The sequence below is a fragment of the Eleutherodactylus coqui genome, chromosome 2, assembly GCF_035609145.1.
Source record: "Eleutherodactylus coqui strain aEleCoq1 chromosome 2, aEleCoq1.hap1, whole genome shotgun sequence".
Classification (NCBI taxonomy): Eukaryota; Metazoa; Chordata; class Amphibia; order Anura; family Eleutherodactylidae; genus Eleutherodactylus; species Eleutherodactylus coqui.
This window is the reverse complement of record NC_089838.1, coordinates 147870557-147984611: the sequence shown is the minus strand read 5'-3', so window position 1 is coordinate 147984611 and position 114055 is coordinate 147870557. Positions and strand designations below refer to the sequence as shown.

General features: G+C 44.4%; 2 protein-coding genes across 8 annotated transcripts; one reads left to right on the top strand and one right to left on the bottom strand.

The window, feature by feature from the left end:
- Window positions 1–6048: 6048 nt before the first annotated feature.
- On the bottom strand, window positions 6049–18349 carry ZCRB1 (zinc finger CCHC-type and RNA binding motif containing 1). Of its 3 annotated transcripts, none has more exons than XM_066591740.1 (8): window positions 18260–18349; window positions 16837–16925; window positions 14800–14828; window positions 13494–13605; window positions 13304–13411; window positions 9290–9396; window positions 9131–9212; window positions 6049–7537 (listed from the first exon to the last, which is right to left on the bottom strand). In XM_066591740.1, exons 2-8 carry the CDS (start codon window positions 16918–16920, stop codon window positions 7406–7408), a joined length of 654 nt encoding a protein of 217 aa, XP_066447837.1. In that variant the 5' UTR covers window positions 16921–16925; window positions 18260–18349; the 3' UTR covers window positions 6049–7405. The 3 variants fall into 3 exon arrangements, with proteins under 3 accessions (XP_066447837.1, XP_066447838.1, XP_066447839.1); XM_066591741.1 differs by having other exon boundaries at window positions 18251–18325; XM_066591742.1 differs by lacking the exon at window positions 18260–18349 and adding an exon at window positions 18162–18183.
- An 18490-nt stretch (window positions 18350–36839) lies between these two features.
- On the top strand, window positions 36840–108988 carry PPHLN1 (periphilin 1). Of its 5 annotated transcripts, none has more exons than XM_066591735.1 (11): window positions 36840–36958; window positions 40410–40470; window positions 43928–43965; window positions 48144–48238; window positions 48965–49105; window positions 49202–49266; window positions 71546–71751; window positions 83203–83285; window positions 84078–84209; window positions 85433–85573; window positions 108338–108988. In XM_066591735.1, coding segments are annotated over exons 3-11 (1050 nt in total). In that variant the 5' UTR covers window positions 36840–36958; window positions 40410–40470; window positions 43928–43964; the 3' UTR covers window positions 108524–108988. The 5 variants fall into 5 exon arrangements, with proteins under 5 accessions (XP_066447832.1, XP_066447835.1, XP_066447834.1 ...); XM_066591736.1 differs by having other exon boundaries at window positions 36945–36967; XM_066591738.1 differs by lacking the exon at window positions 43928–43965.
- The last annotated feature ends 5067 nt before the right edge of the window (window positions 108989–114055 follow it).

Here is a 114055-nt window from a genome sequence, read left to right as displayed (position 1 = left end):
ACATCCGGGAACTTAGCTCCGCCCCGCCCCATCCCATTGCAAAGAGTTTGCAAGGAGTGGAGAGGGGGTGGAGAGGAGGCGGGAGCTCAGAGCACTGCTCCCGGCTCTTCCAGCTTCCCCCCCCCCCCCTGCAGAGAGGGACGACGTATATCGGCTGGGTGTGAAAACCCAGCCGATATACGATCGTCTGAATGCACCCTTACAACAATAAGGACTCCTACACACTGGCGATCGCTATATTGGCACAAGGAGAGGGAAGGAAAAAAAAAACAAAAAAAACAGGAAAATTGGATTCTTGTTCCGGATTTGCTAATGTTAAAACGCATCACACGAAAGTTGCAAGTTTGTGAGTTGCGACAAAAAGGAGGCTCCATAGGGAAGCATGGGTAAGAAGGAGTTGGGAATAGGACATGCGCGATTTTTAAATCTTGCAACCTTGCATGAGTGAAAACATCGCAAATGGTAATGAAACCATTGAAAAGCATGGGTTCCATAATTCTGTGTTTTCACTCCCTTTCTAGCATCGTGTGATATTATCGCCAGTCTGAAGAAACCCTAACAAACATCAAAGCAAGCATCTAAATAGGTCACAGAGGAAGTGGATGATGTAAACAATTACTAGTGAATGTTCATGAAAGTAATATGGAAGCAATTATCTGAAAACAACAACTGCACATTCACTAGTGGCCCAGCGTTTGTTACCCTGTACTAACTGAAGCTGGGGAAGGGAACATTAAAATGGTAAAAATCTAATGAAAGTTTTTATTTACTGCAGCAATAAATAAGGGATAACTTCATGATCAGTGGAGGCCTTGGCAAAATGACCCCAACAATCAGGAGAATAAAGGTAGTGAAGGTCCCCACGTGAATGGAGCACAGATGGCACACGTGCACAGCCCATTCATTTCAATGGGAGTGTCGGGAATTGCTGAATACAAGCACTTGGCAACCTCTGGTGCTCCCAATGAAATTAATGAAGTGGCAGCATGTCCTCCCACAATCCATGGGGGTCCCAACAGTTGTACCCCCAGGATCATCGTTATCCAGTATTCTATAAATAGGGGATAATTTTATATCTTGGCACAATCCCTTTAAAGGGAACCTGTCACATCGCCACAGGACCATAAACTAACTTATGGTGATGTTAGGGGACGTGACAGAGAGCCAGGTAATGTATTTTTAATAGTCACCCACTCTGACAATTCACCAATGTCATCCTATACAAATCTATAGAAGAGTGCGGGCACGGGACGCTGAAAAGAGTCAGATTTTCATGTGCTGCCAGGACTTCAGAGGAGAATATCACTGGAACGCGAGTGGGTGAGTATAAAAAAAAAAAAAAACACATCACCCGGCTCCCTGTCTTGTCCCTTAACAGCACTAGAACTTAGTTTATGGTGCTGTGGGGACATGACAGGCTCCCTTTAAGTTCTGTAAGTTGTGATGTAGAGCCTCTGTGAATTAGACTTGTTCTTCCAGCTCATTCCACAGATGCTTGATTGGATTGGGATTTGGGGAATATGGAGGACAAGTGATCACCCGGAACGTTTTTGTGTGTGCTTTAAACGGATCCTAACTTTTTACACAACTTATGCTCAGTAACAGTATATGTGTGTGCTATCAATAAACTTGCATTAACATTAGCTAAAAATTAGGTTTAAAGTGCCTCCCACTAAGTTCTCTCTTTAGGGACCTTTGCGATCCACTGCCTGTCATGAGGCATTTGGCTTCTCTAGTAACAGGGACATGCAGACAGTGCTAAATACTACATGCAATGGAGGGGTGGGCATTTACATAGGACTCAGAGGTCGTGACAGGTTCACTTTACAATGCATCGTGTTCTAAGTTTGGTTTAGTCTGTGACAAAGCATTATAAAGAATAAAGAAATGCAGGCTTTATTCAACCGAAGAGCAGTGCCAGAAAAACAATGTGCAGTACGGAAGACACAAGATGAAAAAAAAAGGAAATATTGTATACTTGCACAGGCAAGTCCTATGAAGAACTGGATAACAATTGCACATACCATGCCAACAACCGGCTAAAGAACTTTGTTCACCACCAACAAGATTGCTGCAATCCATTTAAAAACCATGCTGTCAGAACAAAGTTTCAGAAAGTGGTAAACTCAGTATGAGAAACTAGAAAATGTGTGCATAATATGCCAGAAGAAAACAGTTTCTTTGGATGAAACAAAATTGCATGCTGAAGAGGAAAAGCCTAGTATCAGGCATAATGAGAGCTGCAGGAAAATCGCGAGTCGGATCATCCTTGTCGTCATCAACACCTGATTTGGTTACATTCGCACAAAGAGAAATGCAGACTCACTCAGATATTACTGTCGTTTCCGTGAACAGAGTTTTATCCTCACTGGATGACACACCTGTAAAGCCAAAAGGACTTTCCGAAACACAGAAGAAAACTAAAATTACAGAAAGCGGCAAGATCTTTAAACACAAAATTAGAACAGAGTTACGATGGCCATTCCTCGGTAAAAGAAAATTACAAATGCATGGAGTAGGAGGACTTGTGTATATCAGAAATTAAAAGAATCCACATACCAGGAAAAATGAATGATCCTTACCTTCTCTCCATTCAGGATAGGAAGAATTATCGAAGAATTTGGGGCATCAAATTACTTAGTAAGATAAAAGTGGGTAACTTGTGAAATAGGGTGTACTTTCCCGGAGACCGGAAATGTGCAAGAGTAAAGCCTTGACCCAAGAAACCATGGATAACACTATTGGAACATATGACAGTGATGAGGTCAGTCATATCATGCCAGGGGGGAAAAAAGACAAAGAAACAGGAAAAGCAACACAAGTAGAAATGGCTTTTTTCGTATGAACTTGAAAGATGTATGAAAAATTTGAAGAGGATGAAGATATCCTAAGAATAGGCTTCTACATTTTCACAGCACCGAGACCTTTATGGTGCATAATACCAGGCCCAGCAGGTACGAATTCAGTATGTATTAGAACATTCATCTGATGCTGCCATCCATTCCGGCTAGGCAAAGCTTTAGGGGCTTTTCAGTTGCAATATTCCACGCAAGTCACGGTAAACTCTGCATCGCTCCGTGCGGATTTTGATGCAGAATGAAAATACAATCACACCTCTGCTTTCATTGTCTTTTCTGTTTGCCAGTTTCGCCAATTTTTCTAGCCAGGAGTTTGCCTCCAGTTTTGCAGGCAGCCGACCACCCACTTGACCTTGCAGGTGGCATCCCCGTCACTCTTGCAGCTCTCCAGGTGCTCCGGTAGGCTTCCGTGTCTGCTTCAGCATTGAAACACCATTCTCTTCCTGGTAACGTGGGTTGAAAACCCTGCGTCCAGGAAGAGAATGCTGCGATTGGCTCAGGGGCGCTGTGGCTCAGCCAATCAATGATGTCATTCAATTGGCTCATCAAGTGCAAACTGTGATTGGCTCAGGCTGCGGTCCTGAGCTAAACACATCGTTCTCTTCCTGGATGCGGGGTATTCAATCGATGTCAGGAAGAGAATGATGTTTCAGCATTGAAGCTGACATGGAAGCCCGCAAGAGCACCTGGAGAGCAGTGAGAGAGACGGGGACGCTGCCTGCGAGGTGAGTAATTTTTTTTTTCCATGTAGCTTAGTTAGGACTTATTTTCAGGGGAGGGTTTGTATTTCAAGCACCCCCCCCCCCCCCTAGAATGAATTCATTGGATTTACATTGGTTCCTATGGAAATAATTGCCTTCAGTTTCATTGGTTTCAAATTTGGCTGATTGTTTTCAGACAGATTACCAATGAAACTAGAGGTTTGACTGTAGCTTTAATCAGCCTGCGGTTCTGCATCAAAATCCGCAGTGGCAAATTCTGCCCTTGTGAAAGGTCCCTTAATATTTCAAACATATTGAAGAAAGTAAATTTGTCATGTGGAATCACAACATTGCATGATGCAGATGTGTGGCAACTATCCAGAAGTGTCTAGAATCACAGAATGCTGACTTGATACAGATCTTTGAATTACAAGATGAAGTGCACTACAATGGGTTCCGACAGACCAAATCTGCTTGACAGATGTAATAGAAACTGTGTTTGAGTTTCTGGCTACGCTCAGCCCTAAGGTTGCAGCATTAACCAGTCATTACCATATAGCAAAAGCACAATCTCACTATATGTAAAAGCTGAAAGACTGCTGAATTCAGAAATAGCACAATGTGATTTTTCAGAAAACTGTTCAAGAGTGGAGATGAGCGAGCATGCTCGTTCGAGCATTTGCATATTCGAAAGTACTCGTTTTTCGAGCCAGCACCATGCAGTGCTCAAGAAAATTTCACCCTCTCCTCCCCACATTTATTTTTTGATAAAGTGCATGCAAAATTTTGCATACACTTTAGCAAAAAATAGACAGTGTAAAATGAGTACAGTCTTGTTATATAGTGCGGATGGACAGGACACACACTAAATTGTTTTCAATTAAGCCGCGGCTGCTGCCGGCACCCCTGAATTGTTTTTCATAGAAGGGCTTTACATATAAGCCCTTCCCTGAAAAACAATTTTAGTGTAAAATAAATTTTAAAAAAAACAAAACAAAAAAAACAACTTACCTCTCCACCACTGCCGTGTCCCCCGCATGTGGCAGATGTTTCCTTCATCCCTGCTAATAAAAAGAATTCCCTGCTGCTGCCCCTGCCACATCTGTTTCAATTCCCTACCGCAGCTGTCACACGACAGCTGTGGTAGAGGATCCTGCTGCCGGCTTCCTGTCATTGGATTTCAGGGAAGGGCTTTAAATATAAGCCAGTCACCCCCAAAAAAAAACAAAAACACAAAAACACCAGTAGAAGGAGTGTAAAAAAAAAAAAAAAACGCATACTGGCCTCCCTTCAGCTGCCGGGGCTCAGCCGCGTCTTCTCTCCGCTGTCCCCGACTCTGTAGTGATGATCTATCAGCAGCCGGGCATTGAAAATACCTGTCTGCTGAAAGAGCTGATTGTGATTGGTTGAGGCGCTCAGCCAATCACAGGCAGCTCTCGCCATTCATTCGGTGAGAGCTGCCTGTGATTGTGATTGTCTGAGGCGTTCAGCCAATCAGCTCTTTCAGCTGGAAGATTTTAAATTAGACAGGTAGAAAGATAGACATATAGTTAGATAGATATTGTAAAGACTTAGCCTGTCAGATATCCTCTGTGTGTCTAAGCATTCATTGTTATGTTGGGTTAAATGCTTTTCAGTATCCAGGAAATCTGGGTGCCGAAATACCTTTGAAGTAGACTTCAGCAAAGGACACACACACGGACACCCCCCCCCCCCCCCCCCAAGAGGTCTCTGATGTCCTACAGCCCCTCTGAAGCCAGAGCCAGCAAATGTTTACATTAATAGGTAAGGACAGGAATTGTCCTTTCACAAGCCAATAGTTCTACGCCCATTTCCTGATGGCCATTACCAGCTGACCTGATAACTTTGAGGTAAAGAGATACTGTTGCATCTAATCAGGACATGCTGGATCCATCACCTGCATTGATTTCACACCAATGCAAACAAACGGTGTTAAAACAGATACCCAAATGAATTTAACAAAAAAAAACGCACACCACGATCAAAAAGTCATATGCACCCCAAAGAGATGCCATTAAAATCTACAGCTCTTCCCGCAAAAACTAAGACTTAGGCTGCTTGTCCACGGGCATTGCGATATCCCGCGGCAGATCTCCACCGCGGAGCAGGAGCAATCTGATGGATCACCGTGGTGAACCCATCTGACAGAGAGGTTCACCGCGGCAATTCGCAGCATGCTGCAATTTGCCGCCTGCGAGCGGAGAATCGCTTTGATTCTCCGCTCGTGCACAGGGGAGCTGTGCTTGCCATAGCAATGCTATGGAAAGTGTGCACTGCGTTCCCCGTGGCCAGATTATCGCCGCGGGGAATGCAATGCAAAAACGCCTATGGACAGGCAACCATAGTCAATACTATGCAAATTTAGTATCACCATAATCGTGATATGAATGACCTACACAATAGTTAACATACCATGTTTACTACACCCTAAACACCCCTCCCCCCCCCCCCCCCCACACACACACTAATTGCAGTTTTCCCAAGTAATCCCACAGACATTTTATTTTAAAGTTTTTCAATATTAATATTGTATATTAGATGCAATTTAAAATGAATCTAAATCTAAAAAAAACCCCCAAAACACAAGCCCTCATCTGGGTACACAGTCGGGAAAAAAAGAAAAAAAAAAACATGTCTTTTGGAAAGCAGGAATGTTAAAAAAAAATAAATAAAAGCAAAAAAATAAATGTTACAGTTGAGCATGGTATATACTATAGTTACAAGGATTCATTGGTATCATCAGCAGAGATAGTTCTGTAAAACCAGTAGACATTAGTATAAAAAGAGACTGGAGGTGCATTTATTGTAGGCCTTGACAACTGGTGTATTACGTGCCACCATAGAGCGCTCCTCTCAGGAGCTCAGTCTATGAATCCCCTGTATTGCCTCCTACTTTCTGCACTTTGGCTACAGGCCGTACAGACCTATAACTGTACTATGTTACTCTTACACAGGGCAGCATATTCAGCTTTGTATGTCTTATATTAACATTGAAGGGTTCACTCACACAACCACGTGGGTCACGCAGCATTTTACCAGCTTGTGAGAATCTCCAGAAGAGGCAGCGAGTGTACTGTGCAGCGAGAGTACTGTGCAGCGAGAGTACTGTGCAGCGAGAGTACTGTGCAGCGAGAGTACTGTGCAGCGAGTGTACTGTGCAGCGAGTGTACTGTGCACAGCCGTGCATGTCACACACGCAATCCTACGCAGCGTGACTTTTTCAAGTTTTTTTTTTTTTACTTCCTGCGGTGTTTCATAGCAGGGGTGTGTATGCATTGTCCCCCATATGCAATGTATTGCGTATGGACAGAGTTGCATACGCTGACCATAGAAAAAAAAAAAAGGAGGTCCCAGGCGACAGACCCCTGCCACGATCTGTGTTTGCTGATCTGGTGTGTTAGTACAGTGGGCTGATATATGCAGGAAGCACACAGCTCTTTTCCCACTATAGGGGCCCAGTTTGGTGTTACAGGCTAAGTTCTCATTTGCTGCAATGGAAACCTTCTCTGTATAACCAAGTTGGGCGGCTGCAGTACAAACAGAGCTGTCTGCTTTCTGCACACATCAGCTCAGTGTACGAGAGCACCAGCCATTGAACAGCTGATTGGCAGGGATCTGGTGCGTGGCATCCCGACAAATCTACCACTCATGGCCAACCCTTCAAACAACTGGTTGAAATAATTAGTGGTCATGGAAAAAAAGCCACATGGCAAAATCTTCTGATCACTTTGAAAGATGCAGTTTTCAAGGTCCTGTATTACATGGCAACTGCGAGAGGAACAACAAGACCTCTAGGTGTGTAGATCACAAAGCTACAGTATAAACTCAGTCACTAAGTTCTTCTTCATCACTAAAATATGCGCTCTTTTTTATTCTAGGTCTTCTTGAGTCATCTGATGTAGAGGCATCCCCCGCTGCTTGTCTGAATTTGTTTTTCTCTTCTTCAATTCTTGCTTGCTGGAATGCAAACAACAAACAATACTGGAAATACATCTTTAAATAAAGCATACCTGCAGTAATCTACGTACCCTCCCTTTTAGGGTGTAAATTCACATTTCTAAGCAAAAATTTAAACATGGCTGCTCTATGCTGCTCATCAGCTTTATTCACTTGAAAGCTGCTCACTCCATTCGTTTCAAAATAGGACAGAGAAGGAGGTGAATTACTGTAGACCTTTACTTCCTCCCTGCTGATGTCAGTTGTAAGAGAGAATACAGAGAGAGACAGCTAAAATAATTTAAGAGTTGTTCAGTTGTAAACTACTGATGAACTATCCTTATGATAGATCAATAATTGCCCCCCACAGATCAGCTGTTTTCCATGCCAGTGTGTCCATGCACTGCCAGGATTTCTGCAGAAAGCAGACTATTATGTTCCAACTGCAGCGGCACAGATAAGTGCACACTGCACTAGTGAACAGCTGATTGGCAGGGATCCTGGGCAGCAGATTCCAACTGATCTATTACTGATGGCCTATCATGTGGAGAGTTTACAAATGAACAACCTCCTTTAAAAGGAATCTTTGGGCATGAAAAAAAAAACAATCAATATGCACATATCTTACGGAGTCTTTGGAGAAAAAAAAAAAAGCATTTTTTTGTGCATTGAGCTTTCCTTCCTATGCTTTCAGGAACCCTCATAGTCGGTGTGCAAGCTCTCCTACATACAAGTTTGTGCCACAAGGGGTGTTTCCAGCACTATTTTGCCATTTTCTTCTCCTGAAGGAACAGATATAAAGCTCAGCTTCCACCTCCCTTCTTACAGAGGCTGTTTGGCATAATCACACCCACTCAAAACTAGCTATTTCTGTGTAGATGCTCATCATCGTCCTCCCACACTGTTGCTGAGAGCATGCTGTGCAGTGTGAAGAGAATTTACCTAAGCTGCTGCAGAACCTCATAGATAATACACAGCTGAATTGCAAGGGATTAACATTGTAAATAACTTTGAAAATGACCATCAGACCACATAACTGAGGGAGCATGAGACACACTGCTACTATAGAAAAGAATCACGGGGCGGTGAGAAGCAGATTGGATGGAGCAGCAGTCAAGCATGTGCAGAAATAGCGGAGTACAAGCGCTCCGCTATCTCCAGCACTCACTGAAAATGAATGGAGCAGCACTGCATTCAGCCTCTTCCTCACTGGGGTGGAGGGTTGGATAGGTAAGTAGAAGTCAACACCTTTAATGGGTGCAATCAAAATAATTAGTCCATTAGACTGTAATAAATCTAATTAGTCTATCCCAGAGCCAAGTTCCTTTGCAAAGTAGAACGTAAAAAAAAGCTAATCTGCATAATTGCCTTGAGAATCCAGCAACGAGAAACAGTGTTCATACTTTGTACCTATTTTTCTATTTCTAAAGCTGGATGGTACCCAAGCCCACAATGCTCCAGACTATCGCTTACAAAACTGTCTACCTGGCAGTCTCTTGAGATGCTGTGATGCCAGGATACAGTTTCGTAGTATGAGGCTCCGTAAATCTTGGTAGAAAGCAAGTTTTTTTCTAGAAACAAACAGGGATTATCCACGTAGTTTAACAACTATACCTGGAATGCAATGGCTTGACTAAGACTGTCAAGAGCAGGATCTTCACCTTCATCTTCACTCTGTTGTTCTTCTTCTTCAACTCTGCAAGATTAAGTATATGTAAGGACCATGGAGAAAATGATAGCAATTCTGTCCTGGCTAATAGACCGATTCCTTACACTTCTTCCACTTCAACCCTTCGCTTTCTTTTCTTCTCTTTCTTTTGCGGAGGTTCCCGATCTCCTAGCATATTTTTCGGACAAGCATAACTCAAGTGACCTGCGTCCTTTATCAAACAGACAAACAACAAGCGTATTATTAGCAGTCTGAGATATTGCTTGTTCACACAACCAGTGACTGGAACATGGCTTTTCACAATCTAAAAGGCAATCATATTAACCCCTTCCCACTCCAGGGCGTACATTTACGTCCTGGAGCGTCGGGGTGTGGCAGTTCGGGACTGTTAACCCTTTAAATGCCCCAAAGGATGTTCGAGGGTCCCGTACGGCCCCGCCACGGTGGAGCATCGGGGTGTGGCCGATCGGGACTGTTAACCCTTTAAATGCCAGTCAGTTCTGACAGCGGCATTTAAATCCCCCGAATGATGTTAGAGGGTCCCGTACGCCCCCCCCCCCCCCCCCGCGGTGAGATCGGGGAAGCTGTGCAGGTGTCATGGCAGCCGTGGGCCTTTTTAAAAGGTCCCAGGGCTGCCTTGGGAGACTGCCTATCAAGCCATCCCCGTGGGGTGGCTTGATAGGCTGCCTGTCAAATTGCAGTATGACGTAATGCTATAAGCATTACGTCATACTGCAGGAGCGATCAAAGCATTGCATGTGGTCCCAGGGGGACTTAAAAGTAAAAGGAAGGGAGAAAAAAAAAAAAAAAGAATCAATAAAGTTTTTTTTAACTGTTTAAAAGTAATAAAAAAACCTTAAGCCACCCCCTTTTGCCATATCCATAATTTAAAAACCTTGTTCATTGAGTTATCGGCCGGCGGAGATAATCTGTCCGTGGGTAACGCAGTGAACGCTCTCCATAGCGTTGCTATGGAAGGCACAGCCTCAACGTCCAAGAGCGGAGAATCATAGCGATTCTCTGCTAGTGGGATTCAAATCGCGGCATGCCGCAGTTCTCCATGGTGGGCCTATCTGTCAGATAGGCTCACCGCAGAAACTTGGCAGATTGCTCCCCTCCTCCCCCGTGGTGGAATATCGCTAGCGATATTCCATCACGGCCGTAGACAGGGGGCCTAAAACACATTTTTACCTCTGGCCCCTCACTCGATGTCCAGAGTGACAGGCGGTCTACTCTGTACACTGTAGTCGCCTGTCTAATGCTTGTCAGGCACCATCTTGATTGTGAGATTTTTGCTTTCACTTTCACATCAATCCCATGATTCATCAGCACAGCATTAGCTAAAGGCTATACCATTTCTGCCTGCTGGGTGGACAATTTTATATTCTTGTAAATAAGCTACAGATCATAAATACACAACCAGGAGGATAAATAATAAATAAATAATAATCTTTATTTGTATAGCGCCAACTTATTCCGCAGCGCTTTCAGGCATGGATAAATGCAAAACAATACAACAATTACAATATAAGGTACATTGGGTTAGACACAAATGGGTTGGGGGTGGTACAGGAGGTGCAGGGGTTGGGGAACACAGGCAATAGGAAATTTTATGTACAGATCATTTAATCAGAAGGCAAACAGGGTGGAGCACCATAGGGAGGGGCGAGGGACTAGGTCAGGAGATTTGGTATGCTTCCCTGAAGAGGTGCGTTTTTAAGGCACGTCTGAAATTTCGTGCATCGGGAATTGTCCGGATGCCTTGGGGTAGAGCGTTCCAGAGGATGGGTGCTGCTCTGGTGAAGTCCTGTAGGCGAGCATGAGAGGTTCGTATTACAGGGGTGTTTAGTCTGAGTGTGTTAGCCGATTGGAGTGAGCGGGCTGGCTGGTGTACTAACAGTAGGGAGGCGATGTATGGTGGTCCAGCGTCATGCAGAGCTTTGTGAGTGAGGTAGAGGAGTTTAAATTTAGTTCTGCAGTGGATGGGCAGCCAATGCAGCGACTGGCATAATGCAAAGGCGTCTGAATAACGACTGGATAGAAAAATGAGTCTAGCTGCTGCATTTAGTATGGATTGGAGCGGAGCGAGTCTAGTGCGGGGGAGGCCAATGAGTAGCGAATTGCAGTAGTCAAGCCGGGAGTGGATGAGGGCAACCACGAGCGTCTTTAGCGTGTCCGTGGTTAGGAACGGACGTATTTTAGCAATATTTCTGAGGTGCATGTGGCATGTTTGGGCCAGAGATTGGATATGGGGGGTAAAGGAGAGGTCAGAGTCCAGTGTGACCCCAAGGCATCGGGCATGCCGTCGGGGGGGTTATGATGGTGCCAGACACTGGAATGGAGATGTTGAGGGGAGGTCGGTTAGAAGGTGGAAAGACAAGGAGGTCAGTTTTAGAGAGGTTTAGTTTGAGAAAAAGGGAGGACATAGTGTAAGAGACAGCGGACAGACAGTCGGTGATATTTTGGAGGAATGGTCCAGAGATCTCACGAGAGGAGGTGTATAGTTGGGTGTCGTCAGCATAGAGATGGTATTGGAGGCCGAATCTGTGGATTGTTTGTCCAATTGGGGCAGTATAGATAGAGAAAAGAAGGGGACCAAGGACCGAGCCCTGGGGTACCCCGACAGCGAGAGGAAGTGGAGCAGAGATAGAACCAGCAAAGGAAACACTGAAAGAGCGGTCAGATAGGTAAGAGGAGAACCAGGAGAGAGCAGTATCCTTTAGACCAATAGAGTGGAGCATAGTGAGAAGGAGATTATGGTCGACAGTGTCAAATGCAGCAGACAGGTCAAGGAGGATTAGTAGGGAGTAATCACCTCTCGACTTTGCAGTCATCAGGTCATTTGTTACTTTTGTAAGGGCAGTTTCGGTCGAGTGCAGAGAGCGGAAACCAGACTGGAGGGGGTCGAGGAGTGAGTTGTCAGAGAGAAAGCGAGTAAGCCGGGAGTAGACCAGGCGTTCCAGTAATTTGGAGATAAAGGGGAGGTTTGAGACGGGTCGGTAGTTAGCAGCATTAGTCGGGTCCAGGGTTGGTTTTTTAAGCAGAGGGGATATAATGGAGTGTTTGAATGAGGAGGGAAAAGTGCCAGAGGTTAGGGAGAGGTTGCAGATTGTGGTAAGGTGAGTAATGAGAGCTGGGGAAAGGGAGCGGAGGAGGTGAGAGGGGAGAGGGTCACTGGCGCAGGTGGTAGGGCGGGCAGTGGAAAGGAGCCTGGAGACTTCTTCCTCTGTCGTTGGTTCTAGCGTAGATAGTGAGTAGGTGCTGGGTGCAGTGCTGATGGAGCTGGGATCAGGGCTAACCATGCAGCTTTCAGAGATTTCTTTTCGAATGTGGTCGATTTTTTCTTTGAAATAGGCAGCTAGTTCTCCAGCAGTCAGGTCTGTCGCAGGGGCCTGTTCCTTGGGGCTGAGGAGGGAGTGAAAGGTCTCAAAGAGTTGTTTGGGGTTGTGGGATAGTGAGGAGACAAGGGAGGTGAAATAAACTTGTTTGGCATGGTGAAGGGCTAGGTTATAGGATGAGAAGTGATCCCCTCTACTATATAGGTACCTCTAATCATCCTCAGTACCTGTCTCTTATAGCTTTGCAATTGTAAAAGACAGCAAATTCTCTCCGTCCATCTGTGCTAGGCTATGCAAGCTCCGCCAAGATTCATTCTGGTTTACCAGGGTCAAACAAGCCCAATTAAATGCACTGGTATGCAATAAAGCCTGGAGGGTCCTACTCGAGATGACTGTGGGGCGCTTAAGTGCCTGTCAGTTGTCCCAACCAGCGAGAATCGTTCCTATGCTTTGACACAGGAGCAATGATCGCTCAGTGAATAGAGGCAGTTAGGACTGGAGATTGCTTTCACTTGCTTCCATTCGCATATAGACAGTCAACAAATGCTGACTACCGTTTGACTTTTATGCATGTAGAAACTGAACGACAGACGATAAGCGAATAAATCATCATTAGTCGTTCAGTCGCTGGCAGCATTTACACTGAACGATCATTCAGATTACCGCGATCCAGTGAGAATCTGAACGATAATCATTCCATGTAAAAGGGCTCTGAAGAACTCCAAGGACAGTAAATACTTTTAATGTATTATACTACTGCTGATTGGCATTTGTACTCACCCCACATTCATAGCATCTGGACTTGTCCGTGTAATTCCGCCTCCGTATAAATTCAGTCGCTCTACCGTTGTCGACGGCAATGCTAGCTTTTATTACTCTGCCAAAAAGCTAGAAGACAAGCATGGATTTATGAAAGAACTCGAACATTCTAGGTAGTAATCATTCCAAATGCAGTTTGGAAATCACCTACTTGCTTGTTGTTCAGAGCTCGGACGCAGTTCTGTGCCGGCTCCTTATCTAGAAATAGGACAAACGCAACTCCTCTACTCCTCCGGGAGTCTTTATCCTTCAAAATAGTGACTCTAAAAGATAGCAAGAAAAATGCATGCTACTTGGTAACATTGAAGACATCTTAAGATATAGAATACACCTGAATCTTGATGGATCACTGCACATCTGAATGGATGTGAAGGCATGGCAACATATGTTGGCAATATGATCAACAAGGCTCGATTATAGGGAGAGCAAGACAGAAATGCCTCCACCATCTAAGGACATCCAGTCCTTCTCAGGCACTCCGAGCAGGGCGCAGGTGTCTGAAGACACTTTGGGAAGTTATCATGTGACAGTTTTCTGGTTTTAAAAAAAGTTGCAAATTTTTGTGCACTTTGAAAAAAAAAAAAAAAACCCTGGCAGGCTTCACGGAGAGGCGACGCATCCCACAGCCTGCCATAGGTAGTATTTACAGCGCAAATCAAGGCTAGCTCGCAGCTGGCTTACTTTTTCCTTACAAATGCACAGACAAGCAAAAGTTTTGTCTAGTTTATTAAGAGGCATGCGCCTCTAAATAATTTAGGCATATCTTAATCCGGTGCACTTAGTATTAACCCTTTAACGACCAGGGTTTTATTATTTCTTCTAATTCTCCTTTTCATTACCGATTTTCAACAGCCATTAGTTTTTTTATTTTTCTGACAATGTAGCCACATAAGGGCTTATCAAAGCAGCTTGGGTGTTTTTTGCAGAACAATTTGTAATTTTTAATACAAATATTTAATGTACCATGTAACATATTGAAAACCCTAAAAAAAAAATGTTTTAAGTGGGTGAAATGGAAAAAAAAAAATTTAAGTGTGCCATAGATTTTTCATGGTGCTGCAAAAATGACACGCAGGTCAGTACAAATGAGACAATACCAAATTTACACATTTATGTTGGTTTTACTACTTTAAAAAAAAATTTTTAAATTGTGTTGCAATAACCTGATACCCTTTCTTCTTTTTCTACTAATGGAGCCGTGCAAGGTTTTTTTTTTTTGTTTTGAGTGCCCACCTGTAGTTTTTATTGGTAGAATTCTGGAGCGCACAAGGCTTCCTATCCCGCTCCATACACCACCCACTGTACATTGATGGCGGCTGGTAGCTACCAGGTTAGGGCAGGCATATGAAACAAGATTTGTCCTCCCACCCCCCTTTTGTGGAAGAAATGCAGCTGCCACATTAATTAGACTGATAGTACAAATCATTGACATTAGTAATTTGTATTGATTTACTTACTTGACTACTTTTCCATATTTTGAGAAAATCTGAAAACGTTAAAAAAGGGACATGTAAGGAATTTTTATTTCATTTTTTAAAACCAAGATGTGCAATGATACAGTTCAAAACAGAAATCCAAAGCAAGCAGCGTCAGGAACAAAGTGCCGCTAGGAACCCACTTCAGAAATAATGCATGCAGGAGGCAGGTTTGGTTTTCAAAGTGTTTTATAGATCTAATTGCAGTATACAGGTATATACCGCATGTAAAGTCACCCAAAACACCCTGGTGATCACCGGACTGCAGCGGATTACGAGAACTGCTGGGATGGTCCTGCACTTGGATGACGGTATATGCGGTATATACTTATACTCTGAAAACACACATAGGAAGCATTTTGAAAAGAGAATATACTTTGTGTGTGACAATTGTAAACCATTAACCCCTTAGGGACCAGATACTTTTTAGGGATTTTACTAGAGATGAGCCCCCCCCCCCCCCACTCCCCCACGGCGCCCCCCGAATCTTTTCGCCCGAGTACGGAAGTGCTCGAAAATCGCGGTGCTCAGGCGAAAAAGGGGCGTGGCCGAGTAGGTTCGCTCATCTCTAGATTTTACCCATGTGGTGGCTTTACTGACCTATTTTTTTTTCCTTCAGCTACCAAAATTATTTTTGCTGCATTTTTTTGCATGACATATAGGGGGACTTTTTAATATCCTTTTCACTGACTTTTCTTCCCATTTCTTAGTTTTATTAGGGGTAAAAAGCTTAAAAAAAAAAAAAAAGATTGTTTTTAAACATTTTAAGTTTTTGTTTTTATTTTAATTAGTATAGTTACGCTTAAAAAAAAAAAATGTATGGGAATAGGTGCCTCAATTAGTTTCGGACATTTTGATATATAGTAAGTATGGTTTTAGATGACAAGGTGCGTATAGAGCGCGGTTTTGGTTGGTGTTGGTTTGGGGTTATTTTCTTTCTTCTATTGATTATATTGTTATATATTATTGATTTATTCTGTAATTTTGTTGTACTTATTTATGTAATTATTCTTTTTACGATCTATGTCCCCCATGACGTCATATAAAACCTTTGGGGGATATCCACTTTTTTTTTTTTATTATTATTATTTGACACTTTTCCTCTATAGCTGGGGCATCCATAGGAGCCCCCAGTTATAGGGAGAAACATCCCCTGTAGTGACAATAGTCACCCTGCAGCTCTGCTGTAGCAGGGAATCCCAGCGGTCACGTGATCACTGGCTAGCGTAGCGGAAGTTAGACTTCCACTTCTTAGTAACTAGTGCTCATTGAGCGCTGTGTACTAGAGAAAGGAGAAGGCAGAAAAGGTTAAAAACCCCTCCCGCTTTCTCCTCCGGGTTATCAGCAGTTACAAACAGCCGACAACCCGACGTGCTCCTGCTTGATTGCAGAAGGAGGCTTTAATCCCGCGCCGTATATTTACTATCAGCTGGGTTTAAAGCCCGGGACCAGGCGCCGTAAATTTACAGTTCTTGGTCCTTAATGGGTTAAATAATAAGGAATATTTTTGATATTATTTGACGACGGTAGACCCATTGAGGCAGTTTTCACACGGCCAAGAAAAATCACGAGATATGTGCATTGCGAGACGCACAAATATGACCAATATTTTGAATGGGGTGATACACATGGGCGATTTTATTCTGCATCGCAGTGCAATGCAGGAAACAAATTGCGGCATGTCCTATCTTGTTCGTGCTCTTGCATCACAGCGCCCATTGTTTTCAATGGGGTTGGAAGCCGTATGACACACCACATGCTAGGTGCACGTGATGCGATGCGAGGTCTCCCCATTGAAAACAATGGGGGACACTCCGCAATCCCCTGCTGCGGCTGTCAGCCATGGAGGAGGACCGTGATGGGAGGTGGTTTTGATATAAAATCGCCTCACATTCGCAGGTAAAATCTCATGTTGGCAAGCCTGATATCGCACTCGCCCGTGTGAAGTTAGCTTGATTCCCCTTCAGTAGAAATGCCATGGATCCCCAAAATACAGAGCACCGCTGACTGCATACATACCCTGTGGAGGTCATTGTTGGTGAGCAAGAAGGGCAGATTAGACACATACACGGTGCTCTTGCTGGGGGCGAGACCTCCGCTCATGGTAGCTGTGAAGACAAAACTGGAAATGTGAGTAAGATGTGCAGTCGGTGTTACGGTATATTACGACCACAGCGCCATTATAGTTAGACGGGTGATGGTATAACTTAGCCGTAATTGTGCAAAGCGTTGTGTCGCTATGCAGGAAACATCTAAGTGGCTGATTCATACCCCGGAAAACAAAGGACTTCAATTATCTCTAAAATATTAATAAGCACCAAACAATTGCAGTTCCTGCAATAACACACAAGGTGGGTGAGAAGGCAGGCAATGCGCCTCCTGATCCACCGTAGAGTGCGGCTGCGCACTGATGCGTCTCCTGCAGAGGAACTCGCAGCGTCCACGGACCGTGATGTCCCTGAGGGACATCCACACCACACAGCTTACCAACCTCCCATGTCGTGGCCGGCGTGGAGGCTTCCACTCCAAATACACAGAGGTTGGAGCCGATCACCTAGATCACCTACTGATGGCCGATCCTGATGACAGGTCAGCAATAGTAATTTTAGGTCTCCTATCTACAGGATTACTTGGCTTCTCTTGCTGGGAGCAATCACATGCTGCATCCAGAAGACACACATTACTTCTTGATGTGGAGATGCAGCTGGGCCAATGTCCGTGCCTGAATTGCGCATTCAGATCTGCGGCAGGAAGCTGTGGATTTGGAGGGATGAAGGGTTGTAGAATCTTGGCAGCAGAGAGTTCCTTGGTAAGTTCTGCAGCATTCCCACCAGCGCTGCAGATTCAGAGCTCCCCTCCTGGTACCTGGTGGCCTCAGGTGAGTGCAGCACCACTAGGCAGGTGTGGGGGGGATGTGCCTCAGTCATGCTGCAGCACTTCTGCTCCCTGTGATCCAATGGGGCGGCGGTGGAATCTGACACAACAAAACCGATAACTCTGTGGGTATCAGAGTGAATCTGCGTCCTCCGCTGCGCGGACATTCCGCTCGTCTTAGGCCGGCTCACACAGGCACAAGGGCATTCCGTCTGCACGCGTTACCGTAATGTTGTCGTCCGTGTGCCCCCATTCCCCCATTCCCACGTGTATTTGTGTACACAAGAACCAACAACCTGCGCAGTGACTCCACAGGTCCGCGGGCTGCACAGGATGCGGCACGGCACAGATTTTTTTTTCACAGGATTGCATGAAAAAACATAAACTGATGTGACACAGTGAAATCAGTCAGGTACGAGCTGCGCCGTGCGAGCCACACTCCGGGCAGCCACTAGTGAGGTGCCGCTAACCAACCGGCCGGCTGTAAATGACGGGAAGCGGGTCCCGTCGGAGAGCCAGCTGGTAGCTGCGCCGCCCTCCCCGCTCCCGCCGCACTCACTGCTATTACCGGTAAGACTCCTCACTCTTCCTCCGAGTCCCGACTTCCGACTTCAAATCAAAAAGGACCTTAATGACGTCATAACCATGTGATCGGTCACGTGACGAAGAGGAGTCTGCGCAGTAGGGTTGGATGTGATAGTCTGTGAGGCCGGGCGGATACTGTTCGTCATCATTAGAGAACTATGTAGGACGATGCACTGTAACAGGCCGCAAAGCTATATGTGTGTACATATATATATATATATATATATATATATACACGACGTATATGTCACCCCACCTGCAGGTTACATACACAGTTACACAAGCCCATGGGCTCTTGTGCTGCACACCATGGGCAGGTCGCCAATTGTTTTTCACATGATCGCATGAATGAATACCCTTGTGAATGAGGCTTCTCTGCAGCCATATTGCAGCTGTGTTCCTGCGGTTTTTGTACAATATCGCTTCTTTTTCTCACGGACATACCAGTTTTCTCATGTAACTTTGCTGCAATTTTGGGATAGGTCTTATTTTCCTCCAGAAATTAGACCTACCCCAATTTTTCAGGGGAGGGGGTTGAAATATAAAAACAATCCATACCCTAACAGGCCTGGTCTCCTGCGCTCCGGCACACTTGCTTGCAGCCCTCAGCACATCGCTTCCTGGTCAGCGGGTTCATAAACCCCGCGTGTAGGAAGCAATAGTAAGGGGTTTATGTTTCAAGTGTCGTCCCCCCTCATTACTCCGAAAATGAGGGTAGGGCTTTCTAATGTTAAAGTCACAATGCATGAAAGCCACGATGCAACACAAACACTCCGCAGGGGCTAAAATAGATGGCCGCTGTATAGAGCATGCCACGGCAGAGAAAGCATCGCTAATGAGAAGGCACCCATTGGAAGGCACGGGCTCACATACATGCCGTGGTCACCGCTGTCGCAATGCAAGAAAATCATGCAATCTCGTTGCCCATGTGAAAGCGGCCTGAATCCATTGAAATCAATGGGGTCTATTGACTGTAAAGGCTGTATTCTAGGTATATGTATGCATAGCATGTACCTGCAGGTGTATACATACAACCCGTGTGCAGTACAGGGATGTGCGCCTGTCGCCAGCTGTGTCAGGCACAGGGTAAAATACTCCCAACTTGTATTACTCCAAGAGCCCCTTGGGAGCCAAAATAGCCAACTCACCAAAACCAGGGCAGAATGCCCATCGCTACCCGCCGCACCCATTATTTAATCTGGAGTGAGAAAGGCATCAGCTGGAGGGAACAAGTAGGGTTGTCACCTTTTCCGCTTCTCCTCACCGCACACCCGCTCACCGCCGGACCCGTTAGATAAAAAAGGGGGTGTTTTTTGGGGAGTGGGGGTTCAAGAGAGTCTGGACATCCTTGATTGTTGTCAAATGGTTCATGCAGAGGAGAGGAGGCACATGTGCCGGATACAGATTTATGTCATGTGTGATTGTCCTCAGTGAGAGACACCAAGTCATCTTGTAGATATGATACCCTTTACTGGCTAACAAAAAAGGTACCTACCTACAAGATGACTTGGTTTCTCCCACTGAGGACAATCACACATCGCTCTACTGGCTAACACCGGACCAAACCTTTTCTTTAGTTTTATGTAAGGGATAGAATACTGCACAGATAAAGATACACTTCTGTAGGACTACCTGGCAGGCCAGCGACACTCCTTTGGCCCTTCTCAGCGGAATGAGAGCCTATGGGTATGTTTAAAGGGTCACTCCAACAAAAACGTTTTCCCTTCCCTCAAAGTTTACAGCTTGTGAGGTATGGATTGGGCTCCACCCCTTGACTGAGCATGTGTGTAAGGCCCACTACCCACGTGTGGATTTTTTTTGCGGGATCCGTGCGGATTAGCCCCGCGGAAATCCACAAATTCAGCCGCCATAGAAAAACATGGGGCGTCCACAAATTATTAAAGCCATGCGGATTTGATTTTTATGGTATTTATTGGTCACCCGCGTTGATTTAAAACCGCAGCGTGCTCCATTCATCTCTATGGGAGCTTAGCATCCGCAGTGCATCCACAAATAAATTTTAATGCACTTGCGGATCTGCTGTGGATTTGTAGGTGTTATGGATTGGTACTAATATACCTAGTGAATATCTCCCCCCTTCGTGATTAAAAGCCTCAAGGCCTGAGGCCTGAGCATGCACGGAAGAATCACATGCTGACACACCTGCTGTTCAGCTGAATGACACTGTTTTATTCTAATCAAGCTGCATGGGGTTTTATAGAAAGTGTGCATAGTTTATACGTCATGAAGTACGAATATGCAGCTGATTGGTGATTGTCTTGTATGAGTCTCTCCCTCCAAGTGCTGACTTCTTTATCTTGGAATTCCTGGATGAGGCATGCGCCATCTTGGGTAAACTGTTAGGAACACGGTGGGATGGGGGGAGCGAGTAGTTAGTCAGCACCTTCAGACAGCTGTGTTAGCAATTGTAGAACAGAAGCACATATTTGCAATAGGCATTTTACTTAGTTTATTACAATCCCCCCTTAAAATGACTATTTTATCTGTCCCTAATCCCAGACCTATCTCATCTGTCTCAATGTGCATTGGAACTCTTTTGTGCTGCATGTTAGACGAGTCATGGCTATCCCATGACCCCCCTTGCCACGGGCTTTGCACATAGAGAAGTCAGATACTGTCTCTATGGGCTTAAAGGTATTGTAATTGCTTTGGGGAAAGAGTCTGCAGGAGGATGGTCGATAGCACTTGGTAAGGACCATCGTATTTGGGCTCAAGGCAGTGTTGTCTAACAAATTTCTTCACATAGACCCAATCTCCGGGGAGCAGGTCATGGGTCCCTGTGTCAGTCTCTGGATCGGGAATGGAAGTAAACACTCGAGAATATACATTAGTTAAGTGTTTTGTGAGAGCAATAACACAGATTGTCAAGCTATCATGCTGCATCTGGAGTTATCATGGTAAATACAATCCTAACCTTGGGGCCGACCCAAAAAATACCTCATTTGGGCTGAGGCCTATTCTGTCAGGTGTGTACCTTACAAAGAAGAGTACCAGGGGGAGGCACTTGGTCCATGGTATATTCAGCTCTGCTATGGCCTTCTGGATCGTGGTTTTGTAAGGTACCATTTAAACTTTCTGCTCTACCACCGCTTTGTGGATGGTACGGAGCATAAAAGGCCAGTTCTACCCCCAACACTTTCATTACTTTCTGCATCACTTCTCCCGTGGAGGGAGTACCTCGGTCACTCTCAGTTGTCTCTGGTACTCTGGACCTGTATACCACCTCGAAGGTCAGTTTTTGGTGGTGGCATTTGTGAGCGGTTATGCCAGACTGGCTACCTTGAGAACGGGTCTAGGCAGACCAGAACAAACTTGTAACTGTCTATCCTTGGCAGTTGGAAGTATTCTACTTGAAGATGCTGGAAATGGGTAGTCGGGATGAGAGGTGCACTGCATGGAAGCCTATACAGACTTACCCATGTTGTTCTGTGCACACATCAGGCAGCCCTGTGTGCTTTTAGCTGCAGTGACGCCAAATCCTGGTGCAGACCAGTGACTATCAATCACATCTGTCATATCTATTTTTGAGAGGTGTGTATTTCCATGGGAGGCCAGAGCCATGTCGGGATAGGGGCCGTGGGAGACAAGGCTTGTTGTATACCATCCATTTATCTCCAGGTGTCTCTCTGCCCCTGCTGCTGGTTCCCATTGTTCCTTTACCTTCCCGCCCCCCTCCTTGGTTGCCTGCTTTTGTAACTGTATCAGCAGGTCATAATCCACCAGGGGTAATGTCTGAGGGTACCAGTACCGCCACAACCCCTGAAGGATCAAGTCTGCGCTTCTGTGTGGCTGTCTTCACAGCCTGATCAGCTGGGTGATTTACCGTTGCCTCTTTTGTGCCATCCTTGGAGTGGCCTTTTGTTGTATTTTCAGGCCACTCTCTTGGGCAGCAAGAGGGCTTCCATTAGTGGTGGTACACCTTTTCTGTTTTTAATTGCTTTTTTGAAGAATGACCTCACTCTCCAGATGGGTCTGTAGTCATGAGCAATGCCATAGGCATAGCGGGAGTCTGTGTAGACGTTAGCCGTGTTCTCGTGGGCATGAGATTCAGCTTTGACTACATCATGTAAGGAGAGCACAACATAACCTGTATAGAACCTGCCTTCTTGACCATACCTTGATCCATGCACAAAGCGTGCAAAATCAGGATTATCTAATGACTGATCAACATGACTGAATCCTCTGTCTCCTAGGCCATTAACTAGTGCATAGTCATGTGTATCCAGCTGAGAGGGAAAAAAAACTATCAGGTAATTATTCCCACTTCCCTTCTTTCTCCAGAGGTAGCAAGGGTAACTGGACTAAGGGTGTTGCAACGCTGACACGTTGGGTGGCATGAGCAGGGCGCAGTGTAGGTAAAAGTGACATTCTATGAAGCAAAGTCTGAGTGAAAACCCTTTTTTCTCTCTCTTTAGCTGCAGTTAGCATTTCTAATACAAGAGGGCACAACACAAGCAATAGAGTGAGGGCGCGTTGCGTAATATATTCGGGGGGTTGCTGTCAGCCAGTCTGTGGACCAGGAATGTCAGGGAAGGTACTGTTTATTACTGTTTATTCTGCATGAATAAAATTACAGTTTAAGTGAAGACTGAAACTAAGATATACAAAGACATAGAAAAAAAAACAAAAATGCTGCTGAAATTGACAGCCTACTCCGAAATTTATTTTTATCTCCAGTCAATAACTGCATCCCCCATTTTACATTCATTACAGCCTGAACATTGGTCATTAATAGAGATGAGCGAACGTACTCGTCCGAGCTTGATACTTGTTCGAGTATTAGCGTGTTCGAGATGCTCGTTACTCGAGACGAGCACCACGCGATGTTCGGGTTACTTTCACTTTAATCTCTGAGACGTTAGCGCGCTTTTCTGGCCAATAGAAAGACAGGGAAGGCATTACAACTTCCCCCTGCGACGTTCAAGCCCTATACCACCCCCCTGCACTGAGTGGCTGGCGAGATTAGGTGTCACCCGAGTATATAAATCGGCCCCTCCCGCAACTCGCCACAGATGCATTCTGACAGAGATCAGGGACAGTGCTGCTGGTGCCGGAGCTGCTATAGGGAGAGCGTTAGGAGTTATTTTAGGCTTCAAGAACCCCAACGGTCCTTCTTAGGGCCACATCTAACCGTGTGCAGTAGTGTGGAGGCTGCTTTTTGCAGTGTTGCACATTTCTTTTTTTTTTGTATATCGGCCGTGCAGAGCATTGCGTCCTGCAGTAATTTTACATTGTCCAGGGCCAGTAGTGGTGAGGCAGGGACAGAAGACATATTTAGTGTATATAGGCAGTGGGCCTTTCCAAAAACATTTGGGAAAAAAAATCTATTTGGGCTGCCTGTGACCGTCCTCAATGTACTGGGTCTCTGCTGGGGGTAGTTGTCCTAATTTATACGCAGCCAGCTAAGTGTTACAGCAGGCTTGCGCAAAATTCTTTCCAGCCTCTGTGTTGCCTCTTACATCACCGCTGTATTCCTGTCCACAAGTGTACTGGGTCTCTGCTTGGGGTAGTTGTCCTAATTCATACGCAGCCAGCTAAGTGTTACAGCAGGCTTGCGCAAAATTCTTTCCTGCCTCTGTGTTGCCTCTTATATCACCGCTGTACTCCTGTCCACAAGTGTACTGGGTCTCTGCTGGGGGTAGTTGTCCTAATTCATACGCAGCCAGCTAAGTGTTACAGCAGGCTTGCGCAAAATTCTTTCCTGCCTCTGTGTTGCCTCTTACATCACCGCTGTATTCCTGTCCACAAGCGTACTGGGTCTCTGCTGGGGGTAGTTGTCCTAATTCATACGCAGCCAGCTAAGTGTTACAGCAGGCTTGCGCAAAATTCTTTCCTGCCTCTGTGTTGCCTCTTACATCACCGCTGTATTCCTGTCCACAAGCGCACTGGGTCTCTGCTGGGGGTAGTTGTCCTAATTCATACGCAGCCAGCTAAGTGTTACAGCAGGCTTGCGCAAAATTCTTTCCTGCCTCTGTGTTGCCTCTTACATCACCGCTGTATTCCTGTCCACAAGTGTACTGGGTCTCTGCTTGGGGTAGCTGTCCTAATTCATACGCAGCCAGCTAAGTGTTACAGCAGGCTTGCGCAAAATTCTTTCCTGCCTCTGTGTTGCCTCTTACATCACCGCTGTATTCCTGTCCACAAGTGTACTGGGTCTCTGCTTGGGGTAGTTGTCCTAATTCATACGCAACCAGCTAAGTGTTACAGCAGGCTTGCGCAAAATTCTTTCCTGCCTCTGTGTTGCCTCTTATATCACCGCTGTATTCCTGTCCACAAGTGTACTGGGTCTCTGCTGGGGGTAGTTGTCCTAATTCATACGCAGCCAGCTAAGTGTTACAGCAGGCTTGCGTAAAATTCTTTCCTGCCTCTGTGTTGCCTCTTACATCACCGCTGTATTCCTGTCCACAAGTGTACTGGGTCTCTGCTTGGGGTAGCTGTCCTAATTCATACGCAGCCAGCTAAGTGTTACAGCAGGCTTGCACAAAATTCTTTCCTGCCTCTGTGTTGCCTCTTACATCACCGCTGTATTCCTGTCCACAAGTGTACTGGGTCTCTGCTTGGGGTAGTTGTCCTAATTCATACGCAGCCAGCTAAGTGTTACAGCAGGCTTGCGCAAAATTCTTTCCTGCCTCTGTGTTGCCTTTTACATCACCGCTGTATTTCTGTCCACAGTGAAACAGTCTGCAGTAATTTTACATTGTCCAGGGCCAGTAGTGGTGAGGCAGGGACAGAAGACATATTTAGTGTATATAGGCAGTGGGCCTTTCCAAAAACATTTGGGAAAAAAAATCTATTTGGGCTGCCTGTGACCGTCCTCAGTGTACTGGGTCTCTGCTGGGGGTAGTTGTCCTAATTCATACGCAGCCAGCTAAGTGTTACAGCAGGCTTGCGCAAAATTCTTTCCTGCCTCTGTGTTGCCTCTTACATCACTGCTGTATTCCTGTCCACAAGTGTACTGGGTCTCTGCTTGGGGTAGTTGTCCTAATTCATACGCAGCCAGCTAAGTGTTACAGCAGGCTTGCGCAAAATTCTTTCCTGCCTCTGTGTTGCCTCTTACATCACCGCTGTATTCCTGTCCACAAGTGTACTGGGTCTCTGCTGGGGGTAGTTGTCCTAATTCATACGCAGCCAGCTAAGTGTTACAGCAGGCTTGCGCAGAATTCTTTCCTGCCTCTGTGTTGCCTCTTACATCACCGCTGTATTCCTGTGCACAAGTGTACTGGGTCTCTGCTGGGGGTAGTTGTCCTAATTCATACGCAGCCAGCTAAGTGTTACAGCAGGCTTGCGCAAAATTCTTTCCTGCCTCTGTGTTGCCTCTTACATCACCGCTGTATTCCTGTCCACAAGTGTACTGGGTCTCTGCTGGGGGTAGTTGTCCTAATTCATACGCAGCCAGCTAAGTGTTACAGCAGGCTTGCGCAAAATTCTTTCCTGCCTCTGTGTTGCCTCTTACATCACCGCTGTATTCCTGTCCACAAGTGTACTGGGTCTCTGCTTGGGGTAGTTGTCCTAATTCATACGCAGCCAGCTAAGTGTTACAGCAGGCTTGCGCAAAATTCTTTCCTGCCTCTGTGTTGCCTCTTACATCACCGCTGTATTCCTGTCCACAAGTGTACTGGGTCTCTGCTTGGGGTAGTTGTCCTAATTCATACGCAGCCAGCTAAGTGTTACAGCAGGCTTGCGCAAAATTCTTTCCTGCCTCTGTGTTGCCTCTTACATCACTGCTGTATTCCTGTCCACAGTGAAACAGTCTGCAGTAATTTTACATTGTCCAGGGCCAGTAGTGGTGAGGCAGGGACAGAAGACATATTTAGTGTATATAGGCAGTGGGCCTTTCCAAAAACATTTGGGAAAAAAAATCTATTTGGGCTGCCTGTGACCGTCCTCAATGTACTGGGTCTCTGCTGGGGGTAGTTGTCCTAATTTATACGCAGCCAGCTAAGTGTTACAGCAGGCTTGCGCAAAATTCTTTCCAGCCTCTGTGTTGCCTCTTACATCACCGCTGTATTCCTGTCCACAAGTGTACTGGGTCTCTGCTTGGGGTAGTTGTCCTAATTCATACGCAGCCAGCTAAGTGTTACAGCAGGCTTGCGCAAAATTCTTTCCTGCCTCTGTGTTGCCTCTTATATCACCGCTGTATTCCTGTCCACAAGTGTACTGGGTCTCTGCTGGGGGTAGTTGTCCTAATTCATACGCAGCCAGCTAAGTGTTACAGCAGGCTTGCGCAAAATTCTTTCCTGCCTCTGTGTTGCCTCTTACATCACCGCTGTATTCCTGTCCACAAGTGTACTGGGTCTCTGCTTGGGGTAGCTGTCCTAATTCATACGCAGCCAGCTAAGTGTTACAGCAGGCTTGCGCAAAATTCTTTCCTGCCTCTGTGTTGCCTCTTACATCACCGCTGTATTCCTGTCCACAAGTGTACTGGGTCTCTGCTTGGGGTAGTTGTCCTAATTCATACGCAACCAGCTAAGTGTTACAGCAGGCTTGCGCAAAATTCTTTCCTGCCTCTGTGTTGCCTCTTATATCACCGCTGTATTCCTGTCCACAAGTGTACTGGGTCTCTGCTGGGGGTAGTTGTCCTAATTCATACGCAGCCAGCTAAGTGTTACAGCAGGCTTGCGTAAAATTCTTTCCTGCCTCTGTGTTGCCTCTTACATCACCGCTGTATTCCTGTCCACAAGTGTACTGGGTCTCTGCTTGGGGTAGCTGTCCTAATTCATACGCAGCCAGCTAAGTGTTACAGCAGGCTTGCACAAAATTCTTTCCTGCCTCTGTGTTGCCTCTTACATCACCGCTGTATTCCTGTCCACAAGTGTACTGGGTCTCTGCTTGGGGTAGTTGTCCTAATTCATACGCAGCCAGCTAAGTGTTACAGCAGGCTTGCGCAAAATTCTTTCCTGCCTCTGTGTTGCCTCTTACATCACCGCTGTATTCCTGTCCACAAGTGTACTGGGTCTCTGCTGGGGGTAGTTGTCCCAATTCATACGCAGCCAGCTAAGTGTTACAACAGGCTTGCGCAAAGTTCTTTCCTGCCTCTGTGTTGCCTCTTACATCACCGCTGTATTCCTGTCCACAAGTGTACTGGGTCTCTGCTGGGGGTAGTTGTCCTAATTCATACGCAGCCAGCTAAGTGTTACAGCAGGCTTGTGCAAAATTCTTTCCTGCCTCTGTGTTGCTTCTTACATCACCGCTGTATTCCTGTCCACAAGTGTACTGGGTCTCTGCTGGGGGTAGTTGTCCTAATTCATACGCAGCCAGCTAAGTGTTAAAGCAGGCTTGCGCAAAATTCTTTCCTGCCTCTGTGTTGCCTTTTACATCACCGCTGTATTTCTGTCCACAGTGAAACAGTCTGCAGTAATTTTACATTGTCCAGGGCCAGTAGTGGTGAGGCAGGGACAGAAGACATATTTAGTGTATATAGGCAGTGGGCCTTTCCAAAAACATTTGGGAAAAAAAATCTATTTGGGCTGCCTGTGACCGTCCTCAGTGTACTGGGTCTCTGCTGGGGGTAGTTGTCCTAATTCATACGCAGCCAGCTAAGTGTTACAGCAGGCTTGCGCAAAATTCTTTCCTGCCTCTGTGTTGCCTCTTACATCACTGCTGTATTCCTGTCCACAAGTGTACTGGGTCTCTGCTTGGGGTAGTTGTCCTAATTCATACGCAGCCAGCTAAGTGTTACAGCAGGCTTGCGCAAAATTCTTTCCTGCCTCTGTGTTGCCTCTTACATCACCGCTGTATTCCTGTCCACAAGTGTACTGGGTCTCTGCTGGGGGTAGTTGTCCTAATTCATACGCAGCCAGCTAAGTGTTACAGCAGGCTTGCGCAGAATTCTTTCCTGCCTCTGTGTTGCCTCTTACATCACCGCTGTATTCCTGTGCACAAGTGTACTGGGTCTCTGCTGGGGGTAGTTGTCCTAATTCATACGCAGCCAGCTAAGTGTTACAGCAGGCTTGCGCAAAATTCTTTCCTGCCTCTGTGTTGCCTCTTACATCACCGCTGTATTCCTGTCCACAAGTGTACTGGGTCTCTGCTGGGGGTAGTTGTCCTAATTCATACGCAGCCAGCTAAGTGTTACAGCAGGCTTGCGCAAAATTCTTTCCTGCCTCTGTGTTGCCTCTTACATCACCGCTGTATTCCTGTCCACAAGTGTACTGGGTCTCTGCTTGGGGTAGTTGTCCTAATTCATACGCAGCCAGCTAAGTGTTACAGCAGGCTTGCGCAAAATTCTTTCCTGCCTCTGTGTTGCCTCTTACATCACCGCTGTATTCCTGTCCACAAGTGTACTGGGTCTCTGCTTGGGGTAGTTGTCCTAATTCATACGCAGCCAGCTAAGTGTTACAGCAGGCTTGCGCAAAATTCTTTCCTGCCTCTGTGTTGCCTCTTACATCACTGCTGTATTCCTGTCCACAGTGAAACAGTCTGCAGTAATTTTACATTGTCCAGGGCCAGTAGTGGTGAGGCAGGGACAGAAGACATATTTAGTGTATATAGGCAGTGGGCCTTTCCAAAAACATTTGGGAAAAAAAATCTATTTGGGCTGCCTGTGACCGTCCTCAGTGTACTGGGTCTCTGCTGGGGGTAGTTGTCCTAATTCATACGCAGCCAGCTAAGTGTTACAGCAGGCTTGCGCAAAATTCTTTCCTGCCTCTGCTGTGCGTTCCGTAAGTGAAGTCAGCCTCCAACCACAGGCCAATAAGCGGCACATTTAATTACAGCGTTCTGTTTCTGCACTACTGGTAATACACCATGCTGAGGGGTAGGGGTAGGCCTAGAGGACGTGGACACGGGCGAGGACACGGAGGCCCAAGTCAGGGTGTGGGCACAGGCCGAGCTCCTGATCCAGGTGTATCGCAGCCGACTGCTGCGAGATTAGGAGAGAGGCACGTTTCTGGCGTCCCCACATTCATCTCACAATTAATGGGTCCACACGGTAGACCTTTATTAGAAAATGAGCAGTGTGAGCAGGTCCTGTCGTGGATGGCAGAAAGTGCATCCAGCAATCTATCGACCACCCAGAGTTCTGCGCCGTCCACTGCTGCAACTCTGAATCCTCTGGCTGCTGCTCCTCCTTCCTCCCAGCCTCCTCACTCCATTACAATTAATCCACACATTCTGAGGAGCAGGCAGACTCCCAGGAACTGTTCCCGGGCCCCTGCCCAGAATGGCCAGCAATGGTTCCTCTCCCACCGGAGGAGTTTGTCGTGACCAATGCCCAACCTTTGGAAAGTTCCCGGGGTCCGGGGGATGAGGCTGGGGACTTCCGGCAACTGTCTCAAGAGCTTTCAGTGGGTGAGGAGGACGATGACGATGAGACACAGTTGTCTATCACTCAGGTAGTAGTAATTGGAGTAAGTCCGAGGGAGGAGCGTACAGAGGATTCGGAGGAAGAGCAGCAGGACGATGAGGTGACTGACCCCACCTGGTTTGCTACGCCTACTGAGGACAGGTCTTCAGAGGGGGAGGCAAGTGCAGCAGCAGGGCAGGTTGGAAGAGGCAGTGCGGTGGCCAGGGGTAGAGGCAGGGCCAGACCGAATAATCCACCAACTGTTTCCCAAAGCGCTCCCTCGCGCCATGCCACCCTGCAGAGGCCGAGGTGCTCAAAGGTCTGGCAGTTTTTCACTGAGAGTGCAGACGACCGACGAACAGTGGTGTGCAAACTTTGTCGCGCCAAGATCAGTCAGGGAGCCACCACCACCAGCCTCACCACCACCAGCATGCGCAGACATATGATGGCCAAGCACCCCACAAGGTGGGACGAAGGCCGTTCACCGCCTCCGGTTTTCACCGCTGCCTCTCCCCTGTGCCCCAACCTGCCACTGAGATCCAACCCCCCTCACAGGACACAGGCACTACCGTCTCCTGGCCTGCACCCACACCCTCACCTCCGCTGTGCTCGGCCCCATCCACCAATGTCTCTCAGCGCACCTTCCAGCCGTCGCTAGCGCAAGTGTTGGAGCGCAAGCGCAAGTACGCCGCCACGCACCCGCACGCTCAAGCGTTAAACGTGCACATAGCCAAATTTATCAGCCTGGAGATGCTGCGTATAGGGTTGTGGAAATGGAGGCTTTCGAAGGCATGATGGCGACGGTGGCCCCGCGCTACTCAGTTCCCAGTCGCCACTACTTTTCCCGATGTGCCGTCCCAGCCCTGTACGACCACGTCTCCCGCAACATTGTACGCGCCCTCACCAACGCAGTTACTACCAAGGTCCACTTAACAACGGACACGTGGACAAGCACAGGCGGGCAGGGCCACTATATCTCCCTGACGGCACATTGGGTGAATTTAGTGGAGGCTGGGACAGAGTCAGAGCCTGGGACCGCTCACGTCCTACCCACCCCCAGAATTGCGGGCCCCAGCTCGGTGGTGGTATCTGCGGCGGTGTATGCTTCCTCCACTAAACCACCCTCCTCCTCCTCCTACGCAACCTCTGTCTCGCAATCAAGATGTGTCAGCAGCAGCACGTCGCCAGCAGTCGGTGTCGCGCGGCGTGGCAGCACAGCGGTGGGCAAGCGTCAGCAGGCCGTGCTGAAACTACTCAGCTTAGGAGAGAAGAGGCACACGGCCCATGAACTGCTGCAGGGTCTGACAGAGCAGACTGACCGCTGGCTTTCACCGCTCAGCCTCCAACCGGGCATGGTCGTGTGTGACAACGGCCGTAACCTGGTGGCGGCTCTGCAGCTCGGCAGCCTCACGCATGTGCCATGCCTGGCCCACGTCTTTAATTTGGTGGTTCAGCGCTTTCTGAAAAGCTACCCACGCTTGTCAGACCTGCTCGGAAAGGTGCGCCGGCTCTGCGCACATTTCCGCAAGTCCCACACGGACGCTGCCACCCTGCACACCCTGTAACATCGGTTTCATCTGCCAGTGCACCGACTGCTGTGCGACTTGCCCACACGGTGGAACTCTACGCTCCACATGTTGGCCAGGCTCTATGAGCAGCGTAGAGCTATAGTGGAATACCAACTCCAACATGGGCGGCGCAGTGGGAGTCAGCCTCCTTAATTCTTTACAGAAGAGTGGGCCTGGTTGGCAGACATCTGCCAGGTCCTTGGAAACTTTGAGGAGTCTACCCAGGTGGTGAGCGGCGATGCTGCAATCATTAGCGTCAGCATTCCTCTGCTATGCCTCTTGAGAAGTTCCTTGCAAAGCATAAAGGCAGACGCTTTGCGCTCGGAAACAGAGGCTGGGGAAGACAGTATGTCGCTGGATAGTCAGAGCACCCTCCTGTCTATATCTCAGCGCGTTGAGGAGGAGGAGGAGGAAGAGCATGAGGAGGAGGGGGAAGAGACAGCTTGGCCCAATGCTGAGGGTACCCATGCTGCTTGCCTATCATCCTTTCAGCGTGTATGGCCTGAGGAGGAGGAGGAGGAGGATCCTGAAAGTGATCTTCCTAGTGCAGACAGCCATGTGTTGCGTACAGGTACCCTGGCACACATGGCTGACTTCATGTTAGGATGCCTTTCTCATGACCCTCGTGTTACACGCATTCTGGCCACTACGGATTACTGGGTGTACACACTGCTCGACCCACGGTATAAGGAGAACCTTTCCACTCTCATACCCGAAGAGGAAAGGGGTTCGAGAGTGATGCTATACCACAGGACCCTGGCGGACAAGCTGATGGTAAAATTCCCATCCGACAGCGCTAGTGGCCGAAGGCGCAGTTCTGAGGGCCAGGTAGCAGGGGAGGCGCAGAGATCAGGCAGCATGTACAGCACAGGCAGGGGAACACTCTCTAAAGCCTTTGACAGCTTTCTGGCTCCCCAGCAAGACTGTGTCACCGCTCCCCAGTCAAGGCTGAGTCGGCGGGAGCACTGTAAAAGGAAGGTGAGGGAGTACGTAGCCGATCGCACGACCGTCCTCCGTGACGCCTCTGCCCCTTACAACTACTGGGTGTCGAAGCTGGACACGTGGCCTGAACTCGCGCTGTATGCCCTGGAGATGCTTGCTTGTCCTGCGGCTAGCGTCTTGTCAGAGAGGGTGTTTAGTGCGGCTGCAGGAATCATCACGGATAAGCGTACCCGCCTGTCAACCGACAGTGCCGACAGGCTTACACTCATCAAGATGAACAAAGCCTGGATTTCCCCAGACTTCTCTTCTCCACCAGCGGACAGCAGCGATACCTAAACAATACGTAGGCTGCACCCGCGGATGGAAGCATTGTTCTCTATCCCCATCAAAAACGTGGACCTTTTAGCTTCATCAATCTGTGTATAATATTCATCCTCCTCCTCCTGAAACCTGACGTAATCACGCCGAACGGGCAATTTTTCTTAGGCCCACAAGGCTCAGTCATATAATTTTTGTAAACAATTTTTATACGTTTCAATGCTCATTAAAGTATTGAAACTTTCACCTCAACCAATTTTTATTTTAACTGGGCTGCCTCCAGGCCTAGTTACAAATTAAGCCACATTAACCAAAGCGATTAATGGGTTTCACCTGCCCTCTTGGTTGGGCATGGGCAATTTTTCTGACGTACATTAGTACTGTTGGTACACCAATTTTTTGGGGCCCTCGCCTACAGTGTAATCCAATAAATTTTTTGCCCACCTGCATTAAAGCTGACGTTACATCAGCTGTGCTGGGCACTGCAATGGGATATATTTATGTACCGCCGGTGGGTTCCAGGGAGCCACCCATGCTGTGGGTCCACAGGGAGTTGTAACTGCATGTGTCCACTTCTAAAGAACCCCAGTCTGACTTACAGAGCTTACAGAGAAGCACGGGTGAGTGTGTCTGTGTAAAAACTAAAGAATTACTGAATGATGTCCAGATAATTGAATTGATTGTTATAATGCTATAAAGTACATGACTTTATTGCCCTGAGACTTTATTGCCCTGAGATGAGACTGTGAATGAGCGCTACCCCGGCAAATCATATTAAAATGTTTCATGAGTGACTGTAGAGGTATTATTCCATCTTCCTTATTTACTAAAGCTGTTATACGCTATGTTAAATGCTGGTGTCTTTGGAATGCGTGGAACTTCTAACATCTAATATGTAGCTACTATGTTGTAAATTTACGGACAGTTGTGACTATTTAACACTGTAGATGATAGCAATCAAATTTGGGGATTTGGCAAATATAGATGCATTTGAAATATTGTATCTGACCAAAGAAAAAGTTATTGGAGTTCTGCAACTCTCCTCATCTTGCATACAATTGCTACCACTAACATTCAACCTTTAACTGTAATGCTTTTCCCATAATAGGAACACTCATTTCTCCTACAGAACATTATCACACTGAAAACAAACAGTAACACCATTTAGCAACTATACATGTGTCCAACTAATCACAGAACTGACATACACAAATAACAGCAAAAATGTACCTTACAATTCCTATCTGTCCTGTATTTAAGACAGTATAATTCACTGGATTCATTACAAGTTTCTATTCAATTGACCAAAACGGAGTACAGCTGTAGAACTAACAAGTACTTTTGCAAGGTCAATCAAACACTACTGCTTCCTGCTTCTTATCTATGAGAAGGGGGCTGCTGCTGCCTGCAGCTCCAGGCAAAAACATACATTCTTTGTCTCACTGAAAGCAAACTCAGAAGGGGAGGGGATGATGATGAGTTTGCATTAATCATTTATCTATTGCTACATATATATATATATATATATATATATATATATATACACATATATTATCATACATCTTTTCCAATGTATCTATAGGTGACACAATCACACTCTTGCACTGTATATATAATTATTATCATGTACAGAAATGATCAGTGTTAGGATATCAAAACATACAGAACAAACGGGATGGTGGCTAATTGTCACATCCATCTCTCTAGAACATCTGTAGACATGCTGATGCCAATATACAAGTCCATTTTATTGAAAACTGCATTTTATTCAATGAAATCTCAGTTCTTCTGTGTCCCCTAATGTGTCTGCTCCACCACCAGGGTGTTCTATATATCCGCCTGCTGTGTCTGGAGAAGCTGTTCTATTCTGCAGACGGCTTCTCCTCCTCACCGCCACACCCAACGCACTTTAGGTGTATCAGGTGTGCAGTAATGTTTGTCACAGCCTAATGTATGTCACATACTAGGCCAATCATTAATGTTATGATGTTTGGGGCATGCATGTATTTGTGGCGTCATATTCAGCTATATTTTGTATTGTGTTTCCTTTGAATAAATCAGAAGAGTATTGGGGGCTGATGGATAGCATCCGTGAGTTCAAATACATATATTCATGCATGAAGCTTCTCACTATAACCAATGTGGAGCAAACCAGTGAAATCTTCTGGAATATGATTTATTCCCATAACAGCACAAACCTAGGAATTGAAGGGCTGCATGACACAACTCTTTGTGTGGGGGCAGCCTAGCCTCTTAGGTCCAATGTCCATGGCACGCACTGATTTCCATGCGGATATGATGCGGATGCACTGCGGATCATCTATAAAATGATTAAAAATGAAAATGCTTGCGGCTTATCGCGTATTGTGGGGTTTTTCCACGCAGAAAAAATCTGCAACCTCCGCCTCCCAGCCTTTATTCCACTTCCCTGATTGCGTCTAACTTTCAAATCCACAGCAGATCCGCAAATGCATTTAAATTTATTTGTGGATGCACTGCGGATGCTAAGCTCCCATAGAGATGAATGGAGCCACATCCGCGATAAAATGGAGCATGCTGCGGTTTTAGATCCGCGCGGGTCAACAATAAATACCATAATCAAATCCGCATGGTTTTAGGCATTTGTGGATGCCCCATGTTTTTCTATGGCGGCTGGATTTGCGGATTTCTGTGGGGCTAATCCGCACGGATTCCGCAAAAAAATCCACACGTGGATATTGGGCCTTACACGCATGCTCAGTCAAGGGGTGGAGCCCAATCCATACCTCACAAGCTGTAAAACTTTGAGGGAAGGGAAAATGTTTTTGTTGGAGTGACCCTTTTAACATACCCATAGGCTCTCATTCCGCTGAGAAGGGCCAAAGGAGTGTCGCTGGCCTGCCAGGTAGTCCTACAGAAGTGTATCTTTATCTGTGCAGTATTCTATCCCTTACATAAAACTAAAGAAAAGGTTTGGTCCGGTGTTAGCCAGTAGAGCGATGTGTGATTGTCCTCAGTGGGAGAAACCAAGTCATCTTGTAGGTAGGTACCTTTTTTGTTAGCCAGTAAAGGGTATCATATCTACAAGATGACTTGGTGTCTCTCACTGAGGACAATCACACATGACATAAATCTGTATCCGGCACATGTGCCTCCTCTCCTCTGCATGAACCATTTGACAACAATCAAGGATGTCCAGACTCTCTTGAACCCCCACTCCCCAAAAAACACCCCCTTTTTTATCTAACGGGTCCGGCGGTGAGCGGGTGTGCGGTGAGGAGAAGCGGAAAAGGTGACAACCCTACTTGTTCCCTCCAGCTGATGCCTTTCTCACCCCAGATTAAATAATGGGTGCGGCGGGTAGCGATGGGCATTCTGCCCTGGTTTTGGTGAGTTGGCTATGTTGGCTCTTGGAGTAATACAACCAGTGGAAGCCAAAGTTGGGAGTATTTTACCCTGTGCCTGACACAGCTGGCTACAGGCACACATCCCTGTACTGCACACGGGTTGTATGTATACACCTGCAGGTACATGCTATGCATACATATACCTAGAATACAGCCTTTACAGTCAATAGACCCCATTGATTTCAATGGATTCAGGCCGCTTTCACATGGGCAACGAGATTGCACGAGTTTCTCGAAATGTGACAGCGGTGACCACGGCATGTATGTGAGCCCGTGCCTTCCAATGGGTTCCTTCTCATTAGCGATGCTTTCTCTGCCGTGGCATGCTCTATACAGCGGCCATCTATTTTAGCCCCTGCGGAGTGTTTGTGTTGCATCGTGGCTTTCATACATTGTGACTTTAACATTAGAAAGCCCTACCCCCATTTTTCTGGGGAATGGGAGGGGGACGACATTTGGAATATAATCCCTCGGCATCGCTGGAGGCGGGTTTATGAACCCGCTGACCAGGAAGCAATGTGCTGAGGGCTGCAAGCATGAGGACCCGGCCCGCGCCTGTTAGCTAATGGATTGTCATTTTTTGTTATGCAGCTAGGGGTTATTTCCTGGGTGAGGGCTTATATTTTAACCCCCTCTCCTGCAAATACTGAAAAATTGTGGTAGGTCCTATGTTCAGGGTAGGCCTAATTTGTAGAGGAAAATAAGACCTATCCCAAAATTGCGGCAAAGTCCCGCGAGAAAACAGAGGTATGTCCGTGAGAAAAAGCAGTGATATTGTACAAAAACCACAGGAACACAGCTGCAATATGGCTGCAGAGGCCTCATTCACAAAAAATATGCAACCTGCCCATGGTGTGCACCACAAGAGCCCATGGGCTTGTGTAACTGTGTCTGTAACCTGCAGGTGGGGTGACATATATGCCGTGTGTATATATATATATGTACACACATATAGCTTTGCGGCCTGTTACAGTGCACCGTCCTACATAGTTCTCTAATGATGACGAACAGTATCCGCCCGGCCTCACAGACTATCACATCCAACCCTACTGCGCAGACTCCTCTTCGTCACGTGACCGGTCACACGGTTATGACGTCATTAAGGTCCTTTCCCCCTTGATGTCGGAAGTCGGGACTCGGAGGAAGAGTGAGGAGTCTTACCGGTAATGACAGTGAGTGCGGCGGGAGCGGGGAGGGCGGCGCAGCTACCAGCTGGCTCTCCGACGGGACCCGCTTCCCGTCATTTACAGCCGGCCGGTTGGTGAGCGGCACCTCACTAGTGGCTGCCCGGAGTGTGGTTAGGCTCGCTCACACCTGACTGAGTTCACTGTGTCACATGAGATTATTATTTTTCATGCGATCATGTGAATCCAATCCGTGAGTTCCGCATCCCGTGCAGCGCAGCCCGCGGACCCGTGGAGTCACTGCGCAGGTTGTTGGTCCTTGTGTACGCAAATACACGTGGGAACGGGGGGAAACGCATTTCGGGAACGCAAATCTGTGTATATGTGCGGACTGAGCGCCCGTGTGCCTGTTAGGCGACGCATTCCATGGAACACGACAAGATAGGCCATGCAGCGATATACATCACGTATCTGACGCCTCTCCAAAGAATGAGATTGGTATCTGCGTGAGATCCGCCGCTGCGCCCCGATCTGGTGTGAGGGTCACGGCTGTGTGCCGGCGGCTGAGGCTGCGCTCACATCAGGTCTGTCCAGGGTTACTGCTGCAGTATCTGAAGCCAAAACCAGGAGTGGATCCAAAGAAGACGACCTACCTGTCTTATATCCCTCCTTCCATGAGCCTCCCCTGGTTGGCTTCTACAAGCTGCATGTGCGATCGCACCCTTAGGCCTCATGCAAACTAAATCGCGGCTCCCGCGCCTGTCAGCAGGCGATCCGCTGCTCAATGTGCCCACAGATGTGTGGAGATTCCGCTCTTCATGCTCACCAGTGGTTTTTATTTGCGGCCGCTACGTGCCAAAATAAAGTCGCAGCGTGCTATATTCCCAGAGCGGATACACAGGGACGGATTCCATTGAAGTCAATACAAGCGGTCCCTGCCGCGGCACTACTGCAATGAGCATTGTGGAAGTGTCGCGGATCTGCGTCATCGCCTAGACGGCGGCGCGGGGAGATCTATACTGCGCCGGAGTGCTGGCGACACATCGGCAGTACAGAAGATTAATCTGATAGGTACACGATACATGTGAATTAACAGCATTCTTATGCATGCTATCAAGGGGAGATCCTTGCGTTTATTTGTATTTATTTATTTTTGCATGTGCGCAAAAAAATAAAACAAAAAACCTGCAATACCCAATGAAAAGTTTGCATATTTAACGGACCAAAACTGGATACGCCCGTGTGAATGAGCTCTTAGGCCACGTCCACACGGGGGGGATTCGCCATGCGTACCCTCCGCAATGATTATAGTAGCGGCAAAGTTGATAAGGTTTTCAAAATCTTGTCCACATGCTGCATAAACATCTGCATAAGGCCTCATGTCCACGGGGAAAATCAGGCCTGCTATGGATTCTCCATGGAGAATCTGCAGCGGGTCCCTCCTGCCCCGCGGACATGAGCGCTGAAAATAGCAATTACTCACCTCTCCGCACGCTCCGGATCTTCCCTTCGCCGCAGCTTCATCTTCTCTCCGTCGCGGCCCGATCTTCTTTCATCGACCCGGCGGATGTGCACAGCACGCCGGCTGCATGCGCCACCCAGAAGGAAAAAGATCCGGCCGCGACGGAGAGAAGATCAAGCTGCGAAGAAGGGAAGATCCGGAGCAGGTGAGTATATGCTGATTTTGGTCTCCCGCGGATCCGGACGGCTTCCATAGGCTTCAGTAGAAGCCTGCGGGAGCCGTCCCCGCGGGAGACCCGCATGAAAATAGAGCATGCTCCGGATTTTTTCATGCTCCATTTTTTTTCTAATTCACTTTTATTGACCATCCGCGGGTATTTATCTACCCGCAGGTGGTCAATGCATCCCTATGGGGTGCGGATCCACATGCAGGTGATCCACTGCGGATTTTAATTATCATTTTGCCCGTGGGAATGAGGCCTAAGGCCTCATGTCCACGGGGAAAATCAGGCCCACTACGGATTCTACATGTAGAATCTGCAGCGGGTCCCTTCTGCCCCGCGAACATGAGCGCTTAAAATAGGAATTTAAAAGACTTAACTCACCCGCAGGGGACTGGGAAGGTCTTCTCTTCCTCACGGCTGGATCTTCTTTTTCGGCCGGCGGATGAACTCGTCACGTCGCCGGCGTGCCGCGCGCATGCGCCGGGCACATCCGCCGGGCCGAAGCAAGAAAGATCCAGCCGTGAGGAAGAGAAGACCTTCCTGGTCCGCTGCTGGTGAGTTAATTCTTTTAAATTCCTATTTTAGGTCTTCCGCGGATCCGGACGGCTTCCATAGGCTTCAATAGAAGCCCGCGGGAGACCCGCACGAAAATGGAGCATGTCGCGTTTTTTTTCATGCTCCATTTTTTAAAAATTCCCTTTTATTGACCATCCGCGGGTATTTATCTACCCGCGGGTAGTCAATGCATCCCTATGGGGTGCGGATCCGCGTGCGGGAGAAGAGTTAAAATCCGCTGCGGATTTTAATTCTTCTTTTGCCCGCGGACATGAGGCCTAAAACTTGTGCAGAAACTGGCATGCGGTGCGGAACTTACATCTGCAGCATGTGGGTTGTAGCATCGGGTGCCCTTCAGAATCCAACCCCTTCTAATGAGGGGGATTCCGCACTAGAATCTACGCAATGAAATGTGCGCTATGGACGCGGCCTTCTAGGGGAATCTTCCAGATACTCCAGGACACAAACCTGGGGACTTATTTGTAAGCACATGTGGAAGCGTGAGCCCCATTCTTTTAAAGGAAGTCCTATCCATGCTTGCTCTATCGTTGCACCTTCCTTGGAACGCATCGCCCCTGCCGTGTGATGTGCGCCATTGAAATCATGGGAAGCACGCGATCCAGCGGCTGTGTGAGAGGCTCCATTGAAAACAATGGTATCCTGCGACAGCGCTCAGCGCTGTTAATACCGTCTGTGTGAGGGAGGCCGTGGTGTCTACACTATAAATGTACATTACTTATCATCTTTTACCCTTTTTTTGGTTTTCTGCTTTGTCTGTAAATGTTGTGGTTACCCAAAGGAAAAAGACAAAAAGGTAACTTGCAGCCTTGATGAAGTCCACTGAAATTTTTGTTGAAAACTTCAAGTATTTTCCTGCTGAGTCTTTAAATAGGTTTTTCCATCTGTTCTGATAGATGCCGATCCCGTCTCTAGGAACCAAACCTGTCTCCAGCACGGAGGTCCCCCGCTCCCCTGTCTGCATCATGGAGAGGTTGCTGCATGTGTGCGATTTTCACCATTCACTTCTATGGGAGTTAGCCAAGCAAGCTTCCCTGGCAGCCGTGACTCCCATAGAGGTGAATGCAGCCACCTCTTCATTTACTCTGCGCCTCACCAGGTAGATGCAGGTCCCACCTATCAGACCTTTATCCTGTGGACTATCTGGGATGGAAGCACCACTGACTATCTGAGTAGAATGGAGGAAGCGCCATCTACTAGCATCTCTAACCGTTATTTTTTCTCCGTCGCAGATTCATTAATGGAAGAGAATGTGGAACTAGCAATCATTATGATGGCCTGATCCTTTACCATGTAAGCTCTGGACTGTAATGATGGGCATACAGAGAACTGCTGCTGTTCATCTTTTAATCTACTTTGCTTTTGTTAACTTTTTTTTTTTTACTTCCATGTTACTAAAAATGCACAATTTCATTAGTCAGAACTCTTAGGATATGTTTACACGTGGCGGAAATTCTGCGGCATTTCCACATCCCAAACACAGCACTGGTGCGGATTGGGACTGGAAATCAGATGTATATCTGCAGCCAACTTCAGAAGGCACAGCGTTCACCTCCAAAGGATCGTCTGTCAGCGCTTCCTGTACGGAGCGCAGCGCCGCTGGTCACTTTCGCATCACCTGACCAGCGGCGCTGCACTCGGTGCAGGCTGCCATGCATCGGATGAGGGAAGCGCTGAACGCCAAAGACTCTGGAGGGGAACGCTGTGTCTTCTGAAATCGGCTATTTCCAGTCAAAATCTGCACAAATGGTGAGTATTTTGTCTCTGTTTAGGATGTGGAAATGCTTTGGGATTTCCTCTGCGGACATTCCACAGCATCACCGCCATGTGTAAACCTGCCCTAGGGCCACTCTCGCACGCCACTTTTTACTGCGATTAGCGTGGCATCCCAACACCGCCATTAATTTCAATGCAGCCTCACAGACCAGCGCTCCAATAAAGTGTTTCAAACACCACGATTTTCAAACACGGTCTGTTCTATACTTATACGTTTTTTTATCGCACCTCATTACGCATCACATGAGGCGGATGCTTTAAAAAACACTGTGACATGCATTCAAAAATGCAGCTCGACATCGCGGTACAATGCAGAGATTTGGAGTGTTTTCTGAACCCATGTGTGAGAGTGGCCTTAGGGTGTGTCTACACGTCGCTGATTCGCTGCGGATTTTAACACAGGTTTTGGTGCAGATTTCGCCCTTCCAATTTAATTCAATCCACAGCAAATTAGCGATGTGTAAGCATACCCCTAGGCTGGGTGCCCACGGGGCGGAATTTCCGTAGGACAGTATTCAAAGACACGGCATTTAGATTTTTATCGCAGTCTCCGCAGTCTCCGCTTGTGACCTGCGTCACAAGTTTTGAAGCTGCATTTCTGCAGTGGAAATCTCGCTGCATTTCCATGCAGTCCCACTGCAGTCATTCCGCGAGATTTCTGCAGGATTTGCGCCCCCTGTGAACCCAGCCTTATAGTTTATGCTTCACAGCTGTCCTTGATTGTTAGTACATACTGCAATTATAGTATCATCCAATAAAATATATGTCGGACAGTACCCAGTATATTCCAAGGTACACTCTACCATGGGAGAATGGACGATATTGTGGGAAATATGTTTTCACGTATGCGCAGTTTCCAATGCATATTAAATGAGCGCTGGGCTGCTCAGGCCAGTCTTAGACTATACAATTGTCCCACACCTGGGCTGCTATACAGGCGCTACAATGTGTTGGTGATGGACAATGTAACTAATGGGAGGATGGAGTGCTTGCTGCTTTTACTGCGGTGGGGTGAGGGTGCAGTTGGGACCGCCGGAGAGGTTGGGGGGGATTATTGTGGTGATGGTAACTAACATCAGAAAGGATTGAGGGAGCTGTGACTACTGCGTCATTTACTGGAGGGATAATATTATGAATACTATGAAGGGCGGCAAAAACAACCCCGAATGTAGTGTTTGCTGGAGTTTGGTGCTGATGCCTAGATCTACATCTCCCAGTGGGCAGACCTCCCATATATGGGATATACCAGGAGTGTCCTGTGTCTAGATTAAAAGAAAAATATATATGTTTATTACCTATTTTAGTGCTTAGTATATGATCACTGGGGGTCAACTGCTGGGAACTCCAGGGGGATTGAGAGCGGTGCGCCCTGAGTCTCCCTAGGGCCACATCAGCCTTCAAAGGGCCGATTGTAATTGTAAGGCTGGATTCAGACGAACGTATATCGGCTCGGTTTTCACGCCGAGCCGATATGTCGTACTCCTCTGCAGGGGGGGGAGGATGGAAGAGCCAGGAGCAGTGCTTTGAGCTCCCGCCCCCTCTCTGCCTCGTCTCCGCCCCTCTGCACTATTTGCAATGGGGAGAGGCGGGACGGGGGCGGGGCTAATTCTCGGCACTTGGCCACGCCTCCTTTCACTGCAAATAGAAAAGAAAAAAGGTTAAGAGGCGACCAAATAACCATGTATAAGTACATGAGGGGACAACACATGGATCTCTCCCGCGATCTGTTTACACCCAGGACCACGACGGTAACAAGAGGACATCCGCTACGATTAGAGGAAAGTAGGTTTCCTCACCAACATAGAAGGGGATTCCTTACAGTAAGAGCAGTTAGACTGTGGAACTCTCTACCGGAGGAAGTGGTGATGGCAAAATCGATAGAGGAGTTTAAGAGGGGACTAGATGTCTTTCTGGAGAAGAAGGATATTATAGGATACAAATATTAGGTGAAGTGTCAATCCGGGTATATAGGCAGGAAGGAACTATTAGGGGTTGATCCAGGGAACAGTCTGATTGCCATTAGGGAGTCGGGAAGGAATTTTTCCCCCAAAAGGGCTAATTGGCTTCTGGCCTTGGGGTTTTTTGCCTTCCTCTGGATCAACACAGTAGGATAGACAGGCTGGACTAGATGGACATTGTCTTCATTCGGCCTTACATACTATGTTACTATGTTACTATGTAATAGTGCAGAGGGGCAGAAAGGAGGCAGAGAGTGGGCGGGAGCTCAGTTCCTGCTCCTGGCTCTTCCATCTCATACTGACAACAGCACAGAGGGTGAGGGAACTTGCTGCACAGCTGGCGGGCCACATAAAATGAGGTGTCGGCCCTTGTTTGACATGTGTGCCCCAGTGTATGAAGCGGTGCTACATTCACTGCTCTGTTAGCCCCTTATGGTAGAGCTGAATAAAGCGGTGATCATGCATGCACACTGCTGTATGATCTTGTGGGTAGACATTAATCTACCATGACCATAGATGTGAGTTGGCATCCTCACAACAACCAGGCTGGCGCCACTCGCAATATCCAAAATGCCCCAGCCAATACTGCACATACCGGGAACCTAAAAAACTGATGGTGTGTGATATGCAAGAAATATGAAAGAAATATACGTATAACCATCAGAATATCTTTATTAACAACGGACACCGCTGAAGACACTTGTGTACAAAATCTTACATTGGGGCAAACCCCAGGATAAGTGTAGCACCCATACCCACTCCACTGCATTGTAATGTGCCTGATGAGATACAGGAGCCCCCCATAGGAGTAAATGCATGGAAATAACCTACATGTGACTGGATAACCCCCTAGTAAGTGTGCATGCCTCCGCTCTGACTATAGGGAGGTTGCTGTGCATGAAGTAACTGCCCCCACTGCCACAACGCTCTGTAGCTAAAGAATGACTTCTGTTTCCACTGCGGTTCTTGTTGGATTTTGGTAACACTTGTTTTCTTTTTTTTTTTTTATTCAACAGAAATTGAATGTACAGTGAATAAGATCATAGGAATAACAGTAAGTCTTAAAAACATTTATTAATAATAATCTTTATATAGTGCCAACATATTCCGCAGAGGAGAACAACCACGGTTACATGTAGTAATCAATTAATGGAAACAGTAGGGGTGCGGGTTCTGCTCCAACGAGCTTACAAACTACAGATAATGGGGTGATACAGAAGGTAAAGGGCTGGAGATGAGCACGGTATGGCGAGGTGGAGAGTGAGGGATGCTGTACACAGACAATGGTCAGACATTTAGCTGTCTGATGGCTGAATCGGTGTGACTGCAGGTTCCGGTTGATTACTGCAAGCAGGGATTGCAATCAGTAGGACAGGAATCATGTTATCAGGCGGAGTACAGACGGAGTATTTCATTAGCAGAGCGGAGGGCGCAGGCTGGGCTGTGAATTGAGATGAGGGAGGCACTGTAGGGCGACGCGGTGCTGTGAAGGGTTTTGTGGATGAGGGTAGTGAGTTTGAATTGAATTCTGTATTTAGCGGGCAGCCAGTGCAGTGACTGGCACAGGGCAGAGGTGTCCGAGTAGCAGCTGGACAGGAAGATGAGCCTGGCTGCCGCATTCAGGATGGACTGGAGAGGGTAGAGTCTGGTGCAGGGGAGGCCGATCAGCAACGAGTTGCAATAATCGAACTGAGAGTGGATGAGGGCAACAGTGAGCATTTTTAGCGTGTCCACAGTGAGAAAAGGGCGCATTCTTGCGATGTTCTTGAGGTGCAGCTGACATGTTCGGGCCAGAGATTGGATGTAGGGGGTAAAGGAGAGATCAGAGTCAAATATGACCCCAAGGCAGCGAGCATGTTGTCTGAGACTTATGGTGGCGCCACACACTGAGATGGAGATGTCAGGAGGAGGTCTGTTTTTGAGAGGTTCAGTTTTGGGTAGAGAGAGGACAGTGTTAGACAGCAGACAGACAGTGGAGTTCTGGAGGAAAGCTGCAGAGATGTCACGGGAAGGTGTATATCTGAGTGTCATCAGCATAGAGATGGTACTGAAAGCCAAATCTCCAAATGGTCTGTCCAGTGGGGGCTGTGTAGATGGAGAAGAGGAGGGGGCCGAGGACCAAGTTTTAGGGGACACCAACAGTGAGGAGGGGAGGTAGAGCCAGCAAAGCAGACACTGAATGAGCGGTGAGATAGGTGGGAGGAGAACCAGAAGAGGGCAGTGTCCTTTAGACCAATGGAGCGAATCATACTGAGGAGGTGTTTGTGGTCAACAGTGTCAAATGCTGCGGAGAGGTCGAGGAGGATCAGTAGGGAGTAGTCACCCCTTGATTTAGCCTTCAGTAGGTCGTTTGATACCTTAGTGAGGGCGGTTTTTGTCAAGTGTAAGGGTCAGAAGCTGGACTGTAGGGGGTCAAGAAGAGTTTTCTGAGAGTTTATAAGGTGGCAGTAGACCAGGCGTTCCAGTAACATAGTATGTTAGACTGAATGAAGACAATGTCCATCTAGTTCAGCCTGTTTTAACCTCCCCTTATTGGTCCAAAGGAAGGCAAAAAAAACAGCGACCAATTGGCTCCTTTGGAGGAAAAAATTCCTTCCTGACTCCATAATGGCAGCCAGAGTATTCCCTGGATCAACATTTGAGATAAACAACCCCACTGGTCACCTAATGTCTATATCCTGTAATATTATAGCACTCTAGAAAGGCATCTAGTCCGTCTTAAACTCCTCTATGGATTTTGCCATCACCACGTCCTAAGGGAGAGAGTTCCACAGTCTCGCTGCTCTTACAGTAAAGAACCCCCTTTGTTGGTGATGAAACCTCCTTTCCTGTAGACGTAGCGGATGCCCTCTTGTTACCATCACAGTCCTGGGTATAAACAGATCATGGTAGAGATCCTTGTATTGTGCCCTCATGTATTTATACATAGTTATTTGAAGATATAAGGGCAGGTTGGAGATGGGTTAATAGTTGGCAGCGTCAGCCGAGTCAAGAGTCGGTTTCTTTAGCATCTGATACAATTTACTGTAAAGCTGAACTTCATTTGCAAAACCGTATGTGTGTGTGTGTGTGTGTGTATATATATATATATATATATATATATATATATATATATACACACACACACACATGTTACTATATCCATGGTCCCCACCGGAGGGCAGCTCGGAGTATAGAAAGACTGCTGGGTGAATTATGACCGCACAATTTGACTAAAGGCCCTATTAGACAAAACTATTTTCGCTCAAAAATTGCTCAAAGCCATCTTTTGAGCGATAATCGTTGTATGTAACTGCACTGACATCGTGCAGTTTTCGTTAAGCCGTCGCTCATCGTTGTCTTTCAGCGTGCTCAAAGACGACCATGAGCCTTATCAGGGATTCACAGCAAGATACAGCTGATACTATTGCTTTAGCTGTATCCCGCTCCCTGATGACAGCTGGGTATGAAGCCGGGCGCCCCGTGCAGAAAACACCTGGATGCAGAAGACAAGCGGGGACACTCCGCTTGTCTTCTGCATCCTCTGCTCCGAGCGCTCGGCTGTATAACAGCTGGGTTCTCCGAGCCGAGAACTGCTGCATGTAGAAGACGAACAAGGCCACTTGTCTTCTGCATCCTCCGCTCGGAGTGCAAGGTGATCCCTCAACGTTTGAGCGATCACCTTGCTCTATAAGGAACACAACGATTATTGCTCGAAAATCGCTTAAAAGATTTTTTGAACGATAATCGTTGTCTAAGCCAGGCTTAAGGCGAGGCTCACACGACAGTATAGTAAAACGCTGTGTAAAAATCGCAGCGTAGGGAACTGCGTATTGACATGTTTTTACTTGCAAATGCACACTGTGTCCTGCACTAGCTTTCTGTTTTTTTGTTTGTTTTTTTTTTTTCAATTTCCTTCTCATGTATCCTAACATGTATAAAAAAAAAAACCACACATATGCAATGTAATTTCGGATGCATTTCGTCTTGAACACACCCATAGAGAACCAAAAGGCTATTGTGCTCGTAATACACAATAAAAATACAACATGCTGCTTCTTTTTTACGTCCGTTATAAATATACGCAAATGTGAGTGGAACGTTGAAAATCAATGCACTTTCGTTGATGCCGTTTATCGCATATTATGCACACGTAATATGCAATGCAAATCTGTTGATTTGAGCCCGGCCTAATGTGTTATGCCCGGCACAGGTTTTAGAGTTGTCCCACATTCTCCCTTCTGCCTCCCGGCCCGTCAATCATGTGACCGCTGGGTGCCACCTGACCCCAGCGGTCACATGATCACCGAGCTGGGAGGCAGAAGGGAGAATGTGGAAGACGCCGGACAGGTAAACAGGTCCCCCCACGGTGCAGTGAGCACCTGCACCCTCCTGAACTCTGTCAGTTCAGGAGGGTGCAGGGAAAATGTATTTTTTCTCATCCATTCTCCCCAGCTCCAAATAAATTGGAGCTGGGGAGAATGGATGGAGAAAAAATGAATGGATTGGAAAGAGCTAAACATATATTTTAAACATTATAGCGATTTATTTTTCACATCATTATCTATATTAATAAATAATCCTGAAATCTCCTCTTAAGGCCCTTTTTACACAGGCTGACAGTCTTGTAAACGACTGCACGAGTGCTGATGTCACCGCTAAAGTCGTTAGCGTTCGTGCAGAGCATTTACACTGAAAGACTTCTTGTCCACTGCTCACTCAGCGCTCCACCTCCTATGGGAAGCGGGGAGCATTTACATGGGATGAGAAGCCTAAATAACTGCAAATGACAAGTGAGCAGTTATTTTTGTGGGGGGGGGGTTTGCATTCACACTGAATGGTTATTGCTCAAATTTGCTTGTTTTAACAGTAGGCAAGTATCCTGTATCCATGTGCTGCTGTAAAGCTGATCTATGAATGCTGTGAATAGAGCTGGGCAGCTGCTCAGGCGAGATGCCTGCCCCGTAATCATGTACAGAAAACAGACTTCTATGTGCAGTAACTGTAACTTGATCTCTCAGTGAGCTGATAATTTGTCTCTTCTCTTCCTCCTGGGTACAGTTTATAAGTGACTTGACTGAGTAGTGCAGGAGAGGAGTCTCATAAGCAATAACACGATATGTTACAAAGTTTCTTGTTCTATTCATTTATGGAGAGTTGTTTAGAATTGGAGGTGCGCTTCAATTAGTAAAAAAAATATATATATATGTGATAAATTCCCTGCAACATAATGTGTTTTCTCTGTAATTGAAGTGGAGTATAGGAAAGAGCAAATGTGGAGCGATGGTAGATATGAATATGAACGGCTACCAAGGCATAGGCTCCCACCCCGTGAGACCCCTCCTGATGTAAGTACCTCATATTTACTGTTCTGGAGATGCCATGCTTCAGTAGAAACTGTCACAGATGTTCTCCTTTATACCCAATCTTACACATAGCAGGTAGATGTTACAGAAATCAGTATGACAGGTATGTACCTCTATCATTCTGTGCATTTGCCGAATTTCTAGAGGATCATTGGCGTACATTTACACCAGTCAGAGTTCGTCTGGTCGGACTAGTCTTTTTACACATCGTTGGCTCGTTCTAACGAGAAATCGTTCAGTTGTTCCCATTTACTGTGTAAGTAAATGAGAACGACCGAACAATCCCTATTTAAACCGAACGATTAGTGAATAAGCCAACGACTATTTGTATGCCTGCACAAAATGAGCAATGAATGAAAACTTTTGATCGTTGGCCCCCTTTACACTCAACGATTCATTTGTTTTTGCTCATTTGAACGCTTTTCTAAACGATAATCATTAGGGAAAAAGGGCTTTTAGGAAGAGCTGTCTGCCATGCCTACCAAGGCACTATGTACCGTAGCTCACGGGTAAGCTTGTTTTGTATATCGTGACACCTTGGCTTGAGAACGCAGAAACTGAACTGCTCACGCATGTACATATCTTCTTGGGGAAACTGAAAGGGAATAGCCATTTACATTGGTCTGATAAACACATTTCACTATATATTATAATACAAATACAATTTTAGATGTTAACATGATTTAAAATTTCCTTCTGTATGTACAGGGAGAATACCACAGAGTGGTAAGCATGGTCAGGAGACCAGAAGATGAAGCTTATCACCGTTATGAAGAGTACAGTGATCCAGAGTACAGGGACTATGATGATCCTCGTGCATATGAAAGACGAAGTGGACCATATAGAGGGGTATGCATTTGTATGTTCTGTGCCCATATAGCAGATGCAAATATTGATCAGTGCAAACATTCATGATGTTTTATCTATTTTACTACTTTACTCTAGGAAGACCCAGTATATAGGTGGGGGGGAAGAGGAGAGCCACCCATGAGTCGGCACCCAGACTACAGGTAACTCTGCTTGTTCCTCAGTGCAAGTTTTCTATACTTGACTTCTATTTTTTTTACTTCCTAGTTTAGCTTTCCTCTCCAGATCCTAGCGGGGCACGTTAGGAACATCTGCTAGACCCATCCCTATAAAGGGGGAAATGCATTTTAGCATCTAAGAGTTGCAGCCGCAAAAAAATAGTGACAGGTCTAGTTGCAATTTGCGCTGCTGCGAGTTGCCAATGCAGGTCGCATTTTGTGGTCCCCATCTGGACCGCTATCCCCATTGAAAACGCTGGGCGATATCGCAAACAAAATGGGCATGCTGCGATGTTTCCTGCATTGCATCACAAGGCGGTGCCATGCAGGGAAACATTGCAAGGGTAAATAAATCCTCGCAGCGCACAAATCTCGCACGTTTTTTAGCTAGTGTCAAGGAGCCCTTAGAGCGACCCTTCTCAATACAAAGGTTTAAAATTAGAATGCATAAGCAAGAGCTTTCACCTGTGTTTATATGGTGTTCTAACGACATCTAGTGGACATTGTGTGTAACACTTTTCTGCCAGCACATCTCTTAAAATGTCCTACTAATCCACAATAATTGGGCAGATATGTGGTAGGATGCTGTGAAGAATCGTAGAAATTGCACGAAATGTTTCAAAATGGCGCATTTGGTGATATATATATATATATATTATTTATTATGAAAATTACATTTAAGTACTTATGCATGTTCGGCATTGTTGATAAATTTGTCAAATTTCTAACATTCAACTTCATCACGTGTAACTCTTGTTTGATGTGACACTTTCAGGCCGGTTTTATGCGGCTGAGATTTGTGCGTTGTGAGACGCCCAAATCTCGCATGAATATGAACGCCATTCTTTTGAATGGGGCCATACACATGAGCGATTTTTTTTTTTTTTTTTTTTTTCTATTGCTAGGTTTCCCCATTGAAAACAATGGGAGGCACGCCTCAATCCTTCAGGCTGTCAGCTGCGGTGGAAGATCGCTACTTCCCCGAAGTGATGCTAGGTGGTTTTGATACAAAAACTCCCCGCATCTGCGGCCCGTTATCGCACTCTCCAGTGTGAAATTAGCCCTAGATTTAATGGAAGCTAAAATATTTCTTGTCCTTGATTAAATTCATCACTTATATGTAAAATATACCAATCTCTCATGCAAACACAACATGTTATATAAACCTGTGTGAGAAATGGCTTCCTGAGGGATTAATATACACCTGACAATTACATTCAGAGTCCCGGTGACCTCCTTTACTAACTCCCAATAGCATCTAGCTCAGACAGTAGGAAGACTGAACAGCTTATAGATTCTGTGAAACGTGCTTCTTATTATCCCCCCACTGTGCCAGCCTATTGTGAAATAATCTGGAATGTCTGCATGGTAGCGTGTATCCTGCTAAGAACTCTATTGGAAAAGCCTTTCTTCTTTTCATAAAGTTAAATGTTCCCTTTTGGTGAAACTTGGCCTACAAATTAGGGAATTGCAAAACCAATTGTAAAAGCAGTTCTGTGGTATAAGCCTATGAAATGGAAATGCTATTCTGTATGCCTGCTGTTCCTAGTGGTGCCTGCAGAATATAGGAAACCTACTGGGCCATGTTATGCAAAATGGTTTATAGGGAAGTACTAGTAATTATTAGGAAATTATAGTACGGTACCAGCTACATGTTGCATCCATTAAGATCCACACACAGCTCTGCTACATGCATCCTGACCGCACACATTACACACACAGCACATGACCCACGCAGCTCTACTACATGCATCCTGATCCCACACGTTACACGCACATCACATGACACACACAGCTCTGCTACATCCTGACTCATACACATTACACACACAGCTCTGCTACATCCATCCTGATTCACAGACATGACAACACAGTTCTGCTACATCCTGAATCACACACACAGCTCTGCTACATCCATATCCATCCTGATTTCCACACCTCAGCAGACTCCTGGATATAGTAATCAACCCCTGGTCATGTGATTCCTGACTCCATCCACACATGTGATCACATGACAGGGATGTCATCACAGGTGCTGGTAGCTGCTTATCCAGTATACAATACTTTCTACCAAACTGCACAGTGGCTCTTCCCACAGCAGTGACGTCACCACAGGTCCTTCAGCCCGTCGGATCTCTGTGGTGGCAGTAAGTTGGTGTCTTCTGTCAGGACCGCCGAGTTGTGTCTCAGACCAGAACGGCTTAGTTGTATTCTCATTTTGTTATTTTTGTCCTCCCTTTTTCAAAAGCCCTAACTGTGTTGTTCCTCTGTCGGTCAGGCTCTGTGTTTTATATACGCTGTAGGACCTGTGATGACGTAACCAGGGGCGGAGCATCAGAAGCACACACATACATACTAACTGACAAGTGGTCGTTAGTAGTTTAATTGTGTGAGGTATATGACAGCATTCAGCAGCTACCAGAGACCTAATGAGTAAATGACGCCATCTCACAGAATGTGGGTGAAGTACTGGTGCGCTAAATAGAAATCAAATCCCATCCCTACCTTAAAGGGGCTCTACCAGACATTAGTTATCATCAAAAAAGCGGTGATTTGTGGGATCCTCCCACTGATCACTATAACGAGGGTCCCGATATTGCGTGACCTCATTAATGAGAACTTTGTGGAAGTGACGAATGCAGCTGGGTAAAGCAGTGGTGTAAGAATAGATAGTACTACTGCACTTGTCAATTGTTAGAGATCACCAGCGGTTAACATAGTGCATACTAACACAGAAACAGGGAACGAATGCAGGGTGGATGATGGAGCTGAGCAGAGAGCTGTTGGCCCAACAGGCAAACCTATGTGTAACTAAGCATCATATAACCAGTTGAATCAAAGACCAAGTGGCAACGCCTCTCCTCACAGAATACCTTACAGTGAGTGACCTGTGTGCACATGCTGCCCCAACAAAGTAGTATTAGGGTTGTGCACTTTGACTTTTGTTACTTGTTAGAAAGGTCTCTGATCAGTTTATTGTCAAGTGTCCCCCTGCTGGGACCTCCAGCAGTCATTTGTGGTGAAAACCTGCAGCAAGTGTTCAGTTTTCCTGCAGCACCGCCTTGGGAGAAAATGAGCATTAGGGCTCCTGCACACTGGTGTCCGCGAGAAAATCACTGCAAAATCACAATTTTGCTCATGAGATGTCTGGGTGTCGGGATTCTTTTCTTGCAAAAACATCGCTGCTGCTTGCGCAGCATTTTCTCACACTTTTTTTATCTTGATACGCAATAGGAGTTTCTAATATTAAAAAACGCATTGCACAAAAGTTCATGCATTGCTATGCGATAAAAAGAAGGCTTCATAGGGAAACATGGGAGATAAAAAAAAAAAGAAGCAAAACGCAGAAAGATAGAACATGCTGCAGTTATTTTTTTTCACTTCACATTGCATGAGTGAAAACATCGCAAATGGGAATAAAACAGTTGAAAATCATTGTTCTCATAATTCTGTGTCTTCACTCACACTCGCATCTCTCAAAAAAATGCATGATTTTTTTTCGAAAGTGTGATGGCACCCTTGGGGCTCGTTCACACGAGCGTATATCGGCCCCGTTTTCACGGATGGCCGATATACGCTCCCCGTCTGATGCATTCCAATGCATCAGTTCTGATGGACGTATTCCTGATGCGTAAAAACTCCTGGTCGGCGAAGATGGCGCATACAGTGCGCATTCCCGACGGCCGTTTTTACACCGGCCGATAAAGATAGTTCTGGCAATATCTTTTCCGGCCAGAATACAGCTGGTCCCATAGATTGCTATGGGAACTGCCGGGAAAAAGGGGCGTGCGTGTGTGGGAGGGGGGGGGGGGTTTACCGTGTCTGCTAAACTCCCACCCCCTTCCCTCCTCCTCTCCGCCCTTTGCCGGCTGTTTGCAGAGGGATGAGGTGGGAGTTAGTGCACTAAGCTCCTGCCCCGTCCTTAACCCTTCCCATTGCTGTCAGCCGACAAGGGGCAGAGAGGGGACGAGAGTTTAGCACACTAGTTCCTGCCCCTTACCCTTGTCGACAGCTGGCAAGGCGGCGGAGAGGGGGAGGCACTTTAGCAAAGCTGTAGCAAATTGATGAGGATCTGGAACAGAGAAACCCCCTTTAATTCTAAATGCTTTAATGCTAGATATCAAAATTGTTTTTCTAAACTGGACATACTCGTAACGTAGAGGCTCTTAATACACTAGTTATTAATTGTAAAATGTCTTCAAGTGATTTCCTTGGAGGAAAAAGTTAAAATCGTATGCTTCACAGGCTGAAACTTGAGTAAATAGCGAAGATATGAAAGAAAGTTTGATCCTTTTAAGAGTCATTTTATTACCTATTTGTAGTTTTTTGTTTTCTAGAAGATTATCATAAGCGAATGGCAGGACACAAATCCAGTAACCCAGGGCCCTTTTACACGGAACGATAATCGTAAAGTGTAAACACGGCCAACAACTGAGTGACAAACGATAATTCATTAGCTTCTCTTTCATCATTTATTTAAAGCGCGATCGTTCTATCGGTAACCTTCATGGGTACAGCGGCCTGAATGACAACGATCTAGCCTACGAAGAATGTAAACCATTTATCTGCATGTGGATCCTGACTGTATTTTAAAGCAGAGGACTTGGAGTGATTTCACACTCCGTGTAGAAGGACCTTAATATATAGACAATGGAAAAGCTGTTGTTTCAGGTAACTACCATCAATGTTGATCCTCAGCCTGATTGCTTTTTTAAAACTTTTTAGCACAGAAATGCAATGGGTTCGGGGGATTTCACAAGACGCAGTGAAATTCCAAACCTAGGGGTCAGTTAAGACTTGTAAACTTTGGAAAGTTTATGGAACTCTTGTTTACTCTTTCAGGTGCTTTCACACGGGTGAGTGCGATATCTTACTGATAGTGGACCAGTATCGCACTCTTAAATAGTGTTGAGTCATTATTGAAATAATTAGGTTGGAGTGACATACCCGATTTAAAAAAAAAAATAAAAAATTAATTGTAAATTGAGAATTCTGATTTCGAGTTCCATTAAGAGCATTGGGAATAAAAATCAGGTTGTCTAATTTGGCCTCCAAAATGTTCCCTGAACAACACTGGTCAGCATCAGGGCTGTGGTGGGTCCCAGGTTCAAATCCTCGTCGAGGACCGATTCAAACCAAAATCTCCAGTAAAACAGCAGTACTAAGCGAATACACCTGTCCTTACTGCTCCAAGAAGAAAGCTGATGGGTTTTGGTCATTTTTGATAAACAAAAATTGGAATTTGGTGATCCAGCTTTATTGCCTGGCTGAACATAACAAGCAACCATACTCTTAAACCTGCGATTTTGGCCTGTAAATGCAATGTGTTTTGTGTGAAAAACTCATCACTGCACATGCAATATTTTTTTTTTTTTTGTTGCCTGTGAAAATCTCATGTTGTCCCAATAGTAAAAAATTGAAAATTGCATTGCACTTGCATTTACATGCGAGTGTGATATTTAAAAAAAAAAAAAAAAAAAAAAAGCCATAGGGAATAATGGGCAATTCTTAAGCAAGAATCAACCAAAAATAGCACATGCAGTGATTTTCCTATCACGGACTATCATTCCAAAAGAAAAATCAGTCATTGCATGCAATTTACACAGGCAAGTGTGATTATCGTTTTGAGCAACTTGGACCAATACTGTGCTTGCAAGCATGCAATTTTTTAGCAAGTGGGATGCATTTTGTGAGAAAAATACATCACTGTACATGCAAATTTCACATGCTTGAAAAAAAAATCACATGTTGCTCCAGTACTTTTAATCTGCTAATTGTATGTTAATGTCAGGCTTGAGAAAGAGATATAGAAAGCACTATTACTTGGTCCATCTGAATCACACAGAAACACTAATGGGGTCCCTTATATCAATCCCAGTAGTAATAGTGAAGCCCACAGTAGTCCTGTTGCAAGAATAAATATATGGACTCCATGTCAAGTACTTAAAGGAGATGTCCCGCGCCGAAACGGGTTTTTTTTTTTTTAACCCCCCCCCCCGTTCGGCGCGAGACAACCCCGATGCAGGGGTTAAAAAAACCACCCGCACAGCGCTTACCTGAATCCCGGCGGTCCGGCGTCTTCATACTCACCTGCTGAAGATGGCCGCCGGGATCTTCTACCTTCGTGGACCGCAGCTCTTCTGTGCGGTCCACTGCCGATTCCAGCCTCCTGATTGGCTGGAATCGGCACGTGACGGGGCGGAGCTACACGGAGCCGCTCTCTGGCACGAGCGGCTCCATAGAAGACTGCTGAAGACCCGGACTGCGCAAGCGCGGCTAATTTGGCCATCGGAGGCCAAAAATTAGTCGGCTCCATGGAGACGAGGACGCCAGCAACGGAGCAGGTAAGTAAAAAACTTTTTATAACTTCTGTATGGCTCATAATTAATGCACAATGTACATTACAAAGTGCATTATTATGGCCATACAGAAGTGTATAGACCCACTTGCTGCCTCGGGACATCTCCTTTAAGACCTGTGGTTACTACTATTAAGGGGGGGCTTCTGTACACCACACCCCCTCCTTCAAAGGAAGTGTCTACAATTACTTTTTTGCCATTAGGCTACTTTGATTTGTCAGTACCACTGTGAGCGCGGAGTTCTTTAACATCTACAACATTCTCAGTACATTCTATGGTACATTGAATAGCACCATTGAAAAATACAACTCGTCCTGCAAAATCAAGTCCTCATACAGCGATGGATAAATAAAGGAGTTATGATATATTTTTTATTTTTTTTTATTAAGAGGGGGGACGAAAAACCAAAAATGGGGGGGTGAAGGGCCATATCCTTAAGGGGATAAACGGATTACAAAAGAAATAGCTTTCATTTCTGTCCATCCCCCATCTAATGTTAAAATAAAAGGAAAGGTCCATTTTTAATTTCATTTTGACTTGTTGGATGGGGAAAAAAAATTTAGGTCCATCTTTTTTTGTCAAAAAAACAAAACCCACATGAAATGGAAGAAGCAAATTTAACCCAAATAAGTCCTATTGAAATCAATGGGGAAATTTCTTGGATCCTTTTTTACCATTTTTCTACCCTTAGGACGGAACAGAAAACCGAAAAATAAAACACTGATGTAAACCCAGTCTAAAATGTAACCTGTTAGGTCGTAGTTCTGCCATTTCTGTCAGACCATATAAATATACAGCCGCCAACAGATCCCGTCCAAATTTGCCAACAAAATTCTGCTCCAATTCCACATCACTGCTTACTTATGTCAGAAATGTGAAATTTGAAGCAAAGTCCTGTTTTAAGGAGAAATATGGTTTTGCATAGAGTTTGTTTGCTATAACTATTACTCCTATATTCTAGCTTTAGATGGTGATTTCCTTTTAAGCCCTCTCCAAATAAACTTGGGCTTTGTTTGTGAATTTTTGTTTCCCAATGTTATACCAGGTTTTGTGAAACAGGAAACTAATTTGTTTTCTTTTTATAAAGTATATTCAGCTGTTTTGTTGTATGGGGAGCGGACAGATAATTAAAAGTTCAAAGCTTGTTGGATATTATTCTGTTTACACAAATCATGGCTGGAATAAACAGAGATTTAGGATTCAATAGCTCTGAGCTGGTTCATGAAGCCGTGCCATCCCCGAAAAGAACAATTCCGATCACACTGGCGCCAGCTGTTGTGGGAATATTTAAATTGCTGCTCCTGTCGTTTACGCTTTGTTTATCTCCAGTTCTCATAACCTTTCCTTATTACAAGGGTTTTACAGGGTTTGGAAAGCTTGGTTATTCATGAAATAAAAACAGTCTATTTGTATTGTGCACAGTTCTTCAGTTCTCGGAGCCCAGTCAACGATATAAGGCCATGTTCATATGGCTATAATGTGGCTTCAGGTCCAAGCCTGGTGGTAGGTCTATTCTCCTAGAATGCTGTTAGTTTGGGACATTCAAACCTGCGATCAGTTCGCTAATTGAAGCTGTGAAGGTGGGTTTACATGGGACGAATGTCAGAAAACCGATGCCCGACACTCGTCCCTGTGTGTCCTCCCTCCAGTGCTGTTGCACAGGGAGCTAGTATGGCTGGCTCGCTTACATAGTGGCCAGCAGGGGAGCGGGGTGATGCAGGAGATTTCACTCCTCTCACTCCCCCACCCCTCTCCAATGACATAACACAGCAGCTGTTCAGTACTGAACGGCCGCTATTTACACTGAATGATGAGCAATCGGCTAATCGTCTATTGTTCATGCTGCATAAACGATGAGCAATAAGCAGATCGTAGATCGCTCAGTGTAAATAGCAGCTGTTCAGTACTGAACAGCCGCTGTCTTATGTCAATGGAGAGGGGCAGGGGAGCGAGAGGAGTGAAATCTCCTGCAGCCGCCTCACTGTGAGCCAGCAATACTAGCTCCCATGCAGCAGCACGAAAGCGAGTATGTGCGGGGACGAGTGTCGTTCATCGATTGCTTGACAGTTGTCCCGTCTAAAAAGGCCTTAATACGGATGCTAAAATGCAATAACATTGCAATTGTTTAAGCAGTGGATGAATGTTTCATCCTGATGTCACGGTCACATCTAACTTAAAGGGGTTTTCCAGAGAGATTACTATTGACGACCTATCCTCAGGCTAGATCATCAATAGTTGATTGCTGGGGTCCATCGCTCGGTATCCTGAGCAATCGGCTGATTGTGCGCTGCAAATACACAGGTTAGAGCGGAAGTCTCTGCTCGGACCTCTGAAGTGCCTGGCACTTGTAACTGCAGGCATGGCTAGCGTTGATTTCAATGAGCACGCTTGCCGTTACAAGTGCAATCCTACTGGAAGAGCTGAACTTTATATGGGGTAAATCAGCATCACTGTAAATAATGGCAGCGGTTTACTGACCTCTATTAAACATCAGTGTAAATGTGATTGGCTAATTCTGAACACAATCACATCCCCAAATATAAGAGGGTGTTCACAGTTAGTCCACCCTAAATGATTTTATATTGTTCTATTCATTCTTCCATCCTAAATGATTTCAGTTTGTTTTTTCAATGGAATTTTACAGATAACATTGAAGGAAATAGAACTGAAATCATTCATCTTGGTCGGATTTTTTTTTTAACATGACAAAAACCTGTCCTCTTGATCGTGCAGACTAAACAGGCTCCACAAGCACGGATAATAATAATAATAAACTTTATTTGTATAGCACCAACATATTCCGCAGCGCTTACATAGACAGGGGATGCAGAAAGACAAAGTACAAACATTACAGAACCACAGTTACAAAGTAATCAATTGATGGAAACAATAGGGGTGAGGGTCCTGCTCCAACGAGCTTACATACTACAAGTAATGGGGTGATACAGAAGGTAAAGGGGCAGGAGATGTGCACGGTATGGCGAGGTGGAGAGTGAGGGGTGATATACACATAGACAATGGTCAGACATAAGCCGTGTGACGGCAGAAACAGTATGACGGCAGGCGCGGTTTATGATGGCTAGCAGGGATTGCAGTCAGTAGGTCAGGGAGCATGTTATCAGGCGGAGTACAGAGGGGTTTGTTTAGGGAATTCGGTATGCCTCCCTGAAGAGGTGCGTTTTTAGAGCACGCCTGAAGTTCTGCGAGTCCTGGATTGCTCGGGTAGCCTTTGGTAGTGCGTTCCAGAGGACCGATGCTGCTCTGGAGAAGTCTTGGAGGCGGGAATGAGAAGTTCGAATTAAAGGGGCGCTCAGTCTGGTTTCGTTAGCAGAGCAGAGAGCCCGGGCTGGTTGATGGATTGAGATGAGGGAGACATATAGGGGGGCGCTGCACTGTGGAGGGCTTTGTGGATGAAGGTGGCGCGTTTAACCCCTTCCCGCTGCAGGGCGTAAGTTTACGTCCTGGCAGCCTGGTACTTCCCGCAACAGGGCGTAAACTTACGTCCTGGAGATAGCACGGGATCACATATGATCTCGTGCTATCCCGCAGCCGGAGCCGGCTGTCAGTCACAGCCGGCGTCCCGCTGCTACAGCGGGGGGGCATCGGAGTTGCGCCCCCGCTGTTAACCCCTTCCCTGCCGCGATCTAAGTAGATTGCGGCAGGGAAAGAGTTCACAGAGGGAGCGCGGCTCCCTCTGTGTCTCCGGCCGGAACTCGTGATGTCATCGCGAGAGCCCGGCCTGTCTCCATGGCAACAGGACGCCAGACACTGGCGTCCTGTATTGCCTATGCCTAGGATCGCTGTATAAGCGATAAGGCATGGGAGAGCAGTAGCTCTGCCATGCCTTATAACAGCGATCATCAGGGCAGTGATTAAAGTCCCTCAGAGGGACTCAAATAGTGTAAAAAAAAAAAACAAAGATTAAAAAAATGTAAAAAAAAGAGTAAAAAAAACCATTTTTTATGCTTTTTCTCAGATTAGCATAAAAAAAGGTAAAAAAGAAATAAAATCCCACATATTTGGTATTGTCGCGTCCGTAACGACGCGTACAATAAGTTGCACATGCTTTTGACTGTGCACGGAAAAAAAACGCTTAAAAAAACACTAAAAAACTGAGGCAAAATGCTAATTCTTAGCATTTTGCCTCACTAAAAACGCAATAAAAGTGATCAAAAAAGCCATATGTACCCCAAAATGGTACCAATAAAATCTACAGCTTGTCTCACAAAAAATGAGCCCTCATAGAGTGCCGTACATCAAAAAATAAAAAAGTTACAGGACTTTGAATGTAGCGATTTAGAAAAAAAAAAAAAGATTTCCAAGAAAAAGGGTTTTTATTGCAGAAAAGTGGGAAAACCTAAAAAAAATGTAAGAATTTTGGTATCGTTGTAACCGTACCGACCCGCAGAAAAAATGGAATGTCTCATTTATGCTGCATGATTAACGCTGTAAAAAAAAAAAAAAAAAAATCTATGGCAGAATTGATGCGTTTTCTCTCCCTGCTATCATTAAAAAAAAATATAAAAGTTTTACAATATAGTCTATGTACCCAAAAGTGGCACCGATAAAAACTACAGTTCGCCACGCAAAAAACAAGCCCTCATACGGCCGCGTCGACGGAAAAATAAAAAAGTTATGACTTTTGATAAACGGAGAAGAAAATCCGCCAAAAATTGTTGCGTCCTTAAGCTCAAAATAGGCCATGTCATGAAGGGGTTAAATTGAATTCTGTATTTAACGGGCAGCCAGTGCAGTGACCGGCACAGGGCAGAGGCGTCAGAGTAGCGGCTGGACAGGAAGATGAGCCTGGCTGCCGCATTCAGGATGGATTGGAGAGGGTAGAGTCTGGTGCAGGGGAGGCCGATCAGCAACGAGTTGCAATAATCGAGCCGGGAGTGGATGAGGGCAACGGTAAGCATTTTTAGCGTGTCCACAGTGAGAAAAGAGCGGATTCTTGCGATGTTCTTGAGGTGCAGCTGACATGTTCGGGCCAGAGATTGGATGTAGGGGGTAAAAGAGAGATCAGAAACAAATATGACTCCAAGGCAGCGGGCATGTTGTCTAGGAGTTATGGTGGCACCACACACTGAGATGGAGATGTCAGGATGAGGTCGGTTAGTGGAGGGTGGAAATACCAGCAGGTCAGTTTTAGAGAGGTTTAGTTTTAGGTAGAGAGAGGACATGGTGTTAGAGACAGCGGACAGACAGTTAGTGATGTTTTGGAGGAAGGGTGCAGAGATGTCACGGGCAGAGGTGTATAGCTGGGTGTCATCAGCATGCAGGTGGTATTGGAGGCCAAATCTCCTGATGGTTTGTCCAATAGGGGCTGTGTAGATAGAGAAAAGAAGGGGGCCGAGGACCGAGCCCTGGGGGACCCCAACAGCAAGGGGAAGAGGAGGGGAGGTAGAGCCAGCAAAGGAGACACTGAAAGAGCGGTCAGATAGGTAGGAAGAGAACCAGGAGAGGGCAGTATCCTTTAGGCCAATAGAGCGTAGCATACTGAGGAGGAGTTTGTGGTCAACAGTGTCAAATGCTGCGGAGAGGTCGAGGAGGATCAGTAGGGAGTAATCGCCCCTCGATTTGGCTGTCAGTAGGTCATTGGATACCCTTGTAAGGGCAGTTTCTGTCGAGTGTTGAGGTCGAAAGCCAGACTGTAGGGGGTCTAGGAGAGAGTGCTCTGATAGGTAGCTTACAAGGCGGGAGTAAACCAGCCGTTCTAGTAGTTTGGAGATGAAGGGGAGGTTTGAGATGGGTCGGTAGTTGGCAGCATCAGTAGCGTCCAGTCGGCTTCTTAAGCAGTGGGGATATGTTGGCGTGTTTGAAAGAAGAGGGAAATATGCCAGAGGTCAGAGAGAGGTTGAATATAGTGGTGAGATGGGAAATGACCACTGGGGAGAAGGAACGAAGGAGGTGTGAGGGGAGGGGGTCACTGAGGTGGTGATCAAATCAAAGACAAAATCAGTCATTACATACAATGTTAAACAACTACAACGATTGACCCATGATCACAAAAGGTTACAGTCTGTGAGCAAGTAAAGATGATGTAAGAAGTAAAAGTGCTTGCCTTTCTCAATTGTCTAGCTATGATTAACTAAATGGGGTAGTATACATAAAGTTGCATGAGCCAGTCACCAGCTGGTTTCTGTGTATATACAGATATGAAGTGCATGGAGTCTGGGGGGATACTGTTGAATGAAGGGGTCAGGTACTGAGGAAGAATGTAGAAGAGGCGTAAATGGAGGGAGAAGAGTTCGATTAGGAATGTGAAAGGCTTCCTAAAAGAGAGATGTTTTTAGGGCACTCATTAAACTATGAGTATTGGTGATTAACTTGATTGGCTGTGATGGGGAATTCTAGAGAACTTGCAGCTCAAGAAAAGTCTTGAAGATGGAAGGGGGAGGTTCAGATTAAGAAAGATGTTAGTCTGAGATTGTTGGCATAACGTAGACTATGGGCAGGGTGATAGACAAAGATGTAGGGAAAATATAGGGAGGTGCAGCACCGTGGAGAGCTTTATGGATGATAGTGATGAATTTATATTGTAATCTATAGGTGATGAGCAACCAGTGCAGTGGCTGGCACAAAGTGGAGGCATTGTTTGTAGTGGTTGGACAGAAAGATGAGCCTAGTCGCTGGATTCAGACTAGATTGGAGAGGGGAACGTTTAGGGAGGGGAAGACCGATGGGGAGTGCATTAAAGTAATTAAGGTGAGAATAGATCAGGGCAACAATAAAGCCTTTTGCGGTTTCCACAGAAAGAAAGGGGAGAGAGGTGTTTTGAGGTATAGGTGATCTGAGCATGCAATATAGGGAGCAAAGCAAACATCAGCATCAAATGTGAGCACATGACAGCAGGTGTCCTGCCTAGCAGTTATTGTATCACAAACTGAAATGAAAGTATCCGAGTTTAATAGGTTAGTAGGTGATAAAAACCCAAACATTTAAAGAGGTTTTATCATTACTTTTAAAACTTTTCCAGCAGCTAGGCCTAACTATAACATGAAAAAATAGAAAAAAAAACTCTCCTTGGACCTATAAAGCGGAGCGGAGTGTCTCACATTGCATCGGCTTCCGGGAAGATCACCATACATAAGCAAGTGACCACTGTGGCCAGTCAGATAGCACAGCGCTACACCCCCAAACTCCTGGCTCAGGTTATGAGCGATGATGGCAGGAGTGCAGATGGTGGCGCTGCGGTCCCTGATTGGCTGCAGCACTCGGGTGCTTCTACCCAGAAGCCAGTGCTGGGGCAGTGTGAGCTGCTTCGCTTTTGTGCTCCAAGGAGAGGCAAGTATAATCTAGCTTTTTATTTTATAGCAGGCCAAGCTTCTGGGGGGAAAACATTTTTTTTGTAATAGTAAACACCCTTTTTGAAAGAAACTGATTCAGATAGAGCAAGTATAATGAAGAAAAAATGTTTGGTACCGTGTTAGGCAGTTGAGCAAAATGTGATTGTTCCCAGCTAGAAAAATCACATAATCTGGAAGATATGATACCTTATAATGGCTAACAAAATACACCATGTTACAACAAGCTTCTGAACCAATAAAGGGTTCTTTAGGCAAAAATGAAATAGATCCGAAGAGACATGCATATTTATACGCACATACTTATCACAAGGCACATACATTACATAAGTATGTGTGTATAAATATGCATGTCTCTTCGGATCTATTTCATTTTAGCCTGAAGAAGAACCCTGTGTTGGTTCAGAAGCTCACTATAACATTGTGTATTTTTGTTAGCCATTAAAAGGTATGTCTACAAGGTTACGGGGTTTCTCATGCTGGGAACAATCACAGATAGAACTAGAAGGTGATGTTGAAGACTACGGACAATCACTTGTGTTCTGTAGTAGTGAAGGGAGAATGTCATGGAAAGAAATATATAGTTGGGTGTCGTCAGCGTAGAAATGGTACAGAGAGGTAGAAAGAAAGCCAAGAGAGAACGGCATTCTTAAAGGGGTTGTCTCGCGGCAGCAAGTGGGGTTATACACTTCTGTATGGCCATATTAATGCACTTTGTAATGTACATCGTGCATTAAATATGAGCCATACAGAAGTTATTCACTTACCTGCTCCGTTGCTAGCGGCCCCGTCGCCATGGATCCGTCTAATTCTGATGTCTTCTTGCTTTTTTAGACGCACTTGCGCTGTGCGGTCTTCTACCTGGTGAATGGGGCCGCTCGTGCCGGAGAGCTGGTCACCGCGTCATCGTAGCTCCGCCCCATCACGTGTGCCGATTCCAGCCAATCAGGAGGCTGGAATCGGCAATGGAACGCACAGAGCCCATGGTGCACCATGGGAGAAGACCCGCGGTGCACCATGGGAGAAAACCGCAGTGCATCCCTGGGAAAGGACCGGCGGCCATCTTTGGGAGAAGATTTTTTAAAGTCCTTATTTCATCGGATCGGTGAGTAGCAAGCGGTTTAAAAACCGCTTTAATTTGCTATTTTATGCCAGGGGGGTGACAGGGGGAATGGGGTAAGGTAAAATTTTGATGTTTGCCGCGAGACAACCCCTTTAAGGCCAACAGAGTGGAGCATACGGAGGAGTTGGTGATCTACAATGTCAAATGTTGCAGAGCGATCCAGAAGCATCAGTAGAGAGTAGTTGTTTTAGCTAGTAGGAGATTCTTTGAGATTTTAGTAAGGGCAGTAGCTGTAGAATGTAGAGTCTGGAAACCAAATTGCAAGGGGTCAAGGAAACGGCAGACCGTTGATTATACAAGAGAAGATCAAGTGTTCCAGGAGTTTGATGATCTTAGAGACAGGTCAATAGTGAGCAGCACAGGACATTTCAAGATTGTTTTTTTCTTTTTTAGTAATTTGGATATAACTGCATTTTTAAAATAGGGGAGAGATGTTAAATAGTGTAGTGAACAACGGATTTGGTCAATTTTAGCTTTGGAATGGGTGGCCAGATCTTCAGCACAGAGATCTTTACCCAGTTTACAATGTGCAAAGTGGTTACGCATCACTTAATATATTTCTGTCCCTATTTTGGCTCACAATCTATATTCCCCTATCTGTATGTTTGTTTTTGGAGTGTAGAAAGAAACCCATACAAACTCCATGCTGATGTTGTCTTCAGTCAGCAAACCACTGAGCACCATGCTGCCCAGATGCTCTTTATCAGTTTAGCATTCATTTAGTTCAGGTTTCCCCACCTCCAGTCCTCAGGGACCGCCAACAGGTCATGTTTTCTGGATTTCCTCAGTATTGCACAGGTGATGTAATTATTGTCGGTGCCTCAGACATTGCCACAGGTGTACTTACCATAGGATATCCTGAAAACATGACCTGTTGGTGGTCCCTGAGGACTGGAATTGGGGACCCCTGATTTAGTTGATTGGGCTTAAACCCCTTTCTATATGTTCAGTGCCCTATTATCATGAAGCTTTAATATAAATAATAATCCTGCTGGACTCAATGAACATTGTGATAGGTGACATTCCAACTCCTCAGCACTTTTCTATCCAATGTAAATGACTGACATTGATGGAAATTATGTAAGACGAAGACCAAAGAGGTCTTTTTTCACGTATTCGCCTCTATGGTGCCATACTATGGTGCTAATGCAGTTCTCTGCGTAAACAATAGCAATCAGCATGGAACCAGCACTGGACTCCTAAAATGCAACGTGAAACTAGTCTACCATGGTAATTCTCTGGGTATGAGTCTTTACCAGATTCTCTACCTCTGTTATTGTGTATCTGTGCTAAAATAGTAGAATTGAACAAGGACAAATCAACCCGTCTGAGCTCGCTAGACCCTCACTTAATACCCAATGAAGAAAAATAAATCAAACACATTAGATTGTTGGGTTTTATTGGCTGCAGTTATATGAGAAGCAATGATCTTCAGAACCTCATATTGGTGGCAAGTTGGGTGCTTGGTATTTAGGGTTACTAATAACCAATACACATCTGGAAACTCCTGCCCCATAATTCCCCGTATATGGCAATAAACAATGTCCTCTCTTTCCCACCTGTATATAGTACTGTAGACTTTAATCAGCCATTGACTTATGTTTGTGTAAACGTTGTTCATGTTGACTACCATAAAAGCACACCGGCTAATCGGACTGACTCCAGTGTCCCCAGCTTACATGCTATAAACATTCTCTTGATCATAAAACTTTGTTAGGGCAATTGACATGAAGGCAGCTTTGTTTGCTGCGTGTTCACAGTTCGCCTAAGGGTCACCCTTACCAGGTGCCTTTTATTCCTGCCTTAGCCCAATCGTTGGATAATAATTACCTGTTACGTTAATTGTCGTTCTCAGAATTAAAGGGAGCCTGTCACGTCCCCACAGTGCCATAAACTAAGTTATGGTGCTGGTAGAGGACGTGACTGGGAGCCGGGAGATGTGTTTTTTACACACACCCGCTCCTGTAATCCAGCGCTGTCACGCGGAAAAGATTGTGGAGCGCAGGAAAATCTGACTCTTTTTAGCGTCCGCACTCTACTGTACAAGTCTATGGGACTCTGGAAAGAATCAGATCTTTGTGCCGTACACCAACTTCAGAGGGAGACCCTGTCACATACCATAACTTAGTTTATAGTGTTGTAGGGATGTGACATGTTCCCTTTAAATAGTGCTATTTTACCTAATAATGAGCCGTGTTATATTCAGGAAATGCTCTACAAGCGGGCAATTAATTAGCATGGTACTGTCCAGCAGCACTACAGCTGTAAATGCCTGCACAAAATCTGATTGATTGACCCCATTAGTAATTAATGTAATGTGTGGTGCTTAGCATAGCATAATGCCTCCAATCTGTCATTTGATAGTTTGACATATGAGCCGCATAGTTCGTTTCAGGCTATCTTGGATACTTACCTTCTGTTTAGCGTTTTTTTTTTTAACCTAAAACGTTACAGAATCGCATTGCATGCAGTTGTTCAAGCCCCTTGCACACAACTGGGTCGAATTCCGCATGCAGGAGCCTGCAGCAGAATCCGACCTTGACCGCTGCCAGTGTGCGCACGTTCCTGTCTTTTCTGTTCTTCATCTGTATTGTGGATGGCCGTGGCGAGCCGCCGTCAGGTATATGCAGTGCAGATTTTTTTAAAGTTTATTTTCCCACGCCATTGCTAGGAGAGGATGCGGAATCCGCAACCTGTCCACAATGTCAATTGCGACAGACCGCCGGTCGGACTGCTTCTATTGACTTCAATGTAAGCTATCCGTGCGGACACCGCAGTAGAAATAGAGCATGCTGCAATATTCCTCTGCTCACAGAAATCGCAATTTGTTTCTGCAAGTGTGCAGGAATAATAGATTTTTCATAGCATGCTATTGAGCGGTATTTGCTGCAGAACCGTGGTGTGGACGCCGACCACGCATTACGCAATGCAAATCTGCTCGTGTGCAGGAGGCCTAAATTTCATTTATGAATTGTTGAGTTTAGAAGATCCATTTTCAAGTACTGTAAAACCTGGCACAAACCCATCAACCCACAATTCCCTATCCACAGGAGTGTGTGTGATTGGTGGGTGTCTGACCTCTGGATCTCCCCACCCAGGGAGTCACATGTCCCCCAGTGGGAGTGGAGTGCATATTGAGTCTGTGTGCTGATGCCCTACTCCTCTCTTTGGGACTGATGGAGATGGACAAGAACGGTTTTAAATTTGGCATAACTCACTTAACCCTTTCCAATCCACTGTCTGACCTCTGAAGAAATTATGATTTAAGGCTGTACAGCTCCGATGTTGGAAGACAGCCATCAGGGTTCTCTTACTGTACATTGCCAGCCTCTCTGCTGTCGGAGCCAATCCAACGTGTCGCCTCATGCAGTACTGGCTTTAGCCAGCATATAGCGCTGTTGTATAACAGCAGAAAAAGAGTAAGCCCCCTAGGAAAACCAGGATACAAATAGGATTGGAAAGGGTTAATAGTAGGGATGAGCGAGTATACTCGCTAAGGCACTACTCGCTCGAGTAATGTGCCTTAGCCGAGTATCTCCCCGCTCGTCCCTAAAGATTCGGGGGCTGCCGCAGGGCGGGGAGCTGCGGGGGAGAGCCGGGAGGAACGGAGGGGAGATCTCTCTCTCCCGCCCGCTCTCCCCGCCGCAACTCACCTGTCAGCTGTGGCGGTTCCCGAATCTTTAGGGACAAGCGGAAAGAGATACTTGGCTAAGGCACATTACTCGAGCGAGTAGTGCCTTAGCGAGTATACTCGCTCATCCCTAGTTAATAGTGATTAAGTTGAAGTGCGGTCTGGTCTTCCGGATCCTGATCTCTTGGCCAGAGTGGAGAGCATTGCAAACAATCTCTCTTTCTGGAGGACGTTCTCTACCCTGCATTATACAAACTACCCATTAATTTGTATGAGAACTGTGTGCAATGTTTAATTTCCTCTGTGATGGCATTGCAAGGAAATGAAGCACTTGCTACCGGGTATCCCCACAGATTACAGCTGATAACACTTTGTGATCTTTTGATTGCCCAAGGACCCTTCTTACACACATGAATTGTTCAAAGCGGAGAACGTATTTAAGAGAATCCCCCATGCACGCTGTGTCCCATAGGCAGACACAGTTCTGTTCTTTTTATTTCCTCTTCCAGCCCATCCTGAAATTAATTTTACTGTTTGTTAAATTAGTAATAGATAAAATCTTGTAGGATTACTGTCCGAGCACAATGTATCTCTTCTGGTCCTGGCATCACTCAGAACAAACCTCAGAGTATGGTAGTTTATCCTGGGGTTGAACTTGTATATGGTTTGGAAGTGTTACAAACCCCTCCAGCTGCTGACCACATACCATGGAGGAGACTTCTCCACCAACACCGCACAAGTTATTAATATTATTCTACTTGTGGAAGTAACACAACTGTGCTAATGACTTCTCACAAGTTTTTAAGGAAGACACGTACTTGTGAAAACACACTTTATTATTGTGCTATTTTAACGGACTGGTTAATGGTAGTGAGATCTTGGATTTCCTGATGATGGTTAGTGGCAGTAATCTAGTTTATCCCCACTTAGCAGTAATATAGCAAAGGGAATTAACTTCCAGGTGTGCCATATTACTCATAGGAAAGGTCTGCGTAGCTAAAGGAGTTGTCCAGTGGTTCTTACACCGATGCCAGCTTGTAACAAAAAGAGTATTCTAAACACTCAACTGTTCCGTGCCCCACCGCATACCTCCAGGTAGGGTGGTCACTTTCTGTCTAGGTTCGTGATCACCGTGATATTAACTATTTTGGTTTTTGCAAAGCAACCACTATACTTTAAAACATTGAGTATTGACAATGACATTTGTCATGTACTAATGATTCGCCTGACAATCAACACCTTTTGGCTATTTCAACCAAAAATACCTCTAAATATATGATGTCCCTAGATCTCCCTACTTTAGTGTGTTAATGCCATACTGAATGGAAGAAGTCCTGACCTACAGGTCATGACTTAATAAGTAAATATGCATAATAAAAGACATACCTGAAAAGACAATGATTTTCTGTGAAAGTCTGAAAATTCATGGTCTTTGAGCACAACCTTGTCGTAGACATAAGAACCTGAAACTGCCCCAAATAAAGGTTTGTTAAAAGGAAAAAAACTAGACTGTGTCTTGCTTTGCAGTTGGAAGTTGAGTTTTTTGGGCCCCCCTACTGTTCATGCAAGTGCACTAGCGCTCCATTCATTTTCAATGTGACTTCAAGGAAAGACGAGCAGCACCCCCTATCTATTTCGGTCAGCCCCAATGGAATGAATGGAGCACTGAATGTGCATGCTTGGCCAGTGCCCTATTCACAGTGATGTCACTGCGGGGGGAAGAAGCAGTGATAGGCAGAGCAGGACACGGGAGTCCCGTACTTGAGATCAGCTGTGACCCCCACCAATCAGCAAGTTATTTCCTATCCTGGGAATAACTGGTAATTGTGGTACATCCCCTCTAACTACAAGATTTATTAAACTGTAAGTACTGTAAAGGCCCATCTACACTGGGCAATTATCGCTAAAAAATAGCTAATCGGTGATCGTTTTAGCGATCATCGGTCCGTGTAAATGTGCACCTATCGTCTACTTTTCGTCTGATCATTAAAATGAGTCCAACACTCATTTTTATGAGGCATTCTCCACGGGGAGTGCTGATAGCATTGTTTCCCTGTGGAGAACAAAGGATCTGAATGCAGATAATAGCCTTGGGCTATTAGCCTGAGTTCAGGAAGGCTTCATTTACATACATAATTGGTATTTAAGTAGCCGAGTAGCTACTTAAATACCAATTAATTTTTATGCAAAATGATCGCTCAAAGCTGTCACTCAAACTGTTGTAAATGGGCCTTAAAGGGGTTGTCTCGCGGCAAACATCAAAATTTTACATTAGCCCATTCCCCCTGTCACCCCCCTGGCATAAAATAGCATTTTAAAGCGTTTTTTAAACCGCTTGCTACTCACCGATGTGATGAAAGATGAACTTATAAAATTCTTCTCCCAAGATGGCCGCCGGTCCTTTCCCAGGGATGCACCACGGTTTTCTCCCATGGTGCACCGCGGGTCTTCTCCCATGGTCCACCATGGGCTATGTGCGTTCCAATGCAGATTCCAGCCTCCTGATTGGCTGGAATCGGCACACGTGACGGGGCGGAGCCAGAACGCCGCTCGTGCCCGGACCGTCCAGAAGGGAGAAGACCCTTCTGCGCAAGCGCGTCTAAAAAAGCAAGAAGGCCCTGAAATTAGACGGAGCCATGGATACGGGGTCGCCAGCAATGGAGCAGGTAAGTGAATAACTTCTGTATGGCTCATATTTAATGCACGATGTACATTACAAAGTGCATTAATATGGCCATACAGAAGTGTATAACCCCACTTGCTGCCGTGAGACAACCCCTTTAACTCTAAAACAGTTGCATGAAGGAAAGTTGATAAGTTGTGATTTGTGTCCAGACCCAGCTACCAGTCTCTCCATCCAAAAGAACATGTGGCCAGGTATCACTCTGGGTTGCTTCAGGCCCCTTTTGCACATACACGCTATAAATATGTGTGTGAGAAGTGGTGGACTACACTGAGAGCCACCTCTCCTATGTGCAGCTCACAATGTGTTCTTTCTTCTTTGTACTTCTTTGCATGGAGCCCTGAACAGGTGCATCTATATTGAGATGTTGTCCATTATTAACCCGGTAATTGTCAAACACTGGTCACACGTTGGGTTAGAAATTATCCACATTCCTTCTTGTCTTAAATGATAAGACAATGAAAGTCTGTTTAACAGTTGGGATTTTGTGACCCTGGTGGTCAAGGGATATGTAACTTTAAATAAAAGTGCATCTTTTGGTTGTCTTACATTCTTATAGCTATCTAATAGAAAACGATCATTGTTTGGTTGGTGATGCAGAGTGGGAAAGCCTTTTTCACCTTATTGTAGAAGCAGGGTGACTTGCCTGTTTTAGCATCTGGCATTTTAGTCCATTCTTCATTTGGAGCTGCCAGATAGGTTTTTCTTGCTTATTTATTACCATCCACTTTCCCTGCAGTAATCTCTTGTATCTGGGAAGTCATCAGGGAATCATGCCTTTGGATAGAAAGAATGTTATACTTGTCCAAGTAAGGGTGGATTCACACAGACGAGAAGTTGTGCAAGTTTTGTGCATTACGTGATGCGCAAAACTCACACAAAAAGAGAACCCATTGTTTCCAATGGGAATATTTTATATGCGTGTTCTTCCTCTCGCAGCAATGCAGCGACTGTCTAGGACAGATATCTCGATATTCAGCCTTAATGAGCTAAAGATCATCACTTTTTAATCTATATATTAAGCATTGTAGAAAACCTAAATGTCAATCCAAAATTAGAGTAATATATTGCATATGTGGTGAAAAATGTCTACTTTTTATAAAACTGTCCATGTCACATTACAAAGCTAATTATTGCATTTTTTTTTAAATCTTGCCATAGAGAAAGCAGGGAAGGCTTAAGAAGAAAACCCCTCTATCACCCAGGCTATATACGGGATCGCTCACCTCACCGAAGAGAGTCTCCTTTTTTTCGGGAATCTCCAGTTACTCGAAAAGACTCTCCACACAGTAGATCTGGCTCCAGTGTCAGTAGCAGAAGTTATTCTCCAGAACGGGGCAAAACATTACCCCCTCATCAACAGAGAAGTATGTTTCTTTTTGTACTGTCTTACAGAGAACCTATCAGCTTTCCTGACATCTCTGTTTTGGTAAATACACTTTTGTCAGAAAAAAAAACCTAGAAGGAGTTATTGCTTTGCTGTAAAACTCAATATGCAGTTACAGCTCAGGCAGATATTCAAATGATTAGAGTTGTGGTGTGATATACGGTCTTGTGACCTGAGGTCCTAAAAGTGGTTCCTCACTTGGCCTATAAGAGGTTTCTAAGAAGCTACTTGTATGTAGTGACCTCTTTTTCTGCTTGTGTAGAGCTTGTTGACCACTAGACGCCTCTACCATGCAATCAAAGAGATTTGCCTGGTTAACAGTTTAACAGAAAACTCCTTATTGGAATGCAAGAAGCTGGATGGCCGTAACAACAAATTGCCCATTCTGACCAGACTATTAGGAGATGTTTGGACCAGTGGATGCATGAGGGCACGCACACAAGGCGACCAGGCTTAGGGCATCCTCGACAGATTACCAGTAGGAAGGATCGGCTGATCATGCGACAAGCACGAGCAGCTCCAACTGTTTCTTTGTCCACCATCCAGAGACAGATGCCATCACCATTACAGGCCACTGTATTCGTCCTGCTTTTAAAAACCCACCCACTGTTACCTCCGTTTGCATTGATATCGTGATCAATGAAACTGGACTGCTGTAGAGTGGAACCTGGTTGTTTTCAGCAACAAATCTAGGTTTAGTTTGGGCACCGACAGCAGTTGCGTTTGTGTCTAAAGACCTAGGGGTGAGCGCCTTAATCCTGCCTTTACTGTGGAGCAGCACACTACCCCACTGCTGGTGTAATGGTCTGGGGGTAGGGGATTAGGGGTGGGGGTCATCACATACGACAATCTGTCACCCCTAGTAGTGGTACGAGGGACAATGACAGTTCAGTGATGTGTTCAGGACATCCTGCCTGACATGTGTTGCCTCTCATGGCAGAGTTTCCAAGAAGTATTTTCCAGCAAGATAATGCTTGGCCCCACACAGCAAGAGTGTCCCAGGAATGTTTGTACAACTTTGGCACAATTCCGTGGCCTGTCTGGTCTCCAGATTTATCGCCAATAGAACATGTATGGGACCATCTGGGACGCCATCTTTAACAGCGTACAAGTTTGCGCGATCTAGAGTCAAATGTGGCCCAATATGTAGCAAGACACCATAGGGAACCTGTATCCCTCCATGTCCACCGGTATCACATCTTACATCCAAGGCAGAGGTGGTACAACAGTGTACTAGAGCATCCCTTCCCACCCGTATCACATCTTTCATCCAAGTAGAGGGGGCCCAACAGAGTACTAGAGCCTCCATGCCTGCATGCATCACATCTTGTATCCAAGCAGAGCCAGTACAACAGGGTACTAGAGCCTCCATGCCTGCATGCATCACATCTTGTATCCAAGTAAAGGCGGCCCAACAGGGAACTAGAGGCTCCATGCCTGCCCGTATCACATCTTGCATCCAAGCTAGAGGGGGCCCAACAGGGTACTAGAGCCTCCATGCCCCCCCGTATCACATCTTCCATCCAAGTAGAGGCGGCCCAACAGGGTACTAGAACCTCCATGCCTGCCCGTATCACATCTTGTATCCAAGCAAAGACGGTACAACGGTACTAGAGCCCCCATGCCTGCATGCATCACATCTTGTATCCAAGCTAGAGGCGGTACAACAGGGTACTAGAGCCTCCATGCCTGCATGCATCACATCTTGTATCCAAGTAGAGGCGGCCCAACAGGGTACTAGAGCCTCCATGCCTGCCCGTATCACATCTTGTATCCAAGCAGAGCCGGTACAACAGGGTACTAGAGCCCCCATGCCTGCATGCATCACATCTTGTATCCAAGCTAGAGGCGGTACAACAGGGTACTAAAGCCTCCATGCCTGCATGCATCACATCTTGTATCCAAGTAGAGGCGGCCCAACAGGGTACTAGAGTCTCCATGCCTGCCCGTATCACATCTTGTATCCAAGCTAGAGGCCGCCTAACAGGATACTAGAGCCTCCATGCCCGCCCCTATCACATCTTGTATCCAAGCTAGAGGCCGCCTAATAGGGTACTAGAGCCTCCATGCCCGCCCGTATCAAATCTTGTATCCAAGCTAGAGGCGGTCCAACAGGACACTGGAGCCTCCCTCTAAGTGTTCATTTTTTTTTTGCAATAAATGATCCTTTTGCTCTGATATTGTAATCACTTATATCAGTGTTACAATCACATAAATAAAGTCTCATCCGATTCCAGCAACTCCTTCTAGGGGCTTGATTTTTTTGACAGTGTTCATGAAGTAATCATTCTGGAGCATCTTTCCTTAGGACTCTGCCTGGATTCCCACAGTTATTCCTACTAGGACTTTATGAATGAGTTCATGACTGGGTGTTTCCAGCTGGGGATGCAATCATACACAGACTTACATTGTCCGATCAGTGCTGACAGTGTAGGGACAGCTCTGACTAGGTAGATTGTAACACACAGTTGTCAAGATTATTCCTAAATTAAGAGGATGAATAACAGAGGAACAGCACAATGCAAAGTTCTAAGAATTCATGCTCCAGAATTGCTATTTCATGAAGAATACAAATATTTACTTAAAATGGACATATCAGAAGATGCGACTGGTTTTCATTAATGGCATTGTGCATTTTTTTTCTGTTCTTTTACTAGACCAGATTTTAATGGCCAAGATGATACAAAATATAGATGGAAGATTATTTAAAACTTTTCAGATTTCTAGTAATAATTTAAAAATCTACAACTTATTTGTTGTAGTCCCTGTAGAAAACTTGAACTTGTGATTGTTTGATCCACCTCTGCAGTATACCGCAGTATTTCATTATTGCAATATATTAGATTTCTGCAGGAATCCTATTAAGCCCTACTACAGGCAGGGCTTAATATGCAAAAAATCCTTGACAGCCCTAGGGGCTTTTACAAGGCTATCGCAAACAAATGGTGATCTTATCATGGGAGGAGTGGCTTCTCCTGAGATTCAAAAAGCCCCCTCCTTTTTATCAGGCCATTTAAATGCCACTGTCACTAAATGGTTAACCCACCACGTATGGAGCAGGCTGAATTCTTGATCCCACTTCATAAAAACCCTGTGTAGATCTGACATACAAGTACGTTGGATGTCTCCAAAGGGGTTAAAAATATGTTCTCAGAACTGTAAAATTTACCGTTCTTGGCTTCATTGAGTGAACTTTCCTTTACAACACAAATACATCAGAACAAATGTCTCTCAGGTGGTTGGCATTTTGCTACAATGTATCATTGTAGCCAATATCTATCAGCCTAGAGTAGTCTTTTCATCTCAGAGGAGTTAATTAATACTAGTAATACTGGTATGGCACTCCTTCAGTACTACTCCCCCATACGGTACAGATGACATCAATAGGGCACATGCCCTGCTCATTAATTTGGCATTGGTTGAAAGCAATAGCTGGTAAGACCTGACATTATTTCTACCACTCAGAATGGCTCGGAAGGCTCACACACTTTCCCCAACACATTTGTCTTTCGTGGAGCAGTGCTTTATAAACGTTGCGTTCAGCCTGAACCTCATGTTTTTCAGTGTTGTACGCCAGAAAACTAGGGAAACCTCTTAAAACAAGTATAAAGGAAAGAGAACGAGTTGCCCAGAGCAATCAGATTACTCATGTTATTTTCTAAAGGGCCTGAGAAAATGGGAGCTATAATCTGATTTTTATGAGTGATTCCTCCATTTTTCCCTGGCACCAGTTTTGATATCCCCTATTCTGCTGTATGATTTGGAGAAAAATATATAGAGAATATGAAGCAATGCTATAAAAGGTTACATTTAGTTTCTGGACACTTGCTGTGCTGAAGTTTCACTTTTCTAATTGGTTTAAGCTGAGTGTTTGCACACCACTGATTAGAGAACATTTCTAGATCCCCGAGCTCCATAAATGCCAGACAGAAAACGTGTTCATAAAGAAGAAAGCTGCAAACCAACATGTTCAGAATCCTCTATGAATTCACTGCAGCCATCACTGCTACCGGAAATAAGGTCTTATTCGTACAGCGCAGCTTGTTTCCTTTGTAAAAGTGGGACTTTATCTTAAGAGGTTGTCTCACGAACATGGTCGTGTCCATATGCTGCCCTCTTGCCTCTTAGGGCATATGGACACTAGAACAGGGCATCAGTATGAGCCAGGATGCACGGACACTCAGAAGAGCAGCTGTCATTCTGGTGGACTTGAACTGTCCTTGTATTAGATTGATGGCTATTCATCTGAATGGCCACCTTATAATATTACATTTCCCTTGCAGTTTCTGCAGCTTTCCCCAACGAAATTAGCTGTTTGTCAGGAATGGGTCTTGGGGCAATTGGCTTATAGACCCAGCAGCTGTGTTAAAGTGTACCTACCGTATATACCGGCGTATAAGGCGACGGGGCGTATAAGACGACCCCCCAACTTTCACCTTATACGCCGGTATTACAATGGAGAAAAAAAAATCATTACTCACCTCCCCCGGCGTTCTGTCGCGCTCCGGCAGGATGTCGCTCGCTCCTCGTCCCCGGCGCAGCATTGCTTTCTGAATGCGGGGCTTGAAATCCCCGCCTCCAGAAAGCTAATACACACGCCGTCAGCCAGTTACATCCATTCAATGACATCATTGAATGTCTGTGATTGGCTAAAACACACGTGGCTTCAGCCAATCACACTATTCAATGACATCATTGAATGGGTGTGATTTCTAACACACGTGCGCCTTCAGCCAATCACAGCCATTCAATGATGTCATTGAATAGTGTGATTGGCTGAAGCCACGTGTGTTTTAGCCAATCACAGACATTCAATGCTGTCATTGAATAGCTGTAACCGGCTGACGGCGTGTGTATTAGCTTTCTGGAAGCGGGGATTTCAAGCCCCGCATTCAGAAAGCAATGCTGCTCCGGGGACGAGGAGCGAGCGACATCCTGCCGGAGCGCGACAGAACGCCGGGGGAGGTGAGTAATGATTTTTTTTACATTTTTTTTTTTGTATTACCGGCGCATAAGACGACCCCCGACTTAAGTCGTCTTATACGCCGGTATATACGGTATGTTTTCTAAAATTCACCAGGTTCTCCTTACCCTCTCAAGTGCTCCTTTTTTGCATCATGTTTTATGTCTGTAAGTTCTGATTTTCAGGTGGTCTTCACATTTTTTTCGCTCTGCTGCTTGCAATCCACTTTCAGGGACGGGGCATATAGTAAGCCTAGCATTCTGCCAGTATTACACTGTCCTGTACTTCCTTGCTCTCCTTTCCCATGCTGCACTGCACTATCTCTGATCGAATCAGCAGGGACGCAGTATCTGAATGCCAACCACTCTGAGAGGACAGCCAGGCATTCAGAGACATTCAGGCCAAAGTAAAAAGGACATGTTCACTTTCTTCTACGGGTCGCTATGATTATGGCAATACCAATTTTATGTAGTTAATGTTTTAGTATTTCTAAAAAAAATTTACTTTGTTTAAAAATGCATGGTGAACTACATATATCAGAATGGTCTGGCACCCTGTATCCACTATGTGTGGGAGTGAACGCCAAGCATCCACCCCCCTCATTATCAGGAGGCAGTGTGAGTGGGTGTTTTATCGGTGCCCTCACAGGTGTTATTGGCTCCTCCATTTGGTAGTCAGCTGCCTGCATGGTGAGAGGATGCATCTATATGCACTCCTCACTCAGTAAGTAACGGCCATTTTCTGTGATTTTTTAAAAAATAAATAGTTTTTGGTGAATCAGATTATGGATATGATTCCATGTTCTCTATTGGAGCATAAAAAAATCATGGTTTATAAATCAGTTGTAAAAGTAATATTTTGAATTGTAAAAGTTTTTCAGTACATTATATTAAAAAACAAATGGAATGTGCGCCACAAGGTCCTGTTATTCCTTTCTGGAGTCACCGATCTCAAATCCCCTCAACTTAGGGAGAGCTGCAGGGTGAAAAAGGGGTTCCCAGTATAGAGCCCCCAAAAACAAGAAAACAATACACAGTTAAAAAAACTCTGCGCTGCCAGAGATGGTGAGAAAAAAGATTTTTTGTCTCTATTTTTTAAAGAGGAAGATGGTAAACAAACACTTACTTTTTAGGAGGGGGGTATGTGATGCAGAATCCCCCTCCTTGTAGTGAAGACTCCAAATGATAAAACCAGTCTTCATGCGACCAACGCCGATATAAATACCTTATAGGAAAGGGACTGACCGGAGTGAAGACCTCTCCTTTCCTATAAGGTATTTATATCGGCGTTTTTCTTTTTACATTTATTGTTCACTAGACTTGAGAAAGGTACCGCAGAGGTACTGAAACGCGTTGTCCGCTTTACACGTGTGTGTGTGGCACACATGCGGCATTTGTGTGGGTCTGCTCTACACGTGTGTGTTTCACACGCACGGTAGTTGTGTTTGGAGAAGGATTAATAAACCTGTGAAGAATCTTGCTTATACATTGGTCGCATGAAGACTGGTTTTATCATTTGGAGTCTTCACTACAAGGAGGGGGATTCTGCATCACATACCCCCCTCCTAAAAAGTAAGTGTTTTTTTACCATCTTCCTCTTTAAAAAATAGAGACAAAAAATCTTTTTTCTCACCATCTCTGGCAGCGCAGAGTTTTTTTAACTGTGTATTGTTTTCAGTACATTATATGGTACATTAAAAAATGCCATTGAAAAATACAACTCGGCCCGCAAAAAACAAGCCCTTGTACAGCTACGTCAATAGAGAAATAAAGGAGTTACGATTTTTTAAAAAGGGGGGAGGAAAAAACGAAAATGGGAAAAAAAGAAAAACGTGTGGTCACTAAGGGGTTAAACTCTCCTTTAGAGATATTAAATAAGTTCCTGAAGTTGCAAATGAGTAAATTAATGGCAGATATAACGCACCAATTGTTTCCTCACCACTGACCTGCATGTAAATGCACTTTCTGTACACTGTGAACTATGAGTTTTCAGTCATTGGATGTAAACCAGAATGTTTCTATTTACTGACCGTAAACAGAGCTATTTAGGCCGGGCTCACACGGGCAGGTCGGATTCCGCATGCGCGAGGCCCTCAGTGAATTCCAGCTGTGAGCCCGACCGGTGACCCCACATAAAGCACTTAACTGTATTGCGTATAACCGCGAAGCCACGCAGGCGGTCATGCATAATACAGGGGTTTTTTTTTAATGTTTGTATTTTCCGTGCCGTCACTTAACAATAATGCGGGTAACTGCAGCCCATACGCAATATTAATTCCGTATGGGCTGCGAGTCGCACGCCTCCATCGACATCAATGGAGGCTGTCGATGCTTATTCTGCGGTAAAGTATGCTGCGATTTTTCTTCTGTTTACAGAAAATGCAATTCGCCCCCGCGTGTGAAGAGGAAAATGCATGCTGTTCAATGCCTGCAATTTACCGCTGATCGTCCATATGAACGCCAATTGTGGAATCCGCAATTCAAATCCAGTCATTCTTAAAAAGAACCTCTAACCTGGTAACATAGTAACACATGCTGCCTGAACTATGGAACATTTATAAACCATAGGACTGGATCATATAACCTAGAATGCTGCTCCTATAAATAAGCATATGCCTTTCCAGAATACGAAAAATATCCAAATGTTTATTAATATAAGAAAGTAGTACTAAATTATAATTGATAATAAAGTAGATATATTAACCCCTTGAGTGGCACGCCCGGAAATTTTCCGGGACGAGCTCCACTGCCCATAGCGTGCCCATAGCGATATAGCTGAGTTTCACTATGGGAGCTGCAGAGCACAATGCCACAAGCTGTGGCATTGTGCTCTGCCTGCACAGACGCACACAGAACAGTGCAGGACTTTGACAGCAATATCTTCCTGCTTCTGTTTTTCAGAGGACAGCCAGGCACCAGCTCTTACAGCAGAGATTGGAGAAAACCTCCGATCTCTGCTGTGTTAACCCTTTAAATGCTGCGATCTATGCGACTGCAGCATGTAAAGTGCTGTCAGTGCAGCATGTAAAGTGCTGTCACCATCGGACCCCCAGAATGGGTCTCTGTGGAAGTCCCCTAAAGGGACAAAATTTAAAAAAAAGTTTTAAAAAAAAAGTTTAAAAATGATAAAAAAAATAAAAACACTTGTCTCCCTTTTACTTTGTAAAAAATGTAAAAATAAAATCACACATGTGGTATCCCTGCATCGTAATGATCCAGAGAAGGAAGTTAGTACATTATTTAACCCCTTAATGACACTGCCCCTTTTTTGCTTTTTTCCACATTTTTTTTTTCCTTCCCCCGTTTAAAAAATCATAACTCCTTTATTTATTTATCCATCAACGTCGCTGTATGAGGGCTTGTTTTTTGCGGGACAAGTTGTATTTTTCAATGGGGCTATTTAAATTACCATATAATGTACTGAAAAACTTTTAAAAAATTCTAAATGGAGTAAAATGAAATAAAAATGACATTCCGCCATCTTTCAGTGCATTTTGTTTCTATGGTGCACAAACTGCAACAAAATTACTTTTCCGTCGACATAGTTGAGCAAGGGCTCATTTTTTGCGAGATGTCCTGTAGTTTACGTTAGTACTAACTTAGAAGACATACGACTTTTTGATCGCTTTTAATTGCATTTTTTTCTGGGAAACAGGGTGACTGAAAAAGTGCATTTGTGACGTTCTTTATTTTTTTTTCGGACTACGTTCACTGTGCGGGGTAAATAATGCACAACTTTGATAGATCGGACTTTTACGGACGCGGCAATACCAAATATGTATTTTTCTTTTATGATTTAGATTTTTTTAATTGTAGATATGGCAAAAGGGGGGTGATTTAAACTTTTATTACTTTTTTTTTCCTTTTTTTTTAACCTTGAAAAAGTTGCAAAAAAGACAAAAACTCTTACAATTTGGTATTGGCATGATCGTATTGTCTGTAGAATGACTTTAATACATTCTTTATACGGCTCAGAAAATGCAGTAAAAAATAAAAATAAAAAACATGCCAGAATTACAGATTTTGTTAATCTTGCCACTAAAAAAATAGAATAAAAAGCGATCAAAATTTTACATGTTCCAAAAAAATAGATAAATTAAGACTAGAGTTCATCCTGCAAAAAACAAGGCCTTCTAGAGCTCTGGCAATGGAAAATAAAATTAATACGGCTCTTGGAATGTGGTGACACAAAAGCAAACCTTTAAGAAAAAAAAAATGTTTTAAATGTACAAAAATAGCAAAACATAAAAAAACTGTATAAACTTGATATCACCGGAATCGTGTGACTCAGAGAATAATGTTATAACACTATTTATTCTGCACGCTGAACGCTGTAAAAGTGAAATCCAAAATACAGATGGCAGAATTTCTCCCCCCCCCCCCCCCCAATCTCCCTACAAAGTTTTTTACAAAAGTTATGCAATACATTATATATACCCAAAAATGATGCCATCAAAAAGTACAACTTGGTCCCTGCAGGTACGTATAATGCATGTATGTATGTTTTATTCTGAAATGCTGCGGGGTTCCAGAAAAAGCATACTTTAAAAATTCATTTGGGGGCAGGCCACGGGGCCAAGGAAGTTCTCATAGTATGCTTTTTTTTGGAAACTCTGCATGGTTTATAATAAAACATGCATGCCTCCACTGTATATGCCGGTCCTGTTTTCATGCTGCCTGTAGTTCGGGTATCAGTCACCTGGTGACAGATTCCTCTTTAACCCCTTGAGTGGCACGCCCGGAAAATTTCCGGGGACGAGCTCCACTGCTCATAGTGACATAGCCCGGAAGATTTCCGGGCTATGTATCACTATGGGAGCTGCAGAGCACAATGCCACAAGCTGTGACAGTGTGCTCTGCCTGCACAGACCCACAGAGAACAAAGCAAGGGCTTTGAAAAACCAGCAGAAGATATTGCCGACATGTCGGCAATGTCCTGCTTTGTTTACAAGTTGCCATAGAGACCATCGGCTTGTCAGAAGCAAGCCGATGGTCTCTGTGGCAGGGAGAGCTGGTTGTTAGCTGTCAGAGGACAGCTAGGTACTAGCTCTTACAGCAGAGATCAGAGAAAACCTCCGATCTCTGCTGTGTTAACCCTTTACATGCTGCAGTCTGTGACTGCAGCATGTAAAGGGTTGTCACTGCAGCATGTAAAGGGCTGTCACCATCGGACCCCCGGAATGTGATCAGGGGTCCTGATGGGTCCCTGTGGAAGTCCCCTAAAGGGACAAAAAAAAAATTTTTTTTAAAAATAAAAAAAACACTTGTCTCCCTTTACTTTGTAAAAAATCCAAAATACAATCACACATGTGGTATCCGTGCGCTGTAATGACCCAGAGAAGGAAGTTAATACATTATTTAACCCCTTAATGACATGGCCCCTTTTTTTCTTTTTTCCCCATTTCTTTTTTTCCTCCCCCCTGTTTAAAAAATCACAACTTGTCCCGCAAAAAACAACCCCTCATATGGCCATGTCAATGGAAAAATGAAAAAGTTATGGCTCTTGAGACGCAACTGCAAAACTAGTTGAAATTCAATGATTAGACCATTTTAAAAAACCTGCCCTGGTGGGCACGACAGGGTGGTAGGAAACCTGCCACTCAAGGGGTTAAAGCAGTTTTTCAGGACTTTTAGATTTTTTTCTAGTCAATCACTCAGGATCCCCGTCGATCAGCTGATTCCTGGCACTGCTGTCCGTAGTGCAGGAAGCCGATTGCACCATCTGTACTGCAGTGGTCTGGTTCAGTTTTGCAGCAGCAGCAACCTCAATCAAGCCAACCCACTGCAATATGGACAGCATGATTTGTTTCTTGCGCCGTCCATACTGACAGTGGTGCCAGGAATCAGCTGATCGGCTGGGATCTCAAATGGTGGACACCTGCCAATGTTCTGTTGATGACCTATCAATTGAAAAAAAAATCCCCAAAAATCACACAGGTGGGAGGAAAAAAAAACAAAGACATTCACTGAAAAAGCCAAAAAATGCAATACCTGATATGCCGCAGAGCAGGCACACTCGTCATAGGCCAGGCGCAATCGCCGTAAACCCAAATAGAATGCAGTCATCCAGACTATGATATGGAGGAGCAAATTGTTCTATGCAGACTAACCCAGCCCAGATTGGGGAGAAGCGACTGAAAACAAACATAGCCTGCACATGCGAACAATACCAAAGAAATCCCCAAAGTCCTAGACCACCCCTTTGGAAGTATCAGAATCTGAAATGCGACGTATATTATTATAGAAGTACACAACGTTTCCATTATACATTTATATTCATAAAGCTGGATAATCCATTATAGAAGAAGAAAGCAACTGAAGATCCAGTCCTTGATGATGCCTTACATTGTTAGGGGTAGAATTCTATACTTCCTGTATTATAGAGCAACAGAAGTAGGTCTCGCTGTGAATAAAGTATTGTGATCTTAAGTAGCACAACTATAGTATGTCTATCTTCTACATATGTCAGGTAAAGAGAGGCCTGGCCCACATGCTCCAAGGTCATCTAAAGATCCATCGCCATCAAGCTCAGCAGCCATCCCTCCAGCAAAGGTACAGTTCTCTGCAGTTTTGCTAGTAGCATAATTCCTTTTACAGTTCTTATTTGGGTTCCTTAGGCTGGGTTCACACCGGGCGAAATTGCTGCGGAATATCCGTGCAGTCCTGCTGCGCACATTCCGCAGGATTTCTGTCCCATTGGAATGCGGCCTTAAGCTTTGAAAGTTTTAACCCTTTCCAATCCACTGTCTGACCTCTAAAGACATTCTGATTGAAGGCTGTACAGCTCTGATGTCAGAAGAGATCCGGCATGGTATCCTTACTGTAGATTACTGGCCGCTCTGTTGTCGGGGGGCCTCCCCAGCATGTCACATACTGCAGTACTGGCTCTAGCCAGCAGATGGCGCCATTGTGTAATGGTAGAAAGAGAAAGCCACCTAGAAAACCCTGAATCCAAAATTGGATTGCAAAGGGTTAATATATACCAGATAGGTTGGTGTATGGAAAAGACTGTATGACATCTGTTCTAATGGACAACTGGAGATGAGGCATTTACTTCTACTTCTAGCATTTGATTTCATATATAAAATAACTCGCTCTTTGAGTATTGCAACTAAAATTCATTCCAGAGCGATTGTACCAGCAGTGCTTGGTAACTGTGCTGTGGTAGAATACCTGGCCGTCTCTGCTACAACTGCCTCTAACATAATATAGCCGTGATATGTCACCTCTACCTCTCCTAGACCGAGGTAAAACTCCCTTGCTCAGCATATGTTTACCAGATGTTAATGGTTGAGGAACTCCCTTATCAGCCGCATTATAAAGTAATTGATTTGCTTTTTACAGAGTCTAGAACTAGATAAAGGGAGTCGCCTGGTGGAGAACGCGTTCATAGAAGTGGCTTCCAAGTGGGTTTCTGAGAAAATGGAGAAAGTACCTGAAAGCGGCTTACCGGAAGCAACAGAAGAATTTGTAAAAGTACTTCTTATTTTCTCACTAAAGTTTTGAATATTACAGACGTGTGTCATTTTGGGGATTCAGCTGCAGTATATCATACAGTCTTTTAAGGAGAACCTGGAACGTCCCTATTCTGATGCTGTCAGGGGACGTGACAGGGAGCCAGGTGATGTATTTTTTTATGCTCCCACGATTCAGAACTGACACCTGATGAAGTCTGCGTGCCGTACGAAAATCTGACACTTTTCAGAGGGCTGTATGCATGCGGTCTCATACAAGTCCATGGGACTTTGAAAAGAGTCAGATTTTCACGTGTCGCGTGGTCTTCACTGGGTAACATCACAGGAGCGGGTGTGTATTAAAAATACATCACCGGCTTGCTGTCACATTTCCTAACAGCACCATAACTTAGTTTACGGATGTGACAGGTCCTCTTTAAGTTTCCCACCCACTTCAGTGAAATGTGACTGCATATGCAGAGCCACGGTCTTAGTGCAGTCACACTGGAGGAAGATGCAACAAAGTTATTAAAAAGCACATGCCTCTAAAAGGGATTGTTCGACTCAAATTTTAGTTCAACAGGTTCACCATGTGTAAAAATAAATTGGCTTCTACTCCTCTGTCCCTGCTGAGTCCAGTGCCACCACCATGAGCTGGCTTAGATTTGTGCTATAATTTAGGCCAGCTTCTGGTGTGCAGTAAGTGTGTCAGGCCACGGTTGGGCCCACTCTTTTGGGAAAAGTGTTAAAAGTAGCTGAAAAAAGCTATAGACTTTTGCGCAAAAATTAACTGGTAATTGTTAGGCTTGAATCTTGGTGCTAGCACTTTTATGAACTACACCCAATAGTTTATTTAGAGTGTATATGCTTCCTCTATTCCATTTTGGCAGTGTTTCCCAATTCCAGTCCTCAGGGCACCCCGACAGGTAATGTCTTCTGGACTTTCTCAGCATTACACAGACAGATATTGGGGAGCCTTGAGGACTGGACTTGGGAAACACTGCATTATGGCAATATATATCTGCAGCAGATCCTCAGCTGTGGCCAGTATAAACAGATACAACCCCCTTTATCTCCATGAAGCAATCTCTGAAAGTAGTTGCCATACTTCTAGAGCTTGCATATTCTAAAATGTCCCATACAATCCACTGTCGGTTACAATTGTGCCAGCAGTTTGCACTATCGTACATCATTTATAACCTGAAACATGCGCATTTAGTAAAATCTTGCACTTCTGTTTCCAAGGCCGGCTCATCATACTCATTATATGCCGATCAACCAGCAGACACTGAAGCAAGTATTTCTGTGAACCCAGAACTTTATGAAACGTCTTCACTTGGCAACCGCTCGAAAGCAATTGCAGCAAAAACAAAGGACATTGAAGAGGTAAGGTTAGAGTTATCTGCACATGTCAAACAATGTTTTCATCAGGCTTAGGGTTCCTTCAAAGGAGCGTATGCGCATTTGCACATGCCTCAGTGCTGCGTTTTTGCAGAACGTCCTATGCCTTTTTTTGTGCGCGTATCCGTGAATTTTACTCTACTTTTTCCACCTGCAGGGTGTGTTCATTTCCGCACAACCAAATACACCACTTGAAATGGCTAACTAGTTCCAGATGTGTTCTTTTTCCAGTGCATTATGCATCTCCTTGCGTATTGCGCACAGCTTTGAGCACCGCCCCATTGACTTTTATGGGAAACTTTAGCTAATGTGCAGAAAATTATACCATGCTGCACCGTTGTTTTTTGCCCGACCAAACTGCACGCACAAAATACGGAAATGTGAATGAACTCATTGAATTCAATGGGTTCTGCGTTCTGTGTATTGAGGGGACAAATACGCCCCTGTGAAGGAGCCCTTTGGGTATGTTCACAATGCGAATTTCGCTGCTAAACCGCTATGGAAATCCACGGAAATCCACTTTTTGACACATTTCCATGCAGATATGCATGAAGAAAGGACATATCAGTTCTTCATATGGATACTCATGGAAAAGTTGGATATTCCGCATGCAGATTTTGCCAAGCGATAGGTCTAAATTTGCATGCAAATCTGCAATAAAATAGCCACGGATTTCTGCAGCGGTCTTAGTCGCACAAGATTCACATCAGATTCAGCCATGTGAACACAGACTTTAGGGGTTGGTTCACAAAGACAAGCCCTTTTTAAAATAAAGGCTTTGGCTTCTTTCACCTCCCACAACTAGAGGATATCACCTGAATGTAGCATTAAATGCTTGGATGCAGCAGGTTCTCTAGAGCGGAAGTCATTCTTGCAGAACAGCTCTGTGACACAAAGGGGATTCCTGAGAAAAGGATCCCCTTCTATGACATTCTTATGCCGTAATGCAATGTAGTGATACAAAATATATTAGGGTATGTGCACGAGGAGAAATCCACCTCTAAAACCGCAACAGAAATCTGCAGCTAAGCTACGTACTTCTCTCGTGGATTTTTCCGTGGATTCTCAGGCTCGTAATCCACGTGTGGAATTTCTGTTACTTTTTTTCCGTGCTGCAGAAGACAAGAGAAAAAATCCTTATTGTGAAGAATCCAAAACTGTGTCCCACTCAGATGTGTACTGTAAGCGGGTTTTGGTGTAGATACTGCTGCAGAATCCGCAGTGTGAACGTACTCTTAGGCCTGCTTCACACTGGTGAGAAAATCGCGCAATGTGAGAGTGAGTGAAACCATAGAATTATGAAACCAATGATTTCAATGGTTTCATTGATATTTCTTGTCATGTTGCATAAAGAAAAAATTGCAACATGTTCTATCTTTTTGCGATATCGCCCATTGTTCTCAATGGGGCTGGCAGCAGCAGTGCCGGCACCATTGAAAGCAATGGCAGGACTCCGCGATCCTCTGCCGCAGCTGTGACAGCCACGGAAGGGAATATATATCTGATCAAAAATTTGTATAATATATTTGCACATATTTGACATATTGCAGTTAAAAATGTGAAAAAAAAAATACAATTTTCCCAATTTTAGCGCTTTAATTTATTATACATAAATTCTATCGGTCCTATTTTTACCACCTAAATGAAGTACAACGTGGCGAAAAAACAATGTCAGAATCACTTGGATATGCAAAACCTTTACGGAACTTATTCTATGTTAAAGTGACACATGTCAGGTTTCCAAAATTTGGCTCTGTCACTAAGCGGTTAAACTATTTTTGCATAATATATTTTTTAACTATTTTATCTTTGTGTGCCCAAATTCCAAGAAACACCTTTTTTTCATTCTTCAATTGATGTAACGCTTGTGAGAGCTTGTAGGATAGCTGTAGTTTTCATTATTACCTCTATGAGGTACATACAACTTACAGTTTAACTTTTATTTTTTGGAAGTGGTGATATGCAAAAACAATTCTGACATTGCTTTTTTTATTTTTACGATATTGACTGTACCAGAATTCATTGCATTCATTTTATAATATGGGGAGATACCTTACAGGCCATACCAATTTATAGAGTTAAAAAAAAAAAGAAGGGGAAAAAAAATAAATAAATTTAAAAAAAAATATATATATATATAGTGTCCCCCCCCCCCTGAAAATAAGACCGTGTCTTATATTAATTTTTGTTCAAAAAGGTTTAACTTTTTTTACATGTATAGCTGCCTGGGCACTATTTAAATTGACTTTTTTAATTAACTGTTAGCAGGGCTTAATTTTGGAGTAGGGCTTATATTTCAAGCATCCTCAAAAAGCCTGAAAAATCATTTTGCATCCTCAAAAATTCTGGAAAATCATGCTATGTCTTATTTTCAGGGAAACAGGGTGTATGTGTGTGTGTATGTATGTGTATATATATATATATATATATATATGTGTGTATATATATATATATATATATATATATATATATGTGTGTGTATATATATATATATTCATTTTTTTCATTATGAAAATGTTGTAAAAGGGAAAGAGTTTATAGTTGGTTTATATGTAAAAACTTTAATACTTTTTTTTTTTTTTTTACTTTCACTTGCACCGATTTGGAACCTCCAGCTTGTGGAGGCCCATTTACGTGCAAGGGAAGATGATAAAGTGTTAATGGTCAACAGTGGCCATTAACACTTTATGCAAAAAGATCGCTAAAACTTTCAATCCTTCAATCGTTTGAAAGATTATTTAATTTTTGCACAAATTCCCACTTGTACATTTGTGACTTCTCTCTTGGCCTAAAATGCTTGGTGTGTGCCCCCCTCTCTCTGAAGGAGGCTTAAGAGTCTAGGATGATTTTTTTTCCCCTTACATGAAGAAAATTGGCTTGTACCTCCTGGGGGGCTTTGCAGATATGGTCGTATGTCCATTTTAACCCTACAAACTGTTACTCCAGCGTTGCCTAGACTAAATACTCCCAGTTATGAGAAGTATTGAGTCTGTACAGATTCCCAGCATCTTGATTTAACCAGATCTGTTCCCGTTCACTGTGACCAAGCAGAGCTGGAAACTGGTCAGGAGTTGGAACACAAGTTCTATTAGAAAATGTATAATTTATGCTTTCAATTTGAGCTTGTTCTCGTGGACCTGCTCTTGTATAGAATATCTTGTGTTTTAATGCTCTAAACATAAATGGAGTGTATAACATTGTTGTCAGTGCTGACTTCAGAGCCTGTGCATTCAGCCGTTCCCTTATTTCCCCATGATGTCCTTGTTCTTTTGGATGAAATGTTCCCTGCCTAACATTTTCCATGGGATGGCCTCATGAATCAAGTTACGGGTTGAAAGCCAGCAAATGTGTTGAATCAAGTTTAGATGTAAAATAAACACTGTAAGTTTTCTCCTTGGCTTACTTTATGCACTTCCTCACCCTGCATTAGCAGAGCCTGGAATCACATCTAGGACAAGGACCGTGCCCTCTTTTTTTCACTTGTATGATATCTCTTTTCTAGTTTCTAACACAATACTCGCACCCGAATGAGTTTAGATTTTACTTGGATTAAAATGGTCTAGATTTTAAAATTAAGAAGGTAGAGTTAGCTCTTCTAATTCTCTCTTGTTCCACTATTGGTGTCACAGAAATCAGTCCGATCTTTTTAAGATGCCTTATTAGTATCTATGAAGAAGGCGTCAACCAATATATTTTAGTTGTAAATAATGCGGTGCGCTGTTTCCGTTAGGCTGAACAGTCGCATCTTATTTTGTTTTATTTATTTTGGGAAAATCCTTCACAATATGACTGACCTCTGCTGTGAAGAGCCCAGTTCTATATTGTGTATTCTGCACCAGGTCACATGACCAGCACTCTGACAACACTCTGTGTCCTGCAGTTAATGGGTCAGCTGTATGTCAACTGTAAATAAAGAGAAACTGATTTTCTTGCCCATAGCATCCAATCACAGGGCAGCTTTCATTTTGTATTCTGCTCTTTAAAATTAAATGTTTGCTGTGATTGGTTGCAAAAAAAGACCTTTTCTTTAGCAGAGTTGTAATAAAGCTGACCCATTAATAGCAGAACACAGAGCATTGTCAGAGTTCTGGTCATGTGATCTGGAGACCATGCAGGATATATAGCCTGGAGGGGACGAAGTACAGAACTGGATTCTTCACAGCAGAGGTCACTCTTATTTTGATGGATGTAAGAAATAAAGCGGAGTGCTGCTTTCTGCTCAGGGACAGGCCGCTTCTGTTCAGCCTCCCTGAGGAGCTCTGACCATAGGAAGAACTGCATGTCTGTTCAGTTACAGCTCACTGTCCTTTTATCAGCTCTCTGATTAGTACAGGAAGCTGAAGAATCGGTTTTTAGCCTCCTGTTACAGATAAGACATCACTGGAACCTGGAGTGGTAAGAAACCAACTAATTAAGCCCTGCACCACTCTAGGCCACTAGGGATTTTTGCATTAACCTTTTCTCCGTCCTAGCCCACCATGGATTCTGATATTCACCTTTTCTTTTATCAGAAATGCAGAGATAAACAACTTCACTGCCCTAGACCTACCTACAGGGATTGTGTGTCATTAATCTCTTCATTGCTCTGGACTACTAGGGATGCAAACATTATCACCTTCTCTATCCTAGACTACTAAGGTTGCTGACTAGAGGTGAGTGAGCGTACTTGTTAAGGGAAATTACTCGAGCGAGTATGGGCATTTTTGAGTATATACCTGCTTGCCCGAAAAGATTCGGGGGCCGGCGGGGGGGAACAGGGGGGAGATCTCTTTCTCTCTCCCCATGCTCACTCCCACAACACCCCGCTCACCCCCGCCGGCCCCTAAATCTTTTCGGAAGAGCAGGCATGTACTCAAAAATGCCCGTACTCGCTCAAGTAATTTACCTAGACGAGTACGCTTGCTCATCTCTATTGCTGACCTTTTACTACACTAGGCTAGCAGGGATGGTGTCTTTAAAGTGGTATTACCATTTGGTAAAGTGAAAGCATATCACTGGAATATGTCATTACTTTGTGATCAGTGGGAGTTCAACCTCTGGAACCTCACCAAACCTGAGAATGAAGGAGGCACAGCGCTGCAGCCCCCTCACTATCTTTCCCTGCACAGCAGCGCCCGACAACTCTTTAAACTAAGGGAATTACAGCATTGCTCAACTGAAATTAATGGGACTGACTGCAGTTCTCTTCACAGCTGGCCAGGAGTGCTGCCATGCAGGAAAAGACTATGATGGGGCTGCAGCACTGTGACCTCTTCATTCTCAGCATTGGTGGGAGTCCCAGAGGTCGGACCGCCACCAATCATAATGTTTGCTTACTCCCAAGCCTTATAGTTCTTTCCCGGTCAAGTGATACACATAGGCATAGAACTGATTACAGTTGCATTAAAGAGCTTAACAAGCCCAGCACCTGGGTGACCATCGCATTACCAGGGTAGGATTTCATCCCATGGACATAAATAATGGAAGTTCCTTGTAAAGGACAGCTTTTTTTCTTGATTCATTGACAACGTTTATTGGAAAATTGCATGACTTTTCATTATACAAAACCCTCTGCTTTCTTAAGCTGGAATGCCCTTTTAAGAAATTGCTATTGATGCAGTTTTCTAGTAAACTCTCCACTTTAAGTTGCATAAAGTTTTCTATAAGCCCAAAGTTATTGAAATTTCTTTGATGACTTAATTTCTTCAAAATAAAAAAGAAAGTCTGCACTGCTGATCAAAAGCAAGACGGGGCTCTTTAAACTCTGTTTGGGATAAAATGAACCTAATTCTAAAGGAAATAAACATTTTAATGAAGCTTCAGAGTATTCCCCTACTTTACACACAGAAAAGCTAACCCATCTGTGTTTTTTTGACATGCCCATATACAGTATTTTATTTACATTTTATCCTCCTTATTTTGAAGTGGCGTTTTGAAATATTTGGTTCTTTTTCCTGTTAGGAGTGCGTTATAAATGTCTGCATAAACACAGGCATTAAATAGATGTGTGGAAGGTAAGCTTTCAACCTCTTGGCCCAGGGACTTGTGAACTGTTTATTTTGGTTGAGCTCCACACTGCACATTTCTGCTCCGCTGATTTCACCATCCAGCTAAAAGCATATCTTTGTCATTGCAGAATAAATGATATCCATTCAACAGAATAATCCTTGTTCTAGCTCACAACTAGAAAGTGGAATCTCTGCAGCATATTATTGGGATTTCAGAGACTACGTTTCAGTAGATACTTGCAGGGGAAATACTTTACTAATCAGATTTAATAGGGACATGAGCAGTGCTGTTTTATGTAGAGACTTTCAGGGACCAGGTTCTCCGTGTGTGTTTTTCGTGAAATAATACTCATTTACTTTAAAAATGATATATACGTGCAGTTATGTATTTAGTATAGGATGTACTGTATACATTAGTATACCTAACATAAAGGCAGATCAGATCATGCACTTGCTATTGGGGCCCTTGGGGAGGAGCCCAGCCTTCATTCTGTCACCTTTGCTACTGGATGATAAGTTGTGCAAGACTTCCCTCTTCAGAGTAATTGTATTGCTAGCAAACAGAGTGATGTGAAGTTGGCCAAAGTGTTAGCGAAAATATTTGCTAATTGGTATGTTTTCAGGTATCCAAATTAATCATTTATGCTTGAGCATCGAGGAAGCTTACAAATCACACACACTTTAGATGTGATTGGAAGTCATCTGGTTTATTCCAAACCGCAGAGATATTTTATACAAAGACATTTGAAACAAGGCTAGAACACGCCTCACTTGTAATGATTCTGATTTATTATAATTCATTTATTATCATAGGTTATTATAAACTCAACAAGAACAATGATGTCTTTGTTAGAGGCAGGACTTCTCTCAGGCCGACTGGAACTATTTCTCATTAGACTTCTGTAAAATGTGCTTGAAGACGGCCTTGCATTCTTATAACAGAACAGTAATATGAGCTAAAGAAAGACAGTGAATAGCTATAAGAAGAGCAGGTTATAAAACATAAAATTGAGGACAGAAAAGTGTATGGCTTCTCTCACAAAAGTATAATGGAAAAGGTGTGAAGGAGAAAACAAGCATCATTCCTTTCTATCTTGGGGTGGTTTTAGACTGGACGATCCTCGTTTTCATGAGCCAATGATGTCATTGCTAGCTCTTTCACTCTCATGCAGCCTCATGAGATTCATTGTTGACTCATTCAATGAGAATCATTCAGTATCGCTCAGTGTTTCATATTTGCTACGTGAACTGAATGAGAAGTGAACAGGTCAGCGATGATTTTTATGCCTGCATAAAATGAACGAGGAGCTAATAAGTGCACAGTTCTGGTTTGTCATTGGCTTACGTTTACACTTAACAATTATCGTTCACTTTTGCTCGTTAAAATAATATTTTATCAGTAATCGTTCCGTCTAAAAGCATGTTAATGTGGCGAAACCAATCATAGTTATTGAGGGTCGCAGAGCTATTATTATTACATCATGTATTTTTGTTAGCCATTAAAAGGTATCATATCTACAAGATTACGTCGTTTCTCTTGCTGAGAACAATCACAGTTATTGAGGGGGGACGGGACTTTAAGTTTTGCAATGCAGCCACCTCTTCTGCGTACGAGACTTATTGTATATTAGTTATATGGTTTACCTAAATGTTATTGGGCATGAATGTTTGCCCGATCATCAGGTCATGTAAAAAAAAGCAGGCAATCAGTCGAAGAACAAGTAACTGCTGGCTTGTCGAACGATTGTGTAGTTTCAGCAAGCATAAAAATACTTACTTGTCTGCCGATGTAAACTGGTAGATGTTCAGCCAATCAATAATGGCTGCATGGTGATGAATTGGGTTAATGATAGTTATTCACACATGGTAGACAATTGCTGGTATGGTGACTGTCAGTGAACATGCATTGTTCGACATGCTTTGTTGATTGGAGCTCATGACAATGGGTTCATTGTAGGCCTATCCAAAGGAAGCCCAAGTACAAATTCATCATCATATTTTATATAGTGCTTTACCTATGGCATTCACAGAGCTCAGGATATACTTACTCAGTTCACTTACATCCCCAAAAGGCTAAATGGCAAATCCAGCTAGTGCACATACCGCATTTTCCCGAAAGTAAGCCCTACCCTGGTTTTCGATGGAGGCTTGAAATATAAGCCATTCGCTGAAAATAAGCCCTAGCTGAAGTACATTAAAAAAACATCAATACTCACCTGCCCCATGGTGTCTGAGTCCCTCACAATGGTCCCCTGCGCTGAGATATCCCTTTCAAAGCCCCGTCACCAGAATGAAAGGGATATCTCAGTGCGGAGGACACTGCAGACTGCTGCATTGCTGCCAGAGACCAGCAGCGCGAGGCACTTTGACACCCTGGACCAGGTGAGTAAAAGCCCCCTGAAAGTAAGACACTGTGCCTCTTTTGGGGCAAAAATTAATATAAGGCAGCGTCTTATTTTCGGGGAACCAAGGTAGTCAGGGGTTGGAGTGGTATTGTTGGGACAACCCCTTTAACCACGCCACCATTTGGAACACATTGACACACCACGTACACACTCAGCAAATTAGTTGCGTATTTCCTAGACAGAATCTGCACCAAAGACCTACAAGTAAACTATAGTATAATATGGTGCAATACCTGCCAACAGACTGTAGGTAAGCACTGAGGAATAAGTTGGCACTATACAAATAAAGATTATTGTTATTATAAGTGAATAGTAAGCCATTTATTCCTACATTTCACGTGGGTGTAACCGGGGGAGCACAGCTCAGGGTTACAACAGATTCTTGGGGAATACAAGGATTTAATAGAATACAAATGGACATAAAATTCCTGACATTTTACAGCAAGCAGCAGCTTCTCCGCCAAGAAGTAACACTGGAACACAGACATTGGTTACCATTTCATCCCAGCCTGTACTACACTTCCAGGAACCCAGTGCAGTGTCTGTTTATTTAGCCTTCCTGATGTAAAATCTTCGCTTTCTTTTCGGGATCTTATTTCCCTCGGTAATTCATGAAATCTTCTTTGACGGAACCTCTTGTTTGTACTTCATGGGGAAATCTAAGCGGCTCATTTGTTCTGTACATGCTTCTGCTGATTTCTGAATAATATACTTCAAGTAAAGGCTCCAGTTAGGAATGTCCTTGCCTTACACATCCATCCACACACAGTATGGCCCCTTTTCATGCACAGACATCCTTATTGAGGCGGCTTCAAATATTCTTCAGTTACCGTTACACAGCGCTTCCCCTGGCTGCCTCCTTGCCATAATTAAAACAAGATTTACACAAGATTGTTGCCAATTCCAGGTTTCTAGACAAGCCTGATAATAGTACGGCTCTGTGCAGGCTTCTGTAGAAAAATAGGGATTTAAAAAAACTTGGTACAATTTAGAGCCATGTTACTGGATATGTTATCTATGCTGCCCTGATAATGTACTTTGTGACTTTAATTTAGCAGCACAGATTTAAGCAGCTTGATGGTAGTATAAAAATCGCTAATGATAAGGCCGCCTGCACACAAACAGATTTGCATTGCGGAATCCGCGGTCGGCGTCCGCACCGCGGATCCGCAGCAAATACAGTTCAATTACATGCTATGCAAAAATGCTGCTTCCTGCGCACTCGCAGAATTGAATTGCGATTTCCGCGAGCGGAAGAAAAATCGCAGCATGTTTTGCACAGATGGCTTCCATTGAAGTCGCTGGAAGCCATCTGACCCATTACGGGAAAGTTGCGGCTTCTGCCTCATCGCCTAGTGATAGCACGGGAAAAATAAACATTTTTTAAAAATCTGTACCGCTCATGTCCGACGGCAAGCTGCTGGGTCCATCCGCAGTACAGATAAGGCAGAGAAAAAGACAGGTAGGTACCTATTGTTTATAGTTGGAAGAGCAGGTCATCATCAATGCTATATCATTCAGATTCTCTCATCCAGTGGGAACCTGAAAGCTTATTGTTCAGTGTAAATGCATGCCCACGACAAACAAAAAGTTATTCGCTTCTCATTCCTCATTCAGTTTCCTTATGCATTTAATTGAACAACTGATCAGCCCCTGTAAACAGGCAGTCCTCCATTGATGAATGACCCTGTTTACTGTGAATGGAGGCGAGCTGGCTGGAACGATCCCAGTCCGTTCCACCTCGATACACTAGCGATGATCATTCCTGTGTAAAAGCACAGGCATTACCTGTCAGGTATCAACACCCGGACAGGCTGTCTCGTGTAGAAAGCCTTTTAGTTGAGCCTTTAAATAGGAAAATACATTTTTATAAAACTTAATATATAGATGGTGCTACAGGGAAATGCCAAGCTTTTTAGCATTTATAAGTAATCATTGTAATATAGAACAATGAAAATTCATTCTATGAACCCAGCTTTTAGCTTGGAGCAGGTATCGTGTCAACTCCAATGCAAGAGGACTATAGTCTCCTTTACACACAGCGTTATCGCTCAAAATTTGTTAAAATGATTGCTTTTGAGTGATAATCGTTGTGTGTAAATGCTACTTTTCCTTTGAATGATGATTTTAAGTTGAGTTTAAAAACCATCCTTCAGACCGCATGCTGGGAGCAGGAGATAACATTGTATTTTCTGTGCAACCCCTAAGAGAAAACAGACCTCAGGCTGTTATCTACAGGGGAGCTAGAGATTACATTGTTTTCTCTAAGCAGCCCATGCCAGAACAATGGAGCTAATTGTAGAGCTCAGACCTCCTGCTGAGTTTGGCAAGCAGCTCTAGAGGCTGATTTGCACGCAAGTGAAGCTGAGAAAGTACTAATAGGCATTAGTGCCCATTAGTACTTTATGCAAAATGATCGCTCAAAACTGTCATTCTCCTTATCTTTAGAATAGATTTTGAGTGATCCTCTTTGCGTCTAAATGGTGCTTATGTAACTGTAACAGAAGTTCTTTCTTACTGCAAGACTTGGATTTCTGGAAAGAAGGTGAAATCACTGGAAGACTGTATCACATTTGCTGCTTTTTTCTCTAAGATGCCTTTTTAGCAAAAAAAGAACAAAACTAAAAAGTTCTTGCATCCTGTAGCCCAAAGCCAGAAATATTTTGAGAGGGGATAATAATCCAGAACCATCCAGTCTCACAGATGCCTTGACGGAAAGCCCAGTGCCCTAATCCTACAGAGCTGACTATGCAATCAGAATAAAATAAAAATACTTCAGCGCTCCCTTGAACTGTAACGGTAAATGTCAAGATCTTACTTGTTTAGGGGTGCCCAATCTCCTGGCACCCCTCACCTCCAAGGAAGCAGAAAACCCAGTAGAGAGTAGCGTGTTCTTTTTAGGTAAAAATGTAATATATTTTAAAACAAATTAATAATGTGACACGTTTCGGCTTAAACAAGTAAGATCTTGACATTTACCATTACAGTCCAACGGAGCGCTGAAGTATTTTTATTTTATTCTGATTGCAAATTTCTTCCTCCTTAAACATATGTTTGGAGTTATTGTCTTCTGCCGCTCTCCCCCTGGGATGTCTCAAGACCGTTGGCCTGGTAGTAACCACATTTCAATTCAAGAGGCTCACGTGAATCAATAAACTGCCTTAATCTAAGGACCGGCTCAGTTGCGGTGAGTCCCTATACGCATCAGCCCTTTCTGCTTTCCCATTATACCACTGGAGCGCCGCTTCTGATTTATATTGTTTTACAGAGCTGACTATGCTGAATTTAAAGACCATATTACCAATCTGGGCTGTGTTCAAGAGTTGTGACCTCGTCCGTGATCAAGACCATGGACTAAACTTGTGGTCACTGCTGATGCCTGCATTGCAAGACTATTAAGCAACACTGTAGCTCCACTCAGTTGCCCAATGTCTTCCCCACACAAGTACCCTCTACAAACATTGGCTAGCCAGGTATGTTCCGTTTTGGTGGAGCTTTAAATCCGTTTTGCGATCCGTTTCATTAAAAAAAAACCTGATTTGTTATAGACTGAAAGCAAAATGCTGATGTGAATGAGCTCTTACATATTACTTGCTGTATTATACACATGTATATTGTGTAGTAGTCTCTGCTATATTTTGTGTCCATGCCCAGTCCTTATCTTTCCTCTCCTGCACTTTTTATCAGCTAATTTATGACCACAACAAAGATAAACCTTTTGCCCCTAATGCTCTTTTGAGCAATTAATCAGGCATCTGTTGGCCCATGTAAAGCACCCCTAAAGCACACTGTACGTTGGTATGCATCGATAGCCTAAGACACTATATGCTGTTCTAACTGGCTGGTGTTGCTCACATGGGCAGCACTGGTCAATTAAAGCAAAGTATAGTGTCTTAGATTGCTGATGTATACTAATGCAGAGTCACCATCGGATAGTCAGAACAGGTGGGGCCACCTTGGTTTGTCCAGAATCAGAGGGTCGCTTTAACATTTATTTGCACCTAAATCTCACCTGAATTTGCTGTATTTCAGATAGAGCATTGATTTGGTATTTTAAAACAAGACCAAACTAAAGGCTATCTGCAACACAGCATGAGATACATACTATAGAAATACAGTTGGAGTGAGAGCTGTAGGTCTATGCCGTTTCCAGTTTAAACTCAAGTATCTGTACTGTGGCTAAAACCACAATCCTGGTCTTCTTTAAAAGCCAAGATTCTGATTGCCATTTAAAGCCAGGATGTAGGAGATGCCTTGTGGATAGGGAAATCGTTCAACAGCAAACCACTGATCAGAAACATCTCTTGAAGGTTCTCCACCAATAATGGGAATGTATCCCAACCAAAAAAACTTAAAGGGGCTGCCTGAGTTATGTAAACTGCATGTAAATAGATTCTTCATGGTAAAATATAACAAAGCAGCTCATACTCGCCTCTCCCCACTTGTCCCCCGCCTGCGTCTCTGGGTCTCGCTGCTGACATAATGCTTACAGGCTGCTGTCAGCCCGAGCTGTCTTGCAAACAAGTTGTTTCAGCCAATGATGAATGTCTGCAGCCTGTATACACTCCGTCAGCATTGAGACCCAGAGCCGCCAGCGGTGTATGAGCGGGGAGAGGCGAGTATGAGCCGCTTTGTTATTTTTCACCATGGGGGACCTCTTTACATCCAGTTTACATAACTCAGAAAATCTTTTTTAATGTTCGCCACATGCCGAGAGCATGAAAGGCTGTCATACAGGCAAAGGGTGGATACATTGATGACTCCACAATTTGAAGTCATTTCCAGATGCCAAGAGTCACTCAATTGGAAGATTGAATTGATATTTGTTGTTAGTTCAACAAACACATACAACCAAAAGCATCAACATTTTTGATTATTTCTTCCCAATTGTACACATCAAGGGATGTCTCCAAACTTCTGGAGGGTACTGTAGGCCTTGTTCACATCTGCATCAGATGTTCCATTAGCCTTCATTGCAGACTCTGATAACTTTACTGCTACTATTTGGGGGTTGTCTGTTTTTTCTTGTGAAATGCTGGATACCATAACGGAAACGTAACATACTATTATAGTCTATTGTGTATGACAGGCGCCATTGGTGTCCAGCATATCTGGGATCCAGCACACCGTCACTTTCAATGTTCTGCTTTTATAACGCCAATTTACACAAAGCCTTAGTAGTGGGCATTACAAACAAACTAGGATGGTATTTTTGGATATGTACAATCAATTTCACGAATAAGAAGCATTGTATTGCTTATTTAATTTCTATAAAACAATTACATTCAGTTGTTTCGATTCAAGTCTTTCCCTCTTCACATTGTGGAGATGGGCTTTTACATTACTCTCCCAGTTGCACACTTGGATTGAATCATTGTACCGTCCATGACGCAAAAACGGTACATCACGCTCACACTAAGTACATAATTCGGTAATTGGGGCATATGTACTATATGACTTGACTACCATGGAGATAGTACTAAACACCCCCTACCTAATGTTACACGACTTTTATCTTTGATTAATGAGCCAAACATTTTCTTGGCAAACTGCAAAGTAAGAACGAGAAAAGCAGCATGCTGCGGTGACTAATGCTATTGTGTTTGGCGAAACCTTTCTGCTCATATGTTACTATGAGGCTCTTAATGTGATTTTGCTGGAGCATAGAAGTCACCGTTCGTATTATGTTAGAAGTATAAGTGTGACATACTCACCAGTGTAATCCTCTTATAGTTTTTGTCTGCTGTGTAAAATAATCCAACCAACTACGCTATGGTAGTATTATAAAAAAAGTTATATGCTATGGTATACATTTCATTTATAATGAAATAAGTCAATGGAACACCTTTAGCTTATGTGCAAGACAAATGTATAAATGACAAAATCCCCCAAAATAAATGCATATCAGATTACTGATGTAGATTGTCCCATAGAATTAAATATATTACATGCCCCAAATTTGCTATGTGTTTTATATCTACCTCTAGAAGAGGAGTGATCAACCCAAAGGCCACATGTTGGTCAGGATGACTACATATGTGGCCCACAGGGGAGGGCGGCCTGCAGATGTTGAATCGAGTGGGGATGAGGCTGCAGGTGGTACCTGGTCGCAGCAGGCTGTGGGCTTCAGCTCACTGATCGGCTTATACAGATGAGGAGGCAGTGGGCAGCACTTACAGCTCTGTGGCTGGCTACTCAGTCACTCCGGGTGCAGTGGTGATTCTGGGGTCAATCTGGAGTCTATATGACCTGGTGGCGGTGGGGGTTGTTTAGGGGCATAGAGGAGGACGATGCCCTGTGTCGTTGGTGTTTGTGGCCCAAGACAACTCTTCTTCTTCCCATGTGGCCCAGAGATGTCAAGAGGTTGGACACCCCTGCTCTAGAGCTTTGAAAAGTTTCAACAAAAATGTGCATGGCTAGGAATAAGAAGATGAAATAAATCCAGCACACTATGTCACATTTATTTGAGTGCTGGATTCTTTTTCTTATGTTTTTTACGGAGTAGGATCCTATCCATGCACCACTAAGGCAGTGCCAGAATTCTACAGAAATAACAAAAGCCTTAAAGTGGTGTAAGGAAGAAAATGTATCTATTGTACTTGGCAAGTTTTTAAAAACGCAAAACATTTTATTCTTTTCAATGACACTCACCTCCATTTGCGCATCCTACAAGGTATACAACTACCTATGCCTGCTCGGGGGTTGGCAGAAAAAACATGGGGAGGGGGTAATGCTAATGTGCTAATGACTTTTTAATAAAAACTGATTGTGTGTGTATGTGTACTGTATATGTATGTGTGTATGTATATGTGTGTGTATGTGTATATATATAATTATGTGTGTGTGTATATATATATATATACGCACGCGTCCTGTCCGTGTCAGCCGTTATTGTCCTGATCCAAAGTTGAAGGTCTATCATTCTACAGCGGCTCCTCTTTTGTTTATTCCAGTATAGCATCTTCATTACAGGTGCATTTTATGACCACTGGTTAAGAGTAAAGGCAAACAATTGGTTTGCTTACTAACAGTAGATACTTAGGTCAGAGGAGGAGGGCATATTCACACTCTGGTGCAGAGCCAACATTGGCATATAGATGACATTCTTGGAGCCTTATTCACAAGCACCTCCAAGATTTCAGTTCCCAACCGCCTTAAGGCACTTTTACATCGGCTGATAGTCTTTTGGATCACTGCACGAGCGCCGACGTCACCGCTAACGTGCAGAGCATTCAAACTGGCAGACTTACCGCCGGCTAACTGGCTTCTCATCCGCTTCTCACTTGGTGCTTGACCCGCTGTTAAATTCCCCCATAGGAAAGCATGAGCTTCCGCAGCCCTATGCAAACATCCCGATTTGTATTGCGCAGTCCTCGAGTGGAAATGAAATTGCAGCTTGCTCTATTTTAGCTTGGATTTCGCATGGATGGGCTCCATTGATCCCTATGGCAGCATTCGATCCGCAATTGCATTGCAGATTTGTAGGCGGATACTTCTCATGTTGCTTGAGGACAAGGCAGGGAGGTGGGGGAAGGCAGGGCTTCTTTGAACAAACAAGTGTTTTTTTCCCCCCCCCGCACGGGTGATCCGCTGTGCATCCGTGTACATCCGCACGGAAAAAACATAGAATCCACGATCGTCCGCAAGCAATTCATTTCCACGATGAACCACAGGTCTTCCGGGGTGGAAATCCGCTTGCGGAATCCACCTCTGCCATGTGCAGGCGCCCTAACCCTTCAAATGGAATACCTCAGTGCCTATTTTAAATTGAAGTCCTCCTTTGGCTAAACAACTCTTAGGCCGCCAGTACACGGGCAGATTTGCATTGCGTAATTCAGAGCAGGCATCTGCAGCAAATACCGTCCATAGCTTGCTATGGAAAAGAGATTCTTCCGCTTGCGGAGGAAAAATCGCATCATGCTCCATTTGCTCGGGCGACTTCCATTGACATTGTAAGTAGCACATATTGAACTAATTTACTTAATTGCCCATTCAATGAATGGGATCATGGTGGCATGTTTTTGTGCATGCGCTAAAAGTACACTAAGATACACAGATGCTGATGTAAATGTTGGCCAATTGGCCAAAGACACCGCTCAATCTGCAGCGGATTTCTGCTCCACCACTTGCATGAGTACATACAGATTTTGGTGCAGAATTTTCTGCGTAGTTATGTGCAGATGGCGGAAATATCCTGCTCACTTGTAAGCACTCTATAGACCTTTTTTTTTTCCAGTGCAGATTTTCCTTCGAACTGAAAACAGATTCCAGCCTACAGCGTGTCCACAAGAATCACACGGGGTCTTTGCAATTCCTCTGGCATCTTCGATCGATTTCAAACTGTGCATTTTGCAGGATCCTGTTAAAACAGACCCTTCTGTTAGGTTAGAGTTACTTACAAGAGAGAAAGCTCCTCAACACACTTAATCTGACCATTGGATAAGAAAAACACATTCTAATGAAGACCATAGAATAGCAGTTTGTGTGGCCCACAGCTTCTCTCCAGCAGATGCTAAGCATGAGGGTAGAGTTACCATCCACAGAAATATTGATTTTTCACTAATTCCTATACTTCTAATACCTTGTTCCTGAAGATGTTGGAGTTCAGACATGAAGACCAAGGCATCATTCTCTGAGCTTTTCTTTTTGGTTCTTTCCTTAAAAGACAATCAAAAATTTCAAGACTCTTCAGGGCCTTTTACACACAACGGTTATCGCTTAAACAACCGTACGACTGAATGAACTGCCGCCCTTTTTAAATAAAATTATACGTCCACATTATTGCTTTTAATCATTTCCTCCACGAATAGTTTGCTCAGGTAGGCGGCTGTTTATGCAATGGTTATCTGGCCAGCAGGATTCCATTGTCTTCTCTCAGCAGAGTACATAATGAATAAACAGTGTACTCATTATGTACGCAAGGCAAACAAACCCATACTGCAGTCGCTTTACGGCTGGGTTCACCCAGGGCGGATTTGTCGCGAAAATTTCATCCAGAATTCGCTGCAGCAAATCCGCCTGTGGCCATCATTCCCGGGATTAACCAGCCATGTGGACGAGATTTGTCAAAAATCTCACCCACACGGGACGGCCAATCGGTCGCGACAAAGCTGGCAGGGGCCAGCGCTGCGGCGTGGATTTCCCGGCCGCAGCATGTCAATGTTTTTATTTTCCATTGTGGCCGCTCTATCCTCTATGGGAGTGCCGGAAACAATGGAAAAGCATGCGGCCAAGCCGCTCCAAAACCTGCGGCTAAGTGCCACGAGTTTTGAAGCAGCGCTTTCCCGGTGGAAATCTTGCGGTTTTTCGCTGCAGCCAAACCGCGAGATTTCCGGCGGCATTCCGCCCTGTGGGAACCAAGACTAAGGCTACTCAAAATTCCATTCAAACGGAACGAATTTTGAGCGATCAAACAATGGTTTTTATGCCAGCTAAAAACCAGTGCTAAATGACAAATTAAAGAATACTACATTACTGCCTGCATTTACACGTAACAATTATCGCTCACTTTTGTCTGTTTGAACAAATTTTGAGTGATAATTGTTGCATATAAAACGGGCCCTTACACGAGGAACTGACTATAACAAGTATTTGGCATCTATTGTGGCAAAACATCCCCTTATGCACTTGTGAACACATCTGTTTGATCTTTTACTCAAATGCTTGTCACCGTATAAACACGTGGGGGAAACAGTAAAAGAAGTCAAATGGGTTCATGTCCTACAGCTTCCTCGTGAGTACCTTGTAGGTGGCTTTCTTGGTTTCCACCTTTACCATGTTTTAAGCTGTTGTATACATTACTGTATGGTCCTTATAAATAATCTTATGGATTCCATTGTGTAGTTTTTGTAATAAGCTTCATCTAGCAGGGAACACAAAACTTACTCTTTATGAAACACCAATGGGTGAACCTTTGCTTGACCAGCAGGCAATTACATAATATATGTGATGTTGTGATAGCCATCACTCTGTATTCTGAAGACCATACAAAAAGAAACTGCAGTTTCTCTCCCCTGTTCATATATCTCTAGCTTGACATGGGACAGATTTGAGTAGTGGTACTATATTTGTTGATAAGGGACATATAGGTATGAAGCCTGTACACCAGTGCACCAAGTATGTATAACAGCTTAGTATGGAGCTGCAGAGCCTCTATGTGCTGCTGCATAACTCTACAGAAATGCTTCTAGAGAATAAAAAAAAGTCTAAAGTCAGATGCACATGGTGGCTCAACAGAGGCCACCATACACCTCTGCACACAACTGATCCATAATATGGTTGTTTCCCTCGACCCTGAGGTTCAGTGATATGGTCTGCTACTTGAGTGCAACTTTTTTGGAAACCTATTTGATTGCAAGTCTGATGTCACCCATTGAGGGTAGTGGAGCCCCCCCCCCCCCCCCCCTTGACTCATTGACTGCTCCCTTAAGCGAACAGGCTCTTCTTAGGTCAGGCTCCTGGTGCTGAGTATGGAATTCAAACAGGTATAGAGTCAGTGAGGCCGTGGCTGCAGAGCCTGAAGCCAACCTTGCTGACTTAATGCAGTGACAGGTCCTCCTAAATGTAAGCTTGGGATCCACTAGATTCAGTTACTGGGTTTAATGTCACCTCTATGATTTTACTTTCCTGATTCGTTTTGTAGCGTTACACTGAATACTGCAGTTTTAAAGCTTTACAGGAGAAAATGAAGACATATTTACACCATTTCAACCACATATTTCTATTCAGTGTATTTGCCTTCCCGCCATCTGTTAATAATTATTAAACATTCCTTTGGCGCTGATGTTGATCTTTGTGGGTTCCTTCTGAGGACAAAAATGTTTCAGTTTGAAAGGTTTAAAATATGAAAAAGAGTTTGTGGGCGAGGGCCGCAATCTGTTCTGTGCCGGTAAAGAGCAGATTTTACCTAAATGAAAAATTAGTGTCCCCTGACTCAAGCAAGCAGGAACATAACATGACTCATATTCCTTTACCAATATAGGAGCTTTAATTGCAGAGAAATGGGGCAGAACAACCATGCCGTCACGATACAGGCCCCAGCTGTACCCAACTGCAATTTCCAACATTCCCATTGAAGGTCGGTGTCATGGAGATTAAATTAAGTGTGCTGGAGACAATTTCCTTTATGCAAACACGTCCCTTGTTCCTTTGTAGTTAATGAGGGTAACAAGTGCTCTAAATTTTGTGTCAAGCCCACAAAAATGTAATGGAGTGTTGAAATGTTAACGATCAGGTGGTTTCACCTGCTCCAGACAAGTTGCCTACAGACACTACTTTTTTTTTCTTTTTTTTGTTAAAGTGGTTGAAGATGAAGCTGATAAGAGGAAAATGCCTCTGGACTTACAAAGTGATACCTTCTCACTAGTTCATTTCCTTTGCCTCCAGCTGTATTCGGGAGATGAGAGCCATGGAGGCTGTTTCCCAACTCTGTGATGTCTACTGTATTCCGTAATGTTCTTTATCTTTAGACATTTGGTGTGCACAGCTGTCATGATGGAAACTTTTACAGACTTCTAGAGCCTCTCTACATTTAGCAAGAATGAATCCACATCTCTTGATAGTAGCATTCATCAACCTGTCATTGTGTTTTTGCATTTTCTAATGTTGAAACCACTCTTTTTTAGTTAGGGACGAAACTGGTTGACCTCCTAGAAATGTGGTTTCATTGTTTAGAAACAGACGTGTGATCCTTAGTGTCCCACAGAGTTTTGTTGACTTGGTGTTATGTTAAACGCAATCAGCTTTGTGTATGTTACAGAGTTTCGACACATACCTTGTAAGTGTCACATACTGTACAATGGATCGGGGGCTCCTGCTTCCTGGAACTATGCGCCAAACAGTAAACCGCTAGTAAAATGAGACTAAAGACACAAAAATGCATAGCTTCAGCTAGAGTCTTTTCAAGATGTTCCATAGTTGCTGGTTAGTAGGGTGCATCGGTAAATGAGTGGTTATTTCACACAACAGGGTGTCAAGAAATATAAAAAAACAGACCACTCTTTATGAGGGCATCATTTGTCACAAGGAGATCATTAGAAGGTCATGGAACAGTTGTGTGAGGAGCATAATATCCTTTTCTTACGTATATAAATAAAGGGACTGCTACCTTGTATCCATGTTGGATGACCAAAGAGTTGGAAGAAAGTGAAATTCAATTCGGCCGGCACTGCTCCTAGTAGTGGATCATGCTTGTGGGTTCTTTGCAGAAAGTATTGCTCTTTTTGGTACTGAACAGATTCATTGTTCCTCATACTAGAGTGTCTGAAGAAGAAACCAGCTCTCTTCTGAAATTCCTAGTTTTACACAAGAAAGAAACTTCTCTGTGAAAGAATCCATTGGCGGCTCTTCCTTACAATCAGATACTCTGAGCAGCCAAATTGGGTTTACAACTTTCTCCACACAATTTTTTAAATGTTCCATAGAGTTGACTTTTTTTGTAAGCAGTTGACTTATATTTTTGCGTGTTTTCAAAATGAAATTTTACTTTCATCAACGTGTTCTTTATTCCCAGGTGAATAGAACAGGGGACCTGAGCACCCCTCCCGCACCCATATTAATCTGTGCTGGACTGTAGGGGGGCACTTTTTTTTTTTTTTACATCTGGGGAATTCGGGGGCCTAGCCAACTCTTTGAGGAACATGGCAAAGTTCAAACACATTGTTTCTGATAAGGCAACTGCCATTATTGCTGCTATGAAGGGATGTACTTGGGCTGCAGCAATGGTTAACCCTTTCAGGACCATAAATGTTTCCCAGCAGAACATGGCTTGGAGTATCTCACTGCCTCCTACTTTTCATACTGCATCCTGGTGATCTTTTCCCTGGCTGTCCACATAATGCAAAAAAAGTGCTTCAGCAAACCAGATTACCTTTTTCTATTGTTCAGTTCTAATTTTTATATTTTTCAGCATTGAAAATGGGTCAGCATGAGCATTTAGACTGGTCTGTGGCTCTACAAACCCATAGACAGCCAGTTCTGATACAATTGTTTGTTTTTTTTTGGTTATTTTTACACTTTCCCATCACAGATAGCGTTAACTTTTTCAACAATCCGCGCTAGAGCAGCTCTTCTGTGAGCTAGCCTTTAATTCCCACATACATCCATGAGTTTTGTGCACCCATGTAACCCTCCCTAATAGATCCCACCCTTTGTAACAAGATAATCAATGTTGTTCATTTCATCTGTCTGTTGTTCTAAAGGAGATATCCAGGACTTATAAATTCATGGCTTATCCTTAGAAGAGGCCATCAATATTAAATGGGTGGGCATGTAATGGCCCTTTTACCTGGGTCGACAGTCTTTTAAATGACTGCAGGAGCGCTGACGCCACCGCTAAGGTCATCCGCGCTCCTGCAGAGCATTTAAACTGAAAGACTTACTGCTGGATCGCGGGCTTCTCATCCACTTCACCTCCTATGGGAAGCGGGGAGCGAGCAAGGATTTTTCAAGCTGACTGCAAAGTCAGCTTAAACAAACGCAAACGACTGGTTAGCGATTTTTTTTTTCGCTTCACACTAAACAATTATTGCTCAAATTCGTTTGTTTGAACGAATTTTGAGCGATGAGTTACGTGCAAATGGGCCTTAACTCTATACTCTCCCACAGGTCAGCTCGTTCTAGGCACTAGCGCTGCATCTCCTTCATTGTTCTCCTCTCACAGCTCCCTCTGCAGTAGTGATTGTGCCTGGTATTACAGCTTCATTGTTTTCAAGTGCTGAAAGTAGTGAGCTGGCCCTTCGAACAGCTGATTAGTGTGGGGTGCTGAGAGGCAGGCCTACAAGAATTAAACATTGATGGCCTATCATAAAGATAGGCCATTGGTTTTACAGCTCCAGAAAACCCCTTTAATGTTATGGCTGATCAGTGTGTAGAAAGGCTAATTAAGAGTTTGAGCATTGGACAATACCGGTATGCTGGACAAGGTCGAAGCCTTTTCAGTTTACACCTTGCAGTCATGGCAGCGGGCAAATAGTGAACTGGACCTAATTTTTATAATGATGCAGTTACTTCCACCCTTTTATTCTGTTGTTCCTTTAGGGTACCTTCACACTTGCAATCGCTGCATTTTTTTTTAGCGTGAATGTCAATAGGAGTTTCTAATGTTAAAACCGCATTGCACAAAAATCGCAAAGCACAAACTTGTGGGGTTTTTCTTTTGGTTGCTGCACAGCTGTCCACTCACACCACAGATCTTTGTGTGTTGGCTCCAACTGTGTGCCATCTCCGCTGTAGTCTCGCTACCATACATGTAGAGGTCACGTGTTGTCAAGACCTGCTAAACTGTTTGTACATAATCTAGATATTTTGAACCTTTTTTTTAACTTTTGCCTTACTTTCCTTTTTTTTTGTGTGTGTAGGTCTACCGGCAGGACTGTGAGACTTTTGGCATGGTTGTGAAGATGCTTATAGACAAGGACCCTTCCCTTGAAAAACAGATCCAGTTTGCTTTACAGCAGAATTTAAGTGAGATTGGAGAGAGATGTATTGAAGAGTTGAAGTTGTACATTGCAGAATACGACGCTGCTCATCAAGACCTGGCATAGTACTTGCACCAGAAACCGAAAGGTCTCCTTTTTGGGGGGTGGGCGCCTGTTTCATTATGGATTCTTGTGTGTAACTATATGACCATTGGTAAGAATACAACTGATATTTTTCTTCCATTATGTTACACATAAGTGTGTAGACTATGTAAATAATATGAATAGGTCACCGGTTTATGTGGATGTTGTCTAAGGTTCCATTTTTTTTTACTATGTTTTTTTTAGCATGTTCTGCATTTCATTTCCAGTAAAGTGACTTTGTTATTCAGGTGTTTGACTGGTCAATTTGTAAGCCAGGTAAAAACTAGAATATTTCAAGAATCAGACTTCTATTTAATAAATGATTCTGAGAGGATGTATTTCTGAATATGAATGTTATTTTATCTTTGTGTTAATTTACATACAAAACGAGTTTTGTGGTTAAAATAATCTATTAATGCCAGAGAAATAAATATTATATAGACCTCATGTTATAGCTTGGTCTGTCCCTGGTTGTTGTGATCACTTCATGAATTACTAGTTCACCATAACAGCTCTATCAAATGGCTGCGGTACAAATTATAACCTGGGACCCGCATATGGAAAATAGTGTACAGGTATATGGCTCACTAATAAATGGTAAAATGCCACTGTGTGTATAACTAAAATTATACCTGTTGATACCATGGGAGAAGGACCATGGTAAGAGGTCACCTAGACCCCAATGGTCACTCTGTTCGAGCTCCAAGGATCCTATGTGCAGATGGGAAAAATAGCAGAATGTCAACCATCACTGCAACACTACACCAATCTTGGCTATATGGTAGAGTGGCCATAAAGAAGCCTCTCCTCCCTAAAAGATACAACAGCCCACCTGGAGTTTGCAAAAAGGGACGCAAACTGAGAAACAAGCTTCTCTGGTCTGATGAAGCCAAGATTTAAATTTTGTCCTCAATTCTAAAGCATTGTCTAGAGGAAACCAGGCTCAGCAGCTGCCCAATACTATCCCTACAGTGAAGCATGGTGGTGGCAGTACCATGCTGTGGGCATGTTGTTCAACGGTTGAGCAGAGCAGTCTCCCTGTCCCATCAACCCTGACCAATGTACAGAGATATTCTTAATGAAAACCTGATTCAGATTCCAAAAGAACCTCCGATTGGGCCAGAAGGTTCACCTTCCAACAAGGCAATAACCCCAAGCATATAGCCAGGGCAATACCGAAGTGACTTAGGGACAACTCTAAGTGTCCATGAGTGGCCCAGCCAGAGCCCTGACACAAACATCTCTGCAGAGACTTGAATACGGCTGTCCACAGATGGTTGCCATCCAAACTGATACAGCTTGAGAGGATCTGCAGAGAAGAATGTGTGCAAACCTTGTGGCATCATACACAAAAGAAGCCTGGAGGCTGTAACCAAAAGGTGCTTCAACTGCATACAGGATCTGAATACTAAAAAAAAAAAAAAAGATTTGCATTGACTTTATGAAAAACTAATGTCCAAAAATGTTAACATTGTTTTCAGTTTATTATGGGGTATAGATTCCAGAATAAGTAGGAAAAGCTTGACTTTATTTACACAAGGGCATAAGAACAAAATGCAAAAACATCAAAGGGTCTGAACACTTTCTCGACTCAATATATTAGTCCCATCAGCACATGATGTGACTAATATATACACCTACACAAAAATCTAGGAGAGAAGTAATGACCCTGTTATAGACCAGGAAATTGCAGTGTTTGTTAGACTAGAATAGGGACAGTAACATCATTGCATTACCTCTGACCACTAGACCCCTGGCTATCAGGATCTGGCAAGATCATTCCATTTTAACAACTGGTAATCCTTGATGCCTTATTTTGTACTGCTTGGCCAGCAGGCAGTTTACCCCTACCTTGTATATGGTGGCTCTAAACATATTAAAGAACTACTGCCTGTTTTTTTAATGTGTATATTAAAGGTTTAGATTTACATTTTTCACCCTGTATGAGAATTAGTATAGTATTAATGACCCATCGTCAGAATCCGCTGTCTGGAAGGAGTTGCGGCCCACCAGAACAGGTACAGCTTCATACTCTCTGCAGTGGCCCAGAGTGGGATTGCAGCTCTTTCCCATTCACTTCAAGGAGTTACTGCTCCATCTAAACAGCTGCTTGACCCGTGACGACACCACCAAACACCTACTAGTCAGATACTGAATCATCAAAATAAATTAGGAAAAATAGATGAATTCATTTACTTTGAGCCTGTGTTTGTGTCAATGATGAGGAACATCCACAGCTGGCACTGGTGTATTAGGCCTCAGACGGGCATGTCACTTGCAGATTACGCGCGTAATGCATGGTGCTAAAAGCCCATTGATTTATATTGGTATACTCACACCTGCATTTTTTTTTTTTCAATCACACGCGTCAATTAAAAAACCACAGCAGTTCTTAGGCTGGGTTCACACAGGGCGGATTTGCCGCAGTTTTGCTGCAGCAGATCCCCCCGCGGCAAATCCGCCCGCGGCCGCTAATCTCGGGATTAGCCAGCCATGAGGATGAGATTTCTCAGCTGGCTGATTCTTCTGCTTCCTGTGACAAAGCGTACATTGCTAGCAGTCTCCTTCCTGCCCGGCAATGTACGCTACGTCACTAGTTTACAGCCTAGCAGGGAGTGCCAAGCTATTGCAGAGACTGCGCATGTTTGCTGTTTCTGCAATAGACCAGCATTCCTTCCTAGCCAGTGACATGATCTTCACTGACCTGCAGGAACAAGAATGTGAGTAATGATTGCTTGTGGTGGACTGGAGAAGATCAGCAAGGAGAAGACGCAATAAGGAGTCTGCCTGTGGAGGAATAGGAGCATATAGAATTTTATTTTATTTTTTTCAATGACAAAACCCCTTTAAAAACTTAGGCAAGTTTCACAGGAGCATATTACATGAGCCTATATGCATCTGTAATATGGATGATTGTCCTGGCCTGACCGCAGGGGCTCCAGACACAGCCCATTCCAGAAATGTATAAATGCTTAGAGTTCAGGCCAGGATACCTGCAGCCGGGCCAAGACACTTGTCTGTTTTATGGGATCATCTATAATATGGTCATATGAAACCAGCCTTAACAATATGCCATAACATTACACAAGAGGAAAGTTTATTTAACCACTTCAGTTCCTGCCCCATAATAGATTGCAATCTGATAGCATGAGCTACCATACTATTACAGTGCTGTGATGGCGTGGGCTCGGGATCTGTGTCCACAAAATGTATTCTACAGCTAGCTCCTGGTCAAGATTAGAGATAACGCCAATCCTGGCCATTTAACATGTTGCATGCCAGTTTGTGCTGACCACCGCACATAAGGTGTTATCAGATGGGATGCTCCCTCCATTAACCCATCTGCCCCCTGTGATACAATGGGTTGTCTTGGCAACAAGAAAGCCTAAGGGCTCATTCACATAAGTGTATTTAAACTGCATAATACGCAGTGCTAAAAACTAAACTCTGACCAGCGGCCGCAGCATTTAGGAGCAGTGGGTGAAGGCCTGCTGATTGTGAGGATCTGCAGCTGAAATCAGCTGTGGATCCGCAGCTGCTATAGAGTCCAATAGTGCAGATTTGGACTCTGATTTTGATACACAAGTGCTGCAGATTTTGCCACTGCTGAAAATCCATAGCATTTTCACCATGTGTGAATGTACCTTAACGGTACACGTTTACACAGTGGAATTCGCCACGGTGAAATCTGCCTCTAAGAACCATAGATATGTGCCACGGTTTTGGTGTAGATCCACACATTGAATTTGCCTAGTGAATAGGCAAAAATCACGTTTCTGGAGCAAGAATTTACATGGGACTTCTTGCGGTGGAATTCCGCACATAGATCTTGCTCATTGACCGGGTAAATTCTACATGCAGATTGGTGACAAAAACTGCAGCAGAAAGCTGTCGATTTTGACTTTCTCAGACCCTCCACCCTTCTTTCCCCCTCTGGCAGCAATTGCCATGGCAGATTCCACCTTGTGAACAACCCATTAGTTATTAGCATAAAAGCCTACTAGTTTTGACTTGTTTTCCTTGTATTACAAATATTGGCATGATGTAAAATTTCAGTTCAAATGAGGTATCAAAATGTGGACTCGGCCCATTCTAAAATAAAACGTATACGATCCTGTTTCCAAAAAGAGAGCAGGATACACATTTCACCAAGCAATGGAAAAAGAGAAACCTGAATCTGTGTTTTCCCCACTCAATATTCTCTTAATTTAAGAAAGGAAATCAAATTAGAAAACTGGAGAGCACAGTGAAAGGAAAACCAATGTTTCTGGAACGGCGGCGAGTGACGGTATCGCATTCCAGGCACTTTGATTATAGCGTTTGTCTAGGAACTCTTTACCGGGAAACAGATCCCCTATAAATGCTAAGCAAACTTCTGGAATCCAAATACAAACCTTCTTCTGTTTGCTGCCGTTCTGCCGTGCTCTTGCAGGGATTCTGAACACAGATTTTAATGGAGATTGGTTTCACTGGTGGTATTCTGGACGGCTACATGGTACCTCCCATCTCACTCCATGCTGATTCAGGTATGTACAAGGAGGAAATGGGATGCTAGTTAATAGGGGCTTCTGGACGCCATGAAAATGCTGAGATCTAGCCAAGTATCAGCAAGCAGTACCTTTTATTTACCGCTGTGGACCCTCCTCGTCCTGTGCGTCTCTCGCTGTGTAAAGGCAACTTGTTCCCAACATGTTTGTAGGAAGTTTCGTAGCAAACACATGCTATGCTGGAAACAAATCATGGCATGATGCGTTTTTTAATGGGGCCGGCGCTGTGAGGTCTCCTGTTGCAGCGGTGGATTCCCAAAGTGATTCAATACCGTTTTGTCATAAAACAGCCTCGCATCCTCAGGGAATTTACATGAATCTGAACGCGATATGAGGGCGGGATTCATGGACCCATATTGCGCTCGCCTGTGCGAGGATAGTGTTAGGCATAAGCACAGCCAAAAGCAGTCAGAAGTTTGTGCATTGTGAACACAATACAACACATTCTTTGCAGCTATGCTGAGAAAGAAACAAAAAAAAAAAACACAACCTTTTCCATTTTTCATTATTTCCAAAGGTAATCTTTAATTTTTCCTGTTGAAAATACATGAGATTTTCACACATGGTGGGAGGGGAAAGGGGTAATCGCATGTTCAATAATGGGATTTTCTAGCAAAATCACACTCCCAAAAGGAAAAAAAAAAGTGCAATTTTACAAGCGCACCATCGGTCTGATATCGCGCTCTCCCATGTAAAACACCGCTTTAAAAAAGAAAAAATTGCCAGACTCAGACACTCACCTGCTCTGCCAACTCCCTGCTCAGCCAATCACAGGCTCAAGACCAATGAATCACTGGAGCCTGTGATGGGTGACCTGCATGCAACAGTCGGCTTGCTTCTTTTGGATTCCGAGCGGTGGCCACCAGGTGAGCATAGGTTCTCTTTATTTTATACAATTCTGAGCCTGGGAAATTTTAAGTCCTGGACAAGCCCTTTAGGCCGGTAACACAGGCGGCATTTATGCTTC

Bases quoted from the DNA above. Each gene is read 5' to 3' on its own strand.
- PPHLN1 (XM_066591735.1), top strand. The intron at 49,267-71,545 runs GTAACTCTGCTT...ATCTTGCCATAG, and splicing joins AGTCGGCACCCAGACTACAG to AGAAAGCAGGGAAGGCTTAA. The intron at 85,574-108,337 runs GTAAGGTTAGAG...TTGTGTGTGTAG, and splicing joins AAACAAAGGACATTGAAGAG to GTCTACCGGCAGGACTGTGA.
- ZCRB1 (XM_066591740.1), bottom strand. From the start codon at position 16,920: ATGAGCGGAGGTCTCGCCCCCAGCAAGAGCACCGTGTATGTGTCTAAT. The intron at 14,829-16,836 runs GTATGTATGCAG...TAACGTTTTCAG, and splicing joins CCAACAATGACCTCCACAGG to ATTTTCTCAAAATATGGAAA. The intron at 13,412-13,493 runs GTAGGTGATTTC...CTTGTCTTCTAG, and splicing joins GAGCTCTGAACAACAAGCAA to CTTTTTGGCAGAGTAATAAA.